This window comes from Amblyomma americanum, chromosome 3 (genome assembly GCF_052857255.1).
Source record: "Amblyomma americanum isolate KBUSLIRL-KWMA chromosome 3, ASM5285725v1, whole genome shotgun sequence".
In the NCBI taxonomy this organism is placed as follows: Eukaryota; Metazoa; Arthropoda; class Arachnida; order Ixodida; family Ixodidae; genus Amblyomma; species Amblyomma americanum.
This window is the reverse complement of record NC_135499.1, coordinates 152072348-152213482: the sequence shown is the minus strand read 5'-3', so window position 1 is coordinate 152213482 and position 141135 is coordinate 152072348. Positions and strand designations below refer to the sequence as shown.

At 46.4% G+C, this 141135-nt stretch overlaps 2 protein-coding genes and 1 non-coding gene across 3 annotated transcripts; 1 reads left to right on the top strand and 2 right to left on the bottom strand.

The window, feature by feature from the left end:
• Positions 1 to 50093: 50093 nt before the first annotated feature.
• On the bottom strand, positions 50094 to 129338 carry LOC144125201 (uncharacterized). The gene is made up of 33 exons (XM_077658404.1): positions 129190 to 129338; positions 114533 to 114627; positions 110096 to 110140; positions 105826 to 105873; positions 105488 to 105520; positions 103908 to 103934; positions 103494 to 103637; positions 102357 to 102665; positions 100290 to 100325; positions 100173 to 100220; positions 100052 to 100099; positions 99863 to 99892; positions 97400 to 97528; positions 94324 to 94614; positions 91640 to 91675; positions 90351 to 90476; positions 81631 to 87999; positions 80148 to 80189; positions 79123 to 79245; positions 74662 to 74967; positions 72871 to 72924; positions 72116 to 72163; positions 71996 to 72037; positions 71691 to 71729; positions 71174 to 71317; positions 68940 to 69158; positions 65981 to 66094; positions 64383 to 64433; positions 62833 to 62871; positions 62689 to 62733; positions 56566 to 56616; positions 53453 to 53584; positions 50094 to 50384 (listed from the first exon to the last, which is right to left on the bottom strand). The coding sequence occupies exons 1-33, from the start codon at positions 129294 to 129296 to the stop codon at positions 50221 to 50223; spliced, it is 9534 nt and encodes a 3177-aa protein (XP_077514530.1). The 5' UTR covers positions 129297 to 129338; the 3' UTR covers positions 50094 to 50220.
• On the bottom strand, positions 51282 to 51353 carry TRNAE-CUC (transfer RNA glutamic acid (anticodon CUC)). Its single transcript has one exon. It is a non-coding gene; the product is annotated as a tRNA-Glu (tRNA).
• Positions 129339 to 134373: 5035 nt separating the features above from the next.
• Positions 134374 to 136156, top strand: LOC144123396 (uncharacterized). The gene is made up of 2 exons (XM_077656236.1): positions 134374 to 134693; positions 135778 to 136156. The coding sequence occupies exons 1-2, from the start codon at positions 134460 to 134462 to the stop codon at positions 136069 to 136071; spliced, it is 528 nt and encodes a 175-aa protein (XP_077512362.1). The 5' UTR covers positions 134374 to 134459; the 3' UTR covers positions 136072 to 136156.
• The last annotated feature ends 4979 nt before the right edge of the window (positions 136157 to 141135 follow it).

The following is a 141135-nucleotide window of genomic DNA, read 5'->3' as shown; positions in this document are numbered from 1 at the left end:
GCAGTAGTGTATAGTATAGTGCTGTACCACTCCTTCCTCCAAACTTCGCGCGATGTCAGCCAGGTAACGCTGTCCGGTCAATGCCACCCTTCATGGCTCCTAGATTTGCCCCAATTCTTTTCCTTTCTCTACTGGCCCCGTTGAGTGTTACGTTTTGTTGCGCGTGTCCTGCACGAAGCTAGTGGCGGAATCGTTCCCTGTTATGGATTCTGGCTAGTTACTGGATAGCGGTGTTCGTTTGTGTCGGTGTCTTAGCAGTTTCGGATTCGTTGTCCGACCGCTCCGGCTGCATCTGACTTGGTCCAAACTTGGCGCCCTGGCTCCCGAGTTCGGTCATTGATTTTTGCTCGCACCTCGAGTGGAACTTTAGATTGAAATTCTGTGAGGCCATCGAAAATGCAGACAGCTCTGCTCGCAGAGCATCGGGCGTTCGCCAAGTCTGTTTATGCTGAGCGCTCCGTATACCCGACATTGGCCTGACCTTAACCTAGTTTGGGCCTCGGCTAGCGGCGGCATGCATTCTTTCCTCTTTCTTGCTAAACCTTCTTGTCCACGTTTAGTCTCCGGGAATAGTCGGCAGCCTGTGAACAAAGATTTTGTCATGGTTTTGGCCATGCTTTTGTGATAGGTTATCGTGCGCTGCCGATCAGTTTAGGATTGAGGTCCCGCTCTCGAAACCGGGTCTTCCCGTCACAGGTCGGCATGCCGCCTCCGAGGCCAAGTTGTCGAACGGGGTCAGCAGTGACTCAGCGTTGTGTCATGAGGTACAGAAGGGCGTGATTCACTGGGAACCAGAAGTAGTGCGCTCTCGTCCCTTCCTCGTTGTTCCTCGTCGGAATGCAAAAGTGCTGTCAGCTCGAAGCGTTGCCCAACGCAGTGTTTAGGGCGATGTCACTGAGGCGGCGTGCGTGATGTAAACGCCCAGTTATGCGCTTCGGCACAGCGAGTCAGCGGTTGCCTCCGAAGGGAAAATATGCGCGGTCGGTCCTATCAGCCGCTTCACGGAAGGAACAAGCGGATGTTTGAAACCCCGGGTTCCTGTCTTCGTCCCCAGTGTACGGGGCGCTATCTCATCCTCTGCAGGCGCACGCCAAGACAGCGGTACGCCGAGGACTCCACGTCGCGTGGCATACTTTTATAGTGGTCGTCGCTGATTGCAAGCACTACTTCAAAAACTTTTCTCTTTATTAATCTACCGCAAGGACGGAATTGGTTATCGTAAATGTGAGCACGGATTGAATTACGGTTTTAGACTATGCGAGAACGGTGTTTTTTTCCTTACATATTTTTTTCTATGTTTTATGCGTCCTCCTTAACTTTTCGCAACCGCGCTTCACGAAGCTACAGATAAGTTGACGCATCACGCTGTTGCTATTTCAAACCACATGAAGCGAAACTGTTGTACCGATATAGGAAGCTTGCAACGACGACCGTTTGTATTGAGAACAGCGGAAGCCTACGTCATTAAATCTCATAGCCCTTTTTTTCACAGCTCGTCGGTTCCGCTTCGTTCCATTTCCTGCATCATTATCTTATTTCTGGTGCAGAGCGACGACTGGACGGGAGGTGAACTTTTATGGGCAACTGACGAAGGCACGAAAGTGTAGCTGCGAATAAATGCTAGCGAACAACACAGTAGACTTGCATCGCGCAAGTGGTTAGGTCCTTATATTAATTCGATCGAGATTGGATATCTCGACAGGTGCGCATATTTATGCCTTCATATTGAGTAAGGCAATCAATCTGCATTTAAATGCTCGATAATTGGGCAACTACTAATAAAGACCCTCGACGGGAGGTCTGAATTTAAATACTGGATATCGGTAACTGTAACTAAGGCGGGCCCCCGGTGGGAACAGTACGAGCCCTACCGTTCGTGCAAGGAGAGCAATTCTGTGCTAAAGTTTTGGGACGCAGCTCATTTGAATCTCGCGCGCTGTAAGCACGCCACCGGCCGCTCACATAGAAAAGCACACCGAGCTGCTCTGTTGCTCGTGTGTGCTGGGGATCGAGGAAATCCCGCAAGGTCACTGCTGACACGGAAGCTAAACTTCGAATCACAGAGCAGTTCCTGGCACACAGTGATACTGGCGATTATGTGCTTTACAGCCCATATATTGTTATTGCCAAATTGTTTGTACACTGTATACTAGTAAGCGCAAGGATGATAGCGCCCACAATACATTTCAAGTGAACAAAGGGTTAGTTTGTCCCTAACTGTTGAAGTCATCCTTTATTTGAATGCCGGATCCTCACAACTGGCTTTGCATGCCCTCACTAAGTCCAAATAGCGAAAGTCACCCCTAGCTCACAAAAAGGTCGTTTCGTTTGTTTTAATTATGGCTATGGCGCCTGCCTCGCTTTACCCAGTGTTTTCAGTGTTTAAAACATAGGCAGTGCTGTCGCATCGCGCTCGTCTTTGCGGCGTTGCCATTTTGTTTAATAAGCCGCCCCGGTGGCTGAGTGGTTATGGCGCTCGGCTGCCGGCCCGAAAGATGCGGACTCGATACCGGCCGCGGCGGGCGAATTTCGATGGAGGCGAAGTTCTAGACGCCCGTGTGCTGTGCGATGTCAGTGCACGTTAAAGAACCCCAGGTGGTCGAAATTTCCGGAGCCCTCCACTACGGCGTCTCTCACAGCCTGAGTCGCTTTGGGACGTTTAACCCCCATAATCACCCGCCGCGGTGGCTCAGTGGTTAGGGCGCTCGACTACTGATCCGGAGTACCCGGGTTCGAACCCGACCGCGGCGGCTGCGTTTTTATGGAGGAAAAACGCTAAGGCGCCCGTGTGCTGTGCGATGTCAGTGCACGCTAAAGATCCCCAGGTGGTCGAAATTATTCCGGAGCCCCCCACTACGGCACCCCTCTCTTCCTTTCTTCTTTCACTCCCTCCCTTATCCCTTCCCTTACGGCGCGGTTCAGGTGTCCAACGATATATGAGACAGATACTGCGCCATTTCCTTTCCCTAAGAAAACAATTATTAAAACAACCCCCATAAATCATTTTGTTTAATAAATGGTTAATTAAGCCCGATTAATTTATTCCAGCGGACACCGTTCACACGCGGGAAACACGGGAGAAACAGTGCAAGAACAGATTAGGAACCAAAGATACCTACAGCACTGCTTCGATGCTCTCGCGCAGGCGCTAACATAGTAACACGATAAAGGGAGAATCAAGCTCGAGTATGCTGCGAGGCTATGCGTTTATCATTCGCGCTCCTCGTGAATCTTAATCTGCCGGCAAGATAAGATACGCTAATTGTTTAGTTCACCCTGTCCTCGATTGCATCAGTCTGCCGACATACATTGAGAGGGCCGAGCTTTGTTAGGTAGTATACATTTAATGACGGCAGCACTCCGTGCGAAAATGTCGAGAAAGACTGGAAAAAGGAAACGTACAAGAAAGAGGAATAAATGAAAATTGACTGGAAAAGCCTTGTAGACAAGCTTGAGAGCAAGATTGGAAACGCAGTTCACGGCATGCCTGGGCTCATACGAGTGGACGAAGGTGGCTTTCGCGGCCATTAAAAATAATTAACACAACGACATTCCGAAATGAAGTAAACGCCCACGCCTTAGGGACAGTAAGAAGGAATCGAACAGGGCGAATACCAAAGCAGTCACTCCGACACGCGTGTACGACAACATGACATTGCATTTTTCACGCATAATAACGCGTAAACTGTAACCAAAACGGGGGGGGGGGCGTATACGTTTAGTCCGCAGAAGGCCGCAAACCAATTCACAGACAGGAAAAGTGGTGAACAGTGCCGCTGTTCGTTCTGGCTGGCTTCCCGTAGTCGAGGCACTAATGCGCAAAAAGAGCGACTCGAAAGAAATACATTAAGCTGAAGTTTCAAATAAAGCCATGTTAGGAGTTGAGGCATAATTCCGCGTGCCGTATTTTGCGCTGTACATTGCCTCGAACTGAAACACAACTGTGCCGCGAAGCTCGGCGGGAGACAAGAAACTGATTACATTTCCGACTGTACAGTCATGTTTATGTTGCGTGCTAGTCGTGTTGCCCGCGACGTTCAAATTTGAAGCAGTAGCCAGCAGATGCATTCTCCGCTCTGGATCCTGCCAGCTGCGGGAAAGCATGTATATTATGTGAAGAAGAAATAAAGAGAAGAAACAAGAAACAACTCCAAGTCAAGGCACAAACAATAGAGCTGGAGAACATTACGAGGAACTCATCGACATTACACACGCGGCACATCTATAATGTTCTAGATTTCTTGTTGTCAGAGAAGGAACAGTTCAGGTGGTTGAAATTAGTCCGGAGCCCTCCACTGTGGCGCCTCTTTCAAGCCCCCTCTTTTCACTCCCTACTTGATCTCTCCACGACACGTTTCACATGTCAGACGATAAGTGAGACAGATACTGCGCCTTTGCGCCTCTCTCCCCCCGTTCCCCCCGTAATATTGGTCTATAAACCACCTATAGACTTTTTATACAATCAGTCGCCATCCTATGGATATTTCCTTTTGTCGATGGCAGTCTATGGTTATTCCCAAGCAGTGCTCACTGTTAGGGGGGTCTCGGACCTCCTACCAGTACTGACATGGAATCTGGGATCCCCCGCGCTATAGGATGTGGAGACTGCACGATTCCGAAGCAGTAAACCATTTTTTATTGTTCTCGTCAATGGTGGCCGAAAGACTCCTCCATCTTTTCGAAATCTCATCGCGATTTTTAGTATCACTAACATGCTTTAGAAAACCTGGGACGAAAATAAATTAATGGACACCAGAATTAAACAAAAAGCTGGCAGAAACAGGTGAACCCGGGGCCTCACAACGCGAGTCAATCCATAGCTGGCCACTCAGATTAAGGCTACCCAGTACAATGGGAACACAGTGCAAAGTCGCACCCCCTGAAACCTTAACGAATGAAGAAAATCTCCAGACTCTCTAAATAATAATAATAATAATAATAATAATAATAATAATAATAATAATAATAATAATAATAATAATAATAATAATAATAATAATAATAATAATAATAATAATAATAATAATAATAATAATAATAATAATAATAATAATAATAGGTTTTTGGGGAAAGGAAATGGCGCAGTATCTGTCTCGTATATCGTTGGACACGTGAACCGCGCCGTAAGGGAAGGGATAAAGGAGGGTGTGAAAGAAGAAAGGAAGAAAGGGGTGCCGTAGTGGACGGCTCCAGAATAATTTCGACCACCTGGGGGTCTTTAACGTGCACTGACATCGCACAGCACACAGGCGCCGTAGCGTTTTGCCTCCATAAAAACGCAGCCGCCGCGGTCGGGTTCGAAGTAGACTCTCTAAATCCAAAACGACTCTAAGCTATTTAGAATGTTTTCTTTCTTTCGTTTTCTATGCCATTCTTTCGCACACTATAACTACACTCCTTTGCCTAAAACGATGTGTAAAACATGCTGCCAATCGCTTAATCTCTCCTCCTCTCACCCCCATCTCTCTCTCTCTCTCTCTATATATATATATATATATATATATATATATATATATATATATATATATATATATATATATATATATATATATATATATATATATATGAAGGGAGCCAACAGTCATATATATACAAAAAACGCACACAGTGAGAACAGCGAAAGATCTTGCGTGTTGGAGAGAGCAACACCTGGGATGCGTATTGATTTGGCTGCCTCTGGGAGTAGTCAGTATTCCGAATCCGATTGAAATAATTGCCCTAGCGTATCCATCACGTTGCCAACGACCTCCTGTCACTTTTAATGACACCTGAAAGAGTGATTCGACGACGTTTATTATTTTCAGCGCTATCCCTCGTCGGCAGCTGTCCAGGGATTGCAGAGGCGTCGTGGATTTGCGTGCGACGAAATGTCCAGCTTATTTTTAGCTTGGCGATTCAGCAGGGCGAGGTCCTTGCTCTCAATTGCTCGGCCTAATTCCAAGCCCGTTAGTTTGTATTTATTTTTGTTCGAAAAGACTGATTGTTGCGAGATTGCTTAAAAAGCAAAACGAACTCATGCTCGGGGCAGAGGTCGCAGAAATGACGTGCGAACCTCAGGCTGCCCAAATAAAAGAATTTGGCTTGGAGCGATCACAGCCGTTCCGGTCTAGTCCCACACGCCAGCTGCGATCGCAGACGTCGCTCATGTGTGCTCTATACCGTCATGAAGCCATGTGGAGCAGAAAACGCTTGTTCCACTGTCAGTAAGGACTTGGTGTCGCAGCTGGCTGCTGCTTGTTGCACCAATAAATAATGAAAAAATCAGGCATACGTGTGCTCGCCTGCACCCAGTTTTTATCTTGTTCTGCGAACCGGAAACCGTGGGGAGAGATCGTGCACGCGTTTCTCGCTTAAGAAAAAAGGTCCGTTTCTCTTGTTACCTGTTGGACAGACGACCGCCAGAGATGCATTCAAGAGGTTTAGTAAGTTTACATGTAACCTGCGTATACAGAGTGACTGGGGAAAGTTTCATTTCTGAGCCTACCTCACTTAAGTTGACTTAAAACACTGCCCTCTAATATATTAAATGTAGTTCTTGATTTTATACACGTTATGTGTAGTTAAAAATGCGGTCTAGCAGTAAGCGACACCTGGTACCACTACACGCGTGAATCTGATGGCGTGTCTGTGTTCGTATGTCTAAAACCCGACACTTTGGCTGAACGGCTAATGAAATCCTGGACCTGCCGACTGCATTTTGATGGGGGATGAAGTACAAAAATGTAAGAGCTGTGTGATGCGAGTGCACGTTAAATGACGTTATTAGTGTACACAGTAAAAAGTGGCAATAGCAATCAGCAATAGACAACTAGTCTAGAGCACCACAGCGCAAAAAAGGGCGTTTAGTAGAAGGAACGAAGCTTGCTTGCAAGCATATTGTTGACCTATTTTATTCTTTCCTAAAAAAGTAAAAATAACCTAGTTTACCAACCAATATCACGATCAGTAGAAAGTTAGCCGACAGTATGACACAGCTATTGAGGCCACAAAGTGCCGTGTTTGGCGGAAGCTCATTTAGAGCTGGCGCGAAAGTTGCCGACGATGATGTGGTTACAACATAAGCCCTTATAGTTGTAATGTTCTTAGCCTTTAAGTCTATAGAGCCCTTAACCATATAATCATATAAGCTTTAAGCCTATAAGGGGACAAGCCTATTTGAGGACTTAAGCTGCTTCCAGAATGTCAGGGAGCAGGAAGTTGATAAGTGCTGTCTAAAGCACTTGGCGAACAGCGCGGTTTTAGTCAATGGCCGCGGCCAGACTATTGAACCTACTAAGTTTTCATAGGAAAATAATCTTGGAGGTGAGCTTTACATGAAATCAGGATAAGAACAGTTTTTGAGGAGAAAATGCATTGTAATAAATTGCTGCCGGCCCTAAGAGCTATACGAATGAAAAACCTCAGTATATAGATTACACTTTCTGGCCCTATCATGGCGCTCTTAGGCCGTAGATGCATTTGCGCCATAATAATAATAATAATATAATAATAATCAATCAATCAATCAATCAATCAATCAATCAATCAATCAATCAATCAATCAATCTTTATTTTTCGGTGCCCAGGAACAACCCAAAGGTCTTGGTGCTGGTACACCATTCACACGCACAAAATGTAAATTTATTTCACTACAAAGGAAGACACTCAGGGGAGGTAATGCAGCAGTCAAGGCGATAGAAAAAAAAAAAGACATAAACTAGGCGTGACAGCAAGCATGAAGCAAAAAAGCGAAAACAAGAAAACAGCGAGAACAGCGGTAAATGAAAACAGCTAGAACAGGCAACAGACATATAAATAACTAATGAAACAATAAACAAAGAGAATGAACGACCGATAACAGCCAAGTACAGCATATAGCAAAATACAAACAAGAATAAAGCCAATACTAATATGAACGAATATGAAACCTCTGAAATACAAGCTAGAAATACAATCATACACAATAAGAAACGTAATTAGTGAACGCGTTACAGACAATCAGGCGTGAGTATACAGTATTAAAGAAATAATATTAATGAAAACAATTACACGTGATGAACAATTAAGGAGAGAAAAAACAATATAATACCGGTGCAAACGCACAAGTGTAGTAAAGACAAAATGCATGAAAGGGGAAGTTATGTATGAGAAAAAGAGTGCTCAAAGTGGAACGTCACGGACATCCAATATAAAGGAAGGGAGAGAATTTTCGAATATATCTAGGTGAGGACAAAGAGAATTAAACAACTTTTGCATTCTGTCCAGAGGGGAGAGGGAGTGCAGGAGCGCAGAAACTTGGAATGGTCTGAATTCCCTTATGCTCTTTCGCGGTACACGCAAAAGGATACGCGCTAGGAGCTGAGGGCATAGAATGTGACCATGAAGAAGTTTATACAAGAAAATTATATCTGCCCTCACGCAACGGCAGCTAAGAGAAGGAAGCTGCAGTGAGTTACTCCGTCTGGGACGAGAGCTGGAAGTTTTGCAAGAAAACCGATGTTGAAATATGCGTAAAAACTTTAGCTGAACTCTATCGATTTTTTCACAGTTCGACTGGCAAGTGCCGTTCCAAACAACAGACGCATATTCCAAAAGCGGCAAGCATATGGAGAGGTAGAGCTTTAAGAAAGGAAGTGGGGATCGAAACTCTCTCGAAAGCCTGCAGATGAAGCCGAGTGTACGCATAGCCCGTAGAGCAATGCGTTTTGTATGAGAGGAGAAGCTGAGGCTACGGTCGAAAAGTACGCCGAGGTCAATAATTTCATCAACCCTGGGCAGCGGCCTACCATTCACAGAATAAGAGTAGAGAAGACTGTGCGTTTTACGCGTAAATGAGACAACCTTGGTTTTAGATGAATTGAGAGTGAGCCCATTCTTCAAGCACCAATCAGAGAAGGCGGATATGTCAGATTGCAATGACAAGCAATCGTGAAGAGTATGTATTGCCTTGAACATTTTTATATCGTCCGCATAAAGGAGAAATGAGGAGTTTTTGACCACGGAGGAAACGTCATTGATAAAAACAGAGAACAGAAGCGGGCCTAATACCGAGCCCTGAGGAACACCGCTGGTTGGAGTGTAAACAAATGAGGTCTGTCCATTTACACTGACAAAGCAGGACCGATCAAGAAGATAGTTGCGTAGGAGGGCTACAATTGAAACGTCGATCTCAAACAGCAGAAGCTTTTGAAGAAGTAATGAGTGAGTAACAACGTCGAAAGCTTTGCTCAAATCACAGTACACAGCGTCTACCTGACTCCTCTGAAGGACTTCAGCTGATGTATACGTCATAAAAGTCACAAGGTTAGTTGTAGTAGAACGACCTTTTATGAAACCATGCTGATTATGAATGATTACATTTTTGAGGTGGAAGGAAAGTACTTTGTGCAAAGCTAATTCAAAAAGCTTAGAGGTTGCACAAAGAAGAGAAATGGGGCGGTAGTTCGAAACATCAGATTTGTTTCCTGATTTGAAGACAGGGAAAACACGCGCCGTTTTCCACACGCGGGGAAAGGCAGAATTTTTCAAACAGTTATTAAATATCGTGGTTAAAACTGGGACGAAGGTACTATTGAAGGCTTTTATTATGGCGGCTGGAATGCCATCAGGTCCAGGGGACAAAGATGGTTTCAAACACTTAAGACTCTCACTTACTAACTTCTCGTCGAGAAGAACGGAATTATGTGCGCCAGCTGGAAGGCACACGGAGTCGCAACGTGGAGATTTGTACACGGAGGAAAAGTGTTGAGCAAAGCCGTCAGCGACATTCCGAATTTCATTCCCATGAGAGTCAACTAAGTGAATATGACTATCAGATTTATTCGAACGCTTGCGAACGTATCGCCAGAATTCTGTAGGACGATTAGAGGCACTATTCTCTAAATATTCAAGATAGGACTCATGATCCCGCTTGTACAGGCGTTTGCAAAGGGAACGCAAGCGGCGAAATTCATCCGCCCATGTATCCAGCCCAGGGCGTTTCGCTTTATGGTGGGCCCGCTCCTTAAGTTTCAGCGCTGTTCTAAGTTCTTTGGAAAACCAGAACGGAAACTTGCTGCGAGTAGGAGTGTGCACAGGTATGTACTAATAATAATAATAATAATAATAATAATAATAATAATAATAATAATAATAATAATAATAATAATAATAATAATAATAATAATAATAATAATAATAATAATAATAATAATAATAATAATAATAATAATAATAATCACCATCGGTTCCGACTTCTTTCGAGTTGTCGCCTCACTTGCCTCAGGCTGCCATGGAGTCTACACCAGCCAACAGTAAGCCCTGGGCTAGCAAGACCACGGACACCCGATCGAACAAACTTTGTTCTTTCAAGAGACGACATTGCCATGCAGTGCTTAAGCACTCCCACCATGCCTTATGCTTCTTAACAGCTGCACTCAGGTGGAATTTACCCTCCTCGGTGTGCCGCGATGAGCTGTGCTTGCGGCGACACTGGGGAACAAACGTCGAAGGCTGCTTGTTGCTGGAATACCTGGTGCATCATCTGCCAGTGCTGCGTGTGAGGCGGCATCACACGACTCTCAGAACCGGCTGGTGATAGACCACAACTCCAACACACGAGGAGTCTATGAGAGATCTACAGTATGACGTAATGTGGCCATATTGACAGCAAGCTCGCCCACCTCCTCCAAGCACAGGACAACATAACGCAAAGGTGGAAGACTCAGAAGCACAATAGGAGACTAAAACTCAAACTTGCCCGGATTCAATCCCAAATAATACAATGTAGTGCCACTCTTTGCAAAGCTAACTGGGCTCAGGTTTGTGACGGTCTCCGCGGCAATCTCTCCACAACCCGCGCTTGGCATCTATTACGGCACATGCTAGACCCCACGCAATCCAAATCTCAGACGCGCCTTAGCATTCGCCGCCTCGCTCACAACCATCGACAGAACACCGACGCCTTCCTCGCCCAGGTGAAATGCACCTATACAATCCCTGGTCTCCCTTGCAAGTATCCTGATTATGCAGGCCCACCCCAGCCCAAACTTGACGCCCTTATTACAGAATCAGAATTTCGCGCCGCCCTATAGAAATTACGGAATACCGCTCCCGGAGATGATCAAATTACCAATGCAGCTATCAGAAATCTTGACGATGCTTCCATCTCTGACTTAGACAACTACTTTAACGAATGTTGGGAGGCAGGTACTCTCCCTGCCTCGTGGAAGCATGGAAAATTTATTTTTATTCAAAAACCCCACAAGCCTATCACTCTAGACAACATCCGCCCCATTTCTCTTACATCCGTCTAGGCAAGGTCTTCGAGCACGTAATTCTTGCTCGGCTAACAACGTACATGGAAGACAACCACCTTTTCCCCCACAGTATGCTCGGATTTCGTGCGCATCTATCTGCGCAGGACGCCCTACTTCAAATTGCGCATGACGTGCTTGATGACACCATCCCCCACCACACTAAAGCTATACTGGCAGTTGACCTCACCAAGCCATTTGACAGAATTCGACACGATGCCATCTTACGGGAACTGCAGGCTCTACAGGTAGGCCCTAAAACCTACAATTACGCTCGCGCGTTTCTCTCGGGCCGCACTGCCTCCCTGCACATAGATCAGATTACCACATCCCCTTATACACTCGGAGAGCTCGGAACCCCTCAAGGGGCGGTTCTTTCTCCCCTTTTCTTTAACTTGCTCTCATCCCCCTAGCTCACAAACTGGCTCTAATCCCACACCTAAAGCATACCCTGTACGCTGATGATATTACCACATGGACCACTCATGGCTCTGACGGGGAAATTGAGGAAACTCTTCAGTTAGCAGCAGACACCATCTCCTCTCATGCGTCATCCATCGGGCTCGAATGTTCCCCATCTAAGTCCGCGCTCTTCCTAATTAGGCCAAAATTTAGCGCTAACTCGCCCATCCAAATCAATTTAAAAGGATCCCCTATCCCCATCACACCCGCCCTCCGCATCCTTGGCCTCCACTTGCAGGATTCTGGACGAAATGAACATACCCTTAAAAGGCTCAAGGCCTCCACGCAATCCGTGTTGCACCTTCTACGCTGAGTGTCCTCCCTTAACAAGGGTTTAGACGAAGCGGACAACATGAAAGTAGTGCACGCATTTACGCTTAGCCGCATTCTATACGCAACCCCATACCTCAAATTAAACCGCACGGAAACCGAACGCGTGAACGCAATGATCCGCCTTGCGACTAAGGCAGCCCTAAACCTACCTCGTAGTATTAGCACAGCCAAACTTCTTGCACTAGGCATGCATAACACCATTCAGGAACTAGTTGACGCGCACCTTCAGACACTACCTTAGACTTGCCACGAGCGCCACTGGCCGCCATATACTCTCCTCCCTTCGCATAAACATACCCGCTAACCAGTCAACCCTTATACCCATCCCTCGACACATCCATACACCTCTCGTTGTGAAACCCCTTCCTCGAAACGTCCATCCCCAATATCACATCCCTCGCCACGTAGCTCGCGCTAATGCCCTCCATAAGTACTATGGGCAAGCCCACGATGCCGTTTGGGCAGATGCCGCATGTATAGCGCATGAAGCGGTAGCAGTTGCCCACAATCCAACCCTACCTCACCCCCTAACTCACCGTCTTCCCTCGGGCTCTACGCCTGAGGAGGCAGAGGAGACCGCCATCGCCCTAGCCCTTGCACATTCGGACGCCCAATACATCTTCAGCGACTCCAAAACGGCTCTGTCCAACTTTGCCAGGGGCAGGATTCACGCCCCTACTTGGCAATAGTTGAACACCCCTACCCAAAATTTACCGCGCAGGGTAGAGCTTCAGTGGGTGCCGGCTCACTCTGGGAACCCTGGAAACGAGGCTGCCGATAAATTGGCCCGAGGTCTGATTTGCCGGGCTCAGGACAGTCTCGATCCAGGATTCTCGAGGGAGCGGGCGCACACCTTTGCGGAGCTCACGCAAATACCCCGTTTGGACCGTCGGACTTACCCTCCTCCCCACCCCTCTCTTACGAACTCCCAACAGATCCTCTTCAGACGCCTCCGGACCAGCTCTCTGTCATCCCCTCAGCTTTTATCCCACTATTGCGGCACATCCCCTGCATGCTCCCTATGTGGTGACCCCACGCCACACTCTCCCATATCCTTTTCGGCTGCCCTGCTGACCCTCCCCCGCGGAGACAGCACGCCATCTCGAGCTGAGAGGACTGGGAGGTCCTGCTTATGTCTGCAGACCCGACATCGCAGCTTGCTGCGGTGACTCGGGCTGCCGACGTGATGTCCCGGCATGACCTACTTGATGCAGTGCGGGACCGCGCAGTGGCCCAGGGACCCAGCTGGGTCTAAAACTCACTTGCTGAATAAAGTTTTTCTGTCTGTCTGTAATGTGACTACTCGTGAGCGACACGACAGCTCCAGGGATCACCAGCGCCTGACGCAGGCGCTTTGCTATAGCGTGAAAAACGCGGATGTTTTGCCTTATTGGCGGGATTTTAATTTAAATTTGCAACAATAAAAAAACTACTACGTGGTAGCCGTCATAGGCGCGATGCACTTGAGTTTTCTTCTCTTGTATTGTATACAAAAGAAAAGTAGTCGAAACTAGGCATACTCAAGGTACGCGGAATGTTTCGGTTTTCAGGGCTTACGCGGAACTATTTCGCAAGTGAGTTCAGATTACCTATACACAAAGAAGTAAAACTCAGAAAAAAATACATTACGCCAAGGGTCTTTACAAACTACGGTTAAAAAACTAGGAACAATTATATGTGCGGTATTCACCGATCTTAGTGACGGTCTGCAATACCGGAAAAAGAAAATGGTGAAAAGCTTAATTGGCGCTTAGGAACAAAGCAATAATGACATTGGTGTGTGGCTTTGCATGGATGAACCGTTGCTCTTTAGTACTTTTATATCGCATGTTTCTGGTGTTATTTTCTATGCTTGTCATGTATTACCGGCCTTTTCATTTTTCATTAGATTTTTTTCTTTTTGTCGGACAGGAGGGGATCCTGATACTTCATCACTGCATTGCATAAACGTTGTGACTTTGTAACTGACGATGTATCCACCAACTGCCTGAAGGTCAGCCAACAAGCGCTTAGGCTGTCCGAAAAGCTGGCGAGTAAACTGCACAGTATTTTACTAATGCAAGATTTAACAATGCGTCTCTTTGACCCGCTTTCACCCTTCACAAGCACCATCCTCCCCTTGCAAAAACTTCTTTAGACAGTCTATAAACTGTCTATAGACATCTGTCTATAAAGTCTATAGACTCTCTATAGACGAAGCCTAGAGAACAGTCTATATGAAATACAAATACTATAGACAGTCTATAGAGAATCTATAGATTTATAGCCATACACCTTTAGTAGACTTTGCCTATAGAAGTCTATAGACTATGAATAGACAAAAAGAAATATCTACAGGAAGTCAATAGAGTCTGTAAGAAGTCTATAGACTGCCTATAGACCATTTTTACAGGGGATTCACTCATACCACCTCCGCCCATCTTCGTCCTCCAGAAAATTAGTCGAGTGTGTGAAGCCTCGGCCTGCAGTAAAATCATCAAATCAGTCATCGACATTAAATCAAACTGCTATCGCAGCGTTATCGCATCGGGTTTCATGATCGTACTGCCAATTAAAAGTCCTTTATTGTATGCCTTGCAGGTTCGCTTTGCTCGTGGCGACAGTGCGAGCTTGTGGCTCCAACGCTGTAATGGCAGCCCATGCGGATGCTCTTTCGGTGGCCACTGACCACCATAAAGCGTATTGCTCTGGCCTTCTAAAACGAATTCCCCGAGCTTTGTCCAGAGCAGTGAGACTGTCGCGTTGTCCCGGGGTGCGCTCACTAGTGGGCGGGCGAACGCAATAAATAGTTTCGTAAGCTTCCTTCTGCGCAGATTCGAATAGACGTGGCAATCGCAGACTACACGGACAGCGGCTGCGGGGCTACGGCAGCGATAACATCTCACTTCGGCTGTGTTTCGTAAAAGCTTTCGTCTTAAACCCGGAACAGGAATGTGCTTGTCTGCGAGGCGGCGTATCGCCACCTGCGCGCCTCTCAATAGCTTTTCTGGCGTGGGTCGAATAGGCACTGAAGCAGCCACATAATCGAACGCATCAGAGATGGCATCAGAGAGAGACCACATGGGCTGCAATAAGGATCACACATATCAAAGGTTCGCTGTATATACATGGCCAGGTATGGCGTACGCTCTAGAAAGATAGATTACCCATATCACACGGGTGAGCTTGGAAGAACAAGCAGCAGTAGACAAGGAAGAAGATAGAATCGATTGAGAGAAAGAGAGAGAGAGAGAGGGAGAGGAAAATAAATTTTAATTGCAAAGATTTGCCGTCGAAGGTGGTAATATTTTCTCAGAAGTCGAGCACTACCTACGAAATGCCACGCAATGGCTGCTAGAGGAGGGAAAGCCAGTAAAAGTAAAAGAAAAGTAATGGAGAGGAGCGGTGTAGTCCGTCACCGAAACGCTTTTCCGTGGCAGGACTGCTTTTAGGAATGCATTTAGGCAGAAATTTCAATTAGTGTGGCACGGGTGTATCTGCAAAATTTTTGCAAACTTGGACTCGAACACTGATTGAACCAATAATGGTGGTGGCAGGGAACGTATCATGTACTTCACTTGAATCTAGCAGAACCTTGGTAATCGTGCGTAATAATGGTGGTTGCAGGGAACTTATCATGTACTTCACTTGAATCTAGCAGAACCTTGGTAATCGTGCGTAATAATGGTGGTGGCAGGGAACGTATCATGTACTTCACTTGAATCTAGCAGAACCTTGGTAATCGTGCGTAATAATGGTGGTGGCAAGGAACGTATCATGTACTTTACTTGAATCTAGCAGAACCTTGGTAATCGTGCGTAATAATGGTGGTGGCAAGGAACGTATCATGTACTTTACTTGAATCTAGCAGAACCTTGGTAATCGTGCGTAATAATGGTGGTGGCAAGGAACGTATCATGTACTTCACTTGAACATAGCAGAACCTTGGTAATCGTGCGTAATAATGGTGGTGGCAGGGAACGTATCATGTACTTCACTTGAATCTAGCAGAACCTTGGTAATCGTGCGTAATAATGGTGGTGGCAGGGAACGTATCATGTACTTCACTTGAATCTAGCAGAACCTTGGTAATCGTGCGTAATAATGGTGGTGGCAAGGAACGTATCATGTACTTTACTTGAATCTAGCAGAACCTTGGTAATCGTGCGTAATAATGGTGGTGGCAAGGAACGTATCATGTACTTCACTTGAATCTAGCAGAACCTTGGTAATCGTGCGTAATAATGGTGGTGGCAGGGAACGTATCATGTACTTCACTTGAATCTAGCAGAACCTTGGTAATCGTGCGTAATAATGGTGGTGGCAGGGAACGTATCATGTACTTCACTTGAATCTAGCAGAACCTTGGTAATCGTGCGTAATAATGGTGGTGGCAGGGAACGTATCATGTACTTTACTTGAATCTAGCAGAACCTTGGTAATCGTGCGTAATAATGGTGGTGGCAGGGAACGTATCATGTACTTTACTTGAATCTAGAAGAACCTTGGTAATCGTGCGTAATAATGGTGGTGGCAGGGAACGTATCATGTACTTTACTTGAATCTAGCAGAACCTTGGTAATCGTGCGTAATAATGGTGGTGGCAGGGAACGTATCATGTACTTCACTTGAATCTAGCAGAACCTTGGTAATCGTGCGTAATAATGGTGGTGGCAGGGAACGTATCATGTACTTTACTTGAATCTAGCAGAACCTTGGTAATCGTGCGTAATAATGGTGGTGGCAGAGAACGTATCATGTACTTTACTTGAATCTAGCAGAACCTTGGTAATCGTGCGTAATAAGGGTGGTGGCAGGGAACGTATCATGTACTTTACTTGAATCTAGCAGAACCTTGGTAATCGTGCGTAATAATGGTGGTGGCAGGGAACGTATCATGTACTTCACTTGAATCTAGCAGAACCTTGGTAATCGTGCGTAATAATGGTGGTGGCAGGGAACGTATCATGTACTTCACTTGAATCTAGCAGAACCTTGGTAATCGTGCGTAATAATGGTGGTGGCAGGGAACGTAGCATGTACTTTACTTGAATCTAGCAGAACCTTGGTAATCGTGCGTAATAATGGTGGTGGCAGGGAACGTATCATGTACTTCACTTGAATCTAGCAGAACCTTGGTAATCGTGCGTAATAATGGTGGTGGCAGGGAACGTATCATGTACTTCACTTGAATCTAGCAGAACCTTGGTAATCGTGCGTAATAATGGTGGTGGCAGGGAACGTATCATGTACTTCACTTGAATCTAGCAGAACCTTGGTAATCGTGCGTAATAATGGTGGTGGCAGGGAACGTATCATGTACTTCACTTGAATCTAGCAGAACCTTGGTAATCGTGCGTAATAATGGTGGTGGCAGGGAACGTATCATGTACTTTACTTGAATCTAGCAGAACCTTGGTAATCGTGCGTAATAATGGTGGTGGCAGGGAACGTATCATGTACTTCACTTGAATCTAGCAGAACCTTGGTAATCGTGCGTAATAATGGTGGTGGCAGGGAACGTATCATGTACTTTACTTGAATCTAGCAGAACCTTGGTAATCGTGCGTAATAATGGTGGTGGCAGGGAACGTATCATGTACTTTACTTGAATCTAGCAGAACCTTGGTAATCGTGCGTAATAATGGTGGTGGCAGGGAACGTATCATGTACTTTACTTGAATCTAGCAGAACCTTGGTAATCGTGCGTAATAATGGTGGTGGCAGGGAACGTATCATGTACTTCACTTGAATCTAGCAGAACCTTGGTAATCGTGCGTAATAATGGTGGTGGCAGGGAACGTAGCATGTACTTTACTTGAATCTAGCAGAACCTTGGTAATCGTGCGTAATAATGGTGGTGGCAGGGAACGTATCATGTACTTTACTTGAATCTAGCAGAACCTTGGTAATCGTGCGTAATAATGGTGGTGGCAGGGAACGTATCATGTACTTCACTTGAATCTAGCAGAACCTTGGTAATCGTGCGTAATAATGGTGGTGGCAGGGAACGTATTATGTACTTTACTTGAATCTAGCAGAACCTTGGTAATCGTGCGTAATAATGGTGGTGGCAGGGAACGTATCATGTACTTTACTTGAATCTAGCAGAACCTTGGTAATCGTGCGTAATAATGGTGGTGGCAGGGAACGTATCATGTACTTCACTTGAATCTAGCAGAACCTTGGTAATCGTGCGTAATAATGGTGGTGGCAGGGAACGTAGCATGTACTTTACTTGAATCTAGCAGAACCTTGGTAATCGTGCGTAATAATGGTGGTGGCAGGGAACGTAGCATGTACTTTACTTGAATCTAGCAGAACCTTGGTAATCGTGCGTAATAATGGTGGTGGCAGGGAACGTATCATGTACTTTACTTGAATCTAGCAGAACCTTGGTAATCGTGCGTAATAATGGTGGTGGCAGGGAACGTATCGTGTACTTTACTTGAATCTAGCAGAACCTTGGTAATCGTGCGTAATAATGGTGGTGGCAGGGAACGTATCATGTACTTTACTTGAATCTAGCAGAACCTTGGTAATCGTGCGTAATAATGGTGGTGGCAGGGAACGTATCATGTACTTTACTTGAATCTAGCAGAACCTTGGTAATCGTGCGTAATAATGGTGGTGGCAGGGAACGTATCATGTACTTCACTTGAATCTAGCAGAACCTTGGTAATCGTGCGTAATAATGGTGGTGGCAGGGAACGTAGCATGTACTTTACTTGAATCTAGCAGAACCTTGGTAATCGTGCGTAATAATGGTGGTGGCAGGGAACGTATCATGTACTTTACTTGAATCTAGCAGAACCTTGGTAATCGTGCGTAATAATGGTGGTGGCAGGGAACGTATCATGTACTTTACTTGAATCTAGCAGAACCTTGGTAATCGTGCGTAATAATGGTGGTGGCAGGGAACGTATTATGTACTTTACTTGAATCTAGCAGAACCTTGGTAATCGTGCGTAATAATGGTGGTGGCAGGGAACGTATCATGTACTTTACTTGAATCTAGCAGAACCTTGGTAATCGTGCGTAATAATGGTGGTGGCAGGGAACGTATCATGTACTTTACTTGAATCTAGCAGAACCTTGGTAATCGTGCGTAATAATGGTGGTGGCAGGGAACGTAGCATGTACTTTACTTGAATCTAGCAGAACCTTGGTAATCGTGCGTAATAATGGTGGTGGCAGGGAACGTATCATGTACTTTACTTGAATCTAGCAGAACCTTGGTAATCGTGCGTAATAATGGTGGTGGCAGGGAACGTATCGTGTACTTTACTTGAATCTAGCAGAACCTTGGTAATCGTGCGTAATAATGGTGGTGGCAGGGAACGTAGCATGTACTTCACTTGAATCTAGCAGAACATTGGTAATCGTGCGTATGCGGTCAAGGTAAACTTCATTAATCTGGTAATATTGCCTTCGATTACGGACTTGGCTTCTATCGATGCCATTATATTTGGCACACAAAAGTAAAAAAAAAACAGGAGGGGAGAGTTAAGATTTTCCTTAAGGGTATGACGCGATAACGTAGTGGATTAATGCCCACAAATTCAGAAGATCGTTCCCTACTTTACATTCATAGACCTCCGGGAGTCCTCATGCCCTTCTTGGCGCAGTGGTGCAGCGGTTAAGAGATGCGCCAGTGCCCACCGATGGCAGGTGCTCCCAGCGGTGGGGCTAGTACAGGACCAGGTTGCTGTTCCCGAGTGACCGGTCATTAATTTAACTACCACATTCCATGGTTGCTGGTTTTCTCACTAACTGGTGGCCAGGTTGTAATGACGCTGGAAGGTCATGTGACGTAGGTGGCCCATCTGCCTCCTAGGTTGCTCTCTGGCCACCGCCTGCCAGAGTCATGCTCGGGATTTTTTCGCTCACAACGCCGATGCCGGATTTTCTGGACAACGAGGCCTTTAACGCTGTCGCGTTAAAATTGTAGTCAATTTAACTGGTGTGGCAGAATGCGTTAATTCGCATGCGCTTTTCGGCTAGTTAATTCCTTGTTGCTTCCGCAGCTTCCGCAGAGCTGCGCCCGAGTGTCCACCCACTGAGAAGTGAAACAAAGACGTGCATAGAGCCTCTTTATGCGTCCTTCTGCACCGCAAGATACAGTCACCAATTCGTGTGTTTGTTGATAGTTCGACTCCCGATAGATGGCTGGCGCAAGTTGCTATTAGCAGTTCTTTGCCATATCTGACGCTTATTCAAACGCCACTGGTCCTGTATTTGAGTGGAATTTTGGACTTCGCTACTTGTGTCGTTCTTGCGCTTTCCTCCTTTCATGAATCACGCCTGTACCATGTTTTCTTGCCATGGCCCCTCGAATGCACTTCGCGTTAAAAAAAAAAAATTACAGGACGGTTACAAGTGTGCAACGCGAATGTTTGAGCGTTAGCTGTTCTGTGAAAGCAAAGAAAGAAGCCGGGTACCGGGCCTGGGAACGCTACGGACGACTTCTGTTCGGCGGTGGGCTTCGAACCAACCACCTCCCGCAGCCAAGGCGGACGCCCAAGCTGCTAGGCCACCAATCGCCGCCTACACTCTTGCCTCTTCCACTTTCCCTCTCTCTCCTATCCTCTGAAACTGGAGAGGAACATTTTCGTCTCTCCACTTTGGCACCCATCGCCTGACACCCTCTCTCCCACACACATTCCCCCTCCCTCATCTCTCCTAAATGTTGTGAGAGAGGTAATTCCCTCTGTTTACTCTGCCACTCGCCAACCCAGGCAGGTTGTAGGTGGCGCTGCTGACGCCGACGCAGGCGCCATCTTCCGCATCCCGTATCAAAGTTCGGTTCATTCCTTTTCCATCAACAACCAGCCCATACATCGCGTAACGTCTTGATATGGTCATCATCATCAGCTCGACTACTTCCACTGCAGGACAAAGGCCTCTCCCACATCTCTCCAGTTAACCCAGTCTTGTGCCAGCTGCGGCCACCCTATCCCATCGCATCCGCCCACCTAAGTTCCTGCCACCACCTGCTACGCTTGCCTTCTTTTGGAATCCAGTTCCATCATCCTTCGCTTACGCACCCTGCCCAAGCCCATTTCTTCCTCTTAATTTCGACTAGGATGTAATTAACCCACGTTTCTTCCCTGATACACTCTGCCCTCTCTTAACGCTACACCTTTCATTTTCCTTTCCATAGCTCGCTGTGTTCTCCAAACCGTAAGTTGAACCCTTTCCGTTAGCCTCCACGTTTCTGCACCATAGGTGAGTACCGGTAAAATACAGCTATTATTTACATTTTTTTTAGAGATATTGGTAATCTGCCGTTCATGATCTGAGAGAACCCACCAAATGTGCTCCACACAATTGTTATTCTTCTTGTTGTTCCGCTCTCGTAATCCGGATCTGCAATCGCTACCTGCCTTAAGTAGACGTATTCCCTTACCACTTAAGTGCCTCGCTACAAAATGTAAACTGCCGTTCTCTTCCGGGACTATTGAAAATTACTTTGGTTTTCTGCATGTTAATTTATAGACCCATCGTTTTACTCTGCCAGTCTAAGTCAATGATCACGCTTTGCAGTTCACCTCCTGAGTGACTTAGCTAGGCAATGTCGTCAGTGAATGTCAGATTATTTAGGTATTCTCCATTAACTCTTATCATCAACTGTTCTCAATCCAGGCATCTGAATGCCGCTTGTAAACAAGCGGGGAATAGCACTGGCGAGATCGTGTCTCTCTGCCTGACACTCTTCCTTACTGGAATTTTATCGCCAACTTTATGGATAACTATGGTGGCTGTGCAGCCGTTGTAGATGCATTCCAGTAATTTTATAAAAAGGTCTTATTCCGTAATGCCTGCATGATTGCTGAGGTTTCAATTGAGTCAAATGCTTTCTTGTTCTCTGCGAATTGTATACGAATATACATCGAATACGAATAATATACATCAAAGTATACGCTTCATTTAAGGCAACATTATTATTTTACTCGACGTCTCGATCGGAGGACCGATCTTTTTCAAGACTCTTGAGAAAGATCGGTCCTCCGATCGAAACGTCGAGTAAAATAAAAATGTTTCCTTAAATGAAGCGTATACTTCGATGTATATATATAAAATCACCAAAAATTGAAGAAACATAACAGGATTTAATTCACGACGTTTCGGCTGGAGGACCAGCCTTTTTCGAGTGTCCTCCAGCCGAAACGTCGTGAATTAAATCCTGTTATGTTTCTTCAATTTTTGGTGATTTTATATTATATTGACCAAATCAGCTGCCAGAAATCACTTTTGGTATATATATATATATATATATATATATATATATATATATATATATATATATATATATATATATATGGGTTGGTTATATTCTGCGCATTTCTTTATCACATTTTTGATAGTGTGAATATGGTCTATAGCAGGATACAACTTAAAAAAAAAAACAGCAGTTGTTAACACTGGGCCACGGTCCGTGGCATAGCGATAGTGTATTACTCCGCTAGCCAGTCAGAAATGTAAACAAAATCAGCTTTTTATTGTCTGACTTTATTAACAAGCCAGGTATCAAAATTATAGAGCTTATAACTTTTTTCTCGTTAGCTTCTTAAATGACAAGAAAAGTTTTAACAACGGATTGCTTTTTTGTCGTGAAGGAATTCTGTTCGCCGGTCCTGAATTTGAGCAGATATTCACTGCAGACTTAAGTTGTATCCGGCTATAGATAGAGTCGATTAGACTTTAAGAAAGCCTGCTTGATAATTTGGCTGACTGCAGTTTAAGTTTGTCCTGACTATATTGGTTTGGTTTACGGGGGTTTAACCTCCCAAAACGACTCAGGCTATGAGAGATGCCGTAGTGAAGGGCTCCGGAAATTTCGACCACCTGGGGTTCGTTAACGTGCACTGACATCACACAGTACACAGGCCCATAGCATTTCGCCTCCATTGAAATGCGACCTCCGCGGCCAGGATTGAGCCCGCGTCTTTCGGGTCACTAGCCGGGCGCCATAACCACTGAGACACCGCGACGGCTGGCTGTATTACCGATTACCTCAGTAAATACCTTGTACGCAACGGACAGTAAGCCGATCGGTTTGTAATTTCTCAAGTCCTTGACGTCTACTTTCTTATGAATTAAGATGATGTTAGCGTTCTTCCCAGCTTCCAGCACGCTCGAGGTCATTAAGCATCGCGTATACAGGGTTATTAGTATCTCTAGCACGATCTCCTAACCGTACTTCTATAGATCTGCTGTTACCTGACTGTCACCAGCTGTTTTTCCCCTTTGTATTGCTCATAAGGCTTTCTTTACCCCCTCTTTCGTTACTGGCAGAGTGTTCCGTAGCTGTGTGTTACTGCGTCTTTCATTAACGTTCTGATTACATTCACTACTTTATAGATTTGTGTGGAACTCTTCGGTTACTTTAACTATCTTATCCATATTGCTGATGACATTGCCCTCCTTGTCTCCTAACGCATACATCTGGCTTTTATCTACGCCTAGTTTCCTCTTTACCGCTTTTAGGCGACCTCAGTTCTTTAGGGTATCCTGGATTTTCTACATACTAAACTTCCTTATGTCGGTTACTTTGTGCTTATTGATTAGCTTCGATAACTCTGCCATTTCTATACTGTCTGCGGGGTTAGATGCTTTCATGCTTTGCCGTTTCTTAATCAGATCTTTCGTCTCCTGAGATAGCTCGCCGGTATCCTGTCGAACCGTCCGATCGACCGCCTACTTCTACTGTGCACTCCGTAATGATAGTTGTGAGATTATCGTTCATTGTATCAACATTAAAATCGTCTTCCTCAGTTAAAGCCGGATATCTGTCTTGCAGCGATACCTTGAATTCCTCTATTTTTCCTCTTACCGCTAGCTCGTTAATGGGCTTCCTCTTCACTAGCTTCTTCAGTTTCCTCTTCAAGTCTAGCCTGTTTCGAGACTTCACCATTCTGTGGTCGCTACAACGCACCTTTCCGAAGACCTCCGCATCATGCACTATGATAGGGTGAACGCGCAGCATGAAGTCTATTTCATTTTTATCCGCACCATTGGGGCTCTTCCACGTTCACTTCCTGTTCTCTCGCTTGCGGAAGAAGCTATTCATGCTTCGTAAATTATGTCTCTTTGTAAACTCTACTAACAACTCCCCCTGCTATTCCTAGAGCCTACGCCATTGTCGCCATCTGTCTGATCTCCAGCCTGCTACTTGCCTACCTTGGTGTTGAAGTCCCCCTTAGTACAGTGTACTGTTTTTGCTTTGCTCATTGCCGATTCCACTTCCCCCTAGAAGCTTTCGAAGATCTGGTTATCATGGCTGAATGTAGGCGCGTATAGGCTTGTCGCACATTCAATTTTTACTTCTTATCTAGTTTAATACGATAACTGCCCCCTATCGTTAATACTATAGAATTACCATATGTTGCCAGCTATATCCTGATTAATGAGGAATCCCACACTATAGTTCTCGTCTGTCCGCTAATCCGCGATAGCACAGTACGTGCCCGTCCTTTAGCACTGTATACGTCTCATGTGTCCCCCCTAACCTCACTACGCCCTGTGACGTCCCATTTAATACTCGCTAGTTCCTCGAACAGAACTGCTTGTCTAGACTCACACCATAAGGTTCTAGCGTTAAGCATTGCCAGGTTCAATATCGTGTCCGGAGACAGATATTCTTAGCACCCTCCGCTGCGTCAGATGTCTGACCGCCGCCTTGGTCATTTGCTCCGCAGCCGCTGGGGACTGACAGCCTAGGATTAAATGGTATCCGCCGGAGTGGCTCAGTGGTTAGGGGCCCGGTTACTGAGCCGGAGTACCTTGTTTCGAACCCGACCGCAGCAAACACATTTCGATGGAGGCGAAAACGCAAAAGGCGCTCGTGCGCTGTGCGATGTCAGTGTATGTTAAAGACCCCCCGGTGAAAAAATTGAAAAATAGTTTTGAGGAAAGGAAATTGCTCAGTAACTGTCTCACATATCAGCGGACACCTGAACCGCGCCGTAAGGGAAGGGATAAAGGAGGGAGTGAAAGAAGAAAGGAAGAAAAGAGGTGCCGTAGTGGAGGGCTCCGGAATAATTTCGACCACCTGGAATTTTAGCCCCTTATATATAAAGCATTATCAAAAGGAGGAAGCCACAGGATGGCGAAGACTGCAAACAGGCTCCTTCCCAAACTTATACATATTAAACAAGATGTTCCCCACACAGTATAGCGCCAACTGTCCGTGGTGCGGAGCAAAACCAACACTATATCATGTCACATGGGAGTGCGGAAGAAATCAAGCATTCTACAAACACAAAACACCAAGTGCGGAGCAACGGGGGAGCCGGCTCACCAGCTGCGAGCTAGGGGTCCAAAGGGCCCTCATTACACACGCAAGCGAGGTGGCCCGACTCAGTGGAGCCCTGGACTAGGGGCCCACCCACGGCCAAGGAGGACCCAAGCTTCAAGACGAAGACTTCGTCCTCTACCGCTACTAGTTCCTAAAGGAACCAATAAAGTTTTTCATTCATTCATTCGACCACCTGGGGATCTTTAACGTGCACTGACATCGCACAGCACACGGGCGTCTTTTGTGGCAGATGCCGGGGCTAGCAAAAATTACTTCCTTCTTTTTTATTATTATATAAATAAAATAAACCACTACTACAACTATTTTCGCCTCCATCGAAACGCAAAAGGGGCCCGTGTGCTGTGCGATGTCAGTGCACGTTAAAGATCCTCAGGGAGTCGAAATTATTCCAGAGCCCTCCACTACGGCACCTCTTTCTTCCATTATCTTTCAGTCCCTCCTTTATCCCTTCTTTTACGGCGCGGTTCAGCTGCCCGCCGAGATGGGAGACAGATACTGCGCCATTAACCTCCCCCGAAAACCAATTTTAATTTTAATTTCAAACGTGTCAAACTGCTTGGCGTTAATTGGCAGTGCTGCAACATGGTGTGGCGCTCCACTCTTAGAGGCGAAGCTTAAGCGTCCTCTAATTTTTATTAGTCTTCCCACCGCGGTGGCTCAGTGGTTAGGGCGCTCGGCTACTGATCCGGAGTGCCCGGGTTCGAACCCGACCACGGCTTCAGCGTTTCGATGAAGGCGAAACGCAAAGGTACTCTTGTGCTGTCCTCAGTGCACGTTAAAGATCCCCAGGTGGTGGAAATTATCCCGGAGCCCTCCACTACGGCACCTCTTTCTTCCTTTCTTCTTTCACTTCCTCATTTATCCATTCCCTTACGGCGCGATTCACGTGTCCGCCGATATGCGAGACAGATAGTGCGCCATTTCCATTCCCCAAAAAACAATTTTCCAATCTTGAATTTCAATGGAAGGCACAGTAACAGTCGCACTTTCCAGTGGACACCTTAACCGCGATGAGAAGGAAGGGAGGGAGGTGGGAGCGAAAGAGAGAAAGAGTGCCGTAATGGAGGCCCTGCAGATTAATTTCGAGCATCTGTGGATCTTTAGCGTCCGCTGACATCGCACAGCACGAGGATGGCGAGCACGCGGCCCCCTCGTAGACGTCAAAGGTAGCACGAGGCACGCACCTGTCGGTGGTCAGGTGATCGCGGACAGCGACCGTCAGGGGAGCTGCGCGAAGAAGGCGAGGATACAACGTTTAGTCACGCGCCAGCTGACCTGGAAGGAGGCCATGTTTGATCTGGGCAGCGCACCACGACACATTGACGGCGCCTGCCACGTAGCTTTGACTCGTACTACATCCGAGCGTCTGCCCAGCTGCGCCACAACGACTTGGAAGGCCGAGGACATGAAGAGTGACACCTCTGTTTCCCAAGGGGATGATTCGATGGTGGTCGACACGGCGACGCTGCCGGTGCTGGCACCTCTGCAGTCACCTGCTGATCTGCTGGTCTCTGTCTCGTCGGAACCGAAGGAGCGTCTCGGGCGCTGGCTTCCAAAGGACGCCCCTCTGCCCAGAGGCGAGGAGACCAAAGGAGCCCAGGCTCATGGTACCTCAACGTCCACAGCACAAGGGCGCCTGTTCGCGAGCTGGCTTTCATCATTGGGTACCAGGAAGAGGAAATCGCGGAGCATCCACAGGAAGGCGAGGCTGCTGGCGTCCGTACGCTTGGCTACCACTCGCCGTCAGCCGGTCTGGCCCGGATGCCTGCACCCACAGCGGCGGACCCTCTGTCCGCAGCGAATGCCGCGCTTGCCCCAGCTGGCCCACCGGCTTCTGCTGTGGCCTGTGTCGGAGTGTCGCCTAACCCGCCAGAGACAGCCAGCCTGCATAATCGAGCAGTAAGTGCAGATTCACTAAGAACGCCCCCGCGTCGGACCAAACTTTGCAGACCGACCTTGTCGCAGACGAAATTGCCATGGAGTATTACACTTCCTCTTTCCCATTTGGCCCCGAGCAGCTGCAGGTAGAGGGGACTTCGGCTGTCCGGTGTACGTGCGACAAGGAGCTACGCTGGCGGAAACGTGAGAGCGCGAGCGAAATTCTTGCGAGGGATGTGGCCGGTGGACAGCGCATCGCCTTCGAGTGCTGAGCAGAGCTCGGTGGAGCCGCGCACGACTCGTGGGGCGGGCTGGCGACAGGCCACTACACCTGCGCAAGATGGAGAAAATACTCCATGGTATCTGGAGTACGGCGAGAGTGGCGACGTGAACGCTCCAGCTAGTGGAGATAAAAATTAGTGTATTCGTCGATTCTTTTTTATTCAGTACTTTATTGCTTTTTATTTAGAAGGACATATGTTTGAGAATAAATAATTTAGTGAACGTTATACCTATGGATGACGGTTTTCTTTCATCGGACAGCCCTTTCTGAATACTCGGGCTTGTACGTTTAATGATGGAAGTGAACTTTCCCGTTACGTCCTGTTTATGACTTTGATGGATGACGTTTCTGCTGAAGGGCGAATCCGAACATAAAAATGTAACAACTGTTTATTCGATTATCGATGGCAGCGGACGAGCATACCGACGTTACGCTCGTCTCGGTTGCGGAAGGAAAAAGCTGCTCTTCCCAGCCGGGCGGCCTGTTTTTGTCGCCACCGTCGGTGACGCATGCCTCGGGTGACGCAGCGGTGGCGCTGGGTTTTATCTTCCATTGATAACTTCGGAAATTAGCTGACCGAAACCGCTGAGCATGAATATGAATTTCAGCTGAGATACTTCGCATTACAAGCGGAATAACGGTCAGAGGGCACACTTCTCACTTTTGTTTTGTTCTAAACGAGAACTGCTATAAGATTATTTAGGTCACTTAACACTACCTACGTGCTTTAAATGCGACAGTGTTTTGAAAATTTTATATCCTTTTTATTTTTCATGAAATATTTTTCTCTTCCTTTCCAATGGTTTGGTTTGATTTGGTTTGTGGGGGTTTAACGTCCCAAAGCGACTCATGCTATGAGAGACGACGTAGTGAAGGGCTCAGGGAATTTCGACCACCTGGGGTTCTTTAACGTGCACTGACATCGCACAGTACACGGACCTCTAGAATTTTCGCCTCCATCGAAATTCGAGCGCCGCGGCCGACCCGCGTCTTTCGGGTCAGCAGCTGAGCGCCATAACCACTGAGCCACCGCGGCGGCCTCTTCCTTTCTAGTGACGCACCTACTAGTTAGCATACAGTCGTAAGACAAGGCCTACACTAGGTTCACTTTTGTTTACCTAGCATTCTGAATGTCCTGCATGCTCAGTTCTCAACACCTTCGGAATAATTTTTTTTTATACCACGGCGACGTCATTCCGAGTTTTTGGGACCACTGTTGCTGGTCAGCGCCGACGTCGGGTTTCGTTGACGATGAGCCCGCATAGTGCTTTCGCATTAAAGTGAAAAAAGACGAGGTAAGGTCCACGCGACTCATTATTTTTATCCTTTCGCCACAGTTTGAAGTGCGGGTCTCGTGTTCCAGAGCTGTGCAAAGATGCGAGGCAAGCGGATGGCAACAAGAGAGTTTCTTCCGCTCTGTGTAGCGCGTTATCTGCGTGACCTGCTGATAGTAAGCGATGAGCATGCTCGAGATTGGGGTGCCTGCACTTGATCAGCGCTGCTTATCGAGACGGGGAATTTCAAGCCGACGGACGACCAGCAGGTGATCGTTGCGGCTGCATAATTTCACGCGTACTCAGCTGCAACCATCGACAGGCAGCGCTAAATTTTGCTGAGCTGAAGGCTGTGAACACCGCCGCGGTGGCTCAGTGGTTAGCGCGCTCGGCTACTGATCCGGAGTTCCCGGGTTCGAACCCGACCGCGGCGGCTGCGTTTTTAAGGAGGCGAAACGCTAAGGCGCCCCTGCGCTGTGCGATGTCAGTGCACGTTAAAGGTCCCCAGGTGGTCGAAATTATTCCGGAGCCCTCCACTACGGCACCCCTTTCTTCCTTTCCTCTTTCACTCCCTCCCTTATCCCTTCCCTTACGGCGCGGTTCAGGTGTCCAACGATATATGAGACAGATACTGCGCCATTTCCTTCCCCCAAAAACCAATTATTATTATTAGTCAACGTTAACTACACATTCGTTGCTCCAACCGATGTAGTCGGCCTATTGTCATGACGCCGCGGTCAAACGAAAATATCGGCGGACACCTGAACCGTGCCGTAAGGGAAGGGATAAAGGAGGGAATGAGAGAAGAGAGGAATAGGTGCCGTAGTGGAGGGCTCCGGAATAATTTCGACCACCTGGGGATCTTTACTTGTTCCTTTTTTTGTGGCAACGTAGGTGGCTGGATTGTCAGTGCGGCTGGTTGACTGCGCCGCCACGCTAATAGGTCGACGCTCCAATAGGGTCAGCAAGGGCTCCAGTCTCCGCGGCAGCCATGCGGGGGCGCAACACAGAGATTGCGGATGAACAAAAGCGAAATTCGTAGTAAGCGGCAGTAAAACTGCCGCTCAAAATTTCGGAAGAGGCAGGATCTCACTGGAAACGCCCAAGATCCTTAGTCAACAACCGCTGGATAGGACGATTCATTTAATCTGGACACCTGCACACACCGCCGTCCAGGGTAAAGAGGCGGCTCACGAGCTAGCCCGAGTTCTGTATTTCCGTGTAGCCGTAGCAAATTTATATTACATAATCAAAACGGCAAACTTTCACCTTCCTCGGCCAGTTTCTCTGACCAATCACAAAACTTGCCAAACGGCGGCCGATAGCGATCGGCTCCCCGTGCAAGCAGAAGAGCGATCAGTTGACTCCACTCTTAGCTGTCACAGCTCAGAGTGGCCTTCAGGATGACGCATAGCACAACATTCGGAAACGCAGCGGCACGCTTCGTCTACTTCAGCGAGCATCAAGTTCCACAGTAAAAAAAAAAAATTGGATTGAAAAGTATCTCGTCTACATTTGACCGCTTACACAAAGCCCATCCCTCGCCTCCGCGGTGCCTACGTTATGACAGAGAAGAAAACGAATAAATTTCATTTAGCCGGTTGCCTTGGCTCGCGTGCTGTGGTGAGAGTGCAGCGTCTTGGGTTCTTTTAAAGAAGCCTTCAAGTCCGGAATCCCAGCGGGAACAACGGACGGACTCGAAGAAAGCAGCGAAAGGGAGGCTGGCAACTCTGACCATGCATGGGGGCCAGGGGCAGGAGACACAACCGTGTCTGGGCTGAGGAGGAGGGATGGCAGCGTGCCGTGACGCTGCTCTTCTGTTGACACAGAAACGCGAGTGGGTCGTGGCGCGCCCAGATTGTGATCCCGACTGGCATGCATCCATTTCGGAGAGGCTGCGATTCCTCGGCGCTCACTCGCTCTTGGGGGCGAACCGCGAGCGACAGCCGTGAAGGTCTCCGAAGGGCCACGCGCCCGCTTGCCCCTTCTCCTTCAACCCTCTTCTCTCTCTCTCTCTCTCTTTCCCGTTCCCTCACACTCCGAATGAAGAGCAACGTTCCTTTCGGCTTCCGTTCGCCCCTCTCCGAAAGCGCTTCACGCCTACGTCTGCGGCTATACGAGTAGCCATAATGCCGAGTGTAACGCCTCAAAGTAACGCCCAGAATATGTGACACGTGGTGGTTGCTTAATCCGGATCGTTACGGACCTACTGGAAGTCGCATAGCGCGGCCGCACTTCCATAGTTCGGTAGAGGTCTGTAGCTCTGGGTCTACGAAAGCTCTATCTGAACTGTGCCACTTGTGGGGGGAAAATGCTGAGTTTTCTTACTGCTGCTATAGGAGATAAGGTGCGCCTGTGATTTGATTGTTGTCTTCGTAATACAAGACTATCTGCACTTCGCGTGCATTGGTTAAAATGAAATCGCGCACAGTTTATAGCGTCTGGTCGGCATCTCGTCGCAACAAAAAGAAACATTAGTAGCTTGACTCATGAAGTAACTAATAAATGAATAAATAAATATGAGAAATAAATACCTAAATAAAATTTCAGCCAAATAAATAACTTATTCAAGAATTTTTTAGTCCACAACGTACTCCGTGCCTATGTACGCCGTCAGGTGTGACTACAGATACATTTTGAGCATCATGGCGGCTATTTCACGTGCACCAAAGTCTAAGCACGCAAGTCGTCGGCCGGGGTCGAATACAAGCGCTTTGCCCATTATCAGAGAGTCATAGGCACTGAATCATCGCAAAGGTTGGTCGGTTAGCCGACATCCCGATGGAGTTTCCGGAACGGATTTCGCGGCGAAGCTTGTGAACCTCATTAACAAGAAATGTGCTTCGGGTGTCTACCGTCCGACCACAACTCGTTTCGAGAGGGCAGCTTAGCTGTGGGGCATGTTTCAAGTGAATTCTATGTTTCACTTGTATGTATTTGTCAGCGCTCGCCTTAAGTGTAATCACTTTTATTACTTGTTTTACGCTTCTGTTGCACTGCTGTTTGTATTATTTGTTTGAGGTATCCTCTTCAGTGTTGCACCATGACACCCCGTTCTGCATTTTACTCGGACATATGCAGGGTCCAGTTGGATGCCAGTAAATCTGGAAGCTTGTAAAAAAAACATTCAGATTAGAGCATCAGAGTCGGTTCTGAAAACGTTTAACTAAATCGCAGTTCCTGAAGGTGCTACGAACTTTCTTTTTTTTTTCACGCTTTCACTCTCATACAAAGAGTGCTTCTTGATAGCAGCCTAAAAAGGAAAAAAAAGATAAAGAAAGAACGAGCTAGTGCTGATTGTCCTACGTCTCAAGCCATTGTAACTGCGGGACAAAATGAGTGGTATATACGCGCCATGATGCAAGCCTGAAAGGTGGACACCAAACGTAATATTGGTCTGCTCCAGGTGTTGTATAAGATTCTGCGGAACGACTGATTGCTTGTTGTGGAAAAATTTGTGACTCCAGCGTTTCGTGATTCATGGCTGTTCATGATATTGCTTTCAGGATTAGGACAATGTTACACGTAAGGCAACTGAAGTGCTTTAAGGATTAAGATACGCTTTGCCAATAATAAGACCTCCTTTTGCGTGCAAAAAAGAGGTTGATAAATCAGCAGACGCGGAATTCGTAGCAGGATGAAATAAGGAAAAGGACTTGCATAGTATTATGTGACGGACATGAGCACAGGCAGGATATGCAATGTGAAAGCAAGGCAACCGGTGGTCCGTGGTTCCATATGGCAGCGAATGGGATTCCAAGAGAGGGCAAGCATAGCGGGGGGGGGGGGGATGTCAGAGGGTCAGGTGGGTGGATGAGATTAAGAAGTTTGCGGGCATACGGTGACCGCAGCTGGAAAAGGACAGGGTTAATTGGAGAGACATGGGAGAGGCCTTTGCCCTGCAGTGGGTGTAGTCAAGCTGATGATGATGATGACAATGATAATGATGCCTGAGATGTCAAACGATGCCGCTTCCCGAGTATCTTCCTGCAAGAATTTTTTTTTTCAATGCGTTTGTTAGAAGATGAGTTATCGGGGAAATGTTTTCAGGACAGAACAAAGGCTTGATCGTGCTTTTACTACAAGTCAGCACGAATTTTTGCGGCGGCGATACTGGCACTCGAGTGAAGGCGTTCGTAGGACATTTTGCATGATTTAATGAAAAGAACAGACGTGGAGTGCAATTGCTAATATGATGTGCTGCGCTGAGTCATACTCAGTTCCGCCACCCGACCACACTATGTGCTACTGGTGGTCTATCAAAAACGTGTCGCATCGCGAGCAGGGACGAAAATCAGCACTTGTCAGTTCATTCAGTCAGCTGTGGTCCGTTCCCAGATACGAAGAGTGTGGTGTTGAATTCCGAATTCGAGGTACATGTCAGCGGTGATATAATTCTCTGCGTCTGATGGCGCTGGCGCCTGCGTATACGTCGCGCGTATTTTCATCCTACATAACGGTGCGAAAATGATAAAAAAATATTGGTGTTAGTGTTTTTTGAGCTAAGGAAATGGCGCAGTAATTGTCTTACTTCTCGGTGGACACCTCAACAGCGCCGTAAGGGAAGAGAAGAAAGTCGGAGTGAAAGAAGAAAGGAAGAAAGAGGTGTCGTAGGGGAGGGCTCCGGAAAAATTTCGACCACCTGAGGATCTTTAACGTGCACTGACATCGCACAGAACTCGGGTGCCTATCTGTTACGCCTCCACCGTAATGCGGCCGCCGCCGTGGTTGGGTCCGAACTCGTGCACAGTAAAAATAAGGACAGCATTTACAAACACAAAAAGAGAGCTGTGAGCCCCAGGCGCTACAAAACTACCTATATAGTTATCCAGCTATCTAGATTTTTCTTGAGCCATACGGCATAACTTTGTGTCGACAGTGTTCTAGGTCTGAGTGCGAGGGGCTGTGGCTGCTTAAGAGCATGTGAGATGTAGGCATACTATAAGAGCCCCACAACCTGCCCGGCACCAAATCCTGCGACCTGTATATTTTTTGACAACGACTGTACTTATTCATAAGCTCATACTGTCAAATGAACACACACAAAAAATCTCAAAATGAATGAGCAATAGACCTAATATAGTCCACAGGTTATTACTTGATAAAAAAGTAAGCGATGACTTTTAATTTGTGATTGAAACACCAGGAAATAAAAATTTACACAAGGTGAGATTCAGTGTGAAAGGGTTGGTCAGTTCTTCGATGATGGGGGTTGGACAAGACGTCGATATATGTAAAGTTGCGGGGTATTACAAAATAAAAAAAGCTGTGAAATTAACCACCCCTCAACAGCAATCGGCATTTACCCTTGACCCGCCGCGGTGGCTCAGTGGTTAGGGCGCTCGACTACTGATCCGGAGTTCCCGGGCTCGAACCCGACCGCGGCGGCTGCGTTTTTATAGAGGAAAAACGCTAAGGCGCCCGTGTGTTGTGCGATGTCAGTGCACGTTCAAGATCCCCAGGTGGTCGAAATTATTCCGGAGACCTCCACTACGGCACCTCTCACTTCCTTTCTTCTTTCACTCCCTCCCTTGTCCCTTCCCTTACGGCGCGGTTCAGGTGTCCAACGATACATGAGACAGATACTGCGCCATTTCCATTCCCCCAAACCAATTATTATTATTATTATTACTATTATTTTTATTTACCCTTGCCAAGTTGAACTTGTTTGCGTGATCATTTATCGGATATATCCGAGCTACGTTTAGGGATCTCGGTGAGCGACGGAAGGTCGTTCGAGAGTCGTGTCATAATGTTTACAAGGGCCTGCTCCGATAGCGTGGTCTTTTATTGTTTGAATTGAAGTGATGCAAAATGGGTGCCATTAGAGCTTCCCCTGTATATCAAGCATTATTCAATGTGATAGTGAATTAAAGACGCAGCACAGTGAGATAGGCGTAGTACGACTTAGACAATATGACCTCTTAAGGAAATGCACGAATGTATTTCAATATATGCGCAGTTTTAAGCTGGAGCGTGTTCGTCTTATTATCTGTGGAAGCCTTACCGACGCAGGATCCTGCAGTTTTTGCCTGCAGTTGCCATCGCCCTTATACACTTAGGTAGAAAAGCATGAGAATTCTCTGCACAACCTTCACAGAGATAAAAAACTACATCAAAGAAGCTTTCTAACTTTACGGCGCCGGTGTCACCGTTGCAGCAGCAGTACCTGTGTCGTAACAGAAAACTGATTGGCGTCAACACCCCGAGTTCATGTTCACCTTCGGACCAATGAGAATGATGCATTGCCATATGCTCGTCAATAATGACCAAAAGAGAATATGCCTTATCTGCCCAAGCAATTTAGGTCTGTGCTAAAGGGAGGCAGGTGGATAACTATCGATAGCTATCGCTATCTTCAGCCCGGCGCAGTTCATAAAGTCGGGGAGGTTATTGAACTGACGAACCAGCTACTGGGAACTAATGCTTTTTTTAATATATAACTAGGGACAGGCGTGAGACTCCATACTCGACGAGATAAGACCCGTCAGCACGGCGCCTGGTGCTCCGGAACGCAGTCCCCTAACGCCGCTTGATGACCTGGTGGCCACCAGCCAGGGCTCCAAATACCACCAGCACAGAGGCTCTGACGCAACGCAAGCGCAGCATTGCGCAAATGAACTGCATCTCGATGGGGAGCTCACGACTACGGCCAACCTGACATACCTGGCAACCTCACACCGGTGCAGCAGTGAGATTAAGCCTAAGAAGCGGAAAGAAAACAATTCGATCGTTTTTTTTTTGACATTATTCGATGAAAAGAACAAAAACTCAAAAGCTTAGTTTATTAGTTTAGTTTAGTTTATGGGGGTTTTAACGTTCCAAAGCGACTCAGGCTATGAGGGACGCCGTAGTGAAGGGCTCCGGAAATTTTGACCCCCTGGGGTTCTTTAACGTGCACTGACATCGCACAGTACACGGGCCTCTAGAACTTCGCCTCCATCGAAATTCGACCGCCGCGGCCGGGATCGAACCCGCGCCTTTTGGGCCAGCAGCCGAGCGCCGTAACCACTCTGCCACTGCGGCGGCCCAAAAACTCAAAAGCCACTGCACGAGGATCACGCAGGCAGAGCGAAGTGTCTTTGCTCAATTGTGTTACGAGAAATGCTAATAAACACGCATCATTTTAAAACAGTGCAGTCGGAAGTAAATGCTCTGGGGGGGGGGGGGGGTGCCGAGTTTTTTCGGTGCCATCCCGTAAGCCGATCGCATGAAATGCGAGCAAGTAAGTACAAGGTGATCGGCGTGCTTCATCCGCTGTCATCAATGAACCGGCGACAGAGTCGCGAGGCAGCATTACAATAAATATGTTTCCGATAACAAGCACCCCGTAAACTTTTGGTGCCTAGTTTACGTACCTCCAAGCTATGATTATTTTTATGCTGGTTAGATTAAATAGTCGTGTTCTAACGTTAATGTTTGTGCTGGTATCTGAGTCTGATATACATCAGATATTAAGAAGCGCAGGTTGACAAGGCTGACTTTCTGTTGAATTCGAAGAAAACACGAGAGCTACACTAGCGTCATTGCGCTATTTTAGGCACTTAGTGAAATATTAATCCCCGAGTTTTATAGCCGTTTTTACTGATCTGTATTGGGTTGCCTAAACTGCGTCGTCATTTAATTGGTTTTAAAGTTATGATTGCTAATTAGGCAAGTTCCCACTGTAAATAATAAGATTGACTTCTCATCTTTTTCGTTGTAATATTACTGATAAACGTCCAATAATTTGTTTTCTTACACATTTTACGACTCCCCGCTCTTATGGACGTGCTCCAGGAAGGCAAAAAAACGTCTAACTTGCAATACGGGGTACAAAAAGAAGGGCAACTTTTTATAGTAAGTCTGAATTATCATCCTCCCTATTTGGCACATGAGCGAAATGCAGTGAGCTCCGACAAGACAGTTACAGCTTGCGAAATAGGCGCTCCTCACTTTACGCCATCCTCCATCTCAGATACAAATGGACTGGTTCAGGGCAACACTGATGTGGTCGATTAGCCGCCGCGGTGGCTCAGTGGTTATGGCGCTCGGCTGCTGACCCGAATGACGCGGGTTCGATCCCGGCCGCGGCGGTCGAATTTCGATGGAGGCGAAATTCTTGAGGCCCGAGTATTGTGCGATGTCAGCGCACGCTAAAGAACCCCAGGTGGGCGAAATTTCCGGAGCCCTCCACTACGGCGTCCCTCATGGCCTGAGTCGCTTTGGGACGTTAAACACCCATAAACCCAAACTCATGTGGTTGATTGGCGAAATTCTTTGAATGAAAATAACACCGCCCCGGTTAAGGCAATATAAGAAGTGGTCACAAAAGGGCCGTTTAATTTCTCGACCAGTAGAGTTCGTAAGAGCAAGAAATATTTTGTATTTTTTGTGTGTTGGTGGTAGTGGTTTTATTAAAAATAATAGTAAAACGGAAGGAAAAGATTTTTGCTAGCCCCGGCATCTGCCATCGATACTGAAGCACCTGAGCTGGGGCAGCGGAAATAAAGGATAGAAGGCAGAATGGAGAAATGAAATGGAAGAGGTGAGGGGACAGGAATAGAGGACAGGGGGAGAAGTAATATGTACAAACTATTTACACAATAAGAAATGTGTTCAGGTTGTGCGCGTGATTAGTTCATTTTAGAGGAATTAAATCACACACGCGCACAGCACTGTGGTGGCTACAACTGGAGTGGGGCGTCCAGTTATTAATCGTTCAAGGTAGAACTCAAAAAGCGTATTCCGCACAAACAGGTTTCTGCTGCCGTTTTTCGGGCCACTGCAGTGAGCACGGAAATATATTTCCGATTAAAGAACCAGGCTCTAAAAAAATCAATATCGCAGGGGTTGGGAGTTGGGTTTTGAGGTTAGTAAACCATACCCAACAATTCTGGACCAAAGCATTTTTGAACTGGAAAGTGTTTATGAACACAATATTTTCATATATTGTAAGACCTCACTATAAGAATCAATACATCCGCAAATCTCCCGCCAACAGACTTGCATTTTTGTTACCTTTTTTGCGATTGTCAAAAACGTTCCCTCTTTGTTATTTATGAAGACTGTCATAAATAAGAAATGAGAAACGCATTTGACGATCGCAAAAACGTTAATAACAAAAAATTCAAGCCTGCTGACGGGAGATATGCGGATATATTGAATGGTATAGCGAAATTTTACAATGTAAAAAATATATGATAACTTTAAAATATTTGGTATACATCAGAAGAATCAACCTTTTCCTTCCATATTTACATAACAGTATCTTAAAATTTTCAAATATTCAAAATTTTTCTCCGAGAATGTTAGACATGTGTGCTTCGCTTTACAAGGTCTTTCCAGCAAAGTTTGTGACGCCCGTCGATAGCAAAGCCTTATCGTGTTTCAACCACTTGAGTTGCCGTGAAGACGTTTACAAGAAGGGGACAAGACTGGCTATGATCTATGCGGTGGAGACTAGCTATGAAGAAAAAGAATGTTAAGAGGATACAAGTGACTGAGGTGAGAATGCATATTGGGACGTGTGGAGTAACCAGGAAGGATAGGGCAAGGTTAATGTAGCAAACATAAGAGTGAAGCTATGCTCCATGGACTTCGTCACATGGTGAGAAGGGATTAAAAATATGCCGGGAGAAAAATTTTAGAGACAGAGAACGAAAGGTAAGAGGGCACAGGGGCAACCTAAAAGGAGATAAGAAAAAAATTATGGAAAGAGATCTTCGGGAGAAGAGAGTGGTTGCTGCTGAGGGCACGAAGACTTGGAGGATATTCGTTAGAAATAGTGAACAGACAGGAGAGAATGAATAGACCCCACATAGACAAAAGGGATACACGGGAGGTGAAAGAAGAAGAAAATGGAGAGTGGGTGCAACGCATGGTCAGCTAGGAGTGACACGAAGCCTGCTGTTTTGTGCGAAGCTTGCCGAGTGCTGCCCTGTTCTTAAGAACGTGAAAAATCCAGAGGACGTAGGAACGATGACACAATTGAATCAACGTACGCGCAAAATAGTCATCGCACCAGTAGCACGAGAAAGGCCTGAATTCCTGCAACAGCGTGGGAGTTAACTATTGCTCTCACGACATGTTCATTTTCCATCGCAACCGCACTGACGCGTCCAGCGATGGTGGTACAGGGCTACCTGCATCTGCGGAAACGGCTAGTAGCGGCGGGTGTTAGGGTGGAATGAGCAGCTCTCGAGAAGACGCTGCTGATGTCTTCTCGCGCTCAGCGGCGGCTCAGCAAGAGACAACCGCGGCTTAGCGGCAGCAGCAGCTGCCAGCCGCCCTCTTCGAGACGTGTGCACAGCTTGGCGCTGACGGCGCCAGGCAGGGAAGCAGCAGAGGCGGGGGACACCATGCAAGTACAAGGCGGCAGGAGCAGCAGCAAAAGTTCAGATTCCTCTCCACGGCGGCGGCCACTTATTTTTAAACGTAGAACTGTGTCGAGTTGCGCTTGTCTCGCACGGCAGGCAGGGATGGGGGGAAGACCACCGGGCACCACCACCAAACTCCGAGCGCCGGCGGCGAGGGGGCGCAAAGAAGAAGAGGGGAGACACTGCCGCTCAGCCTGGGTTTCGCTCCTGGAGCCGGTCCAAGAAGGGACACCGCACCGGAGCCTCCGTGGCCCACTCGGCTTGCATCCCGCGCTGCTCTCGACGGACCAATCCGCGCTCCCTTTAAGCGGCTTCTCGTTAGGGCACGGCGAAAACGACTCCGCTTCGCGAGCGGGGGAGGCTGCTGCCAGCGTCCCATGCCTTACCGCGGCCGCCGCTCGCGGCAGGGCCTTAAGGCACCGACGCGTTTTTTCTGAATTATATATATATACACACCCGCACTCACGCTGGCCCGCACTCGAGACCGCATATATGCACACCGCTAACAGCGTTCTTGGAGGAGCTGAAGCCGCAGGTCTTCATCGCCTGCGTCTCGCAGCGGAGACGCATATAGAGTGGCTGCCGCTGGCAGCTAGATGCAGGCACGTCACGGTGCATTTTGAAGGGCGTTTAGCATAACCGCAGGGGCGATTAAGAGCGGGCCCGGGGAATTAGGCGCGCCTCTTAGAGATTATACTGAGGGGGATTGTAGGAGGCAGTTCTTCGAAGTGCTTGCTGGGAGGGTTTCGACTCCTGAGGTTAACATGAAAGCTTGCCCTTAGGGTTGTGTTTAGATCACCGTTGCGTGTTATGATTTTGCTTACAGGAACTGATCGTTAAGCTCAGAGAAATTGCCAGTCACCTGTGGGTGCGTCCAGTCTTCAATTTTCAAAACTTTCCCCAGTAATGATGGCACCGCGCACAAATCAGAAAAGAAACAAGCATGTTGTTGGCATGCGTTAAGGCGGTGCCGAACTTCAGAAAAGGAAATCGTAAATTGCCGGCGTCGTTGTTTTGTATCCATTATTCCCAGTCGCCATTCAGGTAGCGCTCGTTTGTAAAGCGGGAAATTTGATATTGGTGCTTTTTTTAATCACGTTACGTATCAGCTGCAACATTAATTTCGCCTTCAGGATTACGTGCAACGAGACATTGCGTTGAGCGGAAGACTACTGTTCTTGAAGCTCTGATTTTTCGGTTTGCTGCGTGTCACCTAGACTCGTCGCCGCTACCTTTGAGCCCTTTTTTTCACTTTCCAAGTATTTGTATGTGACATCTTCTATGTCACGTATGTCAGAATAGGCCTCCTAGCATACGGATTTTTTTTTTAAAGATAGAAATCTATTCCCCAATCGCGGCCTCTTTCACAACTGCGAACTAAGGTGAGCTGACTTGGAAATGCAAATCATCGGTCGCTACCAGTTGTCCTTCTCTGGTTGCTGTTCAGCAAACAGGTGGGTAACCTGTTAGTAGTGCGTAATTATTTACGTCGTACTGGTGTTACTTGTACCGGTGGCCATGTAAGAAGACATAGTGACAGCCCTTACTGCTTCGTATGCGATTTGATTAACTGTGCTGCACAGACACTACCGCTGAAGCAAATGACACTGTCAGTCTCTTTCATGCCTTCGAAATAGTTGCAAAAGCCGGCGCAATTCGCGGTCGGTGATAAATTGGCTCAGATATCACTTCGTAATCAAAGAAAAAGGGGCAGTACATCCTGTGATATCCATCTCAGTAGTGCGATAACGCTGACCGCAGTTTGATACTGCTGTAAACACAAAGAGTAGCACTTGAACGTGTCGTGAGTGCGAATGCATCCGAGTTCAGTCCGGGCACTGGCAGCATTTGGCAGAAGCGCAACGTGAGTGATCCCTGGATGGATGGATGGATGGATGGATGGATCCTTTAAATCGGTCGGTGGCTCAAGCCACCTAGCCATGACTTGTGAAATTTTACTCTTGTCTTGATTTTAGCCACCAATCAGATAACCTTCGCTTGGTTACTTCTACCCGCTAAAAATCTAATTTCCCTTCACGGTCCTTAAACCCCAATGTCTTGGATAAATCATACCCGCTGCTTTCCACTGTAGGGTGCTTTCCCTGCATTGTGAGGAACACTTCTCTACGTGCACCACTTGGGACGATAGTAAAGTGACAGTTTTTTTCTTCAACTTGAGCAGCGATCATCGCAAACTGCACACCTTCACAGCGCGCTATTACCAGCCTATGCTCTCCAGCCACCAAGTGAGCCAGTTACTGCGCCTTCCGTTCCCTCATAAATACCCGAACCACGAACTAAGAAAAAAAAGGCAAATGAAAATGTTCTGTGACGAAGAGAAAGGGCGTGGTAGTTGCCTCAGAATGGGTGGGCACCCACACCGCGTCACCAGGGAACGTATGAAGGAAGGACTGAAAGGAGGCAGGCAGAAAGAAACACAGCACCTCACCCGGATGTCCGCAGCTTGCAGGGCTGGATCGTGCCTCGGAACTCCGGTCTCGCCAAGGACTGTGTCGACTGACGCGCGTAAATATGTCTGCACTACTCCCCCACCCAATAACTAGGCCATAGAGCCACCCTGCTTCGAATAAAGGGTTCAGTCAATCGATAGAAGGCTTCCGATTAACTTCGACCTTCTGGCGGTCTTTAACATGTACGGACCTGGCACGGGCATTTTTGCATTTCGCTTTTATCGAAATCCGGGTTCGATGACCGATCCCGTTGCCTCGTTCTCGGCAGCCACGACCACTGAGCCACAGCAGCAAGTCCAACAAAACGATGGCAAATGCAGATTACGTCGAAATACTGTCATGCCCTGACGCACTTTGATAACCCCTAGGAAAATGGTGTTTTCTAAAGTGAACCCTTGCGATGCTTTCTGCATGGTGTGTTGCGCGGGCCACGCAGATTGCCAGAATGATAAGTAGAAGAAAAAGATAAGAATAAAAGGTGGATCGCTCTGAGGGGGGGGGGGGTGCTCGATGAGATGACAATAATTTTCTTGCTCATGCTTTGAAATTTGTCCACATGTGCAATAAGGAGCATACTCAAGCGTTAGTAATTCGAATAGTTGCACGTTTGCTATTCAGATGTCGCATTAAAAATAACAGAACTGACAATTTTCGATTACAATGTCTCACAGGGTAAGCAGAAAGACGTTTAGCAGCCGTAGTTTACCATGAACCCCATAGTAATGAAAACCATTTCTTTAAACTTTATACGCATGACAAGCTCCTAAAGCACAATAATGCGGAACATACTGGTGGCAATTATTAGCATCGTGCCATGAAAGGCATGATGCATTGTATCGCGACGCTATGCCTTGAAGTCCGATCAACCGTAAATGCTGTCACTTTGTGCGAGCTGATCCTGCCGTAAAATTGATTTCTTTCTTTTCCGTTTATGCAGAGTGAAATGAAATCTTCGGCCTAAAAAGCGACCTACTCGGGCAGCACACGATAGGATGTTGCGTGGCGCTTTACTCTGTATGACAGGAGGCGGATTAAGTTCTAAGTTCCCAACAGTTATCATCATCAGCCCTGATTACATCCAGTGCAATACGATGGTCTCTACCACTGATCTTATATTAGCGTTGCCATGCACCAACTTCAGTCACGCTCTCCGAGCACATGACTTGCACGTGACCTGCCCGCTAAATCTCTGCCATCTCTGGTGAAGTTTTTTTCTTAAACGAAAACGTTAATAGTATTAATAATAATAATAATAATAATTAGTTTTTGGGGAAAGGAAATGGCGCAGTACCTGTCTCATATATCGTTTGGCACCTGAACCGCGCCGTAAGGGAAGGGATAAAGGAGGAAGTGAAAGAAGAACGGAAGAAAGAGGTGCTGTAGTGGAGGGATCCGGAATAATTTCGACCACCTGGGGATCTTTAACGTGCACTGATATCGCACAGCACACGGGCGCCTTAGCGTTTTGCCTTCATAAAAACGCAGCCGCCGCGGTCGGGTTCGAACCCGGGAGCTCCGGATCAGTAGCCGAGCGCCCTAACCACTGAGCCACCGCGGTGGGTTAAACGAAAACGTTATCATTCGGATTTGAAATAAACTTTAAAGCAAAATCTAGCGCTAATTCTACCGAATCCAGCCAGTTTGTTCTCCTCCCGATTTAATGAGAAGCGAAAAAAAAAGGTGTTCATGCTGCTCAGTCGCGTTTGAACCTGAAACTTAAAGTCCTCTGAATAAACAACCTTTCTCGATATACTCCAGGGCTGAGGTGAACTAAAGAAAGGCTGCGGGAACGCGATGAAACCGAGTGAAAAACACGGTGGGCAAGACTACGAGGAGGATTTCAGCGATTTCAGGGCAGTCGTGAGTGTCAAATGTGAGAGCACCATGATCATCGCCACGTATTATATGAAACGAGAGTAGAAAAATGGTGACTAATCACAGGCGCAAAAGACAACGAAGCGGTTCAAACGTGTTCAAGAGCGGCGGCAAAGGCCAATGGGCTCCTGGAATGAGGGCCTACCCAAACATTCTATGCGTTAAACGTTTTTTTTCTCTCTCTCTCGTGTACAATGCTGACGCATTCTCGGCTAATCAGCCAGATTTGGTATGTGCCATTTGTTGTTAGGCCAATAACAACAACAGCACCATCGTCCCTGGAAAGTGGCCAGTTTGACATAGCCGAGCAGTATCCCGAAGATAAAGTGGACCAAGTGTGGACACGAGGAGTGAGAGATAATAAAGAAGTACGCATGGAGTCAAGTGTCTCTGGCTGGCCGTAAGCCTGGCAGCTCTCCAAAGAGGAGAACAAAATTAAGCAAAAACAACGTACCCACGCATAGGCACGCTCACGCACATTTGTTTTGCACGCTATGGTTAAGTCCTCCGTCATTAAACTGCGTACAGCGTCACTGTGCGATCACCTTAATCCATAAAAAAGGGGATGTCAAGGACGCCAAGGACTTGAAAAATTACAGGCCGATCAGCTTGCTGTCCATTGCCTGCAAGGTATTTACTAAGGTAATCGCTAATATAGTCCGGACAACAATGGACTTCAATCAACGAAATGATAAGGCAGGCTTTCGTAAATGATACTCGACAATAGACCATATTCACACTATCAATCAGCTGATAGAGAAATGCGCAGAATATAACCAACCCCTATATATAGCCTTCATTGATTACGAGAAAGCATTCTAATCAGCGGAAACCTCAGCAGCCATACAGGCATTGCGTAATGAGGGGGTGGAAGAGCTTTATGTGAAAAATACTGGAAGATATACATAGCAGTTGCGCAGCTGCCATAGTCCTCCATAAAGTCAGCAATGAAATTCCAATAAGGAAGGGCGTCAGGCAAGGAGACAGGATCTCGCGCAATGCTATTCACCACCTGCTTGCAGGAGGTATTCAGAGGCCTGAGTTGAGAACAGTTGGGGACAAGAATTAATGGAGAATGCCTTAGTAATCTGCGTTTCGCTGATGCCATTGCCTTACTAAGGCACTCAGGGTATGAATTACAAAGCATGATCAGTGACTTAGACGGGCAAATCAGGACGGTGGGTCTAAAATTAACATGCAGAAAACCAAAGCAATGTTCGACAGTCTCGGAATGGAAGAGCACTTTACAATTGGCAGCGAGGTGCTGGGAGTGGTAAGGGAAGACGCCTACTTAGGGCTGGTGACCGCGGATCGGGATCACGCAAGTGAAATAACGGGAAGTATGGGACGGAGCGCATTTGGCAAGTCCTCTAACATCCGTGAAGAGAAAAGTGCATGACAGCTTTTTTTTACCGGTACTCATCTATGGGGCAGAAACTCGGAGGCTATCGAAAAGGGTTCAACTTAAATTGAGGACAACGCAGCGAGCTATAGAAAGGAAAAATTACCGAGAGAACTTAGGGCTACTTACGGCATTTGAAGGCGAAAACATTATTTTTTATTTGTATATTTTTTCTTCCTTTCTAATTACACCCCTACTGATCAGCATACGACCATAAGGCGATGCATACACTAGGTTCACCTTTATTCGTGAACAAGCAACGCGGTTTTGTGGCCTATGGTCCGTGTGCTCGCCTCGAAATCTCAATGTTCTTGATCCAATTCCTCGTACCTTCAGAAGAAAATTTTGCTTTGCTAATAACATCACTGGAAGTTTTCTGCACCACTTTTCCGGTAAGCCGACAACGGCGCCGGGTTTTGTTGCTAACGGGCAATGTAAGGCTCTCGCTTTAAAATGTTGGGTGTCAGTAAACAAACATGGGTGAATGACATCCTAATCGAAATCAAGAGGAAGAAATTGGGTTGGGTATGGCTTGTAATGGGAAGGTAAGATAATCGTTGGTCCTTAAAATTAACGGACTGGATTCCAAGAGAAGGCAAGCGTAGCAGGGGCGGCAGAAAGCTAGATGGGCGGACGAGATTAAGAGGTTTGCGGGGATATGGTAGCCGCAGCTGGCAAAGGAGATGTTTAATTGGAGAGACATGGGAGAGGCCTTTGCCCTGCAGTGGGCGTAGGCACTCTAACGACTGTGATTGTGTACTGTGCGCGGTTGCTTTGAGATAATTTTTTTCCTCTTATGCTCTGAGGAAATACTGAAAGCGTGAAAGGAATCACAAAGGCTCCAAACACATCACCGCCTAGGCTCTTCATTTGGACAATTTTACCCTCCTTTCATCAAGAAAGGAACTCCTCCGGCGCTGCACACGTGCTCTCATCCCTCCGTGTGCGGTAACCCTCCCCGCGGTCTTACCCGTGCAGAGGAGGTTGCGCTTAGGAGGATCCGGGTCGGGGTTGCCCTCACACCAGCCATCACTCGGAAGTGGCCTCAGTACCGAGAATTGTTTCCTCGGCCAGGGTGTCCGATATGTAAACACGAGGACATTGAGGCCGACATTCATCACTTACTGTGGGACTGCCCAGCTCTCAAGCCTACAAGGATCCGGCACCTGATGGTAGCAGGTCTTTCACCAAGCAACCCTGCTTCATACATTTCCTAGACGCAGGGACCGTACCATCGTTCTCTACTGGACTTGATTAAATCAGCTAGCCTTTTTTCATTCATTTAATCTCTACTACATCATTCATCACACTTTCACCCCTCATTGATGCCCTGGGGCAATAAATTTCGCTAAAAAAATCACAAAGGCCCTCAATGCGCACGTCATCATGGAAGCGCTTTCACAAGGTCCGAGAACATAAAGCTGCAACAGGCAATAGCACACTGCAGGTGCTTGGGCATGATGACGGGCACTCAAGTTCTGCAGGGCAAGACAAATTCTTCATCGTGTTCGGTGGTAGAAGTCGCTCATAATGGTGACGTGTGCAGAGACGTGGCTGAGTGAATAGCGCGTAGAAGTCCTTCGTACTGGACTTAACAAGAGACTTAGGTAGGCAAAGCTGCCTCTTGGTCCGACTCTGGTAGCGGCTATGAGCTTCATTTAGGGTATTGCATTTTCTAAGCATCATCGTGCACGCCTAGGTATTTCATGCCTCATCGCGAGTTCGAAACAAGCCGTAAGCTCGGCAGCCATCTCTACAATGATTGAAGATTTTGATACGCACTTCCGCCACGTGCGGTGTCAAGCGCACCAAATTGTCAGACGATAGATAGGAAGATAAGGTAATAAATCTGTACGGATGGCTAACAATTCACGGTTCACAAAACAGCTCGAAAAAGCGGACGTTTTCTCTTGCCAGTCCTGTTGTTTCGTGTTGTTTTATACATCATGACAAAAATTATAACTTTCCAATTTCGATGAGGTTTCCTATCCTTATGTCCGGTTCATGTTTAGCAGAGCTACAATATAAAGCGCGTAAAGAAAGAGAGAGAGAGAGAGATAGAGAGAGAGAGAGAGAGAGAGAGAAAGAAAGAAAGAGGGAGACAAATAACCTAACCCTGTCATTCTTTTCGCCCGCAGGGCGTACGCTGTCAGCCATTGCGCATGCCAGCTGTCTATTCGTGCAGGCAAGGTTTCGAAAAGCTGGCTTAGTGGCCAACCTTCCCACGGCCCTCTGAAGCTTCCGATAGTTCGGATGCGTCGCTGTCTGTCGGCGGATTTGGCCGCCAGCCTAAAGCGGACCCGTCTGGCGAGGCCCCGTCTGACGCTCTTCGAACAGCCTCTGACGTCCGCCGCCGTTCGGTCGATCTATGTGTTTTTGTCCCCCTATTTTTGTCCCGTTGTTTGCCGAGCGCAGGCGCTGATGTTTACTGAGCACCGGCACATAACTCTTTCAAGAGCGGAGAGGAGGTTTTTACTTATTTCTTCCGCCGGCCGGCTGAATATCTTCTATTCGCTTCCTCCATTCATCTTTTTTTCTCTCTCACACATTTCTGAGCGAACGGAAGCAATTGCTACGCGAACTTGTGGCGTCTTTGCGGAAGTGCAGTAGCAGGATATCCCTTTTCAGTGGCGCGTACTCGCCTGCCTTAAACGCCAGGCGTGTGTAGACGCGCTACCGTTGCTCAGTGACTTCGCATAGCGTTCCGCTGGTGAGCTCAAGGTCGCGAGTTCGATGCCCGGCCTTGAAAGTCGCATTTAAATTTAGCCAGCGCGCAGAAATGGTAATGCGGTAAGGCTTCAGTGCACGGATTCAAATTGCGCTAACCCTTTGATGTGTTTTGCACACAACTGCGTACATTGTGAACTCGCAGCTTTTGTCACAATGTTCTCTATAGCTGGCACTAATTTTTGCGTTACAGGCGAATGTAGCATTTTTCACCTTGAAAATAAAGCGCGTTTTTATGCCAACCTGCGAACGCAATAAAAAAAATGTACAGACTAATGTCTACATTTTTTTCTGGATTCCTTGTGTCATGCGCATCTTCAAAGCACAAAATAATTCCACTACCCCTGTGGTGCCGATTTAATAAATCGTGGTGTGTTAATGTGAGAGTTACCAAATATTTTGATAGCTTGTAGAAAATTTTTATGTGCGTGCAAAAAAACTAAATATATATATTTTTCGATTTAAAACTAATTTTCATGAAGCCCCCGCCGGACATGCTATTTAGGCTCAAAATACATATGTTTTGAATGGAAATGATGAACGGCGCTTGAAATACTGGACCAGCCTGGAGCTTTCGACGACAAAGCGCTTGATATCCCTCGACATGGCAATATGAATGATTATTGTATTGGAAGACTGAACTTGATATAAAATACCTGGCCTAGCGAAAGCTGCTTGTTTTAACAAGAAATTATGTGTGGTATTTTTTGAAGTCTACTCTAGTCGTATACAACTAAGGGACGAATCGGCAAACGCACTTCAAAGTAAGCTCCCCAGTCAATGGCATCGACTGATTGTCATGACGTCGCAGTTTTTCCGTGGTTAATGCGAAGTCATGCTAGGTTAATCTCCTTTAACGCTAGCCTGACAAGGGATTAAACCGGAATTGTCATAAAGATCGGTCGACGCCGTTGGCTTGAGGGCCTTCTTCGAGAGGCATTTGCCTCTTCGTTGTTGAGTTGTATTCCTCTATAACTTTGTCTTCATTAGCCTCACCTGGCCTCTTCCAAAAACCTCTTCAATGGTGGATCTCAGAAGGAAGGCGCAGTAGTTTTCTTTCCGTATTACGATGGCTTACCTGCAACGCAGCATGCAACGCAGCAAGCGAATCTCTCTGGATGTTCGACTCCCAATTATGGTTCAGCACCGAATTTTGGTTTGCACCAGTGCAGATGCAGTGATCAATGTCTAGCAGTACCAGACGTACCGGAGACTGAGCAGTAATTCTGCCACTGTGCGTTATTTTGTATTCAGCCTTTCCTCTTTTTAGGTCTGCATCGCTTGTTTAAAGAAGTGCATTCCTTTTATCACTTTAGCAGCACGCGCCCGTGTGCTGTGCGATGTCAGTGCACGTTAAAGATCCCCAGGTGGTCGAAATTATTACGGAGCCCTCCACTATGGCACCTCTCTGTTCCTTTCTTCTTTCGCTCCCTCCTTTATCCCTTACCTTACGGCGCGGTTCAGGTGTCCAACGATATATGAGACAGATACTGCGCCATTTCCTTTCCCAAGAAAACCAATTATATATATATATATATATATATATATATATATATATATATATATATATATATATATATATATATATATATATATATATATATATATATATATATATATATATATATATATATATATATATATGCAATGCAATGCAATGAAGCTTTGAAGAATGGCCATGTATAGCTTTCCCTCACTGTAACTATTAAAATGGGCCCCGTTACAGCAAAATAACATTCACTAATTATTCGCGCAGCGTGGCTGCATTGTGTGTACACCGCGGCAGATGGCTGTATTTACCTTCTGAGCAGCAGTTTGCAATTCGGGTACCGCGACGTAGCCGCTGTTTAATAAGTAGTGGGATAACATTTAATTTGCCATTCGAGAAACTAAAGTGGCTTATTATTCCCAGCTTCACTGCTGAGCCTCATAATCAAGCTCGAAACAATCTTTTCTTTTAAGTAGCAAGAAAGACATTTTTTATAGTTCGCTTCTCTCTCATTTTTTACTCCTGGATTAATTCTACTTTGAATTCTTTGCGCTAAGTGACTGAGCTTTAGATACGCAGCCCGTTGATGTTACTGCAGTTCCTTGTCATCTGTTGTGACCTGGGCAATTTTTTCATGACATAAAGAAACATTGCGGGGGTGGGGGGGGGGGGGGGTGAAGAGGTGAACCAGGAGCAGTTACCGGTTTGATATAATGTTCTAGGAAAAGGGGACGAGTGGGGAAGGATATAACAGAGAGTTTAGTTAAAGATGAAGAGTGTCACTCACAGCCTGACGTGCAGGCACGATTCACACTAGAATGAGAACAGTGCCTGGGGCAAGCTTCCAGAGCCTGCCTGTTTACTTAATATTTCCGCGTATGTTCCTCCGCACTCCCATTTATTAAACCAGGAGTTAAGCGGCGGATTTAGACTGAGACCCATGCAAAACAACGCACGGCAGGCCAGTGTATCAAAATTGTGCATTTTTATTTACGCGGTGGGTGGGTGACGCGAAACCGAGGTCACTTTAAACGACAGCTCGTTCTCGGCTCGCTCCTAGAAAGTGCGAGCCGGGTGAGGCATCCCTGGTTGCGGTCACCAGATGCTCCACATGGGCTTCTTGGTGGTCACGGGTCGCACGCACTGGGGCAGCTCGGTCTTGCCCAGCGGGAGACCGACCAACGTCACGTCCTCGCTCAGGTGCAGCGAGTGGCCACCCTCCGGCACCTGCTTGCTCGCCAGCAGAGCGAAGCGGGTGGCTGCGCAGCGCACGAGGCATACAGGTTAGTCGGGTGGCATGTAGCATCGCGCGCTATATGCAAAAGCGCTATATAAAAAAAATAATATCGGAGCGACTTAGAATTGCATACGCTTGTACTGATACTTCAGAATGCTACCACAAGCCACCGATGCGCAGCACATATGACCCTGAGGGGACACCTAGCTGAACATGCACACAGTGCACTCGTGGCTGATGTCGAGGTATGTGTTACTGGTAGCGGCATATGCTTTTTAAAGTCCTTTAGCAGGGAGACGAAAGATACAGTTGCTGGCGTGGCATAGAACAAAACGACGTCTTGCTATTCTAAATACCAGCTAGCTCAGCTTTCTGCTTTATATAGCACTGCGTCATGGGTCCGGGCTTGCAACTATAAAGTGGCGGCAGCTGGTACAGGAGAGGGTTGATTAGAAAAACATGGAAAAGCCTTTGTCGTGCAGTGCTCCTAGTCACACTGATGACGATGATGATTAGTCATAGATGAGAGGGAGGAAGTTAAAAACATTAATGTGCGGGAAATAATAATAATAATAATTGGTTTTTGGGGAAAGGAAATGGCGCAGTATCTGTCTCATATATCGTTGGACACCTGAACCGCGCCGTAAGGGAAGGGATAAAGGAGGGAGTGAAAGAAGAAAGGAATAATAGGTGCCGCAGTGGAGGGCTCCGGAATAATTTCGACCACCTGGGGATCTTTAACGTGCACTGACATCGCACAGCACACGGGCGCCTTAGCGTTTTTCTTCCATTGCGGGAAAATCACACGTGCTGATTTATGCGCTAAAAAGAAAGTCTACATTCATGGGTAAAAGATAAAGAGCTGCGAAAAATTAAAATGAAGCTATAGTCAGATACTAAAAAAAAGCAAAATGAACCGTTCCGACACCGGGAATCGAACCCGGGCCTCCTGGGTGAGAGCCAGGTATCCTAACCACTAGACCATGCCGGAGATGCTGCACGTTGCGTCTTATCCTCCTTAAGAGGTTTGCTAGAATGGCATGCTTGCTCCTCTATCGTTATGTGGAGTATATATTAATATCAAAGCCTGTTATCGACACATACAAAACAGGCCAATACCGCAGTTAGAGCGTGTACGCTAGTGGTGTGTTTGAATGTTGGCGCTCCAGTACTAAGGTATTAGGCTCACGGTGCTAATTAAGGTCTTGCACGACTGTTGTATTTTCCAATCGCACTACACGATGGAAAATCAGCACACGGCAGCGTTCACAGCATGATGATAAAGGTGATCAGGGTTGGGTAGGAACCTGAATTTATCAATGATACGGCTGCCTCCTGCGAGCTTGCTGTCTTTTTTTTATTAATTTCTCCAATTGTCATCTATCGAGGCGATCACTTTCGCTTCTCTGACGTATAACAAACCCTAACACAGCCGCAACAACAACAAACGATACCTGCATGTTTTTTATTTAAAAAAAAGACCGTTGGCTGCTCTTGCGTGCGTCAGTAAAGAACAGCACGCTAGGCACACAATAATCCATGGATATGTAGCGCTGGAGGTTGTTCGGTCTGGCGACATAAAGATGGCGACGCACAAACGAACTTTTGTCATCTACGCGTAGATGGTGATGCTGACTGAGCGATGAACCAGATGCTTTGCAGTTTAGCGCATCGGGGAACTGGAATTCACAAGCCAGAGTGATATGTAGCAATGGCTATGATATATATGTAGCAATGGCTAGAGATGCACACGGAGCTGTGATATGGCTCCGTCTCGAGATTGCAGTCCTTTGAATACTGTGTGCACCTCTTTAGCAATGTAATTTTTGCACAGACGCTGAAACTCACCGTACCCAGCCGAAAAAAACACCATTAGTTCCCATTCGGGTTTCCAATTGGATCCAGTTGAAATGTCCAGTTGGTTCCAGTTGTATATTTGGAACCAATTGGTTTCAATTCGACATTCCAATTAGAACCAAGTTGAATGTTCAGTTGGCTCCAATTGTGTATTTGGAACCATGATGCTTTAGCTGGGACGTTCCAAATGGAACCAGTATGTATTTGAAACGACGGAAGCTCCAGTTGGGACGTTCCAATTGGAACCAATTGGACATTCCAACTGGTTCCAATGGGAATGTCCAGTAGGACCCAGTGGTTTTTAGTGGCCAGGTAGTTTCGATTTGAAAACTGCCGGTCTCAATTACAGTGCCCGAACTGCGAGCTTCCAGATAGTGCGGAGAGTTTTCGCAAACGGGCCCACACACTTAATTTGGAGAAAACAGGGTACTCTTCGTGAAAAACACACATTGCTTGTGCAATAATAATAATATAATATTTGCGTCTCCTCAGAAGAAATCTATGCAGTGCATACGTATTATAATTGATATGCTCGGCGACTGAGAAGGCGACGCAGACGAGACACATTGATCAGTGAACGCGAAGACGATGATAAGACGAAGAGCGAAAAAAATGTATACTGATTCTATGCTAAGAATACCTGCGCGTGTGTCGCAAGCACAGGACTCAGCCAGATTTGACTGCCGCAGTTATTATGAAAAGTCAGATCTCACAGACGGCTGGTCCTTTGACTTCATTTTCGCTTGAAGGTGTACATGTAATTGACTTCCGAAGGATAAACATCTTTCATAACATTGAAAGTGTGAGTGTTGGCACTATGGATAAAAGCAAAACACACTTGTGGTGCGTTTATAGGTCACAATTATTCTCAAAATAGGATTAAGCTGTGTGCGGTGCGAGCCACGGTAAAAGAAAGTGATACGGGTAACGTTAAGAGACAGGAAGAAAGAAGAACGTGTGAAAGAAGAAACGTGAGTTAATGATATTGTAAAATGATAGCAAGAAGCGGAAAGGGACGAGGGCAGAACAGGTAATGCAGAAAACGTGTCACCTGTAACCTGTAACATGTAACCTGTAACGTGTAATAGAATTCATTTCAAAAAACAGTGAACAAGGGGAAGCAGAAGATCTGGTGGATAGATAAGCTTGCGAAGTGATGTATATGGTAATTTGACGAGTGCAGAAAGGTGGCAATGTGATTTGGTTTAAAAGAACAAATGTTGGCAGACGTACGTTGTTCGAGGAAGCTGCACTTGCAGGCACTCAGAATTGTGAACTTGACCGCATCCACAGCCTCTTCGCGGTGTCCGGCCGTGACCTCCTGCTTCACGTGCAGCCTGCCCGAGCGACACTTGCGGCCGTTGTCTGCGACAAAGAATACAGCGGTTGCAGCGGACAGGGAGCACCCATTGTATAGGTTCCTCACCATTGCACATAGCACTCCAGAGGAACACGGTTTTCATGGCACGTTCAGCGCCACTAGATAATGAATAAAGCCGCGGTTTGTAATTTTTGCTGTTAAGTAGAAAGTGAACCGCAACGAAAGATAGTCATAGAAGTTACTGGTTGTCCCAAAAAGTCCCTCGTGCTACCGCTGCTCTAAGAATTGCAGAAGTTTCATGCATTCTAAAATACCTTAAATTTCGTGTACTGACGAAATAGCCGCACACGCAGCTGTACTACCATATATAATGAAACCTCAATGAAAGGAGAATTCATAAAAAGCATTTGAGGCCCACATATGGGTTAAGGTGCATTGTTTCGTGGCCTGGTTTAATCTTGAAAAGTGTAGTGAGGTTACGCAGGGGCATTTTTTTTTCTTAAGAAGGGATCCGGGAAAAGCAAGTAACTGGCGATAATCACGTTCTGTAGGGGTTTTTATTTTTGCATTTAAATACTTTTACAGACGTCCGCGAACATTACAACTCATTTTAGAACGAAGTGATGATGAGAATCCGCTTTGCGCCTTACAGCGTAAAAAGGACTGAAACCCCTTCACCTTTTTATTAGTACTCTCAAAAGGAGCCACAATCAGAATCAGTGTAGCAATAATAGTAATAATAATTGGTTCTGGGGGAAAGGAAATGGCGCAGTATCTGTCTCATATATCGGTGGACACCTGAACCGCGCCGTAAGGGAAGGGATAAAGGAGAGAGTGAAAGAAGAAAGGAAGAAGAGGTGCCGTAGTGGAGGGCTCCGGAGTAATTTCGACCACCTGGGGATCTTTAGCGTGCACTGTCATCGCACAGCACACGGGCGCCTTAGCGTTTTTCCTCCATAAAAATGCAGCCGCCGCGGTCGGGTTGGAACCCGGGAACTCCGGATCAGTAGTCGAGCGCCCTAACCACTGAGCCACCGCGGCGGGGCTAGTGCAGCAAGCGCCGCCTGCGAATTGCTTCAGCGTGCACCTCGTTTTGCCGCGCGTCAGAACGGCATGCTGTCTCTCTGATTTCACCCAGTCGCTGATTGCTGTTTCGCTTTGTCACCCAAGTCATAAGGATATCCCTATTCTGAAACTCTAATCTGATCGAGAGCTGCGCGTGGCAAGATATGAAGAAAAAAAAAGCGTTCCAGGAATGCAGGTCACGCCCATTCAGACGTCACACGTTAGATACCTGGCTTTACTTGGCTGATAGAGAAGAGCATGCACGTTCTCAGCTTAGGTGGCCAATACGTCCTTATCGTTCATCGGAGAAGGCTTACTATGAATCATGCACTTCAAAGAGCCCTTCGCGTGAATGCACACTCGCGGGCCCTCGCTGTACATCGTGCAAGACTGACATTCATTTTAACATTCGTGGAAGAGCCAGCCTAGGCGGAGACGCGTAGCCAGAATCTGTTTAACTTAGGGGTGTGCGAATAGTGTGTTCAATACCGAATAGCATTTGAGTCGAACCGTCATACATCAGAATGGAATATGAATCGAATATTTTTACGAACACTGATATATCCGAATAGAATACGAATTCAAATATTTTATAAATATACGCTACATGTTCGAATATTCATACCAAACGAATAATCGTGGGAAACAGCGAATATCTAGCGGCGACACTGCGATGCGGTGCTATAAGTTAGAGAGTTGTAGCAAGAACTGCCAAAGGATCACTAGTGACTAAGTACAGTGGCCACTAGTAAGAGTGTACTGCATCCTGGACTGGGGGAACCGGAATTGCGACAAAATACGCGATGGTATGACGGCACCGTTACTTTGATTTTGGATGGCCTCCGAGCATGACCTTGGATCGGTTTATGGGGGCTTAACGTCCCAAAGCGACTCAGGCTATGGGGGACGCTGTAGTGAAGGGCTTCGGAAATTTTGACTACCTGGGGTTTTCTTTAACGTGCGCTGACATCGCCCACTACACGGGCCTCTAGAATTTAGCCTCCATCGAAATTCGACAGCCGCGGCCGGGATCGAACCCGCGTCTTTCGGGTGAGCAGCCAAGCGCCATAACCACTCTGCCACCGCGGCGACGAGCGTGATGTTTTTTTTAACTGTATATATAATGCATGTCACCTTTGATCCGAATAGAATTGAGTTATGAGTCTGCGCGCGTCTTGTCTACTACTTCTGTTGTCCGTGCCTCTTAGCGCAGTACCCACAGTTCAAGATGCAGATGCAACAACTAGCCCATCTTTCCGCTCTACTGAGAGTATACTGACTGACTATACTGGTCATGATGTACTAATTCTGATCATCATGTCATACGCACAGGAAAATTAGCTTTGGTACTGATGACGACAGCGAATAAACTAGCGCCACGCATCAGTAGAGGAGAAGGACGATGTCCGGGCAGGGTCTTGTGAGTTCGGACATCAAGGCACGGTTTGCTAAACCTTCCTTGGCGCCGCCGTGTCGCTGAATAGGAGGCTGCGTGCGAGCATTATGCATGCCACCGCACAAGCGGACCACGTCGTCGAGCAGAGCGATCGCGTGAGAATGCTGCGCAGCTTTGGAGTGAACACAGGTTTTGAAACTGTCGTCGAAGATACCAAGGCGGGCATTATTCAATCTTCCTGCCAATTATTCGAAAAGTATTCGAAGATTTGCGAACATATTCGATTCGTTCTGAATAATTTTGAAAGTGCCTATTGGATTAGTTCGACGAATTGAATAGGATGATATTCGATTCCCTTACCAAAATACCCAATATTCGCACACCCCCACTGGTTATGGTAAAAGCAGCTATAATTCCGGCACACTTCCTTGCAAAAATTTGATGACATTTCTGGCAAAATTGAGGGATTGTACTAACTCAACCCGTTATTGAATAGAACAAACCAGCTGGATTTTAAGTTATGAGACAGCGAGGAAACGGTTAAGCGCAAAGAGGAATTCTTACCAGCGTGGCCAACAGTGCGGTCCGTCTCCGGGAACTGGTACCTTGCCTTGGCTGCAAAAGCAAAAAAATGCGGTCACTCGATCCGTTTTACAAGGTTAGCTGTTACAGCATGATGACAGCTCGACTAATAAAATTTTCGAGCACCTACATGCGTCGCGTTTTTATTTTGTGCCCAGATATAAAGTGTCACTTTTAGTTCATAACATAACCAAACTTAATCATTAGGCAAAAATATACAAATTTTTATGTTTCAAAGCTAATAACAGGCTGTGAGACACGCCTTAGCGAAGGTCTCTGAATTTGTCTCGATAGCATATGGCTCTTTAACGTGCGCAAAAATATTTGAGCATATGGTTGCCATGTTCGGTGCATCGAAATACCGTCGCCGTGGTCGATATTTAGTTCGAAACTTTGTGCTTCGTCAGCATTAGGCATTAACACATTGCCTCGTTCTCGTCAGTTCCCTTCTACTATTCGCAGCACAAGACAAGCATAAAATGGTAATTTTGACTTGACCCATCTCTCTTAATGTTTATGTAGTGTGAAAAATTTTGTTATCGCAAAACTTGGCGGTGGTCTATTGTCTGGGATTAAAGCTTCAAGAAATCTCAAGAGACCATGCTCAAGCGAATGGGCATGATCATCGCATTTTATAATTACCTGCTCTGCGGTCTCCCCTTTTGTAACTTTGAGCAGTCTGACCGTTTGACCTTGTCTGACCTTGCTGACAGTATGACCTTGCTGACCATTTTGAATAATGTATCGATTTACAAGAGCGAACATATGGGTTGTTGGTACTGCATGGTCAAAGCACAAACAAAGGACAGAGAGTGAGACAAAATTTTGTAGATAAGGAAGTAGGAAAGAAAAAAAGCACAGGAAAGCGCTGGCTACAAACTGTGTTTCGATCTTTATTTCACTCTCATTCCTCTTTTTTTTTTCTCCTGTGAGTGAGCTACGCATGTTTTCTTGGCGGGACAAAGAATGGAAGGCTAAACGCAACCAACCGAACTATACTCTACAAATTTTACTAGCCTTGAATAGTTAAAACACTTGAGTGGTTAAGTGCGGATGAGTTCGATGAGCGTGGATGAGCGTCGGTCACCTTTACAAACGCTCATCGACGCATCTCACGTTGGAGACGTTTTAGCCTCACAAATTATGATGGTTGCGCACAGAACAGTTAGCGTCGGTCCTTTGATGCAGTTGATTAGATTAGAAACCGTTTCAAACGTTGGCTGTCGCCGGTAGATGATCAATAAAAAGCGCGCAATAACCTTATCCGGTTACAGTGTTAAGCTGCGCCTAAGAAAAATGCACAGGACACACTGAACGTAGTTTTTTATTATTGCTGGGTTTTTGAAGCGAAAAGCTTGCCTACACTTGGTAAAACAGTAGCCGCGTAGGCCGGAGAATGACCTTGAACGACCTTCAGCCCAACCACGTTAGCCGTGCATGACCAAATGTGGTGCAGTTTTAGTGCCGAACCCTTGATCCCTGACCTTTGACCTCTGACCTTTTACCTTTGACATTGGCTGTCTTTTGGGTTGACATTTGACCGTAAGAACATCCCATGGGGGTGTTGCAAGGTTATGTGATACCACTTCATAGCCACGTGGCCGTGTGGGTATATACAGAACGGCTGTCGCGAGCGTGTCGCGTAGCTGACATGAACGAGCCTCAGACGCTTAGTAAACGTGCATGCTCTTCGCTAATTCCAGGGTTAGCCAAGTTAAGCCACTGTCAATTTTTAAACATTTATTACATTCGTTATTTTAGTTTTAATTATTTGTAACCAGCTGTGGTCCCATTAACACTGTGCTGCGATGCGAAGGAACAGATTTTTCTATTCCGCAGTACTGTTACTGTGCACCCTGCACACACGGATCCTGGTTATCCGGACTGTCCTGATCTCGTCATAGTGTACAAAAATCCCGACAGTAAAAACAAACGCTATTTAAAACATTCGTGAAAGCGTTCAAGGTTTGTGCGTGGAGTGACGACCAGAGTAATCCTATGCCTGGGTTATATGGCTCCTCCAGTGTCCCCAAGCGCCCCTTCGGAGCACATTGAAGTGGAAAGTTGGTGCGCTCCAGGCACCACGAAGCCTTCGTTTCCGAGTGTCCCCAAAAGCCCGAGTAGCTACACAAGGCTCATTCACACGTGTCACAGAGCGACTGCTTCAGTCAAGCGCGCAGAGCGTTGCACACCTCGACGAGGACGGTACGTGAACCGAAGGGGAGCAACAGCACGAAGCCCACTCAGAGATGAAGGCTGCCTTCGAGAGGAACACGTCACCGCTCTTTCCGGCGGAAAAGGCGAAGCTCGCGCGATACGCCAGCCTGGCGTCTCTTTCGTCGCGTCTCCCCCCGCGTACGCCGTTTGTGTGCACATGCGACCGCAGTGGGGGTCCTTATCGTCGTATCCTAGGTCTTGTGGGGCCGTGCCCTCCCTTTCTCGCCGGCAGCCGAGCGACGCAGTTTTTAGAGTCGCAACAACACCTTATCTGCGTACAACCTGCAAGAGGCGCGCGAACACCGCCACGAGGCGTTTCCGTCACAATGGGCACACGTACTATCAGCAACGAATGAAACGCGAACGAGAAAACTGAGACGGCTACATACAAACGCGAACATATTAGCTCCTGGATTTGAAATGCAAGCGAGGTTGAATAACACTTCTGAAGAAGAGTCTTCACGCCTTCGAGATAAAAATAGTAGGAGCTAGTATTTAGCTCCCCCTGGCTAAGAGTGGCGTATATCGCAGTCCGTGGTTCAATTGTTTTGTTCGCGTTTCATTTCTTGCTGATAGTACATACCACGATGAGATGCGACGTCTCATTGGATCCGAAGCCGATTAAATGGGAAGACGACTCGGTGTGCGAGGGTGCTGTCTCAGGTAATCGTAGCAGAACAGAGCGCCGCGGAGACTCGTGAAACTTGCTTAAATAGGAACATGAAAATCGCCGCTAGCATCGCCATATATCGTGAAGAAGAAGAAGGGCATCCGTCAGGTGCTTAATTGAATGACCATGTTTAACCACGCATTAAGTTCTGTGAACATGAGCTTTCAAATTACCTCTGGAAGGCAAGCTGAACTTGAGAAAGTTAGATTTGCCTTGAAAAAGAGCTACGTGGTGAGTAAGTGGTAAGAGGTGCTGTTCTTAATCCCGAGGTCGAGGGTTTGGTGCTTGGTTGCGGCGACCCGTATCACGTCGGGCAGACTACATTTAGGTACGTGTAATGAAGTCCTGGTGCACGTTAAAAAGATATAGGGAATTGAAACTGGTCCTCAAATTTTCTATTAAGAAAACCTTCAGAGTCTTCGGTGTAGCCTTCAGATGTACGAACGGCCACACCGTCCTGAGGAGGTGGCTTTGATAGCTAAAGGAACACAGCTTGCTTTTAAACCTCTTAAACATTCTAGCCGTCACGGATGAAGTTATTTGGATCACCTGGTGCTGAGAGAATATCAGTCAGTGATAATTTGAAGTCTATAACTATATCCAAGACAGACTGTTTCGCGCGTACTGTATTCTTACAAACCAAACGAGGATATGCCATTATTTAGCGACTATTTCATGGAACTCTGATGAACTCGGACTTCGCCCCGAGGGAGAGAAATACATAAAAAGGCGTGACTGTGAATCAATGCGCATCTATTCCCAGTTTTAGCTTTTCGTATAGTTATCGGTTATCATCTGTTACGTTCCTGCCCAGTGGTCTATTATGATGCTTTATGAGGTGATAGCGCAAAGACCGGACAATCCTGAGCGAGTCCTAAGAGTAAGAAATCCTTCTGAAATTAGAGACATTCGTCCATCCTATTAATTATCGCAATAGTAAAAGTAGTGACTGGCTTAATTCATGGTTTGTGATATTTGTAGGTGGCTTTGGGAGCGTTTGGCTTTCTTAACAAACACGAGCGTCAACGATCTAGAGATGGTGTAAAACAATTGTATCGGCGATGTTACGCTAAGCGAAAAAAGAAAGCCGCGTAATACTGACACCCCGCCCTTCAAGCTCCTAAGTGGCCATAGCGGCACTTGGAATTGTACTGACCTATCAAGGCAGCTACAGTGGCGTCATAGGGAACAAAACCAAAATTCAGGGAAAGTTTAGGCAGTTGTAAATGTCGTGTACAGAGCTTGATTCTTTTTCCCCTCGTCATCATGAGACGTCATTGATGTGTAATGCCATGTAGTCCTCAAGGAATTAAACCGCGGATTAACGACATTGCACAGGGTCAGCGATTAAAAAGAAACAAAAAAATGGATGGTTTTCTACGCAACCTTGGGGGACTCTGACACAATACGCAACATTAAAGCGAAGCTGGTGTTGACGAAGCGGAAAAGAATGCGACCTTCGAGACTGCTTTCACACAGCTACGTGTTCCTGTACTTTCTGTCTTTTTTATTATATATGGCTGTAAACGCAGCAGTACCAAAAGCAAGAACCTAATAATGTCCAATAGAGGCGCACACCACCGTAAGTAACAGGGACGTGACGTCTTTCGAAGAGTGCGCTGCACTTTACAGCCAGAGAATGCTCATAACAGCTGGACACTATCAGCGGAATTGATGCTGCGGTTCTTTTCAGTATTTGGCCCCTGCAACCCCTCTTCCTTATCGAGTTCACATGTATATCTAAGCTTTATGCATGACAACGTGGAAGCGCTGGTGTTTTCTCAAGCTTAACACGTAGGATGCGATGAAATTCGTCGCTTTGAAGACAGGCGTAAGACTGCTGCACCTTACTGCGTAAATAAATAAAAGAAAACAATGCGAATCTCGTTTTCAAGTTGAAACGGTAATGAAAAGTTTCAACACGAGATACCTGAAACGTCGAATGGTTTAGTCCTGCAGTATTTACATAGCAAATGATAGAAATGTCTAATTACTGAGAACCATAAATTCGGCAGCCTGCTTACAACCAGATGAGATACTTGCAGTTACCCGATGCGTGTTTTCACTATTAAGCAACATCTGGTACAATGCAAGTTTGTGCAACAGGTGCTAAAAAGTCGAGATTCTGCGATACCATGTAAATAAAGTGCCGGGTATGGTTTCAGAAGGGTTCATAGTTAAATATTTGTGTTTAAAATAACAAATAGCAGGTTGAAATAACACAGTTTAATACATTTTGGACTCCCTTCTCCATTTGTGTTTCCGCTCTAAGAGCCGTGCTTCTATTACACTGGAAATATGAGCACAGGCTTTCGTTTTCTGTGCACTGGCGCTTTCTCTATGCTACTACCACATTATCTGCTGCCTGCAATTTGTGCGGGTCCTCGTGCCTTTTTCCTTTGTGCAGCTTATCAAAAACAGATATCAATATGCTCGTAACGATATCTATCAACATGGATACATATAAGCCGATGTTGCGAGCCTTGTGACGTCACAACGCGTACCAACAATGGCGAGAATATTGCACGTGTGAATGAGAGGAGTTGAATTTATTTTGGACGTACCGATTTTGCCCGCTGCTTAACACGTAATTGTTCGACCAAAAGCGCCAATGGTCGCGTGTCGCAAACCTAGGGCAACTTAACTCACTACGCAAAAAAAGAGTGCTCTAATGTTTCAACTGAATCTAAATTCTATTTGAAGGAACGCTGCTAGATTCCTTTCGTTAAGTATTTTGAAGCGAGAGCTTCATTACGCTAGGTAAAGCCGATTTCGCTGTGCGTTGCCGGTTGACCTTGAAGTGAGCCAGAGCTCAGGTGCGGCTATAGGCCTTACCATATGTGGTCCACCATGGTGCCGTACCACTTGACCTTTGTCCTTTGATCTTGATCTTTGACCTGTCGATTCGCTGGTAAAGGGCGGTAGAATAGGCCGCAGCGTTCACTGGGTGAGCAACCTCTCGCGATGAACCATTAATTTAACTGCCACCTGCCAGGGTGGCAGGGTGGGCGAGCGGCCTATCCAGTGTGCGGAACGCACTCAACGTTACAGACGCCAAGCCGCGTCTACTTGCCCGATACACCATGGCTTTCGCTCTCTAACCAAGTTCAGCAGTAGTGAAACCGCAGCAATTTTTTTAGTTTCATCTGCTTCTGTTTGCTTCATGTCTGCGCAAATCTCTCAGGACGTGGCAGAGGGGCTGTGTAAACATGACTTACGCTTCACGTTCACGTTGATCTGGGCGTAAGATCCATAAGGAATGACTGCAAGAGATAGAAACCGTGTGTTTTAGAGCGCACATCTTGATAGCGCGCGCCAAGAGCGAATTGAAAAGATGGAATTGTATGCACTGCAAAACATACCGGAAAGGCTGATTTTGGGGGCCCACCAAGGTTGAATTGCTAAAGGCAAAAACAGAAATATGAGATGAAAGGAAACTGTATTAAGTCACGGGGGTTCGGGGGTTCAGTGATGAACGTTCAGTGGAAAGAACTACATGTTATTGAGTGTTTTGCAATTGACTGCTATGTGCAGCCTTAATAATGTTTTCGAGATCAGCGATTTTAGAATGTAACTAAGCCATCAAATTGTTTTTCTAATAATGGTACCCATTAATAAATTTGCTGCATATTTCCTATTTCAAATCCGCATTTTGGAATGGAGCCTTATCTTTAAGAAAAAAGATAAATGTTCGCTAAGCGCAATAAAAGGTTTTATTGCGCAAGCACTACAGGGCTGCAACCAAAAATCTCGTGTGAAACCTCGGAGTAACTCTGTAAGCTCAGATTAGTTCGGAAGAGCATCGCGCCAATGGGAGGGTGACCTTGAAGGTGACCTTGGTACACTCAAAGTTCCTTGCTTTCGCAACTTTCAAGTAGGGGGTTGCTTTTGCGCGTCCACTCGGTTTAATTGAGTTAAAATTCATCCTTTCTTTTCGTAGGCAAAATTTATTTATAATTATCATTGCGTAGATATGGCATCTTTTCAGTTTGACGACAAATATCGTTGGTAAACTCGGCCTCAGTGTTCAAGCGAACTGCTGCACGAACCATTGATAAGCTTTATCGTCTCTCACCGCAGGTAATCATAAAAAAAATAACCGCAACAAATATTCTACGAAATTTTACCAAAGAATTTAAATTTAAGTTGATTATTTAAGTGCAATGAAAAATATAACATCAAATTGAGCTCATTTGGCTCTTATTCTTTTATCTCATGCGGCCAATGTTCATGGAGAGTTTCAAGAAGGCTTTACTCGGGTGTTAGGATAGTCACAGGATGAAAATGTTTCGTGATGAAGGTGTCCAAGAACCAACACAAACACTATACATAAAGGAAAATCCTCTATTGTCAACTCCTCGTCGTTTACATCATTATCATCGCAGAGTGGCTGCTGGCATGAATCACCGCCCTGGCTGATGTCACTCAACCTCATCCCAGTAACAACACCAAAAAACAATACCAACAATATCACCACGTAAACGCTTGCACTAGCCATCAAGGTACGCATTATATGAAGGCATTGATAACAACATATGAAAAGTGACCGCGGCAAGTGTTGCGCGGATATGTGTACGAGGATTTGACGAGGAGACTATACGAGGTCTTATCAGCTTTCATACCGAACATGACAATGCGTCCCCAAATGAACAAGTAATTTGCTTATTGTTCACAAATTAGCAGGCTATTTCGCTATCAAATAGTGACGTCTTTTTGGTTTCCTTTCTCTCAGTAGGAACAATGATGCTTGCAAATGTCTTGCCGCTAGTGCGGAAAAGTCGATGCTTGCGTTGTTTAGTCGTAAACTGATCAACTTCGAATTTCTTGTCATCTGCGATTTGAATCGCTGCAAAGCGTGGTTTACTTTCTAATGCGGTTTAAATAAACAAAACAAAACGAAAAAGAAACTCACCGGAGTCAGTGCTTGACGAGAGCGCATCGTCTGGAATGCTCACCACGGCAGCTATCGGGGAAGGCGGGAGACAGAATGAAGCGCGCAGTTCAAAAGACAACCGGCCGGAGAGAGCGCTCGTCCCATAACGCCATTCCACTCGCACATGTTGAGTGGCTACACACGAATGTATCCAAGGCACGGTTAATCTAGTATATCACGCTATTTCATGTAATTAACACGACGTATCTTGTACAAGAATGACAGGCCAACTTGCTCCCTCAGCTTTCTTGCCCACAACCTGATTTCATCACTCACGTTTAAACGCTTCAGGTGCTACGAACATAACTGTACACGTTGCTTATTTTGCAGCTTTCTGTCATTAGGCTTACGTTCTGCACTTATAAGTTATTTCTTTGTTTCAGTCGAATTCAGCGCCATTCATATCGCAACAGGGGTCCTTTTTAATGTTCGTCAGAGAATGCGGTAAATATTTTGAAAGAGTGAGTTTGCAAGCACGTCCACCGACATAACCGTGTACTTAAACAGCAATAATACTTTTTTTTCTGCGTTTGTACTGTCATGCTCACCTTAAAAAAAAAAACGGTATATAGCCACATTTCATCTTGATATGAAAAGTCATGATATTTCACTGTTGCAATTCCTTATCATTGTGACACTTGGAACGAAATTATGTACACGTCTGAAAAATAACAACTGTTAGTGTTTTGCGTTGAAAACCTAACTGGCTTTCGTCAGGCCTATATTAACATTTTTTTTATGAAGTGAAATGGCGAGTGGTGCATAAATGGCTTACTATGGCGGTTAGAACATAGCTGTACCGATGTGTCTAGTTACGTTAACAATCTCTTAACAACTCCTGTCACGTCGTAAGCACTGATCGCAATGCATCTTAAAAGTCGATACTGGCCTCAATTCTAAATTATGCCGCCATTGTGTAGCTCGTGAGCCCACCTTGACATTAATAAAGTGGAAAACAGCCGTGTTCTGAGAGTGAACTGAGCAGATAGTCACAGTTTACCACAATACTGACCAGTATAGAGTATAGTGTCAGCGGGCAGTACACGTAATATAGTTTCGCGAAGTGTTTCCAATGACAAGGACACGGAAACATGGAAACTGAACATGAACATGAAAACTCATTATTTTCACGCCTGAAACCTAGTTCTTGGCTTATTCTTGTGTTTCGAACAATCGCCCGCGGTGCTTCGTAGCTTGCGTTGTGGAAAAAAATTAATAGTCGCATGTTTAAGTGTGTGAGGAAAGCTAGAAGGAGAGATTGACTTAAAAAAAAAATCCCGATATAGTCTGGGGAAAGTACAGTGGTTTCATAGCCTCATATTCAAAGAAAAGACTGTGAAAAATCTCCCTAAATAAGAAAATCGGAAAGCAGTCCCCCAAAAGAATGATTTCCGGCTTACATTCCTGCACTGGGATATTATTTTATACGATGCCGGGTGGAAAATTTCTATCATACTCTACTTCGTGCAAAAGTGAGAAATAAATAGTCGCGAGTCTGGACACGAGCAAGTGACGACTACAACGCACGTGACACGAAAATGAAACAAAACAGTTTCTTACACAACAGAGATACTGACCATAATTTGATTTGCAGTACTGCGTAACGGTGGCGGCCGGCTCCTCGGACGCGTCGAGGCAGACAGGACAGGTGGCGTGTATGTTTTCCGGACATGGGCCCTCATCAGCGACATCTGCATTTATCGATCATTTGCGAACCAGATAACAAGCACATGAACTGAGAAAATGCAATTAGGAATCACTCGTAGCTCGCCGCATTTACAGTTTCCGCGCAGCTATTCAATATGCAGTACAATGATTAGCTTCCAGGCCTTGGACACCACTTTAGTTCAGCAGTGCTGTCTTAGAGAGTTCACGTAGCATATCTGAACATTTCTTCTTGCGTGATGTTTGATGCTTCTATACCATGTGATACAAACGTTCCCGTGCACGATAGTATCTTACAACAGAAATACACAATACACACTGTTCGTAGGAAGAAACAGGATTTGAGCGCTTGGCCACATCCGTTGGAGTGAGTGCCGGTTTGGATACAATCTGTTCTTTGAATTCCCTCAATATTTAATTTTTGCGTTGGTCGTGTGTCTTTGCAATGCTCGCAGCTTTATTTGCTCCACTGTCCTTTCGACTCCCAGCTTGACTAAATTTTAGTAAGCTGTGGAGCCTGCTTAGGCTCTTAAGTGCAGTGGCTCCAGCTTTTGAAGCAGACAAGCAGGTATCATGTAACCTCTTTTCCTCCCCCAGCAACCAACTTCATTGTGCAACTTTTTTAAACTACGTATTTGTTATAATGGCTGGATTTCTCTGCTGCAGTCTGTTAAATGGTTGTAGCGTCTTATTCCAAAACAGAATACGCTCTTAGGCTCGCTATGCTTCTGTTACGACACAAGCGAATGTGCTACGATATAAATTATTATGCCTTCTTCTTTTCGCCTTGGAACATGTTCACGTGCGTAAATTTATGAAGATGTTCCGGCTTTATGAAGAATCAGACAGGAAAGGAAACAGTTTTTTTTTTTTTTCATCTTTTGAAGTATGCGGGATCTTGTCCTCGCCAGTACCATTACGCCCCCCAGAATTCTTGTCAAACTATGGCATTTCACCGTGGTAATACCAGGAATTTTGCTTGTAGGTAACAATATACTGTGTCATCTAGCTGTTACCTTTGGCCTTTGCCGATCTTCTGAATCTCACATGCATCTAACGGCGGCAAGGTAGCTTCACCTCAAGTGTAGCCATTGTGCAGCAAAGCCAGCGTAACAGAAGCAAAAAAATTTGGAACTGGTTTTTGGGGAAAGGAAATGGCGCAGTATCTGTCTCACATATTGGCCGACACCTGAACCGCGCCGTAAGGGAAGGAATAAAGGAGGGACTAAGAGAAGAAAGGAAGAAAGAGGCGCCGTAGTGGAGGGCTCCGGAATAATTTCGGCCACCTGGGGATCTTTAACGTGCACTGACATCGCACAGCACACGGGCGCCTTTGCATTTCGCCTCCATCGAAACGCGGCTGCCGCGGTCGGGCTCGAACCCGGGAACACCGGATCAGTAGCCGAGCGTCTTAATTACTGAGACACCACGGCGGGTTAAGCAAAAAAAAAAGCGCCGAGAATGGTTTCCGTGACTGGGGGCGATTACTCCGTGGAGGTTCGCAGTGCAAGGCGTAAGCCGATCGTTCTAACATCCCGAGATAGCGCGCAGAAATTAAAATGAAGATTGGGCTTGATGATAGACGCAGAAAGGAAATTAACCTGAAAAGGAAAGGGAGATGACGCACACAGATACTACAAGCGCACGAAAGCTTGTTCAACGAAAGCGCACGCGCACACACGCACGCACACAGGGAAGCTCAAGAAAAGAATTATACACGTATTCAACTTTTCTTGCGAAACGAATTGCCATAAAGATAGAAGGTCTTTATTTGCGCCTAAGCCTCTGCGGTGTTGTGTTCCTGCTCAAGCGTACGCAATTAACTTTGTAAGCAGTCGGTAATGAATTTAGCAAGACACAGTAAACGGACAGTTTCAGTGCTATGTTGTGTCGTATACTTGAGCTAGAGAAATAAGCGACGGATGAATGCAACATAAAAGATGTTCGTCTGCAAAGCAAGATGACAATGAGGCAGATAGCTGAGTTTGTTGACTCAGTGTTGGAATACTGCAGGCGAGATGAAACGAATACAAAAAAAGAAACTAACGGGGACCTTCCTCATCTGTTTGCTTCTTCTTTGCCGTCTCTGCTGCAGCGTCCTAACTTCATTTTCTGCTTCTGAGTAATGAAAACTAACAAATGAATGACAAGGAAGTGTTTAGCAGTAAATTTCTGAATGATAAGATTGAAGGTGGTTTCTCTGAATGATCGCTCCTCGCCTCACTCGATAATCCCAGTCATCGCGTTTATTCACGGACGAAATGCGTGTACACAACGCCTGTCTTGGTATGGACCTTTCCAAGAAGCGTACTCTGGGCGTCGCCATACTGCTAGTTGGACTGTTGCCTGTGTGCACCTGGCGTGAGCACGCTGGAAAGGGTAGAACGAGCTCTGTGCACCTGTTCGCAACGGTCGAAAATAACAAGTGTCTTAATATCTTTCCGAATTATTTAGGGCGCAAAGAGAGGACGAAGGTAGAAAAACACAGGGCGAGGCTCCTCATCCTGTGTTTTTATACCTTCGCCCTGTCTTTGCGCCCTAAATAATTCAGAATGAACTAAAACCAACTAGCCCAGCAACAAGTTCTCTTAAGCCTTAATAGCCGCGTGTACCCGACGGAAAGATCTGTGGACCTTATCTCTGGGAGACATGGGTTCATGGAACCGGAAAGAGCAGAGATGCGAAGCTGCCGCGCGGTCTTGCCACAGCCTAGACGCAAGCTTCGCCGAGAGCCGTGAAAAGGTCTATGGCCAGAGCGCGCAGATTTTCAGTTGCTATACTGGCGCACCACAGGCGCTGTGCTTGCCCAAGTTGCGTTACTTTAGAAGATAAAGCACTTAAAAAGTGACTAGCCGTTACCACTGCGCTTACCTGCGGAGTCCTCCACGGGAATCTCGAGCTCGGGAAGCGGAAGCCTGTGTTCTCCACCACCACGGCCGGTCAGCTGGACTTTCTTGTCGACGGAACAGGGAGTCAGCGTGTGCATGCCATGTGGGAGTGGGTAGAGCTTGGCGCCCGTACCAAGCTGCAGGGATCCGTCGGAGAGCTTGGACTTCTTGTCTACCACCAGAATGGCGTAGCCGGGGATCTCTGTGACAGAAATATACTCGGCGCTCAGCATCCGTCTTTCTTCCATTCACAAAATCCGTGAGACAACTACGCGGATAGTTCGTCAGCCAGTCAACCTCTGGTCACCTATAACTCCAACTTTAGCAAATGCATTGTGGGCTTCGAGGTACGACAGCCGAGGTATCAATGCGGCCTGGTTTTTGGTGAAACTGAACGAATGTGTCCACTGTGAGATCTTCACTATGCACGCAACTGTGATAAAAAGCGAGTTGTGCACCAACCGCCGAGCAAGAGTGCACGGTGTTTTGTGCATGTCGCGTAACGCAGGGTTACTGGCCTGGGGATTGAAGTAACAAAGGAGAGAGGAAGGATAGATGGGGAAGGATAAACAAGTAACAATGAGGGCAAGATCAAATCAAAGTCGCAGACGTTTTTCTTGCCGTTTGTTTCATTGTGAAAGGGAAGAATCAATCGCAATGAATATTAATGCTCATAGAAGATCGGGGTGTGAATATGGAGAGCTGTTGCCCGATAAGCTGCAAAGAAAGCAAGGTATGAAAATGCAAGGATAAAATGGTTTGTCTCATGCATTTTAACGAATTCCTACGGCCTGAAGCTATACAGGGCGTTGAACATTAGACGGTGGGAAAGTTTAGGGCCATTTAGTTAAAAGAGCGACTTTTTCGGCATAGCGTTGTCTGCAGTGTAGTGCATGAGAATACAGTGAAGACGTCCTAACTAGATGGCTGGTTAACTAATATAAAATAATTAACTTCTTAAGTATTAACTTTAGGCTCCTTGTTTATTGGGAGGTTCGGAGCCCGCCGTAAGCAACATCCCTATCAGTTTTTAGATTTTAGAAAATGTCATTCTTGTCGCCGCTGCAGCTCAAGAAATTTTGGGGCCGCACGCGAACGATACTGAAACTGCGCAGATGCAGGAGCGCTAGCCATACCTTCGAGAGCGCATCACACAGCGGTGTTGGCGTTACGCGCTCTCTACGCAGCGTCCGGGTTGGAGCGATGAGCGGGGCAGAGAGCACATGACGGGTGCGCCGATGTGTGACGCGCATTCGTTGGTGCGGCTCGCGTTCTGTGCGGCTGCGCGGTTTCAGTATCATTTTAGAAAGCCTAGAAACTTATATGAATATTGGGCTACAAGCCTCTCGATAAATAAGCAGCCTAACATCAATAGTTAAAAAGTCGCCTATTCAGTATTAGATTATGAGACTGACGCGCTGCCTACTGCGCTACCGAGACAAAACGCTAAGGCGCCCGTGTGCTGTGCGATGTCAGTACACGTTAAAGACCCCCAGGTGGTCGAAATTCTTCCGGAGCCCTCCACTACGGCACCTCTTTCTTCCTTTCTTCTTTCACTCCCTCCTTCATCTCTTCCCTTACGGCGCGGTTCAGGTGTCCAATGATATGTGAGACAGATACTGCGCCATTTCCTTTCCCCCCCCCCCCCAAAAAAAAAACAATTATTATTATTATTAGTTAGCCAGCCTTCTGTTAGCACGTCCTCGCTGTATTCCGCTCTACTACACCGCTGACATTGTTAAGCCGAAAAAAGCGCTCTTTTAACTAAAGGGATATATTTTTAATAATTGCAAACAGTCGTAGGTGAAACACCCTGTACACCGGGCTTGCGAAAAAAGTCGCAGACGACGGCTTCGGATTAACTTTAACCACCAGTGGTTTATTACAGGGCTGAAACCTAAACGCACGAGTTCACTTACTTTTTACCGTAATCTAACGGAAGCTACCAGAGCCATGTATCTCTCCCTTGACCCTTCTGGGAGCAGCACAGCGCCGTATCGGTTGTAATAGCACGAAGTGCTACGTAATACATGTCGTATAGTTGTCCGGCATTGCGTTCGACGACAGTACTTGCACGTTACGTGATAAACTTTTTCTGCATTAAAAACACCATAATATTTCATTCAGCGCGAGACAGCAACAGACCGCATGCAGAAAAAAAAGAAAACTAGAGAGAGACGACCAGAAGAAACATGACGAAAAATGATTCCGACTCACGACTCTTGAGTTGCTGGCAGGGGCATTGCCTGTTGAGGAAAAGCTGCAGGTCGTAGGTGTCCTCCACTGGGTTCATGCCTCTGCTCACGTTGTACAGCGCCTTGACCGTGTACGTCATGCACGAGTCCATCAGGCCGCTGGGCTCTGCGCAGCGATGATGTGTGTACGGGGCCAGAATACAGTTATCGACCTTTCGCGCGCATTTGTTTCACCAGTAAACTTAGTTCCAGATCCGGCGGGAAAAGCTTTGAAGACTTCTGTCGTCATCATATTTCTGAGAAATGATTTGTGTTTGAGCTTCCTCATTGTTTCCCGTGCAGGGAAAGTAACAGGAACCATAAGGTAACCATACTTAGCGGGGAACCCATGGTGCTGATTTTCGCTTCTTTACCGAGGGATTGCAATAATGTGCAGCAATTATTTTCACCCCCTCCCGAATAAAAATCGCGAATATTTAGTATTTAAGTGTGATAACTTTTATGCAGAGAAAGCCAGTAATATCGATTCGGCGACATACCTTGGTCAGTTGATGCATTTTCGCTCGGTGTTCCGTTCACTGCAGAGTCAGAAAAAAAATTAAAAAAAAATCAATTTACGCGGTAGGTTATTTTTGTGACACATACCCTCATTTGACATCGGCTCGAAACACTTTAGAGTTACGTATAGCCCCAAGTTTTGAGGAGGAGGAAAAGCACTAAGACTTGAAAAAGATATTCGGTGATGTGAATGTGGATTATGACACCGTCTGATAAAAAAAATAACGAAAAAAACTTTGGTACGGAATGACAACTAATCATTTAAGACCAGGAGTTTGGGACTCACCTTTGATGACAACGCTGAGATTCTTGCCGAAGCCAGTTTCGTCTGAAATTTGAAAAAGAAAGATTTTACATAAGCGTCGTTTTTTTTACGTCTAGCGCGTTAAACAAGAGTTGGGCTTACTGGTCACTTGTATGTCAGGAAGATAAGCTTGCTTCCAAGTGAATTGGCCTGCGAAAAACAAGCGAGACCACAAGTGTTCACTCGAATTCTTAAACGCCGTGTCGAATAAGCCGATCAGTTGAGTGTATCTGCGAAACGGCAAGCTCGAAGACTGACAATGACTGACAACGTCTAGTGACCCCCTTTGAAGGAACAAAAGCGTGAGAGATAACACAAAACATAGAGTTGAGAAAGAAATGACCCAGTGACTACTGAGGTAGTAGCTGCTTATTTATATTTTAATGGCTATCCAGAGCTACGGCAAATCATCGTGGCTCATCACGACATGTAAGTTTGCAAGGCAGCCAGATAACAAGACCCACAGACGCTCCTAGGTAATTGAAAAATTGCTGCGCTCTTTAAAGCAAACTGCTTTCATACATTTCATCTATGATGACATATAGAAGCACAACAATTATGGCTAAAGTTTGTTTTCTCCTTCGCACAGAAAACTGAATGATGAGATTTTGGGGTGCAGAGCACTTCGGCGTCGTCAGTGACATTGGGTTTGCATAAATGACTTCCACGCGATCATTAATAATCCAGTGCCAACAATTTTCCCTGTAATAGTGGCCTTTTCTTATTACCAGCCTTTATGTGTTCTTTCCGGAGCATTGCTTCGTCTCGCCAATCTCTCTTTAGTATCTTAGATTAAGTTTTTGCAGTCCGGCCCGGGGCAACGCAAACAAGTATAGACAAGGGTTAGAAGTACATACCGTTTTTGTACTCGGCCATCTTCTGGTAGTCCAGGCCAATCGCAACGACCGCAGCTGCAAACAAGTCGGGCAGAAGAGAAATTAGGTCAGCAGCAGCAGCTTCCATGTCCGACAAATGTGGTAGAATCTATCCACCTACTTTCGGCGTCTGCCGCTCGATATCAGCGTTCGCAGTGACCGCAAGACGAACTTGACCGCGTGGCAAGTCTACTGTGCATGCACATAAAGTAGACTTCGATCTGTTTTCCAAATGACAATCAGCGACTCTCCTGTCGTGTCAGCTCGTATGGTATACCGCGGTTTGCATAAGGTCACAGGACGTCGGTAGATGTGGAACAGGCTACCGTTTGTAACTATGGCAGTTCAGCTCACGGTAAACAGTGAAATAGGAAATTGTTATATGCTATATAACATTTTTATATTGTTATATTTATATAACGCTGCTGCAGTCTTGCTCCAGGTGTCCATGACAGCCCAGCGGCAAAATACTAAACTAAGGGCTCCAATGAAAAAAGAGAATTCTGACGGGAGTAAGTTTTAAAGAAGTGTCTGATAACACATGTCTAAGCCTGCACTTGCATCCCAAAAGAAAGTTCCGACAGCATTCTGAGCAAAAAGCGTTTGCCCCTGCAATTCATTCGCGCTATTCAATTCTTCTTGCCCGTAGTTATCAAAGAATAGAATAAGCAGCCAGAAGTACGGTGAATAAACGGGTAGGTGTAGGTGCGTCAACTGGCACTTAGCACTCTTTATTTAAAATTTCTCACCCTGTCATGTAACACTTGCTAATATGTTTTTATAGGGCACATATGATTCCTTAGTGAAATATATGATATCCCGGCAGGTACTTGAATGAAAAAGTAAGTAAATTATGAAGGAATAAGTTTTAAACAGGTAAGGGTGACCTATATGAGGTTACAGTGACGAAAGAGTGAAGACGCCTACTCCGAAAACGCCATGATTGCCTCATGCAAGGACAACAACTAATTCCTGGTGCTTTCCGGCAAGAGTTTCTTCTCGACCTCACCGAAGGGAGACGCCGCTCTCAAGCCGTCATTGGCATGGTGAAAGACTTCGCGCGCAAGACTACAGACGTCGCGGAAGTTCGCATCGACATTTTAATCTCTTTGTCGAGCAGCATCTCGCACCGGTGTTAAGCTTGCTGGTAACTGGAGTGCGTGACATGATTTGCTATAAAAGTGTGTTGACAACGAGCAACGATGCTAGATATCTAAAAAAAGGGAAAGAAAACATGACCGGTCCGTGTAAAAAAATCAAACAATAGGTTAAATTCGTAACACCTTCGAAAAAACGCCGTCTACGCATTCCACGCCACTGGAATAAGCAACACCTCATCTCAACTGATGTTCCGTTCGCTCGAAGCACCATCCAGCCAACGCTATGCCCTGCCAAGATATATATATATATATATATATATATATATATATATATATATATATATATATATATATATATATATATATATATATATATATATATATATATATATATATATATATATATATATATATATATATATATATATATATTCCAAGAGACCGTTTCGAGCTCCCTGCAAAAATATTGGGAGTCGCCACTGCACTGCAGATGGCCTCAAAAAAGTCCACCTCTCGCCTTACTCATCATCTTCATGGTAGCGTACACTCCAGGACAGAGGCCTTTCACACTGACCTATATTTCACCCTGAACCCGAAAAGTTCGTGATCTCATCTTGCCGCCTGAGTCCCTGTTACCTTTGTCATCCTTCGAAGCACAACTTGCTATCCTCACCGTATTCGGCCGAGCACACGTCAGCGACAAGGCTCTCCATGGCCACGGTGCTAGAACACTGGGGACAAGACTCGTCGAAGGGGTCCGGGCAGCCGGCCGGACCGGCGTAGGCCGCGTCCGCGTACGTTCTGGGTGCCGGGTATCGGCGCTTGTACTGGCAAGTCCGCAGCGCGTCCTGGATGGCCTTGACCGTGTTAGCTTTGTGAGGAAGCAGGACCGTCTTGTCGTCCAGCAGGAGCTGACCGTAAGATCCGCCGTGCGCACGCCAATTGTGTCGGTAGCTCAGCAAAATGACCTTCGTGAAACCTGGAGTAAGAGAAAAGTTTATTTTTCTAAATGAAATAAATACCTATCGAGTAGGCAGAACTTGGCCCACCGAGGCCCGCTCGCATGTCAGCGATAAGCCAGGTACTCCAGGTCGAGGGTGGTGTGTTAGAGAAATGGGGTGTGACTACCGCGTCGTTAGAAACACATAGCACAGATACCTGCGATGCAAGTTAACATATATTCGTGGTGGAACAACGATACAAATGACAGTAAAAGTAATAAATAAGTCGTTTAGGCAGCGGTTGTGGGCCATCTGTTAACTTGAGTAGGGTAACGCGTTTAAGTTGAAAAATTCAAGGTTGAAAAATGAGGCAGTCGTGTTCTTTTTTGCGAAAAACCAACAGCATTGTTGCGAAAAATTGGCATGGGAACTGAAAAGCGAGTAATATAAGATTAAATCCACTGAAAGACGTTAATATCCTGAGGTAATATGAGAAAAATACAACCACCAAGCATTCAGCAATCCCCTTTCATCCCAGGGATTTTGTGCAGTTCTTCGTGGAAGAAGTGTTGCCATATAGTGACGCAATGGTCGCCTGAAGGTTACGACAGATGGCAGAAGAGGGCAGACGTCCAAGATTCCAGGTGATTGGACGCAGAAACCCCTAAATGTTTTTTTTTTATTGCGCGTAGTTTTTATGCGGCGCTGTTTCGTCAGTCTTGTCTCAAAGCCTCGCCGCGAATCTCATTTCTCTTAGTTTAGATCGAGTGGTAAGCGATTTGCAGACGATTGTCTAATCTACAGTCTTGTTAGATGTAATGACAACCAGAACCTACTCATTGAGAACCTATGTAAACTTGGGGAGTGGTGTTAACAGCGTCGGATGGAAATTTGCGGAGAACAGTCTCTATGTCGATCACAAGGAAAAAAATACCGTTCTACGACTCCCATTTCATTGGAGATCAGCATATTCATTCAGTCTCATCTGTGAAGTTCTTAGGCTTAACAATTAAAAATAACCTTAGTAGAGACGAGCACACCAACAACATTTCTGCCAAAGCATTTGCTAAACTCTGTTTCCTGCACAGAAAACTAAGGAGTGCCCCGTAAAATGTAAAGATGGAAGCATATCGTTCACTTGTTCACCCAGTTCTCGAGTATGGATCCTGTTTGTGGGACCCTTATATCACTAAAGATATTGCTAAGGTAGGACGTGTTCAGAGTCTCGCTGCAAGATTCTCTTATCCGATTATAGCATGTCCTCCTCAGTCACCAATATGTTAAACAAGCTTAAACTAGAATCGCTGCATGTACGGCGATAGACTGCCAGGCTGAAGATTGTTTATTCATTGTACTATCACAAAACTGGCCCATGACGTGACAAATATGTTTTTTTCACCAGCACTTATGTCCGTGAGGCTGACTAATTCTGCAAAATAAGGCCATTTTTTCCATTGACAACAGTATTTCAAAACTCTTTCTTCCCCCACACGATTGAACAGTGGAACTGTCTCGCTTCCTCACTTTTGAATGTTCTGACGTGAAAAAAGTTGAAAAATTGCTATCGATGCATTGTAATATCCTCCTGCTTGGGAAACACTAGCTGCCTGCAATATTTTAAAACAAATAATAATAATAATCATCATCATCGTTGTCGTCGTCGTCATCGTCATCATCGTCGTCGTCGTCGTCATCATCAGCCTGACTACACCCACTGCAGGGCAAAGGCCTCTCCCATGTCTCTCCAATTAACCCTGTCCTTTGCCAGCTGCGTCCACCCTATTCCTGCAAACTTCATAATCTTATCCGCCCCCCTAACTTTCTGCCTCCCCCTGCTACGCTTGCGTTCTCTTGGAACCCACTCCGTTACCCTTAAGGACCAGCGGTTATCTTGCCTTCGCATTACATGCCCTGCCCAAGCCCATTTCTTGCTCTTGATTTCGACTAGGATGTCATTAACCCGCGTTTGTGTTCTCTCTCCCGCTCTTCCCGCTTCCGGTATAAATAAATAAATAAATAAATAAATAAATAAATAAATAAATAAATAAATAAATAAATAAATAAATAAATAAATAAATAAATAAATAAATATCTGGCTCTTGTTTCGATCAGTATTCCACTTCGTCGACCACAGCTCTGTTAGTTTGCTCTGTTAGACTAATACAGGCTGTGGTGTCCGCACCACGACCGGAAGAACCAATGAGAAGAAAACCTCAGAACAGAACGAATGAACTGAAGAAATTCCTTTATGCTTTTCCTTTGTTTTTACTTATAATTATTTATCTTTAGCCTCACCGAAGCGACATATTCGGCGAATTTCTATTTCTTCGAGCCGCTGGGATGTCTGAGAAGATGGCGACCGAGACATCTTCGATGCAGTGGCGCAACTCACCGCGTCTCAATGTTGGTGAGGCAATCCAAAGCACTACACTAAAGCACTCTGCTGAGAAAAGAAGGGATTCCCTTGGGGGCCTAAACTGGAAGCACACGTGAACAGGAGAATACTGGAAAAGAAGAGAATACTAAATTTCGCTTGAATGAATTTCTAGTCCTTTTCAAATGACTTAAAATATCCTTATACAAAGCAGTGGCGGTCACAAGCACATATTGGTGTGTTACAAAATAAGTAAGGCAGAAACTTGGGCTAGTTGGATATTGTTTGAATTCATATTTTCTAGCGCTTAGTGAACACAAGGGACAAGAACACAAATACACAGGACGTACGCTAGTGTTCACCAAGCGCTAGAAAATATGAATTCAAAGTTACAAAATAAGATTTTGGTTCTCCAGCTTGAGAGTTCATCCTTTCAACCCATTGCGAAATATGAACCAGGCTTCTAATAACGAGCAATCGCCTGCATGTCGGGCAATAGCGAGGTTTCAAAAGCAGTCCTTCGCCCAGGAAGAGCAGTCTGGACAGCGAGAGCAGAGCATACGCGGATATCAACAAATGCGCGAAGGGTTGCGGAAGCCTACAGGTCACGTGTCTTGTGCGTCGTCCCACGTGGCGTGTGAGTGTAGGAGAAATGCAGAGGCCAAGTTCCCCGAGGAGGGGTGTCCAAGTCCCGGTATTGCTGAATCGAAGGTAGGTTTCAATACAGAGGTAGAGTACAAAGCTCGATTGAAAGGAAGTTAGTGGAAATATAGCGGCGTAGCTTAGACGCATCGTGGGGGCGCCAAAGTTATATCGAAAGCAAGTCACATGCAGTCGGGGAAAAATTCACAGGGTCACCTAATGCCTATATGTGTTGCAATTCGACAGCATCAGCAGCTGTTGAAGCCTTTACCTGTAGTGATGCCCCTTTCTCTTTGGTGACGTCACTCCTCTTGAGCCAATAGTATGCCTCGGTCTGGCGACGTTGCTTTCTTCCAGCTCATGGGTGAAGTTTATGACCGACGATGCATTTTGGCCCCATGGAGCTTCTAATCCGATCGCATTAAGTATTTTGTCAACTTGCAAAGGCGTTGGCAGGTGGTGCCAAAACAGAGAGGCCTAGTTCGCAAGGTCGGCTACCATAATTTTCTTCCATGTGGTAAGAAGAAACGAAGGAGATGCGAAGGTGATAGGCTATTGTAGGAAATATGTTAAAAACCATCCAAGGTGCGTTGCAGCAGTGTTCACGTGACCGGAAGAGTTGGAAGCCAGAGGGTATGTCGACTTGTTTTGGATATGAGGGTAGGCGAAATGAGAATTGTGCGCAGTTTATGAGAGCAGGCAGGACGAAAACAGGCTGGTGCAGGTCGGTCGTTCTCCGTTCTTTTCAGGGGAAAGCTAGTCTACCTCGGCTTGCGATACGCTCTCCGCACTGACGATGCAGGCCATTATACTTGGTGGTGCGGGCCAAGGCGCTTTTATTATTTGTATTTTTAATTGGTTTCACCATAGTATTAGGTAATGTTTTTGCCGACGTCCACATAGAAACACGACGCATAAGAAATGGAAACAGTTGATACGATAGCGCGTACAAATGGTTTGAAGGATATGAAAATGATCGTCAGAATTTAGTTTTTTTGTTTTTGTTTCAAAACATCTGCGCGACAAAGTCACACCATTTGCAAAAGATGTAACTAGTGAGTAAGCGACTAAGCCGAGCGCTCTTCACTAAAATAGATAAATATGTTTGTGCAATTGCACGGGACCAAAAAAAAAATAGAGTCAGGTTGCGAACTTGAAGACTCTCAGTGAAACTTACTCTTCGACGTGACTTCACAGGAGCAGTACTTGTTGACGGAGAAACGGATCTTGTCCATGACCGAGTAGCCTTGGCCATGGAAGATGTCCCCGATGCACATCTCCGAACACATTCCGCCGTAAGCTGCAAAGAACGAATACAGTTCACACTAGTTCAACGGCAGCGCGTGTGTAAGAGCCCCCCCCCCCCCCCCCCCCCCCCCCCCCCCCCAACCTGGCTGCCAATGATTAAAAAAAAAAGATAAAATCATCCTAAAGTATTTTCGCTTCGCATGTGTAAACATTCTTCGTGGTGCTTGTCCCACGGTGTGCTATGAGACTGTGATGGTTGCCTTATTCTTATACGCATCGGAATAACTTGTGGTAACGTGCCGGTTGCCAATAAAATGTCCTAAGAGCCATCATAGTTGAAATCAAGAGGAAGAAATGGGCTTGGGCAGGGCATGTAATGCGAAGGAAAGATAACCGCTGGTCCTTAAGGGCAACGGATTGGATTCAAAGAGAAGGCAAGCGTAGCAGGGGGCGGCAGAAAGTTAGTTAGGTGGGCGGATGAGATTAAGAAGTTTTGCGGGGATACGGTGACCGCAGCTGGCAAAGGATAGTTAATTGGAGAAACATGCGAGAGGCCTTTGCCCTGAAGTGGGCGTAGTCAGGCTGATGATGATGATGACGATGATGATGAGCCTATTTTTCTGCGGGAAGTGATATTCAGTACTTGTATTATGCAGAATTTAAATGCGTTATCACCATAAAGAGTCCACCGGGCCCACGCTAATCAGACTTAAAATGCGGCTCGTCGTACAAACCGAGTTACGTATAATGTGGGCTGCACATAGTTGGAAAATTTGAATAATGAAATTCTACTTTCGTGTGAGGGCCGCACCCCATCAAAATCTTGAGAAAAAAGTGCGGCCCTTGCATGAGTATATAGGGTACTCATTCTGGCTTTGAGAGGAAATATTCTGAAGCAGCCACGTTGATGCGAGAGAAAGTTGCTCTTCCAGTGACAGTGAAAACCGTACTTACCCTTTCCTGGCTGAGGTGGATAGCTGACTTCCGCTTCGGCAACTGCAATCGGCAAGAAAAGAGTTCATATAACTATTATGAACTGTTGAATTGTTGCAGCCCATATCATATATAGTCTGAATGCATCACTGAGCCGATTACGTAAAGCTGTCTTATAGCGCTAGTTGGAAACAAAGCATTTTCAATCTTTTCCTTGCTCCCCATGTCATGAGGCCATCCATCCATCCATCCATCCATCCATCCATCCATCCATCCATCCATCCATCCATCCATCCATCCATCCATCCATCCATCCATCCATCCATCCATCCATCCATCCACCCATCCATCCAATCCAATCCAATCCAATCCAATCCAATCCAATCCAATCCATCCAATCCATCCAATCCATCCAATCCAATCCAATCCAATCCAATCCAATCCAATCCATCCATCCATCCATCCATCCATCAATCAATCAATCAATCAATCAATTGATATGTATATCATTCAATGTTAACACTATCAAGAAACGTTTTGCGTCTTTGTAAAGCAGGCAGTGCTGCAACAGGCCTGTTAAGGTGACAAAGCGGTCACCGCGGGCAAGGAATCCTAACGGAGGGAGGCAGAGGCTCAGGACGAGTGTTGAAGTCGCTAAGTTTATAGGGTGGGTTTGAGTAATCCCTCCTGGCGACAGGCAGCGGTTATCAGAGGTAACTGGAATAAGGTGATGGTGATCGTGATTATAAGCGGCGTCAGTAAGAAGTATATTTCGAGAAATACGCGTACTTGAAACCTGGTTGCGACATCTGCTTTATAGAAAAAGTCGCTAATTTAACATTGGTCTCTGGCTTGAAGCGGCCTGGTCGCTCTAAATAATCGTGCTGACAAACTCCGAGAGCAGCCCATCAGCGTGCAGGGCTACGGCCCTATCCACCTACATTAGCAGATATCAGAAAAGTATACGCTTGCGGAGTACTGAGTAAGACAAGTGTTCTGTTTTTCCTCCTCGTGGCTCTAGGATGAGGTTTGTGTTGTTTACATAAGTGAATAAATTACGCGCAGATAAGCATTTGTAGTTGGAACTTACAAATATTTTACATCCTGCTCGCAGTTTGGAATTGATTTTACTTTCGGCTGGATCGCCTGCCCTTAAACCATTCAAATGGGGTTTCAGGAAACCAAGCTGAGCGGCCTTGTAGATGCTAATCGTTTATAAGCTTTGCGATCGGCTTCCCCTTAGCGTACTGTGGTAGCTGGAAGGGGAAATCCGTCCACACTTCACATAATGCTAGTTTCTTATCGTGCGCGTTCTTAAAGACCGTGTGGTCATAGAAGTAAATGTTCGATCTTTCGTTTTAGCTGCCAATTATTTGTTTGCGGTTGATTTTTATTTTTGGGTATGCGACTACAAGGATGACCAGGAAGTCAAACACCGAGGCACCAGAGGGCTGCACAGGCTCACTCTCTCATGACAAGATAGTTTAGAAAGCTGGCCACTCACCGAGATCGTAGTTGCAGATGTCATTCAGCAGCTCTTGGTGAAGACCTCCGGCACACACGGGGCAAGTGGGCATGGCCTGCGGACACTGGGGTTTGCTAGGTGCTTCCACGGCCAAAGTTTCTATTGGGTAAGCCTCGCTGTACAACGTGTCCAGAACTTTGGCAGGCGCATACCGCCCACCCGCCTCAGGCTGTACTGATCTGCCGTAGCCCGGTTGAACTGAAGGGGCGGAATAGCCTCCTTCTGAGGACCGGTATTCCGACAGAGAGGGCGGATGGTACCCGGGAGCAGGGTGGCCAGGAGGAGCGTAGGTAGCTTCACCGTAGCCTCCTGCTAAGGGAGCTGGAGGCGAGTACGCAGCTCCCGAGTACCCGGCAGTGGTGTAGCCAGGGGCCATGTACGTCGGTGGCGCATAACTGGGTGCTGCGTAGCTTACAGGTGCGTAGCTAGCTGCCGAATTGTCGTGAGGTGCATAGGTGACCGACGAGTGCTCGGTAGCGGCGTATGGGGCAGGAGCTGAGTAGGTAGGTGGCGGGTGGCTGGTTTCCCTGTATGTCTGACCCGAGTGCGCGGGGGACGAGTAGCTGGGTGCTGAGTAGCCCTGCGACGCGTGGGTAGCTCCTGAATAACCAGCAGTTGTGTAGCCGGCTGCGTAGGCGGGTGGTGCGAGACTAGGCTCGCCGTAGGATGGCGCGCCGTAGCTGGGTGGCGAGTAGGTGGGTGCTGAAGAGTATCCTGGCGTTGCGTAGTTTGGCCTGTAGGAAGTCGGTGCGCTGTTATAAACTTGAGACTCGTAATCTGACTCAGGGTAGCTGGGAGCTGGCGAGTATGTGGTTGCAGGCGAATAGGCCGTCAGGGTTCCGTACGTTGTGTACGACTGCTGGGAGTACGGAGCGTACGTGGTGTATGTAGACTGGGAGTAAGCGGAAGTGGTGTACGCCGCCTGGCTTGATGGAGCGGAATAGGTGGTGTACGAAGGCGAGTGGCTGCTCGGTGTGCCGTATGTAGTGTACTGCGACTGACCGGATGACGTGGTGTACGAGGACTCGTAGGTTGGCGTAGCAGAATATGACGAGGTAGTGTAAGCAACTTGTTGTGGCGCTCCTTGCCCGTAAGAGCTGGCGCCTCCTCCGCTGTTGCCATAGGATGTGGCTCCACCCGGAGCACCGTAGGCACCACTGCCACCGCCTGAACTGTGACCACCGGCAGACCCGTAAGACGAAGGTGCCGCGTAAGAATGCGGCGCAGACGTAGCGTGCGGCTTGGTTCCCGCACCGTAGGCTGGAAGTTGCCCGGAAGACGATGCTCCGAGTGCGCCAGCGGCTGCGTATGGTGCAGGTGCACCATAAGCAGGTCTCTGCATGGGTGCGGGACTGTAGCTCGGTTTTGCCGACCCGTAAGCAGCCGCAAGAGCACTTGCTGGTACACCATAGGCGTGCTGCCCAGCGGGAGAGTAGTACGATGGAAGTGGCTGTGCTGGCAAGTTGTATGATACCGTCACAACTGGCTGAGGGTTCCGCGGATACGAGGGCTGGTTGTAAGCTGCGTGTTGGGCGGCATTGACGCCATATGTAGGCATCGCGTGATGCCCTGCGGGGTACTGGACATGAGTGGCGGACATGCTGCTGCCGTAGGCAGGAGCGTACTGAGCACCGGATGCATGCGCAGCTGTGGCCTGGTATGCTGGCTGGCTGTATGGCGATTCACCGTAAGCTGGTGCATTGTGGACCGGCGGTGCGCTGGAGGCCCCGTACGACTGTTGCATGTACAGCGGTTTCGGATAGGACGGTGCTGAGTATGCCGGCGGTGCGTAAGACGGGCTGTAATGCTGCGTGTTATAAGCGGGCTGTGGGTACGAAGGAGCAGGATAGGCTGGCGGAGCGTGTGAAACCAGGTTAGAAGGCTGGACGTACGAGGGTGCGGAGTAAGCTGGCGGCGCGTACGAGGCCTCGTAAGACGGCGCCAAGTACGCCGGCGGTGCGTGGGTTGCGCCGTACTGAGGCTGGTTATACGAAGGATGGCTGTACTGGGGCCCATTGTAAGGCGGGTGCCTCTGTTCTACGTAAGAAGCGGGGGGGTACACTGGGGCGGCGTAAGACGGTTGAACACTGGGTGGGTAGAGGGGCGCGGTATGGACCGGACGACTGTAGGCAGGCTGTGCGTATGGACTCGGAACGTGCACTGCAGGGGCGTAGGCAGCCACGTACACTGGAGCCGCGTACGCTGGTTGTTGCGGAGCGGACCCGTAAGGAGCCATGGGGGCGTACACAGGAGCAGAGTAAGCAGGAGGAGCGTGCGTCGCCACGTAAGATGGTTGGCTATAGGAAGGTGAGGCTGGCACAGCTACGAAGTAGGCAGGGGCGGCATAAGCGGGAGGAGCGTAAGACACTGCGTAAGCCGGTCGGGCGTAGCTGGGGGCAGCGTAGGCAGGCGGGGCGTATGACGCCACAGAATAGGTCGGCGGTGACATTGTATGGCTATAGGGCTTTTCGACATTAGATGCGCCTGCGCTTGCCGCTGGTGAGTGAGCGTAGGAAGGTGCAGGGCCACTAGGGGCAGCATACGAAGGGCTGTGCGCATAGCTCATCGTCGCAGGTGGTACGTAAGCTGGCGGTGCGCTGGAGACACTGTAACTTGGTTCGCTGTAGGAAGGCGCGCTATAAGACGCTCCCGAATACTCTGCACCTCCAGACGGGGCCGAATAGGGAGCTTCAGCCTCTTTGGGTGCATTACTTGAAGGCTGAGAGTAGGCTGGGCCATTGTGCGCCGCGGGTGCGTAAGTGGCCCCATACGAAGGGACACCGGATGAATGGGTGGTGTAGGAAACCGCGCCGTAAGAGGAAGTCGTGTACGTCTGCGACGAAGAAGAGCCCTCGTACGCCGGCTGCTGCGTCTGAGTTGCTTCCTTTCCATAAGCTGGAGCGGAGTAAGATGCGCTAGGTTGAGCGCTGTAAGCTGAGTTACGCCCTTGGGAGTTGTCGTAGACTTTTGTTGGCGATCGGTAAGAAGGGGCCATGCCATAGGATGCGTCTTGTCCGCCAGTGCTTCCGTATCCTGCCGTTGTGGCATACCCGGCGCCGTAACCAGTCTCCGCTGCGCTACTGTACTGTAGATGCTTGTGACCCGCTGGGGCGTATGCTGAAACTCCTCCCGAAGAGGCTTGACCGTAGGATGGGGCGGAATAGGAGGGTGGGCTGTACGTAGCACCAGAAGCTGGCGCATTGTTGTAGCTTGGCTGACCACTGTGTACAGACTTTTGCACGGGCGCAGGATTTTGTCCGTAAGGTTTCATTCCATGCGAATAAGAGGGCATGGATCCATAGCTGGCCGGCTGGTATGACCCCGAAGAACCCGCACTGTTCGATTTAGCTTCATAATTTCCATATTGGTGGCCATGCGAAGCTGTAGCATAAGACGGGACTGCCCTTGCACCACCATAGGATGGCTGGGAATAGGCTGGCGCAGCCTGGGCAGGTGGAGCATAGGATACTGCAGATGCTGCGGATGACCCAGAACCATACAGCTGACTTTGAGCTGGTCCACCATAAGAAGGCTTGCTGCCTCCAGCGGGAGGATATTCCGGTGCCCTGTGAGCTGGCGCTGGAGGAGATGGACCATACGCGGGGTTTGCTGCGGCACCATGGGAAGGTGCAGAATAAGCGTTGCTGGAAGGAGCTGCATAGGAAGGTTTTCCACTGTTACCAGCAGATGAGGGTGCATGAGTGCCATAAGGAGAGTCGTAGCCTTGTCCACCACCGGCAGAATAGGGAGCAACGGTAAAAGATTTTGTTTCAGGAGCGTAATTGCTACCGTAAGCCGGAGCAGCATAGGCGGATGGAGCGTAAGTTGCACTGCTAGCACTGTATCCTCCACTGTTACCGTACGAACCCGGCCTGGCAGCGTAGGACTCTTCATCGGTGGGGTACGTTGGAACATATGATATTACAGTAGGTTGTTCGTCTTCGCTGGGGTAGAGTGGCTGGTAGAATGATGGCGGGTACTCTGCGATTCCGTACGGAGGAACGTACGTGACGTCACTGTAGCTGCCGTATGCACTGGACCCTTGGGCTGCGGGTGACGCTGCGCCATAAGCAGGTGATCCAGACGCGGACGAGGAAGCTTGGCCGTATGCCGCAGCCGAGCCACCATCATATCCTCCAGAAGACGAGCCCCCGTGAGTATTAGCACCAGGAGAGCCGTAGGCGGCGTTTGAAGCTGGGGCATAAGCAGGTGCAACTCCAGACGAAGGCGGTGCCCCGTAAGCGTTAGCACCAGTAGAGCCAGCATAAGCAGGGGCGCCGCTGTGGCCCGAAGGAGTCGCTGAGCCGTAGCCTGCTGCCGCAGCAGGACCGTAGCTTACAGAAGGCGGTGGAACGTAAGCGTGCGCACCGCCACCGTATGATCCGTAATTCGACACCGCAGAAGGCGATGCTCCGTAACTCGCAGCAGGAGCCGACCCGTAACTTGGAGAGCCTGCGGAAGCCGAAGCGTAACTAGGCGACCCTGCCCCGTAACTTGCAATATGTCCAGACGCTGGAGCCGCGTTGTAGCCGCCAGAACCAACGTATCCTTTGTTCGCGGTCGATGCAGGTTGGCTGTACGTGGCGGCACCAGAGTTGGCTGCTGGTCCGTATGCGGAGGCCACTGTGCCTGTGTTGGCAGAGGAGGCGTAGCTTGGGCCCGATGACCCATGGGCCGCGTTACTGTAATCGGCTGGCTTGGCAGGATAGTGACTTGAGGCTGTTGCAGAAGCAGCGTAGCTAGGGCTGTAGTTAGGAGCAGCTGCTGCCGAGCCATATCCTGACCCGTGCGCAGAGGCTTGAGCCCCGTAATTTGGACTTGACGTGACTCCGTAGCTCGGAGATGGGGCGGCGTAACCGGCGGTCACCGCTGAGGTGCCGTAGTTGACAGCAGGGACTGGGGATTTGTAAGTAGGCGGTAGCATCAGTGAGCCGTATGCTGGAGCTGCAGTCGCCCCGTAACCGGAAGAGGGTGTGGCATGGCTCGGGGCCGCAGTGGCGTCACCGTAACTCGGTGCGGAAGGAGCTTCGTAACTCGGATGTGGTGGCACAGGCCCGTACTGTGGAAGTGGAGTAGCAGCGTAGTTCGGAGACGGCACCGGGTAAACGGCAGTCGCTGTCGGAACGGCGGAGCTCGGCGAGGGTCCCGGGTTGTAGGAGGGCGCTGATCCGTAACTCGCAGCAGGAGCCGACCCGTAGCTTGGGGAGCCTGCGGAAGCCGAACCGTAACTAGGCGACCCTGACCCGTAACTTGCAATATGTCCAGACGCTGGAGCAGCGTTGTAGCCGCCAGAACCAACGTATCCTTTGTTCGCGGTCGATCCTGCTCCGTATGGAGGTTGGCTGTACGTGGCGGCGCCATAGTTGGCTGCTGGTCTGTATGCGGAGGCCACTGTGCCTGTGTTGACAGAGGAGGCGTAGCTTGGGCCCGAAGACCCATGGGCCGCGTTACTGTAATCGGCTGGCTTGGCAGGATAGTGACTTGAGGCTGTTGCAGAAGCAGCGTAGCTAGGGCTGTAGTTAGGAGCAGCTGCTGCCGAGCCATATCCTGACCCGTGCGCGGAGGCTTGAGCCCCGTAATTTGGACTTGACGTGACTCCGTAGCTCGGAGATGGGGCGGCGTAACCGGCGGTCACCGCTGAGGCGCCGTAGTTGACAGCAGGGACTGGGGATTTGTAAGTAGGTGGTAGCATCAGTGAGCCGTATGCTGGAGCTGCAGTTGCCCCGTAACCGGAAGATTGTGTGCCATAGCTCGGGGCTGCAGTGGCGTCGCCGTAACTTGGTGCGGAAGCAGCTTTGTAACTAGGAGGTGGTGGCGCAGGTCTGTACTGTGGAAGTGGCGTAGCAGCGTAGTTCGGAGACGGCACCGGGTAAACGGCAGTCGCTGTCGGAACGGCGGAGCTTGGCGAAGGTCCCGGGTTGTAGGAGGGCGCTGATTCATAACTCGCAGCATAACCACCGCCGTAACTCGGGGAAGACGGCACTCCGCTGGGCGCTCCGTATGGCGCGGGCGCAGATCTTCCCGTGTTTTGGGCGCCGTACCCATCATGCGCCCTCGAATCAGCTTGCAGGGGCACAACGCCAGGCGAACCGTATAGAGGTCCAGAAGCGCCTCCATAGCTTCCGCCGTAGACAGCCTGGTCAGCAACCTCTTGAGTGTCCATTCGTTTCTCCGCCGCCTGAATTGACGTAGTAGCCGCGGCGGGACAGGCTGACATAGCGTCGTGTAGCAAGCGGGCGTTGCGGTAACTGTAGGCCAGAATGTGCATCTTGTCGGTCATAGGAAGGTAACTGACCTTTCCTCTTGTAGTCGGAAGCGGGCCCATGAAGACGAAATACTGTCTGGACGCTGCAATAAAAGATCAAAAAGTGTAATCAGCTCGCCACATAGGTGATCCATATTAAGCCGTGAAAGCGGAAAATGAGTTCAAAATGAAAATTAAAAGTCTTCTAATGAATACACTGGTATCATAAAAAATATCTGATCACTAGCAGAGTGTGCTCGCTGGTGCGCGATTACAGGGCACGAGATATTTAAACAGTGGTAAGAAAAATTCGAAACAGAGCAATTTAACAAATCATTTCTGGTTAGCTCTTTGCTTCTGCTTATTGCACCATTTCATAGTGTAGATAAATGTGCTACACTGCTGGTTTTCACGGAATCGTTCAGAACAAGCCCCGCACCTTCAGTAGCGAATCCCCTCGCAACGGCGAAAATGAAAGTTACAGACAGGCAACTGCGTATAACTCGGGCTGGGTAGTCATCTCTGTTCGAACTAAGATAAGGCGAATGGACGTATCTTTTGTAGCGACAGCTACACTACGCTACCTAGTCGAGCACTTCGCAGTGAGCCTGGGAGGCCGATCGTGTGCATGCGCGAAACCAGAGAGCAGCAACACGTGCGCGGCGCGTGACTTCAATTTCCTTCGCTTACGGCGCGGTTCGGGTGTGCACCGAGATATGTGAGACAGGCGAGACATGCGTAATTTGCTTTCCTTAAAACCGATTTTCATTTCATTTTCCTTCCCTTACGGCCGCGGTTGAGCCAGTAGGCAGGCCCGTGCACTTTCATTTCCTTTCTTTCTATCAGCAACAGCAGCAGCAGCAGCGGGTTCGGGTGTCGGTCTCCACGGCAGGCGTCGCATGGATCACACCTACCGTTCCGCTGAGCGCTTTAAAGTTCATCGGCGTTTTATGAAAATTTGGCTTTGGGGGAAAGAAAATGGTGCAGTATCTTTGTCACATATCGGCGGACACCTGAACCTGAATGTTAAGCATTCTTCAATGCTGAACATTTTAATCACAACAACAAGCTCGACAACATGCGTAAGCAGGGGGGAACTGCAGCTCTCGCCACGTATATCCTGGCAGAGCTGAGTTAAGCCACTGCCATTTTTTTCCCGCACAACGCTGTCGCTTACAACTACAAAGTTAATAGTAGACACTGATTAGTACACCGTCGTTCCTGAGCAGTGCCGGAACGAGACAAGGTCGCCACCTTGGAAGCCATGCTCGCTGCGATCAGGTTTCGCTGGAAGTTGAAAGATACCTCTTCACACGGCTGAAGAAAAAAAAAAGTCGTACTTGAAACTGAAGTACAGTTGTTTTGCAACATGCTGGATAGGGTTACTTGTCCAAGAGCGGTCTGGATCACGCGGAATTTGTGCGCCATATTTCAAGTTGAACGATTTAAATAGGCGCGGTATGGAAATAGTTGAAGAGCTTAGTTCAGCTATGCTAAGTGCTCACCTATTTTTTTTATTTGTTTTTTACTCTGAAGTGAATGAATAAATAGAATATCCGTTCTCCTATTTTCTCATGTCTGTTTCCAGCTTTCTTGACAAATGGTAATTCCTTTATCAGGGGCAACACTACAAGCGCTCGTCCTGTTGTCTTTCTTGTCCCGTCCTTTGCGCTGTTTCTTAAAATGAACCCACGCCAACTAGCCCAAATGCTTGCTTTTGAACACTACAAGCTTGTTCATTATTAGGCAGCTTAGGTTAGGTAGGTATTATCAGTTAGCATGGGTTAAAAAAAAGAGAGCGGCCGCATTGCTCTTGCTTGACTCATGTAAGTGCATGTATAACGCGTTGTGCTAGACGCAAACAGTATAAGAACTGGAAATTTGCAACTAGTCCAGTGTTTCTACCTTCAGCATACGTGCGTCAATCGAAATCTTGTTGGAAACGCCCATACATTGGATAAGTATCTTCAATGGCCCCTTTCACGGCGACCAAACTCTCACCCGCTTCCATCTTACCTATTGGGTGGAAGAAATCTTACCCGAAAGCGGCGCTCACCACTAGGTGCAACTGTGGTAGCAAAGGCTTGATAAAGTTAAATGCTTTCTTGCGTAAAAATTTTCACTATCAATCGAGACAGCCGCAAAAGGTAAACGAACACGAACGGCCATACACTCTAAAAATAAATGAGTATAAATGGTGCAAGCAACCCTCTAGCGCACTGTCTTTTATAGAAGAAAGTGCGCTAAAGGACAAATCACTCTCTTTTTATTCCCATACAGGCGTATTCGTGTTTAGAGTGTAGGCATCAGGCCGTCTTCTTTTGTTTGCTTTTTAGAGTACGGCGACCACACTTACTGATCTTTTCGAGTGAGGCAACACTTATTCTTTGTTTTAAATAATCCATTTTTTCTTGCTGCAACAGGTTAAGCGCGTGGGCATTCCGGGATTACTCACCTTTGGCCACATAGTCGCAGTTGCAGGTGTCCTGTACGGCGTAGGTTAAGGTGTCATGGACATTCTCCCCTGCTCCTCTCACAGACTGGACGATTCTGGCTTTTCCAAAGTATGTTCCAGATGGATCTGTGTTTTAAGCGGCCGTTCAGTGAGAGATCCTAAACAAAGTAAGTCGTCCGCGAGCAATGCAACAGCCCCATGCCACACAGGAACTTAATTTCATTAAAACAATTCGTCATTGCGCAATATTATACATTAATTAACTTGATTTTTCGGTCAGTTAATTAGAGTAAAGGTTTCTAATACTAAAAGCGTGCCTAAAAGGTGCCTAAAACAAGACCCTTTTACTAAACAGGCTGGAATGTTACGCCTCCTTCATTAACGAGCACTGCAATATCCATGTCCAACGTTGTAGGACAAAAATATTGAAAATTGAAAAATTATAAGACAGTGATATAGAAATATTGAAGGCAATTGTTCATTGCTCCGATATGTAGCAAAATCTTTCTTCTAAAGTGTTTCCATCGATCGCATCGAACAGTTAAGACTGCCACAGGAAACCAATGGGGAACAATTTTGACGAGAGAAAAAACTTTAATAAAGAAAAATACAAAACTGCCGTCGGATGATCTCCGGACATATTGATTGTTATACTAAAATCTTACATTAAATGAAAAAATTTCGTTCATAAACGGTTTACCGCTCAGAAATCTTCTGTTCAGATCTCTTGGGTATGGACTGTGGCTATCGCCTTTTAATAGTAGGCATCATTAGTGCGAAAGAAGGAAAGAAGAAGGGCGCCCTGACTTTTTATCATTTCAGGATGCTTGCAGCAGCAGCCTAAGTGAAAAATCCCACAGGGTACTTAACATCTATATTGTTTGCAGCCGCCGCTTAGTGCAACGCAAAACGCACACAAAGGAAGAAAACACAATGGAATGGCCGGCACCGTTTCGCCCACTTGAACAAAACATGGCTTCCCGGCGCTGCTCTTGAAAGGCCGTGATTAATTGCGCTCGTCCGGCCTAGATAAATGGCCTCGGGCTTCTAAGCAAGCTCTACTGTGGAGCTGCCTGCCGAGTTGTTCGGTATCTAGCGGTTAAGCTCGAAAAGTTAAAACGACGTCATAATCACATGTGCCTGTGCGTGCGTGTGTTTCTTACAGCATCATATGATAGGAAGAAGGCAATAGCTGCTGTGAAAGAGTGATGCTAAGTAAGCATCAGTGAGCGGTAAGTTATGAACGCGCGACGTTTTGTTAGTGATGTAGATACGATCAATAGGCATACCTCTGAAAGCAGGATTCAGCGACAGCATCCTCACAACTGTAAAAAAAAGAGAGACAACTTTGTAAGAATATCGACAAGTTGTTGCCCACCAGGAACGCTAAATAATTGGAATCTGAAGAAAAGATCTTGAGATTATAGGAATGGTTTAACAATGCCTTTAATTAGTTTAATTAATGGCACTCAAACAGAAAGCTCGTTTTACAGCTACTGTTTACAGCGGCACCTACGATTTTAATGTCAGGGCATGTAACAAAATGTCAAGTATTGCTTTGGTCCCTATTAAACGACAGGCAAAATTGCTTGCAACGTGTGCATGCTTGCCACTGCGGTTATCTGCACGGACGCTATTCATATTTTTCAGTGTTACCATCTACAGCCGAAGTAGTCTGGAGTGACAGTAGAAGTGTAAACACGATGAGGGACAGATGAAGACTATCTACAGAGAATGAATGGAAAGGTAGGGATACTAGTCAGAAGGAAATAATAATAATAATAATAATAATAATAATAATAATAATAATAATAATAATAATAATAATAATAATAATAATAATAATAATAATAATAATAATAATAATAATAATAATAATAATAATAATAATAATAATAATAATAATAATAATAATAATAATAATAATAATAATAATAATAATAACAATAATAATAATAATAATAATCAATCAATCAATCAATCAATCAATCAATCAATCAATCAATCTTTATTTTTCGGTGCCCAGGAACAACCCTAAGGTCTTGGTGCTGGTACACCATTCACACGCACAAAATGTAAATTTATTTCACTACAAAGGAAGACACTCAGGGGAGGTAATGCAGCAGTCACGGCGATAGAAAAAAAAAGACATATAAACTAGGCGTGACAGCAAGCATGAAGCAAAAAAGCGAAAACAGCGGTAAATGAAAACAGCTAGAACAGGCAACAGACATATAAATAACTAATGAAACAATAAACAAAGAGAATGAACGACCGATAACAGCCAAGTACAGCATATAGCAAAATACAAACAAGAATAAAGCCAATACTAATATGAACGAATATGAAACCTCTGAAATACAAGCTGGAAATACAATCATACACAATAAGAAACGTAATTAGTGAACGCGTTACAGACAATCAGGCGTGAGTATACAGTATTAAAGAAATAATATTAATGAAAACAAGTACACGTGATGAACAATTAAGGAGAGAAAAAACAATATAATACCGGTGCAAACGCACAAGTGTAGTAAAGACAAAATGCATGAAAGGGGAAGTTATGTATGAGAAAAAGAGTGCTCAAAGTGGAACGTCACGGACATCCAATATAAAGGAAGGGAGAGAATTTTCGAATATATCTAGGTGAGGACAAAGAGAATTAAACAACTTCTGCATTCTGTCCAGAGGGGAGAGGGAGTGCAGGAGCGCAGAAACTTGGAATGGTCTGAATTCCCTTATGCTCTTTCGCGGTACACGCAAAAGGATACGCGCTAGGAGCTGAGGGCATAGAATGTGACCATGAAGAAGTTTATACAAGAAAATTATATCTGCCCTCACGCGACGGCAGCTAAGAGAAGGAAGCTGCAGTGAGTTACTCCGTCTGGGACGAGAGCTGGAAGTTTTGCAAGAAAACCGATGTTGAAATATGCGTAAAAACTTTAGCTGAACTCTGTCGATTTTTTCACAGTTCGACTGGCAAGTGCCGTTCCAAACAACAGACGCATATTCCAAAAGCGGCAAGCATATGGAGAGGTAGAGCTTTAAGAAAGGAAGTGGGGATCGAAACTCTCTCGAAAGCCTGCAGATGAAGCCGAGTGTACGCATAGCCCGTAGAGCAATGCGTTTTGTAATAATAATAATAATAATAATAATAATAATAATAATAATAATAATAATAATAATAATAATAATAATAATAATAATAATAATAATAATAATAATAATAATAATAATAATAATAATAATAATAATAATCAGCCTGGCTACGCCTTGCAGTTGCAGTGGGCGTAAGTCAGGCTACCCTGCACTGTAAAAAGGGAAGAGGGAATGTAAAAGGAGAGAGAGGAAAGACGAATATACAGTGAGGAATAAGGAAATCAATCAAAGAATTGCTTGCGAAGCTATCTTCAGACTTCGTTAAAAAGGTCAAGATGTACAATAATTACATCATCATCATCATTTATTTTCCCTTTAAGACCCCAATGGGACATTGCATAAGGGGGGGGAACAAATGGTAATAACGGGTCACAAAGATAGAACACAAATATAAATGGCAAGCACAAATAAAAACAGTAAACGCACTGAAATTACCAACACAATAAATAGGTAAATAAAAGGCATTCTACAGGAATTGATGAGAGAAATAAGAAGTCAATAAGTGTTTAAATTTTACTGAGTTGGTTTCATTGACAATACCGTCAGGGAGTACATTCCACTCGGATATAACAGTTGGCGAAAATGAATTATTGAAAGCTTTAGTGGTACCATGAATACGCTGAACACTGTTGCAATTAAACAACCGTCGCTTAAGAGTGTGCTGTACAATAAGTGAAGTTAGTTGCACTACGGGCGTTTGTGGGGCTGCATCTGCACCCACCTGAAGAAGGTGTCCCCTGTTTTAAAGTATTTTTTTACTTGAACACACGTGGCTGCCTCTATCTGCGGAGATGAGAACAGCGAAAACTGCTACCTGTCTGGGCTTCGCAGATGGGGTTGTAGAGGTCCGGCTCGAGGTCGCTGTGGCAGACGGGGCAGCTCTGGGGCACCCGTGCCGCCAGGGCTTGACGCTGTCGCGGTGCAGCGCCCTCAAGGGCTGGCTGGTCGCCGAGCATCAGCTCAGAGTCAGCATCGCCTCCGGCGCATGACGTCAGATTGGTGACGCCCTTAGGCAGCGAGACAATGGTGAAGCTCTCGTCCAGCTGCACCATTCTTCCCGGCTTCGGAATGGGCTTGCTGTGCAGCAGCACGGCGTAGCCGGCATCTGTGCAATCGAAATGAGATGATAAGCAAGGTTTAGTAACGATCAAGAGATCTAATGGGGCATTGCAGTGGGCGATCCGGAGCACCCCTCCGAATCCGCGGAAGAGCAAGATGTCTAGGGAGTCTAGGGATCATGCCATCGCGGTCCAAAATAGATCAACCGATCTGATTCTAAATCGCCCATTGAAACACCCTCTTTGGTTTCACGGAGCAAGAAAACTTGCTCCGGATCGCAGATTGGAATGCACCGTAAGAAAACGCTTGGCAAGAGGGAAGTTTATAATTTTAAGCTTTTTTCATACCCGAGACGTTCTTAACGGATAGGTGGGATATTTATAAAATGGTGCGCCGCCGACCCAGTGCCACTTCATTACATAATTCATTGATTATATTCCCGCCAACTCTATGCACATTGGCCGTTGTGGGGTGAGCGGCGTTGCTGAACTGTCTTGCAGATTCATGCCGGCCACTAAAGACCTGTCTGTAGTACAGCGCTTCACTTGCTTCGCCAGTATACCAGGCCCTTTCTCATACTACCTTTGTTTTGACCGAAAATTATCCAGAAATGACTATTTTGTAGCGATAGCTACATTACGGTAGCATTTCGAGCCTTCAGCGTGGCGGAGCCGTGGCGTCGGCGGCGCCGCCACCCCGTGCTGCACCGCCACGCTGTCGCGTGGTTGGTCACGTGGTGCAGAGCAGCTGTCGGCGGCACTTTGGAATTCAACTGAGCAAGTTCCACTCGGCCAGCTGTAGCTATCGCGTCACTCCAGGTTTAACCAGAGCTAAAACACCGCCAATTTTTTCGAAAAGAAATATAGAACCTCATTTCTCTAGCGCTTTTTCTTTAGATAGAAATGACTGCTGACTATTTTTGTTCGCTAGCATCTCAGTGCAGTTTTTCACGCCCGAAAACGAACAGGAACAGGAACAGTCTGCGCAGATTTAGGACGAAATGCGAGATGGTTTCGATATGCCCTAACTTTCACAATAATGATAGTAAACGGAAAATATAGTTTCATTACGTACAAAAGCTGCCCTTGATAACCTCCTTCGTGTGCGGGAAAATACCTGCGCCTCAGTGATTTTGTGCTCAAATCATCTTTAGAGTGTGTTAACGCTCTAACAGGATAGTGAATTCTGTCTTCTTCGCTTCAACTGTTCTGTTAAAAAAAAGCCCTCTGGCCCTTTTAGTTCGCATTTAAGGCTCTAAAGATTAATTACATGCTAGTGAGAGAATATCTGCTATAAGGGCGTATTGGAACTTACAATTTAGGCATTCCTCTTCAGAAGCAATTTACGCTGCCTGTTTACGTTTTGCTCTTCATCTCATTCGCACACTGTGCAGTTTATATTAGGGTCCCGAGGTATAACTTCCGTGGAGGAGGATGAATCTAGAAGTTCTCAAGGATAGGGTGCAGATTGTAGGGCGCTGTGCCGATTATGAGAACAAACCACATTCGGGATGTGCGCACGCAGCTTATCTCTACTCTCCTGAGTACTCCCTAAACCGGAGTGGCCTTGCTAATAAGAAATGCAACTGCCCTCTGCTTTTCCTTCTTCTACACCTTGTGATACCCCTTTCTTAGCAACGCATCTGGTTTCAGATGCCCTGAACTTGCAGTAAAGCCTATATATAGACTAAGAAGCCGAGGAGCCAAATAATTCGCACGGATATCTAATTCCACTATGAGTTGGCAATGCGTTAGCATTAGGATGTGTATGCCTTTGCAGGACGTGACGTCACTTCCTATCTGGTGACGTCACTTTCCTCAAGCCAACGGGCAAATTTTATCGCCGGGGACACATTTCTTTTTCTCGATGAGGATTTTAATGCCATAGCAATGAAACCGCGTCCGGCACTGGATGCTTCAGGTCGCGCGGGCCATGCTGGTGGGATCGGTCAGGGGCCTCCTGGGCTAAGGGGCCATCACAGGAGTGGCTGACCGATTTTCTATTAAGCAAAGTTTTTCCACCTTCTCCTCCTATGCATATTCGCAGCGTAAATGCGAGCTTTTCTCCCAACAAAATGCCGGGGTGGGCGACAAAAGTAAAAATGATGTTTTTAACGGGAAACGATGGTGTGAGTTGTGCAAAATCCCGGGCCTTGCTACCTCCGCATAAGAATTTTTTCATTTATTTATTTATTTACACTACCTGCAGCACTCGAGGCATTATTGCAAGGGGGAAATACATATTGTTTGCGAGAGGCCAGTGTGTGAAAAAAGAGACGAGAAAAGAACAGAATGGCGCCACAATAACAAACAAGAAAAAATTGAAAGAAATGAGCGAGCAAATTAAACGGAGGCACCGCGCAAGCAGCTACACATCTTACAACAAAGCCCGAAACAACGTTTCGTTGTGACATTCAGCAATTTTCTGTGGAAGTCGATTCCATTCGCTGACAGTGTGTGGAAAATATGAATAACGAAAGACATTGGTCCGACAACTCGATATACATAAGTAAAAAAAAACAGGATGAAATAAACAGCAATTTAGAAAGCGGTGATGCCTGGGTCGAAGAGCAATGAGGCATATCAGCTATTAGAACCGGGCCTCTAAAATGAATCCCGTGACTCTCAAGGTGGCAAAATGCCGGTCGGCTGTTACACACTGTGCGGGCGTCAAAGTGGGCAAGAAAAAAGAGGTGAACTTCTCGGAGGCTACACAAAAAGGACAGCGAGGGGCGTGTCCTGCATGTTTTAGACTTGTTAAATAAAGCTGAATGCTATTTCGGGGCCTGTATTTTATTTATTAATAGAGTAGTGCATGCATGGAGAGCTCACCTTTCGTGAGAAACTCGCAGGAGCAGTGGGACCTCATTATGAAGTTGATCTGCTTGGTCGCGGTGTCGATACCTCCCGGGCTGACGTCATCAAATATGGCGAGAGTTCCTTGGACACACTTTGTCGGGTCTGTGGAAGGAGGGACGGAACGGACATGGCAAGTAGTGTCGAGTATACACCACTAATAAGTAACGTCACGAGACGAAGGCACACACTGACTTTTCTCTTCGCTGAAGAGGCGGCACAAAGAGAAAAAAAAAATAACGGATAGGAGCGGCGCGACGCGACAAGTTTTCCAATCCAGGTGCTTTGAAGAAAACGTCAGACTTTTAAATTACAGTCCACAGGCAAAGATGTGCAAAATTATTAATAAGAAAGAAATATAGATGCCATGACATAGTAGACTAGTCTTAATGTTTCCACGTACTGCGCCAGTATATGTTAACTTACAAAACTCTCACCCCATGAATTCGATGCAATTTTCCAAATTAAAAACAAACGAATTGCCTTAATCAACAACAGGAATTTTTTCCTGCCTTCGGACATGTTTGCCTCATTCTGGCTACAACTACAGAAGACCAGGTAATCTTTTTCAGGCACATATATAACAAGCAAAAGATCCACACTAAAATAAAACCCCCTGGAGAGAAACCCCGGTCTTTGGGGGTTCTAACGACTATGTTCAGTGAAGTTGCAGCTGCTGCTTCTTTCTTATCCCCTGTCGTTTGGCACTAATTTTGTTCCACATCTGTACACCTTCCATGCATAGTGCTTCGAGCAATGGGATGCGACCAAGCTGCGCGTCTCTCGAAGTGCGGCCTATGGGGTTCAAAGGTGTCTAGTAGCAGGACATTTGAGAAGAACACACTTGTCTGTCACCGCCTCGTTAGTTGCTCTTTTCTCGTTCGCTATTTTGAAAACTTAATTCGTCATAGACACGCTTGAATACTGACCGCTGCACAAATCATGATCGAGGACGTATAGACAGGCAAATCAGAACGGTCGCTCCAAAAAGTTAATATGAAGAAATATAGTGTCACGTTCCATAGTTTCGGAATGAAATAGCAGTATGTGATGGTCAGCAAAGTATTATCTGCTTAGGGCAGGTAGTGACTGCAGATCCTGTCCAAGAGAGCGAAATAACTATTGCACAAGTACTGTGTGGCGTGCATGTTACAGGCAATCCTCACGTGATGAGGAGCAGTTTTACCAATATCCCTCAAGAGGAACGTACAAAACAGCTGTATTTTACCGGTACTAACCTATGGGCAGACACGCGGAAGCTAAATAAATGGTTCAACTTAAATTGATGAGAGAGCAGCGAGTTATGGAAAGGAATATGACGGGTGTAACGTTAAGAGAAAAGGAGACACCAAAATGGGTAAGGGTACAAAGGCGACTTGACGACTCCTAGCCGCTATCAAGAAGAAATCGACATGGTCAGGCCATTTAATGTGATAGTATCTAAGGGTAACGGACTGGATTCCAAGATAGGGTAAGCGTAGCAACGGGCGTCGGAGAGTCAGGCCGGCTGCCAAGTTTAGGAAGCTTGCTGGGATAAGGTGGCCGCAGCTGGCATAGGACAGGGATAACTGGAGGGATATGGGCCATGCCTTTGCCCCGCATGGACGTGGATAGGCTGGCGATGATACAAATGACTCGTTCGATTCTCTAGTGCTTTCTGACACTTGTTTATATAGCTTCTACAGCGGTGGCCAACTTTGTACGTGAAATCATTTATTTTTCTGCATGCGATGGGCTGCATAATCAGCGGAAACCCTGGATAGAAGGAACGGCGAAAAGAATCCCGCTTCACCCCCTTCCTCCGTATTTCTATCGAGATAGAAAGGCCGGAGTGATAGATGGAGAGAGAGAAAAAGAAAGCAAAGTTACACCCTTTAAAGGCACACCATACGTCGTTGGAATGCTCTGCCAGGGCATAAGTCACATCGTGCGATGAACGTGAAGATCCATTCGAGCCTTCCTTCGCTACGTTGAAATCAAGCTTGCGTGCACTGTCTTGTACAACATCCTGAAATCAAACTGGGTCGTTAAACTCGCGGCGGGAAGGAAATTTACAGGAATGCTGTTCTGTGCGTTTTTTTGTTGCATTTCCTCCGCCATCTTCCGGATACCGCTTCCGCATCGGGCGATTTAATTAGCGCGACGCACACGCGCGTAAGCGGATTCACGCTGCGCGCTCTCGAGCTATTTGTTCTTTTATTCATCGCCTTCACCGACGACGCCAGCTACGAGCGTTCGGGCCAAGTTGACATTCTGGACCCCGTCGTCGAACGCCTCCCTCCCTCCCTCCCTTTCTCCCTCCCTCCCTCCCTCCCTCCCTCCTCATTGACGTTCTGCAACATAAGGCGATTAGGCCTCCTCAGGCTGAACGACTGCCCCGTGTTTGACAACGTCCATAAATAAAACATGCCGCGTAAAAGCGCTGAGCGCAGACCTTACCGGACCCGTTGGTTCCAAGTGGCCTTCTCTCTGCAAGAAAACAAAAACATCGGTGTGCATTTTACGCATTCATTACGGCGAAGCAATCCAGTGCGCGCTTATTATTATTTTTTAATGAGTGAATTACGCTGTATTTTGACGGCATTGCTATAGTTTTCTATGTTTCACCAAAAAGTGCTCACGACGTACCTTGGACACGAATGTTGATCTTTCTGTCGGATCGTAGTGGTGCTGTTTCTGAGCGGTGAAAGAGGTCCTGTTATTGCCGGAAGCCACGCCCAACGCATAAAAGTTAAAAGGAAATACTCACGCGAGATTTCGAGCTTCGGAACAAACCATGGCTTCCGGGGGTCGTGCACTGCGGGCGGTTTTCGGCCGCGGTAAGCATCATCGGCGCTATACTTTTAGGAAAGCTAATTTGTCTCACCTGCGAGCCGTTCAGCGTTTCTTCTCACGATGAATGCTGAAGGAAAGGAAGGAAAAAATAATTTAAAAGATACTCAAATGTATCACGTGGACAAACGACACGCGGAAGCCATAAATAAAAAAAAAAGAATAGAAGCGAGTTATCAAGTCATTACTATTTTGTCACTTGTTGCAAGCTCTTTTACTCTTCGATGAGATATATGAACGGAACGCTGCTGGCACATATATCCTGGAAAAACTAGGAAGTTAGCATTTCATTACGGTTTCCTTGAGAGCTTGAATGCAGTAACAGTCCATGCGGATATCACTACAGATCATGGCGCTGGACTAGCGCACCTTCAAAGCTAAATACATTGCACAAAGTACTTTGTTCGAGTCGTCTTTTCCTGAAATTCCTGGCATTTAGTTATCTGCCCGCATGGCCACAAATATTGAAATGGGATCTCAATATTTCAACAGTCTGAGTTCGTAAAATTTTCAGCATCCGGTTTCGTCTCACGTAATGCTAGGCACTCATTCTTTTTAGTACGCAAGAACTAGCATACAAACCGATTGGAAGACACCTGACCAGCGCCTAACCTAGCCGGAATAAAAGCGTCAGAGGGGACAAAGCAAACTAAAAAAGGCCCCAAAACTGAGTCAACTTGATCTAGAGGAGTAAAACTGAGGGGCTTATAAAGCTTCGCGTCTCGCCCCCGCCTTCGCTGTTTCCGTTGTTTCTGGACACGCCATTCACTAAAGATCATGTTCTTAGGCAGAAGAGAACCTGAGCACTCAATGGAGTAGGACACAAAAAGACGAGACGACAAAACAAGATTCGAAGCCTGCACTGAAGCGGCACTCCATAAAAGACGGGTGCTCCTGAGCGTGCCTAAGGCATCCTTTAGATGCATAACGCATGTAAGGCGTCCTTTACATTATGCACTTAGAGGGGACTTAAGAGAGGTTGCTGAGGGATACACAAAGACTCTTTTTTTCTTCTCATTTACGACGGTCCCGTGGAAATGTCTTTGAATTTGCATCTATTTTATTGAGTATCTACGGTTTGCTCTTACTGCAATAGTCACAGTTAATGACCACATGTTTTATCACGCGTGCGCTCTGGCCGCACAAAGGAGTTATGTACAGTAAATCACACTGCCAGTGCAATCGGCCTACCTCTGCTTGCCCATAGGGTTAAACTGAGAACCAGGACGAGCAAGGAGCAAACTTATGCGTAGCTTTAGTTACGTGGGGTTGTTTGCATATATGAAAGCGTGTGCAACTATTGTCAGAAGCGTTTCGCGATACAATCGCGCTAAGCCAGGTTTAAACTGAGCTACCGAAATTAAGCTCTAGCGATCGGCTAGAGTTAGATGCCAGACAGCTAAAAAGGTCTTAAACAACCTGTCGCCTAGCTTAGGTTGTTTTTTTTTGTTTCTGAGGCTTTCCGTCTGCTCTCTACATTGCGAACGTGGTAATAAAAGTACGGGTAGACAACCGGCAGCACACGCAGCGCTTCTGGCACCGTATCTGGAGTGCTTCTGGTATAGGATTCACGTGCGAAATGCGCAGAGCAGTCTATGCATAAGTGCAAACGTATGGTGTCCGTTTTAGGCGACCATTAGTAGAAATTTTACATTTCTGAAGCCTCCATGAAATGTACACCCAGTCTCTCTGCTGTTAACAGCGGCGTACCGCCAACTGCCTCCGGGGGGTCAGTTTTCTTCATGGAGCTAGAGCATTCACGAGCGAATATTTCGCCTTTTTCAGCGACCAGGTGGCGTCACGAATGCTCGCAGCCAGTTGTTGGCGGAATCTAGGGACTGGATTGGGATGCTTGCCTCCCGCACAGAACACTCTCGGCTGCCTCTTCGTTTGTTATTATTATTTGTTGTTAGTCCAGTGCTTGCCTACGCGCCACAAGGCATCCCCATGCATTTACCTCCATGGGCCCTTACTTGTTCTTTGTGACGTCAACTGCTTGCACGCATATATCAGCACTAACTACAACTTCCCGTTCTATTTGACTTCGTATTCGTGGCCTTCTTGTGAAGAAGGAAGTCGGGAAATGACAGTGCTGACTGACCCGCAGGAGCCGTGCAGGCGCGATCTTTCAGTTCGTCGGTAAGGTAAGGCACGCAGATCGGACAGCCCAAGCTGGGGGGCTGGTGCCCTAGCCGGCAAGGGACGTCCACGTCGGGCTCTGTGTCGGCCAACAGCAGCGCTTCCTCGGGAGGCCTGCGGCCGGTGCGTCGCTGAGGTTCGAAGCAGGCAGGCAAGGTGAGGTTGACGTGGGTGGGGAGCCGGTACACGGACACACCGCCGCCCAACGGGAGGACATCGGCTTCGGCAGCGTTCAGGGGCCTCTCTGACACTATGATCACGTGGCCCGGTCCTGTGGTAAGGGGAAATAGCGAACGAGATAGAGGGAAATTGGAAGGCAGTCTGTGTTACCGATCCGACATTGTGCACATTTCATAAATGGCAGACGAAAAAAAATAGTCATGCATCTACATAATGTTTCAAAGCATCGCTGTGAGGGCGAGAAATGGAGGACACGTCATTGAACCTATTTAAATGACTTCTTAGGTAATGAATTTTCTTCTTTATGACCTCTGGTGTTCCTAAAAAACAGAGAGGAATGTGATGTGCGCCTTTGAGGTGAGCTCCGTATTATTTCCTATCGCCTTGATTTCCTACCACCTAAGCTTGACCATATATTTCTGCTATTGTCTATGTGCATTGGTTTCCGGCTGATGCGGCCGGTTAAAGCTCAGCACACTGCCGCTGCTACTATCATCATCATCATCATCATCATCATCATCATCATCATCATCATCATCATCATCATCATCATCATCATCATCAGAGTTGATATCACTGCAGGAAAATGGCCTTTCTCAGTTGTTTCCAATTACCTTGTTTTGCGCCAGCCACCCCCACTCATTCCTTTTTACTTACAATTGAATGTGCAGGCTCTACCTACCATACTAACCCAATATTAAGCACCCGCCAATTTCAAACACATCTTCTCTTTTGATCCCATCTTATTTTTTTTTTTTTTGACGGAAAATGTTGCACAAAATCTAAACACGTTTTGTTTCTAACCACTCCCACCTCGTTTGGTGGCTGATAGCTAACAAAAAATTGAAGCAACGGGCTTGAATTAGGGCAGTTGTGGTAAATCAGAGGGACGGTTTTAATAAACAGTTGTGGTGCTTACTTGCGAAGGCGCCTTTCGTGTCGCACCCGCTGGAGACAAGAAGGTCCGCGAATCCGGCCAGGGGCCTCGGAGGAGCGCCCGGAGACAAGTCGAAGACCTTCTTGACCTTGAAGCGCTTGCATGCGCCGGTGGCCAGTGCAACGGCTGCGTTTGTGTCGAAATGAGACTAACACAGCACGGAAGGGAATATGATAAACATTTTGGGCGCTCCACAGCGCCTGGCGTTCGCAAAAAAGCAGCCCATCGATTGTAATCAAATGAAAGGAAGGCCTGGGTTGAAGGCGACTTTCATTTGAGTTGTCAGCCCCCACAACATCCGCGAAAAATTCTAATGTGACTCACCATACTTTTGATACAAACTGACATGCTGTAGTAGACACTCGTTACGAGTGCATAAGGAAAATATGCACTCACCTCCTTCACCTTGCGAAGTGTCGGAAACTGAGAGAAGGAAAAAAAAAAGAAATGTTTCAATTTAAAGCCATCCTTCTACTTGTTTACTTAATAAATCTTGTTTCTAACTCAGTTTATAACGGAGTCAAAGATTTGGATAATAATTTTCTAAACCAGTTGCTAATTTTGTATATTTCGCGAGATTTGCTCGTGCGCATGCATTCGCCTTTTGTTTTCATGTAGATGTCTAACCACCGATCACTTTAAATGACTGAGAAAGATATGAAATATTATGGGAATATTATGGGAGTTCCGAAATAGAAACATGAAGACAAACTGCACGGATGTCTAAAGTGAGAGCTACTCAGGAGACAAAGAAAACAACTGTTTTGGAATGCTTAGAATTTCTTCGTTTCTAAACTTGTGCCACAAAAACTAAAAGCAATGCTGCTTCCACCAGTGCCACATGTACATTGGAGACTCAAAACTCTAGCAATACAGTAGTGACAGTACAACCTTCGAATAATGCAAAAAACTGAAATGAATGTTCGGGTTTATCTTTCCCAAATGTCAGACTGGCATAATTTTTCAATTACTTAGCTTCGGCCACCACACAGGCGAATACAAATCAAGTTCGAGCTGCAAATGTCCGTCAAAGGAGGTTCTCCAACCATCCGCGTTGACCTATTTACGTCGCGGTCAACTTCGCTAGCGTGGGATCGCAGGTGACTGTGATACGCTAGGCTATTGACCGCGTCGTCATGAAAGTAGGCCGACGTCATCGGTTGGGAGGAGTCTTTTGGGCATTTGCCGCTTTCATAGCGAGTTGTATTGGACTGCAGTATGCCACACTACTTGGAGAAAAGCTGTCCTGAAAGTAAAACGCTCGCTCGCTCACTCACTCACTCACTCACTCACTCACTCACTCACTCACTCACTCACTCACTCACTCACTCACTCACTCACTCACTCACTCACTCACTCACTCGCTCGCTCACTCGCTCACTCACACGCTCACTCACATACTCACTCACTCGCTCACTCACTCAAATACTCACTCACTCACTCACTCACTCGCTCACTCGCTCACTCACATGCTCACTCACATAGTCACTCGCTCACTCACTCACTCACTCAAATACTCACTCACTCACTCACTCACTCGCTCACTCACTCACTCACTCACTCACTCGCTCACTCGCTCACTCACACGCTCACTCACATACTCACTCACTCGCTCACTCACCCACTCAAATACTCACTCACTCACATACTCACTCACTCGCTCACTCACTCACTCAAATACTCACTCACTCACTCGCTCACTCGCTCACTCACACGCTCACTTACATACTCACTCACTCAAATACTCACTCACTCACTCACTCACTCACTCACTCACTCACTCACTCACTCACTCACTCACTCAAATACTCACTCACTCACTCACTCACTCACTCACTCACTCACTCACTCAGATACTCACTCACTAACATACTCACTCACTCTCTCACTCTCCCACTCACTCACTCACTCACTCAACAAAAAAAGGTCAGCACATCCAGCAGGCGTCCTGCGGCGTCTGGCTTAATCAAACTAACCTCTCACCGCCATGCTGCCGTCGGCCATGTTTCCTGGACAGCCGTGGAGCAAGCCCGGATGAAGTGGTAGGCGTGGTGGAAAGGGATGCAGGGAACGAAGGGAAAAGAAGACGAGGCAGGCGAAAGTTTTCCCCTTAAATCAACACCGCAACCAGAGATGGCGAGTCTCCCTAATTGCCCGCGTAGACACGGAGGTCTCGCCTAATTAAGATGTCCCGCCGTCTAACACGGCTGCTTCTCCATGCCGCTGGAGGGGAAACGCAAAGCAAAAGGCGAGACACGCCAGTGAGAACGCAAGGAAAATAAAAAATAGATGCACGGCCAGTGTGCGGGCTTACGGTCGACTTGCACAGCGAGCAGCCTCTGCGGTGACAGCCAGCTTGGCGCTGTAACACAGAAGCGAGCAGAGAGGAAGCATTTTTTTTTTATTTTTTCACTTTCCTCGTTATTCTTTCTCTATTCTCCTTTTGTATATATATTACTTTCGGAGGATGACGTGACGAGTTGCACAGAACACGCTTCAGCAACTCCGATCACAGCCGCGTCTCACACTGATACATATTACCCTACGAGTTCCATACGAGATGCCGCCAAACCGTTCCCGGTCGCTTCGCTAATTTAGTCGCGGGGCGGACCAAGAAATTAGCGTCTGTCTGCGATGCCCCAGCGGAGTCAAAGGCGATACACTGAGAACGAATTGATAAGTGCGAGCTTGATGTTTTCTAGATGGCGTTAGGCTCGGCTGCGCAGGCATTACAGAGTCTGCAGCAAAATTATGTTCGGCAGAAGTTTGCGCTGAATATCCAAGGGACAGGGACAACGTTTAATCAGGGCTGTATACACGGCGCTTCGGGGGTAATTAGTCGGTGGCTGCAGCGGCCAGGTAAGAGGAAGCGAGGGCCTGGCTGCTATGAGAGAGGCGAGTGACATTTACTCAGCGCCCTTGAATAGCACCGGTTGAGTGATTCAGAAGGAAAACTTCACCGTTAGCATGCCCGCGTTCTGTCGATCAGTGCAGCACTCGTAGTCGCTGCTTCACACCGTATCTGAAAGAAACACTGCAGGTTCCTCCTGTGTCTCAGCTTTATGTCTCCAGACGGCATTTTCATCGCATCTAGATTTAATCTTTCCGCAAGCCGAATACCGCGTTTTTTTTTACCGCTGAATATTAGCATAGGACAACATAACGCACTCTTTCTTCTACAGATATGCGCAATGCGTGGATGCTGGAACAACATGATACAACACAATCTTTTCCTAGTGGTATCTGCGCAAGAGACTTCGTCCGGGGTATTCGGATCGCTATTGTCACTGAACTATAACAGCAGTGCAGGTGTAAAATGCAAGGACAGCGAAGGACAAGCCAAGAATAAATTGTTTTCGGTCTCTTAGTGAGCGACTAGCGGGGCGACCACCGGGGCGATTAGGCCTAGGATTGCACTGATATTAGTACGGGGCATCGGGGAACTTCTCATTTATTGAGTTCAAGAACGAGAAGCTCGAGATGAACTACAATGAGAACAAGCGAAAATGAAAACAAAACACCGAATAACAAATTATGTGCCATTGTGTGAGGTCAACAACAACAACAACAACAACAACAAATAGTTTCCGCTGTCATACAACGCCAACCAGCATCCGCCCTGACCGCCCTGGCAGTGTCGAAGGTGTGTGGCAGCAAAGATGCAGACTGCGAAAGCGGTCTTCAAGAGGGTTGTTAACGCTGTCACTCCCCTTTCTTGATCACTTTTTTTTTTTATCCAGCAGCGTTCCCTCGGCGTCCTTGACAGAGCTGCATGCGGTAGCTGGTGACGTGTTAGAGGAAGATGAACGACCGACTTCGATTTAGGTTGTAACACTTGTTGTTTATAGTAGTTGTATTTCACACCTTTCACTCTTCCTCACGCCTAGTGGGCTGGCGAGCATTCTGTTGTGATTTTAGGCATTCCTCGGTGAATCTTACCGGCTAGTACACAACAACAGCGAAGGCAAGAGACGGGAAAGCGACAAAACATAACACTCTGCGGAAGCTTTGGCTTTGGCTTGGGAGGCTGTTATGTAAGTGTTCCTATTTATCTGCAGAGAGACAGAACTAACAAATAGGTTTTTGAATCCTTTCAGACTATCCCAATCACAAGAAAATTGTCGCCGCTCAGTGTTTGTGATAAAAAAAAATCCAGGTGCCTCTCTTTATTGTGCGAAAGAAGCCGGGATTTTCATTTTCCATCATTTGAGACGAGTGCACTCTGCAGTTATTCTGGTTTTGTGCTTGGTATTAATCCTTTGTAGCAAGTTCATTCGGTGCCCACGGTGCCTTGAGTGTAGATGGGAGGTTAACTAGCGTCTCCTTAAAATGACTGCCACTTTAAAAGTACTTGTCGTGGACAAGCCTCTGTTGGACATTCCTCTAACTAGTTACTATCATGCTAATGGCTATCGAAAGTGGTGATGATTATGGATTTTTATGGCGCAAAGGCATCTGCGGCCAACGAGCGCCATGGCACAGTGTATTTTTCGATTACTCATGGTGGAGTCAATGACCAATTTCCCAAGCATTTCACCCCTCATAAGCCGAGCACCAGGCCAGGGGAAAGCTTGTACAAATTGTATAACCGCAGGGTACCCGGCGGCACTGGGGATCGAACCCTGCACCTCCCGCATGCGAGGCGGATGCTCAACCACTTGGCCAACGCTGCGGTACTCCAAAGGATAATTCATTACGACCGACTGTTGGGCTGCTGCATCTTGTTTTTGTGTAGCACCTTTTCATTTATTTTTGTTGCTAGCAAGATCGGAAGAACAAAGCAAAGAATATCCAAGCAGATATTTCTAAAAGAATGCATCGAAAAATCTCGCTTAAATTCATGCCAAATATCTTTATTTTGGGCATACTAATGATATCGCTGAATGCAAAACAAGTGTTTTCTACGCCTGCTTTGCAGATGAAACAATGCAGAGATAAACTTGCTTGCTTTATTTCTTGCTTTACACGTTTTTTTAAACGCAAATATCAGTCCTTAAGCTCGTAACAATTTCGTATGCTTGTTTTGTTAAGATTCTCAAAGCATGCTAACGAGCACAGAAAAATTAAGTGTATATGTTCTCTCTTCATCGATTTTCATATAATCGAACTGGCAGAGATTTTCTCCGCATAACCATCACCAGTTACTCCAGCAGCAAGTTTTATTTTTGTTGCATTGTTTCACATTCTTCTAAGCTTTCATGCAATTTGTATTTTAAAGAATCACTGTCGGTCCCCTGTCGCTCTGTTGACACACAAAGTTCTTAATTAATCAGTTTTGTAATCAACTGTTTCGATTGCCTTGGAATTATGCTATTAATTAAAAGCTCCAAGCTTGATCTGCGCTTGAGTGATATGCCTTGAGCGTAATTATGACACTTTTCTCGGCATTCAAGCATTCAAACAGCAAAGCTAGATTTGGTTAGACTTGAATGCAAACGATTCCGAATATCATGAGGCGTTTGAACAACAGAGCGCCATTTAAGATTTTACAATACCGACTACCTTATATCTGGACGAATCGCTTTGGAGCAGTGCTGCGCACGTAATGCTGAGGTAACAGTGCCATAATTTCACAGCATTATAGGGCCAATGCCGCTTGCATGGAAAAACGATAGGTGATAAACGCAGCAACCTTTAATTTTTTTTAGAATCATTACATTCACTGGTGGCTGTATCCGATGTTCTTGCGGATCACTTTCATGATACTAAGGCTTCACCTTTACTTGTATTAGCCGCCACCGTTGTAAAAAAAAAAAATATTTGAACTTATTACAGTGTACTAGCCTCTGTGGTCAGTGGCAAGAATAGTTTTTTTTTTGCTCTGACTATGCTGCACGGGTGGACCTCTTTCCTAAGTCCACAATGTAAGGCTAACTCCATCTGCTTCTTAAACCATCCACCACCACCGCCAGCCATACGTACAAAAAGAAAAAAAGAAACGGTAAGCACCTATCTGATCCGACAGGTGCAATTAAAACCGGCATACTTATGCGATGGGTGCGAGAAATTATGGAAATGCAGTGAATAATTTGACCACGTCCGCAGACACATTATTGGGGTTTACTTTTTTATTACTATTTACTAGAACGCAGGCTAACGCAGCGAGGAGAAAAAGTTGTGGCAACTTAACGTGCATCTATTTTAGGAATAACTTGTAGATGACAGCGGTTCTTAGAACAACAAAAAAAAAAGACACATTTATGCCCCACATTATGGCACCCAACACTGTGCGATACACTGCCGTTTATAAAGGCTAGATAACAAAAGCCGAGTTCTTTTTTTGTTGCAGCGAACGGAGTTGTTAAGCGGGCATTGTCGCTGCTGAAGTGTAGTTGGCCGCATTTTTTTTTTCACATGCGAAATACTCGAAATAAAAGAAGAGAGTGATGAATTAGCAGCAGCTAACGAGGAAACCTGTTCATGTCGCGTAATAAACTGCAGCTGTTATGTTTACCACATGCATATAATCTATCACAAAGGGTGAGTAAACTTGCCCAGTGTAGAAAAAAATAAAAGCGGCCGCCTCATTTAGCGCCGCGTAATGTTTTAACCGCAGTCGCTGAAGCAGGCGCACGTGACAGTACCTTTCAGGCGGGGATGGTCGACGAGGCCAACCGTGACAAGTATTACTGAAAGAAAGAACAGCGAGATCAATGTTGGTGCAAGTTCAACTCACTCCATTTCAAGCCGTATCACCTCGCGAGTAACCTTATCGCCAGCAAAAGCTACATTGGCGATTAGTACACGTTTGTTATCGCAAACGCAAAAAAAAAAAAACCGTCAGAGGTCACTGCGGCGGCCCGCATTGGAAGAATGCGAAAGCATTGACGCCTCCTGGGTACTCGTCGCCTCTCTTCACATTTACTCTGATTACAACCCATTCACATCTATCACACAGTTTGGTTTTTCAAATTCGGCGCCATTCCTGCTTTCCCGTCCCCCACTATATCCCCGTCCAGCCTATTCGACCATCCAACAAATTTTGCTTCTAATTAATTAATCTGTGCCAATCAAACTTTTTGTTCAATTAATTACCAGTTTTCGAACTTATTTCAACCCATTTCAAACTTTATTTCCACTCCTTTGCCTATTTTTTGCACTATTTTGACATGCACGGTTGTTTTACCGTCTTCTCACTATATCGACGTCCACATTATTTGGACGGTTTTTCGAAAGTTGTGGCTCTAATTAGTTAACTAATCAACCTATCGACATAATTTTTTGATCATCATCTTCACTACCCCCTCTATTGATTGCAACCATTCGTTTGATCCTGTCTCTTCTGAGAACGCCACAAATACTGCCGACACGTTTTGATGAAACGGCTTTGCCGACATAGCCAAGTAATGCTGTCGCATTAAAAAAAAAGTTTTTAATGCGACAGCATCAAAAGACCCGTGCCACAAAAAACCCGGCGTTGTCGTCGATGACGTCGCTGCTCCTGAACGAAAAATTCCGATGGAAGCGAAGTGTTCATAAAAGTCAGGAACTGGTCAATGAATGTTCGGATTGACGCCAAATTTCTCGGGGAGGTTTCTATAACCAAGGGCACGTAATTTAGCTGAAAAGAGGACTGGGTTGGCTTGGGCACGCTGCCCACAAGTGATGAAGGCTCATTGGTTCAAGCTGAATGAAGGTGGACCTATTGTATCCATTGTGGCCTTTGACTAAGTAAATTGTCTAAGGGACATGCACTGATGCGTACTTGAATAATTAGGCATACGCTAATTGAGCGTGAGGTCGTTGTGTGAGGGTAGAGTAGGCGAAGCGAACGGGACCTGATAACGCTATCGTGTTCTATTTTTGAAGGCGAAGCTTAAGCGTGCCCAAAGTTTTTTTTCATTTGCTAGACACAAAGCGGGGTCCCCCTGGATTCTCTTATTCCGCATCTACCTACTGTTTCGCCATTATCCGCAAGCCTTTAATTGATCTATAATTCTCCTGGTTGTAGCATAGCATTGTCATTCGTTGAAGATTTTCTCGAATAAGTAAACTTTACAAACATATATGCGGTTGCCCAGGACTTGAACACAGCAGCCAAGATATGAACACGAGATTTGAAGGCATTGAGGCCACACCTGGTGCAATTGTGAGGTGTATATTCTCACCTTGTTTGGCCTCTCTTTGCTATCGCCTCGTCGGCTACTGCAATTGGTTCACGCACCCAGTAACTTCCTAATGAAACTCACGTACTAACAACACGAACAGTTAGTTATGATAAATAATAAAAAATCATGCGTAATTTTCTTACTGAAAAAAAGACCCTTGCGTCTGCCGCCAATTTTGACACCCCGCGAACTACTGGCGATTTTCATGAATTCGATGCCACACTGCGCTGACGCCGCGAACTGTAGTCAACAGCCCCAATTTCTCCTTTGCTTGAGTGGTTCGCTCGCATATTGAGAAGTTACTGCGATAACTTTGCAGTAAAAAAATGTCTTAAGACATATTTTGGCTCCTACGAGGTTGCCATCTTTGACGAACAGGCGCGAGTTTATTGTGAAATTAAAAAAAAAACCGATTCTACTTAGCCTGACTAGAGGAGCAGTCCTCCAAATGCCTCCATATTGGATCAAATGAGGCATCCCCGTTATAGATCTTCGCAATCGCCAATGCAGGGTATTTCACAAAACTTGAGCCAAAGGCAAAAAAAAAAAAGGAACATCGGAGATACGTGAAGCCTACGATATAGTGTTTGCCATAGTGTGGCCCACCCCAGAGTGCATTTTAAATTCAATCTAATTAAACAATTCGCTAAGATTAATAATTAAAAGTTTCAAATATTCCTTTTAAATCCAAGCGCGTTTCGTTAACCTGTAGAAGGGGTTCAGAAACAGCCTAACCTGTTATTTGTAGCAACGAACCTCCGGCGTGATATTTTTCTCGAGCATTTAAAGAAAGTTCGTTGAATATTAAAAAAAATAATGACGGTGAACTTGCGCTACCGTACTGAAGCGCTCTCAATCGTATTTCAGAGGCCTGAAGCATGTGCGCTCAGCACGCCGCAGTAAGCAGCCGACACCGCCGTCAGCATCGGCCTGCAATGGCGTCAGCACATTCGCCCGCAACATCTAACGCGTGCGCTTGTAATAGGCAGGCCACCGAAAGCCAATTGAGACGACATTTTTATTCACAACTCAACAGACAAAACAAAAAAGGAAATGAATATGGTGGAATCGTGCAGTTCAAGGCATGGAGTTTCTTAATATAACTAGAGGGAAGGCTGGCGGCGATACATATAATCCACGATGGAGAGATGCAGGAATGCCGGGAAGAAGAGGTCTCTTACTTGCCTTCGTTATTGTTGAGCATAGATCGGGATACAGCCGTAAAAATATGACTTTTCCCGACGCGAACCTCGAAGAAATACTCTGAAGTTTCCATACCAGCCTAATACGAAACTTCGACTCGCGTTAAATCTATTGCAGAAGTGACAAACGCAGTTTTTAAATAACTTAATATGCGTATACAGGAGAGAATCGAGGTGCACCTGTTAATTTCGAGGTGCAATCCACGCTTTCGGCCTAACACCGGCCAATCCAAACACGAAACGTCGTCAAGCCCTGCATTCCCGTGGTGAATGAAGTGCTGAAATACGCATAGACGGTGGCTCCAACTTTCCCTCTAAATAACATTTAGGAGCTCTATGGTTCAAGGTCGCCCCAATTTATTTAATATATTCTTTTCATTGTGCAGTTCGATGTCACGTGTTTTTTGTTCTTAATTTTTCAGAGCCTTTCTAAAACTGGAAAAGACAATCACGCAGGAGGACGTTGCTACGAAAATTGATTCGGCTGTTCCTGCCCCCCCCCCCCCCCATCGCCTCAATCTTAACGAAATGTACAGCCCCCGTGAAAAGAATACAGCCCAAGGGGTTTGCTTCTGAGCTGTTCAGCAGGGCTCCCCAGCACATCCAGCAGGTTAAAGCTTGAGAGGATAGAGGACACGAAGATATTTATCGTTCGAGTGATTACGGTCGATGAGAATGCATAACGAGGCATACTCCAGGCCTCACAAGCAAACCCCTTGTGATGTATACCTTTTACGGGGGTGTACTTTATGCTAAAATGAATATTTTATATTTTGTACAATTATTTTCAGGTAATACTTAATTTGGAGAATTTTAATAACACTCTGCGTTTCGCTACACAACGGCAAACAATATTTAAGTGCTTGATGCATCCTCGGTGCATCTCCTCTTTTGAAGACTTGGCTCAAATTACATGAAACACCCTGTAGAGGACTACGATATATTTGTCTAATATCATCGTGTATCCAGTTTTTAAGGCTGCGAGGTTTTAACGGAGTAATCAAAGAGACTGAATAGAATTGGGCACAAACATTGAACGAGGTAGCCATTAGGGAATTTTATATGCTTTATTTACACGAACACTGAAATGAAGTGACCCGCCGTGGTGGCTCAGTGGTTAGGGCGCTCGGCTGCTGATCCGGAGTTCCCGGGTTCGAACCCGACCGCGGCAGCTGCGTTTTTATGGAGGCAAAACTCTAAGGCGCCCGTGTGCTGTACGATGTCAGTGCACGTTAAAGATCCTTAGGTGGTCGAAATTATTCCGGAGCCCTCCACTACGGCACCTATTTCTTCCTTTATTCTTTCACTCCCTCCCTTATCTTAGTTTTCTGCGAAAGTCGCATTCGCATTCCTTAAGTTTGTCTGCACGAAGCAAGCCGAGTTCATTCCGACTGCGGATTCCACCGCTTCTAGTCGTTTCTTGCCCACAATCGACGGGACTTTGGCGGCACAGGCTACCTTTCCCATGCGGTGCACCCCTGAAAAGCCGAGCGCTATGGCCGGGGGACCGCTTGTTCCCATTCGTTTGACCGGCTGGGTGGACCGGCAGCCGCGGGGATCGAACCCCCGACCTACCGAAGCCGAAGCGAGCGCTCAAACACAAGGCCCTTCCCTTAAGGCGCGGTTCAGGTGTCCAACGATATATGAGACAGATACTGCGCCATTTCCTTCCCCCAAAACCAATTAAAAGAAATGAAGTGAGGTCACCTACCGTTCTTCGTCGCTCCGCATACGAGGTACTTGAGAGCGGCGGCAGGAGCTGAGCCGAACTCCGGACATGTCTCGGATCCAGCAGGACAGGCATCGCTGCGTAAAAGAAGGCCAATGAGCAATCGATTAAGGTAAGTAAATTGCTGGGTTAGGTGATTAATATTAGCTCACTCAAAAAAGCGCGAAGTCTGGCCACAAGAACCAAAGGAACCGCGCTCGTCCGTATGATTTTTACGTCCTTTCTCTACGTTTATTTATGTGAGCCAAGTGGTAGCCACCGATCTCAACGCTGGCAAACGTATTTTTGAGCTCCTCATCGCTTGGGCCACAGCACGCGACATGTGCTTCGAGCGGGATTCGTTAACGACCTGCATTCATTGCAAGCGAACGAAAATTGCAGGCTGTCACGTTTTTTTTTTTCTGCGCAATTTACTGAACAGACTCTTTAAATGAAAACCAGGGAGAGAGCACGATGCGTTCTCTTTGTTGCCCCTCTTTTTTATGGTGCGTCTTTTCCGCGGTGCTTCTACTTGGGCAAACATATTGTCTTAACTTAGCTACTAAGTTAGTTTTCAGTTTTGGTGCTTTTAATTTGAATACTCAGAGAAAGCATCAGTGATACAATCTGAAAAAAAATGGCCATCAACGGCAGACCCCTCAGAGTTCGACATTACATTTTTTCATCTACAGTTCTCGCCATCGCGTCTTATTGGCTTATAGTGAGGCTGGCTTGAAGGCAATAAGAATTCATCATTGCCTTTTTTACTGGTATGGTATGACATTGTATGGTATGGTATGGTATATGGGGTTTGACATCGCATAGCTGCGGATGGCCCATGAAAGGCGCCGTATTGGAGGGCTCGGAATCAATAGCCGTTTTTAGCATACCGGAGACGTATACCGGTTTACCGGACCCCTCCTGCGCACGCGCAGTGGCTCCCCCTCACCCCAACAATGCCTCTGCGCATGCGCGAGAGGGGTCCGGTAAACCGGTATACGTCTCCGGCTTGCTAAAAAACGTCTAATTTCGACCGCCTAGGGCTAGCGAGCACTGACATCGCTCAGCACACGTCTGTTCTCGCATTTCGCCTCAACCGGAATATTGCCTTCACAGCGGGGATTGCATCCTACGTGAGTGGACCTCAGAAGCCGAACACCATACTTACTACGGCAGCTGGTCCGCCTTCCTTCTTGTATTTATACAAAGCAACGATCATTACACGCCCATTTTCTCTCTGAGGCAGTAAACATCGTTTGAAAAAAAATGGGCAAAAGGTTAACCCGGCTCATCCTAAGTAACCAAAGAGAAAGCTTGATAGTTAAGCCTGGTAAAGATTGTCTAGACTTGGTTGCGTCTCGCCTGGATCATCCATGATGACTGCTGCCGTTAAAGTGTCGAGAGCTGTTGCAATCCGTGTGCACAGGCTGAGAGGCAGCAGAGGCAATCTGGACAGAGTGAGCTCACGGCTCCGGCGTAGCTGCGTTTGAGTGACGTCATGGTTGTCACGTGACTAGGCAGAGGCGAGCGCTCGGTTTCGGTGATGGCGGCGACTGTGTGACGTCTAGCTGCCACGTGGTTTCTCCTCGGTTCAAGGTCAAACTCGCGCACACGGTGAAGAAGCTACGGGGGGGGGGGGGGGTAGTAAAAGTTAAAAATAACACTAAGGATGTATTATTAAGGATGTAAGGATGTATCCTTTGCTTCGAATGGCTCAAACTGCAGAAATGATGTTAAAAAAGTGCTTGCAACCCAATCCGTGCCGTGTGTGTGTGCATTACTCTATCTGCGTGAAGAGCAGTAAGGTATTTCTTGATATAGCACGGACATAGCAATCTCTGCCCCTGAGTGGACGGACGCGCGGTCAAGAATAAGCGAGTACTACGGGAGACCGGGCACGGGAAAGTGATAATACATACATACATACAAGTTTTATTCTCCACAAAGAAGTGGAAGGAGGCGGAGGGAAAAGCCGTACATTTGCGGCTTGAAAAATCCTCCGCCCCCTTACAGTGCATACAGCAGCAGAGCGGGACAATAGACAGTCACATTTTTTTTGTTGCAAAGAGGCAAAAAATAAATAAAAATAAACAGCACTGTATCGCATCACAAAATAAAATAAGCCTAAATAAGAGTTTCAATAGAACACTGGGTTTGGACTCCTGGAAAAACTTTTGTTTTTGAAAAGTAAACAATGCAATGTAATTGACCATAAAGATAGACCTGTGCGTTCATTCACAAAAAAGAGTATGAGTAGCAAAATATTTGTACATATTGGGAAGAGACATATTGGATACATCAGCGCCTTCTTTTTCTGCAGCATTCAGTAATCGCGGAAGGTTATACCGGAGTGTTTGTTGTCCATAGGCAGTACGACATTTTGGAACTTTCCATCGTTCTGGAGTTCTGGTGCTGTAGATGGGATAATTGGGTTTTAGTTCTGCCATTTCAGTAAAAACTGTACTCTCTCGTTGGACACTTAAACGGTACTGCCTGCATAATTTATATTCGTAAATATTTCTTACTTTCAATAAATTAAGCGAAGCAAAGATATCTGAAGAAGGCGCTGTGTATTCAACGTTTTCAATTATTCGTACTATTTTTTTCTGTAGCCTTTTAAGCTTCAACAGATTAGTTTTTGTTGATGTTCCCCAGACTAAATGAGAGTAGTTTAGGTGGGAAACAAAGAGAGCGTTATAGACCATTAGTTTAACTTTTTTTGGAAGAGTATAGCGGTTGCGATTTAAAATTCCAGTTATGCAGCTCAGTTTGCTGATTAGACTGTTTACATGATCATTCCATTGTAAAGTTGAAGTAAAATATACCCCTAACACCTTGACAGTATCTACCACATCAATGGCTGCGGATCTAAACATTACGGTTCCTTGTAACGAAATTTGTTTACTTTTTGGTCGAAAAATTACCACCTTTGTTTTGTTTGCGTTAAGTTTTAATTGATTGCTGGAAATCGAACCGGTATAACGCATTCAATAGATAAAAACAACATCAGAAATACAAGCCGAGAATAATAATAATAATAATAATAATAATAATAATAATAATAATAATAATAATAATAATAATAATAATAATAATAATAATAATAATAATAATAATAATAATGGGTTTTTTGGGGAAAGGAAATGGCGCAGTATCTGTCTCATATATCGTTGGACACGTGAACCGCGCCGTAAGTGGAGGGATAGAGGAGGGAGCGAAAGAACAAAGAGGTGCCGTAGTGGAGGGCTCCGGAATAATTTCGACCACCTGGGGATCTTTAACGTGCACTGACATCGCACAGCACACGGGCGCCTTAGCGTTTTTCCTCCATAAAAACGCAGCCGCCGCGGTCGGGTTCGAACCCGGGAACAAGTTTTTTTGGTGCGTTTCTCAGGCTTCCCCTCTTTAGCCTTTTTGAGTTGGTGATGGAAGCCAAAGCCAAGCAGCCAGCGCGTCCACGGCGTTGCCGAGTGACGGCTACGGCGACGAGGTGCAAGCGGCACAACGCCGGTTGAATTTCGCCGACGCAAGTGCGAGACGCTGTCGCTGCACATTGATAACGGACGATGGCGCTGCGCCGCGTCGGCTACCGCGCGTAACTATACGCAGCCTGCTCCGGAGTTGGAAAAAGACTTCTTGACTCTGAGTGCGTACTAAAAAACAAGGCTCATGTTGAGGAAACCTTCGCGAACAAACGACATTTCGGAATCATTTAGAATACGCAGGCAGAACGCAGCGTGTGCAAATTGTCTTAAGCTATAGCTTTGCTGTGAGTGTACGTATCTTTTTTCTGCGTAATTATTATAATACGTCAAGAGTAGACGAGAAGAAAACACAGGAAAATCGAAGATGTTGTAGCGGTGAACTGCGGTACCAGAGGAAAATAAAAAAAAAGTACGGGTATCGCTCACTGATTTTGTGCTCTGTAAAGTGAGAAGTTCATTGTAGAAGTGACTTTACTCCCCAACTCTCTCCCCTACGCAAGGTAGCATGTCAGCGAATATTCACGCCGGCTAGAATCTCTGTTTTTCATTAAAGCTCTCTCTCTCTTCCTCTCGAGAAGTGAAGACTGTAAATATTTTAAATTGAGCGTAAACTTCAAGCTTACTACGCCTGAGTGAATGCTAATGAACAATTACTTCCGTAATTCAGACTGCAAAAGGTAAACGAAAGACGAAACAGCGTATCACGTTTGGTTACTGAAAGTATGGCCTCCCCGTGTTACGAGATAGGAGCTAGCAGATGAGTTACATTGCCGGAATTTCTCCCCAATCTTTGTGGCTTTGCATTAGGCCGATGTACGAACTGGCCTCGAGAGTGTGAACCAACTGATGCCCACCCTTCGCGCTAAGGAGGCGGACGTGGAAGATCTGGGGTGTAGATAATAAATCGGGTGTAGATAATATGCGTGTCCTCAACGGAGCCTATCACCCTTTACATCTTCTCAGCTTACTGCATCGTGAGGTTTTCGTGTCTTGTAGCCTTATTGAAACATAAAGGCCATAACGCCCAATTACGATCATGAGCTTGCTCCTCCCTTAGGCCTAATTATTTCTCTGAACTGAGCCTAAAGAATGTCAATTGTGGCATCAGTGGTCAATGTAACTTGACATATATAGGGAAGGTCGGTTTCACTTTAGCGCAAGTGGACGTAATAGCCGCACCTCATTCGTTGTCTGGTTCTACGGAAATTTTAATTTCTGTGTAGGCACTGTGATCCCCAAAGTTGGTAGCTATGAAACTTAGACAGCTTTAGTTTAAATCTTTCATGAAGTGTACTGGCTTGTGGGACTGAAATGACGACAGCTCTGAAGTTAGACGAAGCGGCCATCTAATAATAATAATAATTGATTTTTTGTGGAAAGGAAATGGCGCAGTATCTCTCATATATCGTTGGACACCTGAACCGCGCCGTAAGGGAAGGGATAAAGGAGGGAGTCAAAGAAGAAAGGAAGAAGAGATGCCGTAGTGGAGGGCTCCGGAATAATTTAGACCACCTGGGGATCTTTAGCGTACACTGACATCGCACAGCACACGGGCGCCTTAGCGTTTTGCCCCCATAAAAACGCAGCCGCCGAGGTCGGGTTCGAGCCCGGGAACTCCGGATCAGTAGCCGAGCGCTCTAACCACTGAGCCACCGCGGCGGGTATAAGCGGCCATCTATGTTTGTCTTTCATAAATCAGCTTTGAGAGAGTGCAACCTTTTCACAATGCTTAAACTCGAGAACGACACACATAGATTCCATTTTTTTTATTCAGCCACCGATAAGAGAATAGAATGCTGCTTCAGTAACTGAAAAGCAATGACACTGCTTTAAAAAAAGGCTGACGCGAAAAAAATATAAAGGCACGCCAGCACTTTCGGATCGCTGCGGTCGGCTGACTTCAATCTCAACGATAACAAAGAAAAATTTGGAGGAAAAACTAAATAGGCTGAATGGCAATGTTATCAAAACTAGGAAACTCATCGGCACCACGCGTACACAGACACAGCAGATCTTCGATTGATGACACAAATGAACGAACGAAAAAAAAGGAAAGCAAAGAAAACAAAATTCAGCATTTGAATGAAATAAGGTTTTCACAGAATTATGCACATACTGAAACAACTTCTACTATCCAAATTTTTTATTTATTTATAAGTGGCCCTTTTATTACTGGTCACTGACTGATGCTTTCCTATTGAGAACTGCACCAAGTGTGTTGTATTGAAGAAAAAATAAAATAAAGACATCTGGGATATTATTATCACATAGCGCTGAACAAAATATAACCACAAGAGTACTGATTTCATGCTGCATGAATGCATGCAATCACTTGCGAAGACGCTGTACGTGTCAGCGCGTGCGCGTTTTTAATTTTTGTTTATTTGCTTATTTTTAGATATTATAAAGCTTTTCAGGCTCATACAGGAGTGGGTTACAAGGCAAACAAAGTAAGGACAAAAAAGCCAAAAGATGAAACACAATTCAATAATGATTACGGAGCAAAGGAACAAAAAGCGAACAGAACAAACAGCGCTCAGAAAAAGTACACAGCAGATAATATTAAGTGAACGACGCAAGGGTGAAAAAACGTGAGGGACAAGGAATGCAACAGTGAACGTAGCAGACGTGAACCATTTGATGATGAACAATAAAAAAAAAAACATGCAGTGCAAAGATTTAAAGAAAGAGCAAAATAATCATAGGCAGACATACTAACACAGAAGTTCACTTATTCTAGTTCCAAATAAATCAATGAACTCAACAGCCACAATTTCCTCTGGCAGACGGCTCCGTGTTTGAATAACGAAAGGACTGATGATAACTCGGTTTTGAGGAAAGGAAATGACGCAGTAACTGTGTCACATATCTCGGTGGACACTTGAACCGCGCCGTAAGGAAAGGGATAAAGGAGGGATTGAAAGAAGAAAGGAAGAAAGAGGTACCGTAGTAGAGGGCTCCGGATTGAATTCGACCACCTGGTGGCTCAGTGGTTAGGGCGCTCGGCTATAATAATAATAATAATAATAATAATAATAATAATAATAATAATAATAATAATAATAATAATAATAATAATAATAATAATAATAATAATAATAATAATAATAATAATAATAATTGGTTTTTGGGGAGAGGAAATGGCGCAGTATCTGTCTCATATATCGTTGGACACCTGAGGCGCCTTAGCGTTTTTCCTCCATAAAAACGAACCCGACCGCGGCGGCTGCGTTTTTATGGAGGAAAAACGCTAAGGCGCCCGTGCGCTGTGCGATGTCAGTGCACGTTAAAGATCCCCAGGTGGTGGAAATTATTCCGGAGCCCTCCACTACGGCACCACTTTCTTCCTTTCTTCTTTCACTCCCTCCCTTATCCCTTCGCTTACGGCGCGATTCAGGTATCCGCCGACATGTGAGACAGATACTGTCATTTCCTTTCCCCTAGAACCAATTTTAATTTTCAGTTTCTTTAGCGTGCACTGACATCGCACAGCACACGAAGCGCCATATTTTTTTCCAGTACCATGGTTGTGCGGTACCATACGATGCTGGCAAACTGAAGTACCAGCTGAAATAGAGCTTTGTACGCAGTTAGTTTTACGCAAGGAGGTGTTGTAGCTAATTTCCGACGAATTAAGCTGAGCCACCTGAATTCCTTTACACACGTGTTATCAATGTGAGCATCCCATTTGAGGGCGCACGAGAGCGTCACACTCAAATATTTTACAGTGCCTGAACGTCTTGTAATTGTGCCCCTTATACTGTAAGTGAAGATGTCCGGTATAGTTTTACTTATAAAGCTGATGCACGTTGTTTTGCTGACACTGAATGCCATTTCCCATTTTTCACACCAATTTGTAATGTTGTTCAGTGGCATGTTTAATCTCGAAATTTATTCGGTGCCTGCCTGATAGTCCGTAGTGTTGTGTTGGTGAAACGAAATCAATCAATCAATCAATCAATCAATCAATCAATCAATCAATCAATCAATCAATCAATCAATCAATCAATCAATCAACCGCTTCCCTCTGTTGATTCCGTTGCTTCCCTTTTTTTCCGGTGCAGAAACCTGCCTCTTTTTGGTCCGAAAAACTGGCAATTGAACCAACGAATTCCTTTTTCGCGCCAGAGGTTCACACTCCAGGCGTCAGAGAGGACGTCACTGAGCAGCGCATAGTGGCTGCTCTTGCTACTTCTGACGAGCACGCTGAGACATTCTTTTGTTTCTACCATTTTGACGCTCTTCTACCATTTTGACGTTAAGTATACACTCTCTTGACGTTGTTATTTCACCGAAACAGCTCACAGCGCGTTGTCATGGTTCTCGTTTAAAAATTGTAACCACTCATAGCGCGAAAAGTCCGTGGTGATCTAGACGCCGCGAGTACTCGATGTTACGCTGTTTCATCTTTTAATAACGCCCCTTTTTCGCGAAGTCCTCACATCTGCCAGTCTTGCAAGTTAATCGAACCTATCTAGACGCACTTTATATTTGGGTTTACTGGCGTTGTAATCAGGACAAGATTGCTGCATATCGGTCCAGTATAGCTGAATTACGTAAAAGTCTTTTTCGCGCTTTGATCACTTCCTCAGTGCACTGTACTGCTCGCGCCTTCCGCGCGAGCTGCTAGCTGCATGCAGTGCCAGAGCGCGCCTGCCGGGTGCATTCGCAGGAGCAGGCGAAGCCTCGCACTGCAGTGTCACCCCATGGGCACTTGGCCGGAAACCGCGGTGCTTGCGTTAGATTTACTTCTTCTTGCCAGGGCTGCGACAGCAGAGCGGCTCATTTTACACCGGCATGGCGATCGGCGCAGGCTACCGCACGTGCGCAGATAACGGCCTTCTGGACGCAGGAGGTAAGAAAAAGTTCATCTATGTGCGTCATGCGGGGACGTTGAAACGTTAGATCATTTCATCCTCTCCTGCTGGCTGTTTCACAAAGCATAATAATTATTGGTTCTTTGGTGCAAAGGAAAATGCGCAGTATCTGTCTCATATATCGTTGGACACCTGAACCGCGCCGTATGGGAAGGGATAAGGGAGGGAGTCAAAGAAGAAAGGAAGAAATAGGTGCCGTAGTGGAGGGCTCCGGAATAATTTCGACCACCTGGGGATCTTTAACGTGCACTGACATCGCACAGCACACGGGCGCCTTAGCGTTTTGCCTCCATAAAAACGCAGCCGCCGCGGTCGGGTTCGAGCCCGGGAACTCCGGATCAGTAGTCGAGCGCCCTAACCACTGAGCCACCGTGGCGGGTCAAATAATAATAATAATTGGTTTTAGGGGAAAGGAAATGGCGCAGTATCTGTCTCATATATCGTTGGACACCTGAACCGCACCGTAAGGGAAGGGATAAAGGATGGAGTGAACGAAGAAAGGAAGAGAGAGGTGCCGTAGTGGAGGGCTCCGGAATAATTTCGACCACGTGGGGATCTTTAACGTGCACTGACATCGCACAGCACACGGGCGCCTTAGCGTTTTGCCTCCATAAAAACGCAGCAGCCTTGGTCGGGTTCGAACCCGGGGGGGGGGTCAAAGCAGAGAATTAAGTTTTCGCAAATTCTTCGCGCTCAATTAGGGCTGCCGTTAACTCTTCCTGTCCTCCTCTCATTCGGTGCGACCGTCAAATGGCATGCCCTTAAGCAGGTTTGTGACCTTCTTCCCAGGTATGTTATCGAAACCGGGAGATTTTTGTGTTAACTTTTCGTTGCCTTTACTTTTGTCTCAAAATTGCTTTATTTCTGAATATTGCTTTAAAACGTATTTATTTGACCCCTCACCGCTTTGTTTCCTCGATTTTCATTCTGATTTTTTCTAGATCTCTCAAAATTTGTTATTGTTTTTCACAGATTCCTCTATCTATATTTATGAGCAGCTTAAGGTAAACCTGGATGAATTTTCTCCTGTTTGGATCTGCACCAAATCCTGGTAAATCCCCCTCCCTCCCCTCTTATTGGGCAAGTGCCATCGCTTTTAAGGCAACAGCAACAACTACGTGCAGATACGGTCTCCGCCTATTTTTCTGAATATGAATTTGCCGTGTGTGTGTTTGTGTGCGCGTTATATGATGTTATGCTATGCTGGATTTAATCACCCCAAAATTGAAGCGAAAAATAAAATGGCGGCCTTAGGCTGGCGAAAGGCATCGCCGGCAGCAGCTAAGAGAGTACTGATACTCAGAGGCTTTACCAGGCTCCTTGAATGAGAGACAAAAACAAGCCAGTACGCGTTGTGTCATGCAAAACATGGCTTTTACATTACGTCCATCCTGTTCTGCCCGTTAACGCGTAAAACGTGCCAAGCGCGGAAAGAAGTGCGCGTAACACAAAAAATCAATTAGTAACTGTAAGCCTCGTAATCGGAACCTCAGCGCGGCGCTTTACGGACAAGCGCCAAGAGGGCGGGAGGGGGGGGGGGGGGTAGTTGAAAAAGAAAGGCTGAAATTTCCTGGCTTAAGCCGGTGTAAGGCGTTGTAACTCCGCTGAGACAGAATGGCGCTTACACAAAGCAGACCGAGGCAGAAAGAAATTTCCGACACAAGCTGAGGAGGTAAGAGCGGCAGGGAATTCCCGGTGAATTGCACGAAGGCACCGTTCTAGGGCAGTGTTTACATGCAAGCCTTTCCTCCTCCCGCTTTAAGCTGGTTTAGTGAGGCAAATCGCCTTAGCACAGGGGCTTCCGGGTGGTCTCCGGCCTGCCTGCAGCTTTTGCTCGCTTTAAAAGACGAGAAGATGAAGAGAATGCCAGATAAGACGAAAGGAAAGGAAGCTAGGAGAGAGAGAGATAGAGAGAGAGAGAAAAAAGGACTTCCAGCTCAAAAGCGCTTATTCGGTCGTCGTATATCGCTTTCTTTTCCCGTTTCTATTTATTTTTTTTTTGTATCTCATGGGTCGGATTCATGGAATAAAATAAGTGAAGGTGTGCTCTCTGGGGTTTCCATCCGGCGGCCGGTTGCGCGTCAATCGGAAGGCTGTTTGTCAATCGCTCTCTTCCGGAGTGGACGCAAGTCGCGCCGTTCCAGGACTTGAGAAACGGAGGAGACATCAAAATAAAGAGGGAGATGACAGCGACGGAAATGCTGAGGTCTTCTACTAATCAAACTCAACCTACAGTATGCACTGCGTTTCCTCAATGCACGAGCCACTTTGTCAATCAATAAAGTCTGTGATCAAACACGCTGAGCGGCAACTTGTTGCATAACTTGTAGACTTGTAGACAGTGAAGCGCCAAAAAACGACAGCACGTTTTCGAAAGATAAATGGGATATAGGATACTTGCAGCTCTTTAGTCGTCACAGAGGCGGGTGATTATATAGCCATGAGGTGTGTGTGCGTGGGGGGGGGGGGGGGGGGTCAGGAGGGGGAGGAAGACAAGTGCAAGGTAACGAGTGAGAAGAACACGAAATGCAAAGGAGGGTACACGTGCAATTTCTAAAGCATATCTAAGAACGCGCTTTCATTTTTATGAATTGCCAACTAAGTGGCGGTAACGCACGCACTCCCACTATTTGTGATATTGCACGATTTTGTCAGTTCACGCGAAATCACGGTTTTGCTCCTCATCAGGATAACAGTCTCTTGAAGCCTTGTTTCCCAAATGTTCACTTATTACTTCCCGCAGTTTTTACTGTGACGTAGTAGATGTGATCCTGTGCTCTTCATTGATACATCGACCGGTTTTGCTGATGTACACTTCCCCGCACGTCAGCGGGATGCGATTCTTCTGGGAAAGAAGCTCTTGGGGAAGTTTATCGGATCACGTTGACGCGCGGAAAAGTGTGCACCGGCCAAACCGGCAGATGTATCAATGACCGCCCACAAGAGGATAGGCTATCGTTGATCACTAGGATATTTACGAAGAAAATTAGCTAAGGCACCTCCTGATGTAAAGCTGAAAGCCTACAAAACCCTATTCCGACCAATTCTGGAGTATGGAAGCATAGTATGGAACCCTCATCAGCAGTACCTGATAGATAGGCTGGAAGGGGTGCAAAATAAAGCGCTACGATTTGTCTACTCAAATCATTCTCGGTATGGCAGCTTCAGTGCTCTTTGAAGACAAGCAGGCATTCCTACACTTGCCAGTAGACGTCGCGTTGCTGCCACGAAGTGTCTTATCATGCTTTACCATGGGTCGGTAAATATCAACTAAGATCAGTGCCTGCAGCCACCACACCGTCACACTAAACGAAGAAATCACGATAAACACATCAGACCATACGTCACACGGTGCAATACATTTAAGTTTAATTTTTTTCCGTCGTCGGTAGAGATTTGGAATTCTTTGCTGCTGGATGTTGTTGACGGCAATTTTGTGTCTAGCTTTATCACTAAGGTAGAATCTTTGCTTCATTCAGTGCCATAACGCGGATTTTTTTTAAAAAAACTTCGGTCGAATGTTTCTCTGCTTAAGTAGTGCGTTGATGTGCTATTATATTGTACAGAGTGATGCACAATGTGAATACCTTTGTAACGCACTCCTGTATGGGCCTGTCAAAGGCTCCCAGTATTGCTAAATAAATAAATAAATGCAGGGTCACATTTTCCACATTAATACAAGAACTGCGGGAAGGAAGAAGTGAAATATGTGAAGAAAGGCTTCAAGAAACTGGTATCCTTATAAAGAGCAAAGACAAAATCGCGCGTGAATTGATACAGGCGCACCATTCCAGAAAAAGTTGTAGGGCAAGTATTAACACCCCTTCGTTGACAATTAATAAAATGAAAGTGCGTCCTCATATCTGCTTTAGAAATTGTGCACTCACACGTATACCTTCCTCTGAATTTCGAACTTCTTCCCGCGCCTTTCTCCTTCCCTTCTTCCCTACTTCCCTCAATCCCTATCTCCCCCCTCACCTTATGGCTATATTACCAGTCGTCTCGGGAATGAATAAATAATTGCAAGTAGCGCATTTCAAGTAAATACTTGGTCTTTGTGCAGTCATTCTTTGCGCTTTAATTTTGTGACATCATAGCCGATTTCTATTCGGCTCTAACGTAGATTATAAGGGAACTAAACATGAAAGCTGGGAAAGCAAGCCTTCGCGTTAAGATTTACGCCAAAAAAGGCCGGAGGTGCGAAGTCACGCCGAATGCTTGATTCTAAGATCTGCTGAGCTAGGTGTCTAACGCATGCACCTGCCAGAACAAAAAAAGAAAAGAGAGCATACTCCTTCAATGATTCCGTATAATTTTTAACCAAGCCGGTTATCATGAGTCCGCGTTACATTGAAAGGGAAAAGCAGGCGATGTAATAGGACTAAAAAAATCATTATTCCTAAGTATAGCTTTGATTAAAAAAATCTAGTGTCTTTATTACTCTACCTTCTTGGTATCAATAACTGGTACCGGACAGTTATCACAAGCAAGACCTTAGGCACTATATATAGTCACTCTAGTGTGAAGAGAAAAAAAAATCGCGTGATCATACCTTCATTTTTTTTTTACTTTTAAGGAAAGTGGTAATTTTTCTTCAGGATTATCCATTGAGCTCAACACTCCACAACTGAGATGTTCTCGATCAGGTTTTCCAGAATGTGATAGAAAAAATGAACCATGCACTCTCGTCAGGTGACCGAACGCTCCGCGAGTTCTACCTTGAACGATTAATAACTGGACGCCAGTGCTGTGCGCATGTGTGATTTAATTACTCTAAAATGAACTAATCACGCGCACAACCTGGACACATTTCTTATTGTGTAAATAATTTGTACATATTACTTCTCCCCCTATCCTCTCTTCCTGTCCCCTCACCTCTTTCATTTCATTTCTCCATTCGGCCTGCTATCCTTTATTTCCGCTGCCCCAGCTCAGGTGCTTCAGTATCGATGACAGATGCCGGGGCTAGAAAAAATCTTTTCCTTCCTTTTTAGTATTATTTTAATAAACAACCACTACCACCACCACCAGTTACTAGCCTTCTGTGCAAGAAGGGTCGCTTGCAAAGTTTACTGTTAGAAAACAAGCGCTGTAAATTTTCTCCTGTACTCGTTCTCTGTCAAGATGTTTAACTACGAAAGGACCATGCATCCAAATCTTCTTTAGGAGAACAATTTCTAAAGAGGCAATTCGCATCACTCCAATTGGGTAATTGATTACGCTCAGTCACCAGGGAAGATATTCACGAGCAGTTACATATCCTTAATTAACCGTAAGTGCTCCCTGCTTGACGCTTTGTTCATACTACAGTAGTGAGTGACAAATCATCTAAAAATCACGCTGCTAGAGTCACTCCACGAGTCCCTGGTCACCAACGTGCATGGCGAAGTCACATGCTAGACAAGTCACCACAGTTATGACGACACAACGAGCACAGCCTTACAATACCAATAGCAAGCACTCCACAAACATACCTCGTTTATAGATTCGGCACGTAAGACTTGCGTTCCAGAGAGTATCAGTTCAAAAAAGAAAAGAAACATCCATGCAGGCCGTATCCACCCATCTAGTCTTTGTTTACTGTTTTCGGGCCACCCCTTTGAGCAATGTTTTTCCCGTATTGGGAACAGGGCTCTACATAGAACATTCCAAGTTAACAACAACAACAAAAAAACGTTAGAAATCACTGCGGCACCCACATTGCAGAAATTCGGAATCGCGTTTTCTTACCTAATTGGCTCTAATTAATTACCTAAGTAACCCACATCGACCATTCTTGTTACTGGTTTAAGTTTTTTTAATGCGTATTTGATGATCTATTCCACGTTCACAGTGCAGAGAAGTTACAGTCCTCGCCGTTCGGGTGTCCACAGAAGCGTTTTTTCGGCCTAATTAGCTCTAATTAATTACCTAATTGGCCCACATAAACCATTTTGTTACTGATTTAAGTCTTTTGGTGCTCTATTCCATGTTTACAGTTCAGACAAGTTCTCGTCCACGTCATTCGGGTGTCCATAGAAGCGCTCTTTCGACTTAATTGGCTCTAAGTAATCGCTTAATTAACCCAAGTTAATAATTTTGTCACTTGCGTATCTTCTTTCGATGCTCTATCTGACGATATTATTCATTTTGTGATATACCGAATAGTTCCTTCGTTATTAGACCGAGATTGTGTAGTCAACGCCGAAACCGCCTACGAAGCCATACAATGCTCACGCATTAAAAAAAGAAATTTACAAGAGCCACTTTTCTGGGCACCAGGCTCGACCTAGCAGTGTTGTTGACGGCATATACGCACCGTAGCAGACTGTGAGCGTCGCCTCGGCCGATGACGCTGGCCGAGTTGAGGTACGGGGCCAGCAGCAGCAGCAACAGCGGCACGAGCCCAGGCGTTGCGGGGCCCATAGCGCTCTGTGCCCAGACTGGCTGATCGAGAGGAGCAGAAGAAGCGGGGGGCCTGCAACACCTCGTGCGCTCGGCCTCTTCCCGCAACCCGCAATCGCGCGCGCATACACCGCTGACCAAGGATGCTGGGCTGGCGCTCGGTTTCGGGTGTCGCGCGGGCGGTCGCCGCTGTAGCTTGCCACAGGCCACGGCTGCCGGACTCTGCATGGGGGTGATTCGCGCGGGAAAGCTACCCTTGGACGTCAGCTTGGGGGCATACAGGGCCGCTCTAGTGGATCTGTCATCGGGAGGGCGCTTTGACGTCTCTTGGACTGCCCTGCTATTCCCCTCTTCGTGCCAAGGGCGGCGTTTGCTTTATTTGTATGCATGAACAAGAACGTAAGAATCGAATGCCACTGATGATGATGACGACGTTGATTATGTTTATAAGATTAGTAACGGTAACAGTAATAAAAATAAAAGGGTATCTACTTTGTTTGCTTGACTTGCTGCTTAGAAGGCGAGCGATTGAAGCTCTCGACAAGAAGACAGAAAAGCCCGAAAGCTCTTTGATACTAGTTTTTCTTCTTTTTTTCTATCATCTAGCTCTGCCTCACATTGGCCTCTCTGGTTTCCTCGCGAATAAATTCTCTCTTTGTCTTGCATGGTATTTTCAAGACAAATCAGCTGGTGTGATTTCGGTAGTATCTGTGGAGGCCTGTCTGTGGGGTCGTTTGAAACGGCCGTCAGCCACTTTGCAGGCGTATGGCTGAGTAACTGAGTAGATTTTAGAGAGCAAGATTACCCGAGCGGGGAAACGGGCTTCACAGACGTAGGTGAGAGTGACGTCCAAAGAGGCCAGTCAGAAGGGCTGAAGTTGATGGGGGACGATGCTGGCAGAAGGAAGGGCAAAATGAAGTGTGGCGACTCTTAAAATGGACGACAAGCGGCAACTTTGTCTGGAAAGCCAGCGGTACGCAGATCGCAGATACCTTCTGCGTTTATTTCTTCTTTCTTTCTTTTTTTTTTTGCGACGCCTGCGCAGACTGCTCGGGCTGTGGACCTCCGCGAGCGTTCTCGACCAGCCAAAGCGGAATGCCTTGACGAATCGGTTTCGCCGAGCTGCGAGACATGTGGTGGTCCTACTAAATTTGTAACACGGGACGGGGATCACTGCGACGATTCTGGCAGCATTATATTGGCCGATCTGAACTTCGAAAACGGAAGAGCACAATAGGGATGTCAAGAATATCGGTATTAGCGAGAGGCTTCTCGCAGAGCTATTTAATTTGCCGATTTCGGAAAATCCCCGGGCAGCTCGTGGGATGGTCTCGAAGAGGTAGATGAATAATTCATCGGGGCGGGGAGGTTCCATCCTCTGTCCCAGACCTGAGATGGCAGTGGACGACGCTGAACAAATCGAATAAAAGCTGAGATGCGTAGATACCGCTTTTTATCGTCGGCTTGTCTTTGCTCGACCCGCACATCAGAAAGGGTCGGGAAAAAAATTTAGTTTTTTTTACGTCTCGTTTTTTTTTTCAGCGCAGCTTTAGCCTTGGTTCACTGCAAGCAGACGAGGTGTTTATACCGGCCGTATGTTCGTGCATCCCGAAGCAATCAACTACAACAAAAGGCATGGATATCTATGGTGGAAAAAGAAAAAAACAACAACTTATTTGCTATAAATATCTTATGGCAAACTTAAAAGAAATTATTTGGCGATGATTGGTAAAAGGATGCTGGAAAACGTAGTCCCAGCAATCGAATGATGACAACTGTACACTCTAAACACAAATATGCCCAAACTAGAGTAAAAAAGAAGGAATAACGCTGTCCTATAGCTCACTCCTTTTTATAAAAGATAGTGCTCTAGAAAAGAGATTATTTTCTTTGTACTCCTTTCTGCTTAAAGTGTATATTGCGAAGGATCGTGGACTCAAGCTCTGCGTTCGGATTATTAGCGGTACCGCAGGCAAACTGGCGCGAGCTTTTCGCCTGCGGCTAGCTCTCACCGTAGGTTCGAGGTCATAAACTGGTGATCGGAATCATGAACAAATCACCACTTGAGACCGCATGGGTGACGCAGAGTAAGATTATAGCTTGTGTGTTTCTCTTAGTCGTGCTGTGAGGCCGAACTTACACGATCGTTAGTATGGAGGGCAGCAGGCTCTGCAGTCTTGAGCGGAGCAAATCACGGCAACAAAGTAATTCAACAATATTCAAGGAATACTGATGATTTACTCGTTGCTGCAAGGAATTGTCGCTTCTTGCTGACAGATTCTTTGTTGCTCCAATACGCCATGAGTGCTGCTTGCAGGGGCGCCACAGAAATCCCTCTCGCGGCCGATTCTGAAAACAGCGGCGGAATCCGCTGGCCGCGCTCCCCCGCGTCGGAACGCGTTTGCCAGCCTTGTTCAAAAAGCCCTGGACACAGCGCAACAGCCTCCCCTCACCCATGGCTACTGAGCCAAAAGTCGTTGGATCAAATGCTGATCTCGGCGACCTGATTTTGACAGAAGCGGAATGCAAAACATTCCCTCGTTGTGCAGTGTCAGCGCAGGTTAAAGAGCCTAGCTTGCATGATCCAACTTAATCCGGATCCCTCCGCTACGACATCCTTCACAGTCCATGTGCGGTTTCGGGATATTACACCTCACACATATTTAGACCACTTTTCCCTCAGAAAAAATATTGAACAATTAACACGAAAGAAAAAAACAACAAAATTAAATTACTATATTTTGGGAGTATTATTAGCCCTCTGCAACCAAAACCATTGCAAGCAAATAGGTACACTATGGCGTTTCATGCTTCAGTAAATTTACCTTTCGAGCTGTGGAGCAGCGTCAGGTGCCATTCGCAGAATCGGGCACAGGTGTCGTAGTGAAGCCTATGTTAGTAAAATCGCAAGGACATCCGCATGTTTTAACGTAGCCGTTTAATAGAGCGCACAGGAATGGGCCAGAAGCACAGCATGCCACGGCACAGTACATGACCGAGGTAAATCGGCCGCATAAAACGCAGACATCCCATATCACCGATAACAACCAATGAAGCTTGCCATACCAGAGCATGGCTGCGCGGTTAGCAGTTCTGAACAATGCTTAACAGCGTAACGCTGTTCATGCGTAAAAGAAAACTAGGGCAGGAATAAAATCAAATTGATCAGATCCCCAGAACAGTTTCTTTTTTCGCGATATTTAGCTAGGGTCGGTTGCAAGTCACGTCAAAAACAAGACAGCGCGCCCGAATTGCGCAGGAAGGAAAAACGTGATTTCCAACGCTAAACCTGCCTCTGAGATCAATGGTATGCTTGTCCGATTATCACTTGAATCCGTAAAGCCTGCGTATGGCGGCACATGCATGTATGTAGAGTTTCTGAGAGAGGCGCATTAAGCAAATGGTCAGTGAACAGCAGCAACAAGCCAGCAGCAAGCAGGAAACCAGCGGGAGCAGCCCGGTCGCTGTTTCGCAACAGCGACGACAGGCGGCGCTGCGAGCGCTGGTCTCACGGCATATATTCCAAGGAATATTGTAGAGTCCTAACGACGGATTCCAGTATCCAAAGAATCCGTCAAGAGTAATCATATACACTACGCTTTCCCACGCATGCCTACATGTGTAGAAAGGTAACGTTGTTTAGGCTGTTGTCAATGTGAAAGTTTGGCCATCCCTTGCTAGCTATCTCTTCTTCATTCATGTCACGCTAGTGAAGTGAGAACTTGCGGGCTTGCTCATGATACATTTTTTTTTTATTTTCCCAAACCTGCCTTACTGCTAATAGTGTTTTCCCACGCAACTCTCTTGCGAAGCTCATTGGGGTTTAACGTTCCAAAGCGACTCAGACTATGAAGGACGCCGTAGCGAAGGGCCTTAATTTCGTCCATCCGGGTTTTTTTTTTCAACGTGCACTTACTTATATGGTACAGTACACCGGCCTCTACAATTTCGCCTCCATCGAAATTCGACCGCCGCGGCCGGGATCGAACTCTCGACTTTCGGGTCAGCAGCCTAGCGCCATAACCACTGAGCCACCGCGGCAGCTCGAAACTAAACGAAATTTAGTGGCGATCAATTGGATTTATGCGGAGGAAATACGCATTATTCTTATTTCAGTCGGCAATCTATTCCAATTCTGATTTTATTTCAATTCTGAGTCCATTGTAAGATCGCGGTGGGTCCTCATGCCACTACCGGCCCAGTTTCGCAGCGGTTAAGCGATGCGGCGTGTGGCATCAAACAGAGCCACCGATAGGGCTTCTGTTACTCAGGTTGCCCTTCCCGAGCAATGGGAGAATGAGTAGCTCCTGCAAGCCTCGTTTTGGTGCAGACAGCTCTTCGGGAGGCTGTCTATTTTGCACGAAAACCTGCTGTTGTCTGCGTCATGTTCTTCTTAGCCGTTTTCATTTTTGCTGACTCATTCTTTGCTCAGCGTCTCCATCCTCTCCCGTATACGTGAAGAGGGGGAGAGAGGAACGGTTGGCAGGTGTCAGATGGAGAGCGGGAAATCCCCTTAAACACCACCTGCCACTTTCAGCAGGTGGAGGCTTCACACAGACACCGACGAGGGACAGTTTTCGCCTTCATGGTCCTTCTAGTGCTATCGCTGTAAAAAAAAACAAAGAAAGAAAGGAAGAAAGGAAAACGTGTTTAGGGGAAATCCCTAGGGTTGAGCAGATTTGACGTAAGGGAGTAACTAACTATAAGCATCCACCCAGGCACATCCATACGACTACGCAGGAAGACACAGAGCTTTCACAGAAATTTCGCAGTTGAAGAAAAGTTCGTCCTGCTCCCGGGATCAAATCCGGTACCAGTGACTGTGCGGAAGCAGCCGCTCTACTATGTAAGCATACCAGGATGCCTTTCAGGTAATAGGGTGACGGCAAATTGATGATAATGATGATTATGGATGTTTATGGCGCAGGGGCATCTATGGCCAAAGAGCTCCATGGCACAGGGTATTTTCGACTACTCAACGTGGGGTCGAGGACTCATTTCCCAAGCATTTCACCGCGCATAAGCCGAGCACACGCCAAATTGATCAAGAACGATTATAGATAAGGGAGAGAAAGAAGAAACACGATTAGCGCGCGAGCCTGCTTCTGCGGCGGCCAGGCATCACTGGGGTCGAGAGTAACGGCGCCGTAGAGCACTGCCGCAAGCATCCTCTGTCCGATCAGCATGGACGGGGCACGGCAGCGTCGGAAGTCAGCTGGCTTGGACAGCCCGTCCAAGTCGCCCGATAAGCAGCAGGAGCAGCAGCAGGACAGGCCTCCGCTGACCGAAGAGCAGATCAGCGAGTTCCGCGAGGCGTTCACGCTCTATGACAAGGAAGGCAGCGGCTCCATAAGGGCCTCGGACTTGGGCACCGTCATGAGGTCTCTGGGCTACAACCCCACCGAAGCTCAGGTCGCGGTGAGTAGAGCGTGCCAGTCGGCTGTGGTCGCAGTTTCCACATTTTTTGTGGCCACATCCCTCTGAAAGGGAGAAGTGCAGTTACCGATCATAGCCACCACGATGTAAGCGCGAACGGAGTCTGCTCTGGCCCTCTCGTCGTGTGATATGGCAGTAGCGCATTTAACAAGAATGTCACGTTGAAGCGCCCATGATACCATGCACGCCATAACGGCAGAAAAGGTTGACTCTTTGCTTCGTTGGACTACGTGAGTGTTTCGACGTCGCATGCACCACGCAAGCTCTCCTGTGACATTTTCGTATTAAATGCCCTATTCGCTTCTATCTGACATTCGATAGAAACTTACCAACAGCAAGTGCATATACTCTTACACTAATCTTAAAACATGCCACGGAGCACGAAGGTGCTTCGCCCAGAGTTACGTGACCAGAATCACGTCTTTTCCAAGCAAAGCTACGAAGCTGGCATCGCGTTTTTAACGGTCATTTTGTTTTCTGTGAAATTCACTTATAGTCCGGAAGGTTTTGCTATTTCCGGTCAGCATTTCCCGTTGCAAGCACTTTTGCGGAAGGTTGAACTTATCTGTCCTAACAATGCCATTCTGTTTCAAGTGTAAAAAAGTAAAATGCATACAATGGAAGCATATCAATTGTCTTACGTTTGCACCTTCGCACACAGCTGACCAACTTCTCTCATATTCTTCGAACTATCATCACGCAGTCTGCAGCCAGGTTTGCACAGTAAAATCATTTTCTTTCGTTGGTCGCAGGCAAGAATGAACTAAGCGGCATTTTTGATTTGAACCAGGAGCCCAGGCCACCCACTCCAGATACCATGCTCTCTCGTCCAATCATTTATCCCCGCGTTGAGACCCAGTCCAGATGTCCAAAGAGATTGAGGAAGAGACTTTTCCTTAATTTCCTTTCTTCATAACCTTACCTCCCGCGTGCTATTTCCAACGGCCGTTGCCAGGGCAGGTGCATATATAAGAGGGAAGTTTCTGCGCTGCTTGCGAGGCAAACCGACTCAAATGCCTATGCGATTAGTCGTTGGGTGCGGTCGCTATTATTTACATTTCCGCAGGAAATAGTTGGCTCCGAGTCGCGGGAGAACATCGATTTCCCCGAGTTTCTGACCATCATGGCCAAGGAGGAGGTCCGCCTGGAAGACGTCGATGAAGAGATCCGCGAGGCCTTCAAGGTGTTTGACCGCAACGGCGACGGCTACGTGAGCGTGGCCGAGCTGCGTCATGTGATGACCACCATGGGCGAGAAGCTGTCGCACGAAGAAGTGGAGGAGATGATACGCGAGGCAGACCAGGACGGCGACGGGCGCATCAACTATGACGAGTTTGTCACCATGGTCACGTCCAAGTGACCACGGGATCCAATAAAACGTGCCTCGCTTTGCCTCCAGGTCGGGATGCTTAACCGAGCTTGTGCTACCACCTCAGCCGTGGCGTAGTGGTCTGAACACGAGCATCGTATGCGGGAGAGGCGGGGTATGATTCCAAGTGTCGCCGTGCACCCACTGAGTTTCCAACGAGTACAAGAGCACCCCTGGCATAATGCTCGGCACTTTTGGGGTGAAATGTTCGAACAACTCAGTCCCTGAACCCACTTAGTGCACAAGAAAAAAAAAACTCTTTAGCCATGGCATGCTCTTTGTGCAAGCAGCTCACCCGCCATTTAGATCAAACCATCGTCATCAGAAACCAAAGATACGATCACGTTGGCTCAACTTCTCCGTCACCAATAAAAGATCAGGGGCGTTTTTCTGATGGTGTTGGGGCCTTTACCATTGGCACCGGCCGTTCGAGACACCAGTGATAACTAGAAAGCAATGTCGCTTGCCGTCTTTGCTGCCAATCTCTGGGATGGCTAGGTCAGAAAGGTGCAGTTACAGAGAGTGAACACAATCTCTACAAAATACAGAGCCCAGTGTGAGCCTCCTTTCGTGCGGACTTTGCACCGCCTTTCTGTACAGCTTCCCACAAAATTCCTGGAAGCGTTGTGGATAATTGGATTGTGAAGTCTGCGCCGATACGTACAAAACTGTGCGTTAGCAATGAGTGTATTTTTAGTAGAATATGTTGTTACGTGATTGCGAACGTATTATGCGAGGCCAAGAGCCGAAGGCCTGTGACAGCCGAACCACTCAAAATATCACAAGAGCACGCCACAGCGCTGTCATTGTTCTAAAAACCCTTAGTCGTCCTCCAAACGTGCAGTCGGGGACATAAGTCTCTGGACCGCACGTTCCTCAAACGAAGCCGCAAGCTCTACTCTAAGCCGGCGGCTGGAAACCACACTTGTGGCGAGGAAAGAACAAAATTCTAGCTTTCGCCTCCAAATGTGTGGTCTCCAGTCGTCGGGTAATAGCAGAGCTATCGGCTTCGTTTGAGCAACGCGTGGTCCAGAGACTTCTGTACCCGAATGTACGTAGCAATATTAATATACCGTAAATTTGTATGCTCATAAGAAAAATCCTTTCCGGAGCAACTTCTTGTTCCAATCATAGCGCGCGCTTTCTGCGCAAAAGCAAATATGGCTTTAAACTGCTCAACGCCATTGGCTGGTTCTGAACAACTGCGACACTTAAGATTTCAGTCTGCGCGTCTGACTCGCCGACTGAAAGACAAGTAGTTAAGTGTAAATGAATGAACCCTCTAGGCGAGTAGAACACGTTAGACACCAACATTAACTAATGAAGTTAATATTTAGTTATGGTTGGGCTAAAATTTAATTGCTTATAATTAAATAACCGATCAAGTCATGATCTAACTAATGGCATATACGTAACAGATTCGATGTTAGACACCAATGTCGCCTAATTAGGTTAATATTTAGTTGCAGTTAGGCTTAACATGGCGGCCGTGACGTCGCACTTAGCAGCTCACAAGGCGGTCGGCGCCCGCTCTCCGTAAGGTATGGAAAAGCAGCCTAATCACGTGGTAACAAATCGCATGGACGATAGATGTTGTTGTTGTTGTTAGCCTATCAAAAGATGGCACATACCCACACTGGGGGATCGGCCAAGAATCGGGTGGCTATTCACCTGAACGCAGTTAACAAAAAGGAAAAGCACGTGGGAGTGCAACACCGGTGAATTTTTTGTCATGAACAGAAAAGGGATGAGTGTTTTGATTTTAAAATTTTAAGAATAATAATAAAGGGAGGGATTAAATATTAATGATTTAGTCAAAATGTAATAATTGATAGAAAAGAAAAGGTTGGAACACTTAGCAAGGCAGTCGGTGAGATTCTATCAGGAAATTTAGAACAGCGGTACAAACAGATTTGTGGCTGAACCCAAATGTGGTGGCGCCAAATGATAGCAAGAGCGGGCTGCTCAAACTAAGGCCATGATGCTGCAAGGGCTCCTCCAGCAACCTTTTTCTCAGAGAGTTGAATCGGCGACAATACAGCCAAAAATGTTCAATAGATTCAGGCTCACGGCAAAATGCACAAAGGGGAGAGAGCGCCAAACCCGACTTGTGTAAATAGAAATTTAGAGGGGGGATGCGGCAGCGCAGCCTCGTCAGTGATACTTCAAGCTGCCGAGAGCAACAAATTTTCCTGTTCCAATAATATTTAAGGTGCTAATAATCCGCTGATGTTAAAAGTGATGTGTCTTGCGTGCTTAAAAACGCACGTCGCCGAAATCTAGATGCTGTATTATAGGCTGTAGCAGGGATGATTGGTAACACGGGGACGCTGACGGAAGCCTTTGCGAGATTATCAGCAATCTCATTTACTGTCACACTGCTGTGACCGGGAACCCATACTAAATGAACAAGGCTCAAATGCGGAGGAAGTAGGGATAAGAAAGTTGATAAAATGGGACCGTCAACATGTGCAGCGAGGGACGAACACAAAGATAAAGAATCAGTAATTACTGCAACTGCTGTAATAGAGGGGTCTAGCTTGCGTAGAGCAAGTACAACTGCTAGAACCTCTGCTTGAAAAATAGGGTGAAATTTGGAAGGCGCAGAGAAAAGGACCAGTCTAAATGCGAGCAAAATATTCCCACACCTGCTATAGCTGTAGGTAGGGTCCTCAGATGATCTTCTAGAAGACCATTTAGAATACTCGGTGGCAAAAGTTTTGCATTTTTTGGGAATTAGTCGTGGAAAACAATGTGGATAGCGGGCCCATGGCGAAGCACAGGAAGGATATCATAAATGTTTACATCTAAAGGCTGAAGTAATCTTTGCACAAACACTACCTGAGGGGAATTGAAACGAGACCAGGGGACACCAAAAAAGGAGGTCGGCTGAGAACAGAAAATGCTTTGGGAACGGTGGAAATGGGATTCATAGATCCTGAGGTAAGTTTGCACAGTTAAAAATTGAAGTCGTGATAAGAGAGACGGAATGCGGGCTTCAAGGTACAGAACATTGATAGCCACAAATTTTGGAAGGCCGAGGCACAGGCGAAGTGCTTCCCTCTCTAAAAGGACGAGAGGGCGAAGTTTATATGTAGCCGAGCCTGAAAACAACACTGATCCAAATTCTAAAATTGGCCTGACATACATTATGTAGATCATTAATAGCGCATCTCTGCGCATGCCGTACCGGTGATGACACAATCTCCGTAACATGCCCACGGCACGAGCCCCTTTCGCCGCGACATGGTCAATGTGAGGTCGCCAGGTGAGTTTGTTGTCATAAATGACCCCTAGGTATTTTAGGGATTGAACCTGCGGTGTTATTTTTAACTGGCAAGTGAGAGAGACCACTACAGGAGTGAATAGAGGGAAAACAAGAGTGGCGCACTTGCCAACATTTAACTTCAGGTGTAATGCGCTCAACCAGTGCTCAAGTGTATTCAAATATGACTGCAACAGACCATACAGAGAATGTATATCCGGCGCAGCAGCAAAAAACGCAATGTCGTCCGCATAGACGTAAGTGCGTACATGGCGGTGGGGAGGAATTGAGCTTAACAGAATATTAAAGAGCACAGGAGAAAGAACAGCTCCTTGCGGTACACCTCGCGTTTGTCTATACCTCTCTGAATGAACACCATTATGGACGCAAAAGAATTCCCTGTTATGAAGAAATGCAGATATCCATGCAACTATATAATCTGGAAATTGAAGAGACTGTAGCCTATGTATCAGGATGGAGTGTTCTACACTGTCGTAAGCTTTGGCGACATCTAACGTAACAAAAGCCGCGACCAGGCGTTGACGACGAGCAAGGAGAATTCTGCTCTCAAGATCAGCATGTACATTCCATATCGAACACCGTGGCCGGAAACCGAGTTGACACGGGCTGAGTATACTTTTGCGGTCCACAATGGCTGACACCCGAATTAGTAACACCCTTTCTATCAACTTTACCACGTTTGATGTTAAAGAAATTGGCCTAATATTATCCAATTCATAGCCTCCACCCTGATTTTTAAGTAGAGGGATCACCTTGGACAGCTTCCACTCAGAAGGTATCCAAGCGTGTTTGAGAGAGTAGTTTATTAGGTGCAATAAGGAGTTGGGAGACTCTTCAAATAGAATCTTGAGCATCTTTGTGGTAACACCATCAGGACCAGGAGCAGCAGCTGGCAATCTCTGGACAACTTGTGAAAGCTCTGATAGATTTACTTGTGAGGCATTATCATTTGGCACGACTGGTGCAAACAACAATGGTCGCAAAGGTAGTAAAGACGAGAACCACTTTTGCAGGCCTGTGGCTATTAATTCAACCGCCTGGATAGCTTCTACAGGTGACATAACTAATGACTGAAAATTATGAGAGGACATGAGCTGTTTCCTAGACCGTAGAAAACCGAATAGTGCACGTCGGTTTCCCGCATTTGAAAGATAATCGAAGTGTTCTGAGTCATATTTTTTCTTTGCGCGAGAAACTGTGCGTTTGAAGATGGCTGCAATAAATTTATAATCACACCAGTTATTCGGACATTGGTTATGAAGAAGCTTTTTCCATGCTGCCTTCCTCCGCCTGTAATCTCTTGTACAGTCCGCATTCCACCAGTTAAAAGAATTCCCTTTTGTTGGACTCACCAGGAACTCCGACTTTTTACGGCTTTCCTCAATAGCCAGACATATGCTTGCTGACTGGTGGACTTCGGCGATGTTAGACACTGGAGCAAGGGCAGAGCGCAACGCCGTCTGAAATCTGTCATAATTTACATGTGACCGCAACTGAGAAGACGCCGGAGTAACATGACATATGATATCAAAATGAATAGGTATATGATCACTTGAGGTGCCGCTATCAACTGTCGACCAATTCGTTACGCCAATTCCAGGACTAATGAACGTGAGATCTAAAACAGATTGAGTGTGTGAGCGAAGATAAGTGGCCGATCCTGAATTTAACCACATCAGGTTGTGATCAGAAACCCAGTCCCAAAGGCGCTTGCCGTATGTATTAGTCCTAAAACCCCAAGACACATGGTGAGAATTGAAGTCCCCAGC

What these genes read in the sequence shown, in the direction of transcription:
- LOC144125201 (XM_077658404.1), bottom strand. Translation starts at nt 129,296, where the DNA reads ATGGGCCCCGCAACGCCTGGGCTCGTGCCGCTGTTGCTGCTGCTGCTG. An exon ending in CACTTCGCAAGGTGAAGGAG is followed by an intron (nt 103,638 to 103,907) that starts GTGAGTGCATAT and finishes ACACAAACGCAG; the next exon opens with CCGTTGCACTGGCCACCGGC. An exon ending in GCTGAATCCTGCTTTCAGAG is followed by an intron (nt 90,477 to 91,639) that starts GTATGCCTATTG and finishes CTTAAAACACAG; the next exon opens with ATCCATCTGGAACATACTTT.
- LOC144123396 (XM_077656236.1), top strand. Translation starts at nt 134,460, where the DNA reads ATGGACGGGGCACGGCAGCGTCGGAAGTCAGCTGGCTTGGACAGCCCG. An exon ending in CCACCGAAGCTCAGGTCGCG is followed by an intron (nt 134,694 to 135,777) that starts GTGAGTAGAGCG and finishes ACATTTCCGCAG; the next exon opens with GAAATAGTTGGCTCCGAGTC.